The sequence below is a fragment of the Ammospiza caudacuta genome, chromosome 16, assembly GCF_027887145.1.
Source record: "Ammospiza caudacuta isolate bAmmCau1 chromosome 16, bAmmCau1.pri, whole genome shotgun sequence".
NCBI classification, from domain to species: domain Eukaryota; kingdom Metazoa; phylum Chordata; class Aves; order Passeriformes; family Passerellidae; genus Ammospiza; species Ammospiza caudacuta.
The window spans coordinates 2771641-2890113 of record NC_080608.1 but is presented as its reverse complement, the minus strand read 5'-3'; the positions used below and the strand labels follow the sequence as shown (position 1 = coordinate 2890113).

The 118473-nt window shown below is 46.2% G+C and overlaps 4 protein-coding genes across 7 annotated transcripts; all 4 read left to right on the top strand.

Annotated features, from left to right (window-relative positions):
- Positions 1-3294: 3294 nt before the first annotated feature.
- On the top strand, positions 3295-6733 carry LOC131564954 (protocadherin alpha-4-like). Its single transcript, XM_058815575.1, has 2 exons — positions 3295-5844; positions 6638-6733. Exons 1-2 carry the CDS (start codon positions 3295-3297, stop codon positions 6731-6733), a joined length of 2646 nt encoding a protein of 881 aa, XP_058671558.1.
- Positions 6734-9116: 2383 nt separating this feature from the next.
- Positions 9117-116885, top strand: LOC131564890 (protocadherin alpha-C1-like). 4 transcript variants are annotated; one of them, XM_058815504.1, is made up of 5 exons: positions 22967-25483; positions 76330-76388; positions 78494-78582; positions 113161-113262; positions 113700-116885. In XM_058815504.1, exons 1-5 carry the CDS (start codon positions 22967-22969, stop codon positions 113768-113770), a joined length of 2838 nt encoding a protein of 945 aa, XP_058671487.1. In that variant the 3' UTR covers positions 113771-116885. The 4 variants fall into 4 exon arrangements, with proteins under 4 accessions (XP_058671486.1, XP_058671487.1, XP_058671485.1 ...); XM_058815503.1 differs by lacking the exon at positions 22967-25483 and adding an exon at positions 9117-11621 and having other exon boundaries at positions 113161-116885; XM_058815502.1 differs by having other exon boundaries at positions 113161-116885.
- On the top strand, positions 16040-18616 carry LOC131564944 (protocadherin alpha-3-like). The gene has a single exon (XM_058815565.1). The coding sequence runs from the start codon at positions 16040-16042 to the stop codon at positions 18614-18616; it is 2577 nt and encodes an 858-aa protein (XP_058671548.1).
- LOC131564943 (protocadherin alpha-2-like) lies at positions 28322-33681 on the top strand. Its single transcript, XM_058815563.1, has 4 exons — positions 28322-28615; positions 28697-28781; positions 28850-31365; positions 33622-33681. The coding sequence occupies exons 1-4, from the start codon at positions 28322-28324 to the stop codon at positions 33679-33681; spliced, it is 2955 nt and encodes a 984-aa protein (XP_058671546.1).
- Positions 116886-118473: the final 1588 nt, after the last annotated feature.

The following is a 118473-nucleotide window of genomic DNA, read 5'->3' as shown; positions in this document are numbered from 1 at the left end:
CTGGGATCAGAGCTGTCACAGCTCTAATCACAGAATTTCTATGAACATGCACCACTGTGGCCTTTCTACCCAAGGTTACTGAAACAGGTGCAAAGAATTCATGGTGAAGATCATGTAGCTAGGAAGAGCTTTTAGACATCCTGTACATCTTTTGCGATGATCATGAAGGAAGATGAGGAAGTACAAGGGCCTGGATCACATTCAGAGTGGGGTTTATAGACAGGGCATGTTGCTGGTGTTGAGCAATGTTTGACATTTTGGCAGTGATCCTGCATGTCGTGCTAAATAAGTCTTGGGCCTGTATGATGGGGAGGGTGAATTAGGGTGGGAAGGAGTGTTGCCCCAGGGAAAGGCAGATGCTGAGTAGAACACGGCCTGTAGCATTGAGGAGGAACTGGAGAATGTCTGGTTAGCTGTGGAGATCTCATTTCCCATGCATTTTGATACAGGATGCCAATAGAAATCCTTGTGAAAATACGCACCACATAGTGCTGCTCTTCTGGGATCCTCTCAGGACCTCCAGTACATCTCTCCATATTTTTGTTTTCTGTTGTTCCCTGTGATATTACAGCTTATGAAGTGAGTTGCCATACATGCCTTGAATCACACATCTTGGATGTGAAATTTTCTTGGTAAAAGGGAGGACTTTTGAAATTTGTGTAATTCTGCCAGCCTTTCTTGGGACATGGCATCAGTCATCTCCCTGCTCTTGGTCTCCTAGCTGGCACTTAGGGACACTGTCCCTTGAAACAAGTACTCCTGGTCCTGGAGTTTTTTTTCTGAAGAAGCAACCAGTGATGCTACAGGTGAGTTACTCCTACCAGAAGAGGCTGTGTGTGAGAGACAGGTGTACTTTGGTTCTTGTGATGCCTTAAGTTTTAGTTTTACTGACATATTCTCCATATTTTCCAGATTCTGTACTGTATTTTAATATTTTCCAGATTCTGTACTGCATTGGTATATAACTCTGAACTTCATGTGAACTGTTAGCAAGTTCTCCTCACAGTTCAGTCAGACAAAACAATCCTTTTCCAGCCCCAGAGCTAAGGACAATGTTGCAGGTTCTAGCCCAAGAAGTGTAACCAACAGTGAATTTAGGAGAGCAATCTGGGAGGATGGGACTACATGACCTGGATCTGTAATTGAGCAATTAACGCCAATATTTAAACGGACCAAAAATTATAAAAGTGAGAAAAGTCATGACCCACCATCCGTCTTGGGTGTAGCCTTGGCTGGGCTCCTGTAATGCCCAAGGTGCATCCTTTGAAGGCCTTTTAATAAATTCCTACTTTATTCCTTTAGCACTGTCTAGCCTCTGTTCTATGCAGCCTCTCAATGCATCACCTGTTCAGCTGTGGTATCTTCACTTGGGATCAACTAAATATTGCCTGAATTGAAATTCCTGTAGGTCTGGAGCACCATTATGTGTTCTCATTTGATTCTGCTGCTTCCTGGCACAGGGTGAGAAGAGGGAAGGAAAAGCAGATGTAGAAGTGACCTTAATGCTTTTCTAGGATTAGATGTGCTGGGCATGCAGAGGATGCTTTCAGTGACAATGCCATGGTGAATTTTGTAGTAGCTCTGCAGGTGAAAAAATGAGTCAGGCAGAATTGTTCTCCATCGAGTTAAATGAGGGATGTAGTGTCATCGTGAGTTTTTTTTTTTTTTTTTGCAGTGTTCTTGGAGGATTATCATGCTGGGCTCTGATGGGTTTGATTTTCTAGAGGAGAGACTCCCTTAATAACTTGGACTCTGGAGGCTTTTTTGTATTATATGTCTGAATGGGTGGAATGTTCTCTGATGTAACAAAGCTGTTCTCTACTATGTGATTGCTTTGTTGATTTATTTCTTGGGTCCTTGAGATGACTGAAGCCTCCAAACGTGGATTGGATCCTGAAGGGAGAGGAAGTTGCAGGTGCTTGGTAGGGGAGGAATAGAAGGCTATTCCCTGTCATGAGGAATGAGAGGTGGGAGTGCCCTGTTGCTGAAGGACATGTCTGTGCTTCATGACGTGGTGGTGTAGCTATTTTTAAAACATTTCCTTAAGGAGAAAATATGTAATAGAAGATACAAGGACGGCTGCAACAGACGAGGGGACGGAAAGACTTCACAACGAGGAGAGAAAGAAAAAGCAAAGGAAAAAAAATAAGAAAAGAAAAATGACCTGGGCAAACAAGAAGTGGAATAAAAGCAAGAATGGAAGGAACCGTTGCAAGGAAGACGAATGAGAACTTTTTCCAAAGGACCTGCTCATTTCGAGTGTTATATAAACATTCGGAAAGAATATTAATAAAGGAAATAGAAGCACATTGGGGATAAGGAAAGAAAATGAGAAAGAGGAAGTAAAAAATATGACTGTTAAGACCATGAAGAAGACATAGTGAAAGAGAACCCGGAAATAGAAGAGAAAGAGAGAAAAAAGAAGAGAAAGAATAGCAGAAGAAAATGAAGGAGAAAAGGATTTATTAAGGAAGACGACTATACAAGAAAAAAGAAAGAAAGGGAGCAAGGAAGTAAAAGAGAAAGAAGAGAATGGAAACAAAAAAGAAGGAAGATAAAGGATCTGATCAGCAGGCACCGACCTTATGTTTACTCGCTGAGAGGAGCTGCTCTGGAACAGCCGTGCCCCGGCGCTGATAGACCATAATTGTCGCTGATATACCATAACTACCGCTGATAGGTGAGACTTTGATGGTCTCCGCCGCGGCGCAGGAGGCAACTGGCGAATTATCGGAGGGGGTAAAGAAGCGCGAGGATAAAAAAGGAAAGTAAAATTGCTTAAAGATTAGGGCAGGGCAATAAAGCCAAAGACAATGTGGAGAGGAAACAATAGAAAAGAACAGGAAGAGTAAAAAGGAGAGAGTAGGAAAGGGAAGGAAAGCCAAACCGATGAAAACTAGAGAAATAACAGATAGAAGAAAGGAAGCAGAAGAGGAGGGAAGGCAATGAATCTATGCAAGCAAATAGCAAGAGATAAAGAAAAGGAGAGAAGAAAAATTGGAGGAGCAGAGAAGAAGAGACGGCAGAGGTGATGGCCTGAACGGAGCGGGTGCACAGGAGCTGTCACGGAGCGTGTGAGGCGGCGGAGCAGCGCACGGTGTCGCTGCAGGCTCAGGAACGGGTCCGTGTGGGCGGCTCCGCCCCGGTGCGGCGGAGAGCCCGGCTGTGAGCGCGGGGGGGGCGGCTCGGGCCGGGCAGCAGAGCCGGTGCGTGCGGGCGGCGGCGGGGAGCCGTGCGGGGCCCGGGCCGGGGCCGGCAGGCAGAGCGGCGGCGGCGGGCAGAGCGGCAGGCAGGATGGGCGAGCGTTGTTGTGCGGCGGTGGTGCGGGTGCTGGTGCTGCAGGCGGCCTGGGCGCTGTCGGGCGGGCAGGTGCGCTACTCGGTGCCGGAGGAAGCCAAGGCCGGCACGGTGGTGGGCCGTCTGGCGCAGGACCTGGGCCTGGAGGCGGGCGAGGCGGAGGCGCGGCGGCTGCGGCTGGTGGCGCCGGGCCGGCGGGCGAGCGTGGAGGTGAGCGGGGCGAGCGGCGCGCTGCTGGTGAGCTCGCGGCTGGACCGGGAGGAGCTGTGCGGCAAGAGCGCGCCGTGCGCGCTGCGCCTGGAGGTGCTGCTGGAGCGGCCGCTGCGCGTCTTCCATGTGCAGCTGGAGGTCACCGACATCAACGACAATGCCCCCGTCTTCCCCGCCGCCCGGAAAAACCTCAGCATCGCGGAAATGTCTGTGCCGGGGTCTCGTTTCCCGCTGGAGGGCGCGTCGGATGCGGATATCGGAGTAAATGCGCAGCTCACCTACACACTCAGCCCAAGCGAGCATTTCTCTCTGGATTTACAAAAATCGAATGAGCGGAATATTGAACCTGAACTCGTTTTAACGAAATCTCTGGACCGCGAGATGATTCCCGTGCACCGGTTGGTGCTGACAGCCACGGACGGGGGCCGGCCATCTCTGACGGGGACAATGGAGCTGGTGGTCTCGGTGCTGGACGCGAACGACAACGCGCCCCTGTTCAACCAGTCAGTGTATAAAGTGCAGCTTCTGGAGAGCGCTGAGGTAGGGACGCTGGTGACGAGGGTGAATGCCACGGATGCGGACGAGGGAATTCATAGTGAGGTGACGTATGCCGTGACGAACTTCCTTCCCCCAAGTGGAAAAGATGTCATTTCCATCAATCCGATTACTGGAGAGATTCTCCTTACGGGTGAGATAGACTTCGAAGAGGTCAAGGTATTTAATTTTCGTATTGAAGCAATAGACAAGGGAACACCTCCGCTGTCGAGTCACTGCAAGGTGGTGCTGGAGGTGGTGGATGTGAACGACAACGCGCCGGAGGTGTGGGTGACGTCGCTGTCGGTGCCGGTGCCCGAGGACGCGTCGTTAGGGACGGTGGTGGCCCTGCTGAGCGTGTCGGACCGGGACTCGGGCGAGAACGGTCGCGTGCGGTGCTGGGTGTGGCCGGCGTCGCCGTTCGGTCTGGAGGCGACGTTCGCGGGCTCGTACTCGCTGGTGCTGCGCGAGGCGCTGGACCGGGAGCGGGTGTCGGAGTACGAGGTGGAGGTGCGTGCGGAGGACGGCGGGGCGCCGGCGCTGCGCGCCAGCCGCGGGCTGCGGGTGCCGGTGTCGGACGTGAACGACAACGCGCCCGTGTTCGCGCAGGCCGTGTACACGGTGCTGGCGCGGGAGAACAACGCGGCGGGCGCGGAGCTGGCGCGGCTGTGGGCACGGGACCCGGACGAGGCGGCCAACGGGCGCGTCAGCTACTCGGTGTGGGACGGCGGCCTGGGCGTGGGCGGCGGGGCCGCGGGGTCGTCGTCGACGGGCGTTGGGTGGCGTCCGGCGTCGAGCTACGTGTCGGTGGACGCGGAGAGCGGGCGTCTGTGGGCGCTGCAGCCCTTGGACTACGAGGAGCTGCAGGTGCTGCAGTTCGAGGTGCGCGCGGTGGACGCGGGGGAGCCGCCGCTGAGCGGCAACGCCACGGTGCAGCTGTTCGTGCTGGACGAGAACGATAACGCGCCGGCGCTGCTGCCGCCCGCGGGCTCGGCAGCGGAGGCGGGCGGCGTGGCGGCAGCGGCGGCGGCGGCGGTGGCGCTGGCGGGGGCGGGCTCGGAGTCGGGCACGCTGTGGGCGTGGGCGGCGTGGGGGGCGCCGGCGGGGCAGGTGGTGGCCAAGATCCGCGCCGTGGACGCCGACTCGGGCTACAACGCGTGGCTGCGCTACGAGCTGTGGGAGCCGCGGGGCAAGGGCCCGTTCCGCGTGGGGCTCTACAGCGGCGAGGTGAGCACGGCGCGGGCGCTGGACGAGGCGGACGGGCCTCGCCAGAGGCTGCTGATCGTCGTGCGCGACCACGGCGAGCCGGCGCGCTCGGCCACGGCCACGCTCAGCGTGTCGCTGCTCGAGGCCGCCGAGGCGGCGCTGGCCGCGGGATCCTCGTCGTCGTCGTTGGCGGCGGTGTCGCGCTCGGCGGCGGGCGTGGAGCTCGGGGCCGGCGCGGCGAGCGCGGCCACCAACGTGTGGCTGGTGGCGGCCATCTGCGCCGTGTCCAGCCTCTTCCTGCTGGCCGTGGTGCTGTACGGGGCGTCGCGCTGGGCGCCGCGGGCGGCCGTGCTCTCGGCGCCCGGGCCCACGACGCTCGTGTGCGCCAGCGAAGTGGGCAGCTGGTCCTACTCGCAGCGCCACAGCCGCAGCCTGTGCGTGGCGGACGGCGCTGCCAAGAGCGACCTCATGGTTTTCAGCCCCAACTTCCCTCCGCCGCCGCCCGCTCCTGCAGCCAAGGACACGCAGCCAGAGCCCACCGCTCTCCTCGACACGGTCAGTGCCACTGCTTTGCTCGCCTCTAAACTCTTTTCCTGTGTACCTGGTCTCTCTTTTCCCACATTCTTTCTGTTATTAGCCGGGCTCTGTCCCCGCAGCCTGAAGGCGATGGGTGTTTATATGTGTTAATTGCACCTTTGTATTTGCTGGCTTGTCCTTGATGAGGTCGGGTATCGCTGTAATCCCTTAGGGTATGCACCTTAATTTTGCAGCTGTGGATTTGAATTGTTCTGCCCTAGAATTAAATCTCTGCTGATTGTGATGAGGTCTATCCTGTGATGCGTCTAGGCTTCAGTTTTGCCACAGTGTTCCTTCTTGCTTTTTGTGTAGGTTTTCCACTCCAGGTTGCTGATGCTGAGCAGGTTAGGCTGTGGTGGTGACCGTCTGCCAGGCGCTGTTTATCTGCTCATTGTCGTTGTTGACTGCTGACCGTGGTGGTATCGCGTGTGGTTTCTTCCCTGGTGTCATGTTCTGTCATTTGTTCTCTACAAGCGATGCAAGGCAAGATGATAATCTGGACTTCTGTCCTCATGTCATTATGGAAAGTAGGAAGGGTTTATGGCCTTTTTGTGGTTGTTTTCCTCCCAGTTCTTGTTGGGAGTAGTTGTTAATTTGCATTCCTGGATGAACAGGTGACTGTATGAACAGTGACTTTTTTTGGTATTTTTTAAATATTTACATTTGGAACACCTTTAGAAGTACCCTGTAAATCCTCTTCTAAACAACGACAACAAAAAATTTCTTCTACACAGTACACAGCCACTGTATTGATGAGTTTATTACCGTGTTGCTTGGTCTCTCTCAGCATGACATCAGTGTCCGTTGCCATTAGAGCTTTCCCAACATGATTGCTCCAGTAAATATTGGTGTCAGGTATCACAACCAGAGCTCAAGATGCACCTGCAGAGTCTGCGAGACCATTTTGTGATGCCATCTCTGTGGATTTCACAGTGTTCTCATTGCTGGGAAACCTTTAGACTAAAGACTAATTTAGACTAATTTAAGTCTTAATTAGACTTTAGATTTAAGCAAAGTCTAGTTGTCCCTTGAGGTAGGAAAGAAAATTTTGCCTTGTCACAGAGGTGAATGTGGCAGCGACACTGAGCAGGTCTTGGCCATGTCCTGGTTTGAAAGGTGACCTTGAGCCCTGGGAAGCCTCCTTTGAGGGAACCTGAAATCATTTGTGAGACAATGAGTCATATAATAGGAGGATTGGAATGAGAATTGTATCATTTTCTAGAGAATGTTAGAGACTGGGGATTGGAGATGCTTAGAGGAAAGCAGGAATCATGATGGGACCAGAGTGTTTCTGCCCAGGATCATTTCTATATTCCAAGCATCTGGTGTTGCAGACCTTCTGCATCTTGCGATAATACATGGTACTGAAATGGCCACAGAGTCCTTTAAGGTTATGAATATCTCCATAAGAGACAGTTCTTGTGCTGCCTCTGGCCCGACACAGCAATGTGTTTGGTACATGCAGACTGATGAACATTTTTGCTGCTGTTTTGGGGGTGTTGTGGGAAGGTGGCACTACAAACTGCTTTCCATATGTATTGTAGGGTATTTATAGCAGCTTCCACAGCTCTTGCCATGGTGGTCTGTGTTTCATCTTTTTAGAGATGATTTTTAAGGGCAGTTGAAGAGATGGGTTTAATCTGGTGCTATTCTTCCCCTTCTTGTGGTCTCACACAATCAGTCTGGGTAGAGATGGTGTGTCCTGCTTTCACACATGGCTTATTCTGGTGTCTAAATGTACACATCAAACCTCCACATCTACAGAGCAGCTCAACTCTGGTTTTATATTCTTGAAATTCTCTCATCCGGTTAGCGTTTTGAGTGCACTTGTGCTTTTGGTCCCATCTCTTGATGAAGAAGGTCTGTGGGGATTTGGATCAGTATTGTTCACTACTCCAATTACAGAACGTTTGAGAACTCGTTTTTTATCTGCTATCGCTGAAAAGGCGCAAAGCATCCTGGCATGAGGGAAATGTCAAAGAGGAACAGAATGGATTTGCAGCACGCTGTATATTTGTGCCAGGCATGAGGTAAAGGAAAGAATTTGAGTACGTGTTTGGAGTTTGGGGAGGGAATAGAGGATGTCTGCCTAGCTGTGGAGATCCCAGTTCCCAGGGTGTGAGATACAGGATCACAGTAGAATATAGTGATAACGATGCCACGACACAGTGCTGCTCTTCTGGAATCCTATCAGGACATCCAGAAATTCTGCATCTCTTAGGACACTGTTCTTTCTGGTATTGCTGCTTGTGAAGACGTCTGCCCTGCATGCCTTTAATTACTTGGTTTTGATGTAGAACACTGTTTGTCAATGAGAAGCTTTGTGAAATTTGGGGCACGCTGCCATGCCTTGTCTGAACGCTTCCTTGAAGTCAAAAGGGAAAAAGGAATGACAGCTTTTTCCAAAGAATGTGTTGCTACACCATGTCAAGAATGTTGAAGAGATGATAAGGCGGTTCTCTTCTTGGTAAGGGAAAAGTGAACAGAGGATGGAAATGGAAGAAAATTGAAAGCAAGAAGATTGCACTGAAGGAAGGAAAGATGGATATAGAGAAAGAGAAGGAAAAAAGAAAGTATTAGAAGAGAGAGAGAAAGGCACAATCTATAAATGAGTTTACTGGCAATTTACGGACACTACCACTATACACGAAAAAGGAAGAAGGTGACACAGGAGAGAAAAAAAAGAAAAGAAGAAGAGAAAGAAAAACAGAACATTCTAAGAAAGAATGGCATAAGGAGAGAATTAAGAATGGAAGATGACAAAGAGAAGAAATTTTAAATCAGGATTACTCACGGACATTGACTCAAAGCGCTGGCCGGAGCTGGTTGTCAACAGGCTCTTCCTCGGTTACAGTTGTGCATTTCAGCTCTGATATCACGTAATTAGAGCTGGTGGATCCGAATACTTTTGTTTGCTGGGCGGCCCTGGATGCGGCACGCGAGATACATGAATGGGTAAGAAGAGAGCAGCAGTAAAACTCCAAAGGATAAAATATAAAAGGAGCACTGTAACAAGAAAGAGCAGAGGAGACGGCCATGACGGAGCGGAGGCACAGGCGCTGTCGCAGAGCGTGTGAGGCGGCGGAGCAGCGCACGGTGTCGCTGCAGGCTCAGGAACGGGTCCGTGTGGGCGGCTCCGCCCCGGTGCGGCGGAAAGCCCGGCTGTGAGCGCGGGGGGGGCGGCTCGGGCCGGGCAGCAGAGCCGGTGCGTGCGGGCGGCGGCGGGGAGCCGTGCGGGGCCCGGGCCGGGGCCGGCAGGCAGAGCGGCGGCGGCGGGCAGAGCGGCAGGAAGGATGAGCGAGCGTTGTTGTGCGGCGGTGGTGCGGGTGCTGGTGCTGCAGGCGGCCTGGGCGCTGTCGGGCGGGCAGGTGCGCTACTCGGTGCCGGAGGAAGCCGAGGCCGGCACGGTGGTGGGCCGTCTGGCGCAGGACCTGGGCCTGGAGGCGGGCGAGGCGGAGGCGCGGCGGCTGCGGCTGGTGGCGCCGGGCCGGCGGGCGAGCGTGGAGGTGAGCGGGGCGAGCGGCGCGCTGCTGGTGAGCTCGCGGCTGGACCGGGAGGAGCTGTGCGGCAAGAGCGCGCCGTGCGCGCTGCGCCTGGAGGTGCTGCTGGAGCGGCCGCTGCGCGTCTTCCATGTGCAGCTGGAGGTCACCGACATCAACGACAATGCCCCCGTCTTCCCCGCCGCCCGGAAAAACCTCAGCATCGCGGAATCGTCTCTGCTGGGGTCTCGTTTCCCGCTGGAGGGCGCGTCGGATGCAGATATCGGAGTGAATGCTCAGCTATCGTACGCACTCAGTCCCAGCGACCACTTTAGAATAGAGGAAGAGAATAGTAGCTCTCGCAGAAAGTCGCTGTTTCTGGTACTCACGAAATCTCTGGACCGCGAGACGATTCCCGTGCACCAGTTGGTGCTGACGGCGACAGACGGGGGCCGGCCGTCTCTGACGGGCACCACGGAGCTGGTGATCTCGGTGCTGGATGCAAACGACAACGCTCCTCAATTCAACCAGTCCGTGTATAATGTCCATTTGTCTGAGGACGCCGTACAAGGCATGCTAGTGGCGCGGATGAATGCCACGGACCTGGACGAAGGAAGTAATAGAGATGTGAGATATGATATCGATACTATTGTTCCTCCCTCTGGCTCAGATTTATTCAGCATTGATACGAACACTGGGGAGATCAGACTGACGGGTGCCTTGGACTTTGAAGTAGTTAATTTATACGACCTAAATGTTAGGGCGACAGATAAAGGCACGCCTCCGCTGTCAGGTCACTGCAAGGTGGTGCTGGAGGTGCTGGATGTGAATGACAACGCTCCGGAGGTGTGGGTGACGTCGCTGTCGGTGCCGGTGCCGGAGGACGCGTCGTTGGGGACGGTGGTGGCCCTGCTGAGCGTGTCGGACCGGGACTCGGGCGAGAACGGTCGCGTGCGGTGCTGGGTGTGGCCGGCGTCGCCGTTCGGTCTGGAGGCGACGTTCGCGGGCTCGTACTCGCTGGTGCTGCGCGAGGCGCTGGACCGGGAGCGGGTGTCGGAGTACGAGGTGGAGGTGCGTGCGGAGGACGGCGGGGCGCCGGCGCTGCGCGCCAGCCGCGGGCTGCGGGTGCCGGTGTCGGACGTGAACGACAACGCGCCCTCGTTCGCGCAGGCCGTGTACACGGTGCTGGCGCGGGAGAACAACGCGGCGGGCGCGGAGCTGGCGCGGCTGTGGGCACGGGACCCGGACGAGGCGGCCAACGGGCGCGTCAGCTACTCGGTGTGGGACGGCGGCATGGGCGTGGGCGGCGGGGCCGCGGGGTCGTCGTCGACGGGCGTTGGGTGGCGTCCGGCGTCGAGCTACGTGTCGGTGGACGCGGAGAGCGGGCGTCTGTGGGCGCTGCAGCCCTTGGACTACGAGGAGCTGCAGGTGCTGCAGTTCGAGGTGCGCGCGGTGGACGCGGGGGAGCCGCCGCTGAGCGGCAACGCCACGGTGCAGCTGTTCGTGCTGGACGAGAACGATAACGCGCCGGCGCTGCTGCCGCCCGCGGGCTCGGCAGCGGAGGCGGGCGGCGTGGCGGCGGCGGCGGAGGCGGCGGTGGCGCTGGCGGGGGCGGGCTCGGAGTCGGGCACGCTGTGGGCGTGGGCGGCGTGGGGGGCGCCGGCGGGGCAGGTGGTGGCCAAGATCCGCGCCGTGGACGCCGACTCGGGCTACAACGCGTGGCTGCGCTACGAGCTGTGGGAGCCGCGGGGCAAGGGCCCGTTCCGCGTGGGGCTCTACAGCGGCGAGGTGAGCACGGCGCGGGCGCTGGACGAGGCGGACGGGCCTCGCCAGAGGCTGCTGATCGTCGTGCGCGACCACGGCGAGCCGGCGCGCTCGGCCACGGCCACGCTCAGCGTGTCGCTGCTCGAGGCCGCCGAGGCGGCTCTGGCCGCGGGATCCTCGTCGTCGTTGGCGGCGGTGTCGCGCTCGGCGGCGGGCGTGGAGCTCGGGGCCGGCGCGGCGAGCGCGGCCACCAACGTGTGGCTGGTGGTGGCCATCTGCGCCGTGTCCAGCCTCTTCCTGCTGGCCGTGGTGCTGTACGGGGCGTCGCGCTGGGCGCCGCGGGCGGCCGTGCTCTCGGCGCCCGGGCCCACGACGCTCGTGTGCGCCAGCGAAGTGGGCAGCTGGTCCTACTCGCAGCGCCACAGCCGCAGCCTGTGCGTGGCGGACGGCGCTGCCAAGAGCGACCTCATGGTTTTCAGCCCCAACTTCCCTCCGCCGCCGCCCGCTCCTGCAGCCAAGGACACGCAGCCAGAGCCCACCGCTCTCCTCGACACGGTCAGTGGCACTGATTTGCTCGCCTCTCGCTGTTTCGTTTCACAGTCTCTTTTCTTCTCCGCCCATTCTCTCCCGCCCTAGGGTAGTTCGTGCTTGCAGCAAGGCTCCGCCCCCGCAGGCTGAGGGCAGTGGGTGTTTAAGGATTTTAAAGAGACATTTCCATTGTCGGCCTTTCCTCGCCTGATTTTGCAATTTCTTGATGCTTGGAGGTAGAATTAATAATTTTTCACTCCAGAACTGTTACCAACCGCAGGTGAATCTCGCTGTGCTGGACAGGAGTTTTACTCTGGAATGAAATAATTGCCTGTTGCACTGAGAGGTGCCCCGGGGTGCCAGTTTTGCGGGCAAGTTTCTTACTTTTTTCCGTGAAGGGTTTCAATGCAGGCTTGTTGCAGGAATACAAGACAAACCTTGGTGATAGTCCCCTAGTCACGTTTTTTTGACTTAAGCCTTTGCTGACTTTTGGCTATGTTGGTATTAGGTTTGTATTGTTACTGAAAACTGTCTTCTTTCATTTTCCTTGCATGAGATGTGACACAAAATTACACTTGTATTTCAACTATTTGGCTCCCCGTGGAAACAATAATTCTGCATTTATGTTCCACCATCAGGCTCGTTAAGAAAGTAGGAAAGGCAGTATAGACATTAATATCAACTTTTCCCTGTTTTTTTTTTTCTTTCTGTAAAGAAGGAAACTGTAGCATGTTTACTAAAGTGAGTGTGGCAGTGGCAGAATTAGGCCCAGATTTGTTTTGATGTGACCTTGAGCAGAAGAGCTGCCTGAGGAAGGTGGAATTCATTGAGAAGGGCATGGGCCATGTCTTAAGACAAGAATGAGTCATTATGCGGTTGTCTTGAGAACTCATGTCCCAGAGTGATGAACGAAGAATACCTAGAGAAAACTGTGAGGCAGGATGAGCACAAAGTACTTATGCCTGGGATCCTTTTCAAGACTCTAAGGTTTGGGAGCTGGAGGCCTTGTGGACGCTGAGATGCTGTGTGGTATTGAAATGGCCACAAAGTCCTTTGAGGTGATGAAGTTCTCCCGGAACCGAAAGAGGTTTGTGCTGATACATCATTACTGTGTAAAATGTGATGGTAAGAGAAATGCAATGATGAATGTTGTTTAATGCACCACTTCCCTTTTATTTTGAGGAAGGCATTGTGGGAGGGTAGGACTTGAGCTTGCTGGAGTCCTTTTGTAGGAGTCCACATCTATAGCAGCTTCCTCAGCTGTTGATTTTGCCATGATGGTTCCTTGCTGCTTGTCAAGTGGGATTTGCAAGAGGATGTGATGAGAAAGAGAGCATAAATCTGTGTGTGCCTCATGTCTCCTGCCTGAGCACTTGCAGGGTCAGCCTCTGTAGAAATGGGGTGTTCCCTGGTCATGCCTAATTAACCCTGATACCTGCATGGCCACACCAAACCCTGCAGAGCAGCTCATCTCTGATGTTATGGTAGAAATTCTCTCCCAGAATTGATATTGTGACTCTGCCTATGCTTCGGCTTTTGTTGTGGTTCTCTCAAAATAAAATGAATCTGCGCCAGGATCAGAGCTGTCACTCTGATCACAGAATTTTAAACATCTCTAATGTGTAGCTCTGTGGTGTTTCTATCTGAGATTGCAAAAAAGCTCAGCATGTTTACATTAAATTTCACAGAGTCTGCCAGATATTCTGTGGCTTTGCATCTCTTCATAAGTTCTTTGTGCTAATTGTGAGGGAGGGTGGGGATGTGCAATGGCCTGGATTATGATCCAAATGGGTTTTATTGCTGGGGCATGCTGTTTTGGTGGGGCCGTTTGGCTTGTAATCCTCCAAGTGGCATGGAGTACTACTTGGGCTCTGTCTCATGGGGAAGGTGACTTTGAGTGGAGAAGTTTTTTTGCTGAGGAAATGGAGATGCTGTGTAGCATAAGCCCTATCACTGGGGAAGAAAAGCTCCAGATGCTTAGCTGAAGATTCATTTCCCAGAGCTTGGGATAGAGGATTCCACTGGACAACCTTGTGAGGCCACCTGTCACCCAGGGTTGTTCTCCTGGGATCTTCTCACGTTCTTCTGAAGTCCTGTGTATCCTTGGTATTGTCTGTGCTCTTCCTGTCAAATGTGAAGACATCTTCCGTTCACAACTTAGATCACTTGCTTTTGAAAATATGGCGTTGGTGAAACAGCAGCTTTTCCAATTATCAGTCTTGCTTGGTCAGCCTTCTCCGAAGCTCTCCTTGTTCACATGTTTGCTATTGTCTTAATAGGGTGTGGGAAAACTTCTGTCCATAATCAAGAAGTTGCCAGATCTGGCATTTTGATGTGGTGGAAAGGTACCTTATAGTTTTCTTCTCTCCTTTTCCAAAACATTCCATCTTTTAAACTTTCTTCTTCTTTTGCATTGGCCATGTGTTGGTAATAGTGGATGAAATGCAGACTGGTGAATTTTGGCAGCTGTCAAGTAGCAGAGTTTCCAGTAGTTGACCATCGGTAGGGGAAATGGATTTTCCAATCATCTAAGTTGAGGTTGAGGTTGGGAGAATGACCTTAGATTTGCAGGATCCCTTCTACTTAGCATGTGATGCAAGTACATGAAGGAGCATTGTGCTTCTGTTCAGTGATTTAGAGGCTTTTGCAGAATGTGGGTCATTTTCCTCTTATTCATCCTCCCCAGAGATCTCTGATAGCATTAAAAGAAAATATTCTTCAGAACCTGTTCTCTCAATTGACCATAAATATTTTCTGAAGAAGGAACCAGGGATGCTTCAGGTAAGTTCCTTCTACTTAAAGAAGATGAGTCTGATTTCCGTTGTACCTTGGATTGACCAAATGTGCCTGGATATGGAGTTGGATTTGATGATCCTTATGGATGACTTCCAGTTTGAAATGTTCTGTGATTCCTGTACTGCATCAGCAGAGCATCACTGCCTCCTCCCATTCCCAACTTCTTTCTCCAGACACAGCTCAAGCAAATAACAGCAAGCGGAGATGGAGGAGAGACCCTAACACATTTCTCAGAGTGGATGTGTTGGGAGTCGGGGGTGTGTTCTCAGAGAAAATGACACAAATAAAATGACTGCGTGTTTTTTACCCTGTGGATCTGGCTATACAGAGGCAATCCAGGGGGATTATGCCCCCGGGGTTGGACATTCTTGCTGTGTGTTTCTGACTGTGCTGGCCTGCCTGAAATATTAAGTCAGAAATTTACATTCAGCATGGAGGTGGCAAATGAAGCCTGAAGAACAGCTCTTCATCAGAGTATATGAAGAGTGTTCAGAAACTGTGGTTGCTCCATATTTTTCTCAGCATTCACGATGGATTGGTGTGCTGGCCTTGAGGGCTTTGAGTTCCTGAAGAAGATTCACAGGGTTGTTATTGCTTAGTCAAGTCTGTTTACACCAATGTCAAAATACCTAGGGATTGGGTCTGTGTTTCAGAGGCTGTGAATTCTCTCCTTTGAGAGGATGGAGCCTTAATGTGTGGTTTCCTTCCAGAAGGTGAGGTGAAAGAGCCAGCTGTTGGTCTGGCATAGACTTGAAGTAAGCAGGAAATTTGCTCCTTGAGTGGAGACATGAACGATTTCAGCAGAGAGGAACAAGAATTGTAACCAGTGGTGTGCTTGTGCTTCATGGGGAGAGTGAAGTAATGGAAAAATATATTGGTAATGGAGATGAGGAAGAAGAGAGTCTGTGTGTGCATAAGGACAGTGAAGAAACGGAGGAAGATGGGAAAATGGAAGAAGGGAAGGATGGACGGACGAATTTACTGATATGTCACAGATGCTGTCACTGTAAACAGAAAGAGAGCAGAGCAAGAATGGAAGAAGAGAAATGCATAAGATGCTATGAAGTTATTACACAAGGAGGTAAGTAAAGATCAAAGATGACAAGGAGAAGAAAGAAAACGTCAGCAAAGTGGAGGAGCAGTATGAAACGACCTTACCTCTAATCGGTGGGTGGAGCTGGTTCTCAAGAGCCCTCCCCGCGGTTGGAATATTCCGTGGCCAGACGCTAAAGCCACGGAAACCAAGTTCGTGGATCCGGTTTGTTTTTTCTTCTGTCTGGCTCCGGAGGCGACAGGCGAGATACCGGAAGGGGTAAGAAGAGAGCAGCGGAAAAACTCCAAAGGATAAAATATGAAAGGAGCACCGTTTAAAGAAAAAGCAGAGGAGACGGCAGTGACGGAGCGGAGGCACAGGAGCAGCCGCGGAGCCTGTGAGGCGGCGGAGCAGCGCACGGTGTCGCTGCAGGCTCAGGAACGGGTCCGTGTGGGCGGCTCCGCCCCGGTGCGGCGGAGAGCCCGGCTGTGAGCGCGGGGGGGCGGCTCGGGCCGGGCAGCAGAGCCGGTGCGTGCGGGCGGCGGCGGGGAGCCGTGCGGGGCCCGGGCCGGGGCCGGCAGGCAGAGCGGCGGCGGCGAGCAGAGCGGCAGGAAGGATGGGCGAGCGTTGTTGTGCGGCGGTGGTGCGGGTGCTGGTGCTGCAGGCGGCCTGGGCGCTGTCGGGCGGGCAGGTGCGCTACTCGGTGCCGGAGGAAGCCAAGGCCGGCACGGTGGTGGGCCGTCTGGCGCAGGACCTGGGCCTGGAGGCGGGCGAGGCGGAGGCGCGGCGGCTGCGGCTGGTGGCGCCGGGCCGGCGGGCGAGCGTGGAGGTGAGCGGGGCGAGCGGCGCGCTGCTGGTGAGCTCGCGGCTGGACCGGGAGGAGCTGTGCGGCAAGAGCGCGCCGTGCGCGCTGCGCCTGGAGGTGCTGCTGGAGCGGCCGCTGCGCGTCTTCCATGTGCAGCTGGAGGTCACCGACATCAACGACAATGCCCCCGTCTTCCCCGCCGCCCGGAAAAACCTCAGCATCGCGGAACTGTCTGTGCCGGGGTCTCGTTTCCCGCTGGAGGGCGCGTCGGATGCAGATATCGGAGCGAACGCGCAGCTCACCTACACACTCAGCCCCAGTGAATATTTTACGCTCGATGTTAAATCGCCTGATGAAAACAGGAAATCTCTGTTTCTGGTACTCGTAAAGTCTTTAGACCGCGAGACGATTCCCGTGCATCGGTTGGTGCTGACGGCGACAGACGGGGGCCGGCCGTCTCTGACGGGGACAATGGAGCTGGTGATCTCTGTGGTGGATGCGAATGACAACGCGCCACAGTTCGAACAGTCCGTGTATAAAGTGCAGATAGAAGAGAATGCTACAGAGGGGACAATTATACTACGTGTGAATGCCACGGATCCGGACGAAGGAATCAATAAGGACTTTTCTTACAGCCTTTTAAGTTCTATTCCTATCGGTAACAGAGAACTCTTTGCCATTGATAAAAGGACAGGCGAGATCCGATTGAAGGGTGTTTTAGACTTCGAAGACGTTCGTTTACACGAATTGCAAATCGAAGCGACAGATAAAGGATCACCCTCGCTTTCGGGTCATTGCAGCGTGGAGCTGGAGGTGGTGGACGTGAACGACAACGCGCCGGAGGTGTGGGTGACGTCGCTGTCGGTGCCGGTGCCCGAGGACGCGTCGTTGGGGACGGTGGTGGCCCTGCTGAGCGTGTCGGACCGGGACTCGGGCGAGAACGGTCGCGTGCGGTGCTGGGTGTGGCCGGCGTCGCCGTTCGGTCTGGAGGCGACGTTCGCGGGCTCGTACTCGCTGGTGCTGCGCGAGGCGCTGGACCGGGAGCGGGTGTCGGAGTACGAGGTGGAGGTGCGTGCGGAGGACGGCGGGGCGCCGGCGCTGCGCGCCAGCCGCGGGCTGCGGGTGCCGGTGTCGGACGTGAACGACAACGCGCCCTCGTTCGCGCAGGCCGTGTACACGGTGCTGGCGCGGGAGAACAACGCGGCGGGCGCGGAGCTGGCGCGGCTGTGGGCGCGGGACCCGGACGAGGCGGCCAACGGGCGCGTCAGCTACTCGGTGTGGGACGGCGGCATGGGCGTGGGCGGCGGCGGCGGGGCCGCGGGGTCGTCGTCGGGCGTTGGGTGGCGTCCGGCGTCGAGCTACGTGTCGGTGGACGCGGAGAGCGGGCGTCTGTGGGCGCTGCAGCCCTTGGACTACGAGGAGCTGCAGGTGCTGCAGTTCGAGGTGCGCGCGGTGGACGCGGGGGAGCCGCCGCTGAGCGGCAACGCCACGGTGCAGCTGTTCGTGCTGGACGAGAACGACAACGCGCCGGCGCTGCTGCCGCCCGCGGGCTCGGCAGCGGAGGCGGGCGGCGTGGCGGCGGCGGAGGCGGCGGTGGCGCTGGCGGGGGCGGGCTCGGAGTCGGGCACGCTGTGGGCGTGGGCGGCGTGGGGGGCACCGGCGGGGCAGGTGGTGGCCAAGATCCGCGCCGTGGACGCCGACTCGGGCTACAACGCGTGGCTGCGCTACGAGCTGTGGGAGCCGCGGGGCAAGGGCCCGTTCCGCGTGGGGCTCTACAGCGGCGAGGTGAGCACGGCGCGGGCGCTGGACGAGGCGGACGGGCCTCGCCAGAGGCTGCTGATCGTCGTGCGCGACCACGGCGAGCCGGCGCGCTCGGCCACGGCCACGCTCAGCGTGTCGCTGCTCGAGGCCGCCGAGGCGGCGCTGGCCGCGGGATCCTCGTCGTCGTCGTTGGCGGCGGTGTCGCGCTCGGCGGCGGGCGTGGAGCTCGGGGCCGGCGCGGCGAGCGCGGCCACCAACGTGTGGCTGGTGGTGGCCATCTGCGCCGTGTCCAGCCTCTTCCTGCTGGCCGTGGTGCTGTACGGGGCGTCGCGCTGGGCGCCGCGGGCGGCCGTGCTCTCGGCGCCCGGGCCCACGACGCTCGTGTGCGCCAGCGAAGTGGGCAGCTGGTCCTACTCGCAGCGCCACAGCCGCAGCCTGTGCGTGGCGGACGGCGCTGCCAAGAGCGACCTCATGGTTTTCAGCCCCAACTTCCCTCCGCCGCCGCCCGCTCCTGCAGCCAAGGACACGCAGCCGGAGCCCTCCGCTCTCCTCGACACGGTCAGTGGCACTGCCTTGTTCGCATCTTGCTCTTTTCTCTTCCGAGTCTTGTCTCCCGCCCTAGGGTAGTTCGTGCTTGCAGCAAGGCTCCGCCCCCGCAGGCTGAGGGCAGTGGGTGTTTAAGGATGTTAAAGGGACATTTACATCGTCAGCCTTTCCTTGCCTGATTTTGCAATTTCTTGGTGAATTATGGTATTATGGCATCCCAGAGCAATTACCATACACAGGTGAGTCTCGCTGTGCTGGGCAGGAGTTTTACCCTGGAATGAAATCACTGCCACTTGCTGTGAGAGGTTCCCCAGGGTGCCAGCTTTGTAGGCAATTTTCTCACTTTTTTGCATGAAGGGTTTCAGTGCCAGCTTGGTGTAGGAATACAAGACAAGCTTTGGTGGTGACATTCTCCCAGCCTCTTTGTTTTGACTTAAGCCTTCCCTGACTTCTGACTATGGTGGTATTAGGTCTGGATTATTATTGAAAACTGTCCTCTTTTATTTTTCTTGCCTGAGATATACCACAAAATTACATTTGGGACTTAAACTGTTCTAGTCCCTGTGGAAACAAGAATTCTGCATTTCGGTTCCACCATCATGCTCATTAAGAAAGCAGGAAAATAGAGTATGGACTTATACTATAATCTTTTTTCTTGTATCTTCTTTCCTTTCTGTAAAGGAAGGAAACTGTAGCATGTTTTTTAAGTGAGTGTGGCAGTGGCAGAGTTAGGCCCACATTGGTTTTGATGTGACCTTGAGCAGAAGAGCTGCCTGAGGAAGGTGGAATTCATTGAGAAGGGCATGGGCCATGTCTTAAGACAAGAATGAGTCATGATGAGGTTGTCTTGAGAACTCATGTCCCAGAGTGATGGACAAAGCATTCCTAGAGAAAACTGTGAGGCAGGATGAGCACAGAGTACTTCTGCCTGCGATCCTTTGCAAGATTTTAGGGTTCTGGAGTTGGAGACCTTGTGGACGCTGAGATGCTGTGTGGTATTGAAATGGCCACAAAGTCCTTTGAGGTGATGAAGTTTTCCCAGAACAGAAAGAGGTTTGTGCTGATACATCATTACTGTATGCAATGTGTTGGTAAGAGGAAATGCAATGATGAATGTTGTTTAATGAACCACTTCCCTTTTATTTTGAGGAAGGCATTGTGGGAGGGTAGGACTTGAGCTTGCTGGAGTCCTTGTGTAGAATTCTACATCTATAGCAGCTTCCTCAGCTGATGATTTTGCCATGATGGTTCCTTGCTGCTTGTCAAGTGGGATTTGCAAGAGGATGTGATGAGAAAAAGAGTATAATCTGTGTGTGCCTCATGTCTCCTACCTGAGCACTTGCAGGGTCAGCCTCAGTAGAAATGGGGTATTCCCTGGTCATGCTTAAACCTGATACCTGCATGGCCACACCAAACCCTTCAGAGCAGCACAACTCTGATGTTATCTTAGAAATTCTCACCCACTGTTTAATTGTGCTTGTGCTTCGGCTTTTGTTGTGGTTCTCTCAAAATAAAATGAATCTGTGCCAGGATCAGAGCTGTCACTCTGATCACAGAATTTTAAACATCTCTAATGTGTAGCTCTGTGGTGTTTCTATCTGAGATTGCTGAAAAAGAGTTTCACATTTAGAATGAATTTCACCTAAAAGTGAGAGAGTCTGCCAGACATTCTGTGGCTTTGCATCCTTTCATAAATTCTTTTTTACGGCGAGGGAGATGTGAGGAAAGCTGGGGATGTGCAATGGCCTGGATCATACTCAGAGTGGGTTTTGTTGCTGGGGCAAGCGGTTTTGGTGGGACAATTTGGCTGCTACAGCTGTAATCCTCCAAGTGGCAGGGAGTACTGCTAGGGCCCTCTGTCATGGGGAAGGTGACTTTGAGTAGAGAAGTTTTTTACTGAGGAAATGGAGATGCTGTGTAGCATAAGCCCTATCACTGGGGAAGAAAAGCTCCAGTTGCTTAGCTGGAGATTAATTTCCCAGAGCTTGGGATAGAGGATTCCACTGGAAAACCTTGTGAAGCCACCTGTCACCCAGGGTTGCTCTCCTGGGATCCTCTCATGTCCTTCTGAAGTCCTGTGTATCCTTGGTATTGTCTGTGTTCTTCCTGTCATATGTTAAGACATCCTCCAATACACAACTTAGATCACTTGCTTTTGAAAATATGGCGTTGGTGAAACAGCAGCTTTTCCAATTATCAGTCTTGCTTGGTCATCCTTCTCTGAAGCTCTCCTTGTTTATATTTCTGCTCTCATCTTGATAGGGAGTAGGAATACTTCTGTCCATAACCAAGAAGTTGCCAGACCTGGCATTTTGATGTGGTGGAAAGGTACCTTATGGTTTTCTTCTCTCCTTTTATCAAAACATTCCATCTTTTAAACTTTCTTCTTCTTTTGCATTGGCCATGTGTTGGTAATAGTGGATGAAATGCAGACTGGTGAATTTTGGCAGCTGTCAAGTAGCAGAGTTTCCAGTAGTTGACCATCGGTAGGGGAGATGGATTTTCCAATCATCTAAACTGAGGTTGAGGTTGGGAGAATGACCTTAGATTTGCAGGATCCCTTCTACTTAGCATGTGATGCAAGTACATGAAGGAGCATTGTGCTTCTGTTCAGTGATTTAGAGGCCTTTGTAGAATGTGGGCCATTTCCCCCTATTCGTCTTCCCCAGAAATCTCTGATAACATTAAAAGAAAATATGCTTCAGAACCAATTCCCTCCCTTGACAGTAAATATTTTCTGAAGAAGGAGCCAGGGATGCTTCAGGTAAGTTCCTTCTACCTAAAGAAGTTGAGTCTGATTTCCATTGTACCTTGGATTGACCAAATGTGCCTGGATATGGAGTTGGATTTGATGATCCTTATGGATGACTTCCAGTTTGAAATGTTCTGTGATTCCTGTACTGCATCAGCAGAGCACCACTGCCTCCTCCCATTCCCAACTTCTTTCTCCAGACACAGCTCAAGCAAATAACAGCAAGCGGAGATGGAGGAGAGACCCTAACACATTTCTCAGAGTGGAGGTGCTGGCAGTCGGGTTGTGTTCTCAGAGAAAATGACACAAATAAAATGACTGCATTGTTTTTACCCTGTGGATCTGGCTATACAGAGGCAATCCAGGGGGATTATGCCCCCGGGGTTGGACATTCTTGCTGTGTGTTTCTGACTGTGCTGGCCTGCCTGAAATATTAAGTCAGAAATTTACATTCAGCATGGAGGTGGCAAATGAGGCCTGAAGAACAGCTCTTCATCAGAGTATATGAAGAGCTTTGAGAAGCTGTGTTTGCTCCATATTTTTCTCAGCATTCACGATGGATTGGTGTGCTGGGCCTTGATGGCTTTGAGTTCTTGAAGGTGATTCACTGGTTTGTTTGTGCTTAGTCAAGTCTGTTTACACCAATGTCAAAGTACCTCGTGATTGGGCCTGTTTTTGAGAGGGCTGTGAATTCTCTCCTTTGAGAGGATGGAGCCTGAAGGGTGTGGTTTCCCTCCAGAAGGTGAGGTGAAAGGGCCCTCTCTTGGTCTGGCATACACTTGAAGTAAGCAAGAAGTTTACTCTTTAAGTGGAAAGATGAAAGATGACAGCAGAGAGGAAAGAGAACTGTAACTAATGTCGTGTTTGTGCCTCATGGAGAAAGTGAAGTAATGGAAAAATACATTGGTAATGGAGATGAGGAAGAAGAGAGTATGTCTGGGCTTTAGGACAGTGAAGAAACGGAGGAAGATTGGAAAATGGAAGAAGGGAAGGATGGATGGACGAATTTACTGATATGTCACAGATGCTGTCACTGTAAACAGAAAGAGAGCAGAGCAAGAATGGAGGGAGAGAAGAGAAATGCATAAGATGCTATGAAGTTATTACACAAGGAGGTAAGTAAAGATCAAAGATGACAAGGAGAAGAAAGAAAACGTCAGCAAAGTGGAGGAGCAGTATGAAACGACCTTACCTCTAATCGGTGGGTGGAGCTGGTTCTCAAGAGCCCCTGCCTCGATTGGAATATTCCGCGGCCAGACGCTAATGCCACGTAAGTCGATTTGGTGGATCCGGTTTGTTTTTTCTGCAGGCTCCGGAGGCGACAGGTGAGATACCGGAAGGGGTAAGAAGAGAGCAGCGGGAAAAGTCCAAAGGATAAAATATAAAAGGAGTACGGTGAGAAGAAACAGAAGAGGAGACGGCCATGGCGGAGCGGAGGTACAGGAGATGCCGCGGAGCGTGTGAGGCGGCGGAGCAGCGCACGGTGTCGCTGCAGGCTCAGGAACGGGTCCGTGTGGGCGGCTCCGCCCCGGTGCGGCGGAGAGCCCGGCTGTGAGCGCAGGGGGGCGGCTCGGGCCGGGCAGCAGAGCCGGTGCGTGCGGGCGGCGGCGGGGAGCCGTGCGGGGCCCGGGCCGGGGCCGGCAGGCAGAGCGGCGGCGGCGGGCAGAGCGGCAGGAAGGATGGGCGAGCGTTGCTGTGCGGCGGTGGTGCGGGTGCTGGTGCTGCAGGCGGCCTGGGCGCTGTCGGGCGGGCAGGTGCGCTACTCGGTGCCGGAGGAAGCCAAGGCCGGCACGGTGGTGGGCCGTCTGGCGCAGGACCTGGGCCTGGAGGCGGGCGAGGCGGAGGCGCGGCGGCTGCGGCTGGTGGCGCCGGGCCGGCGGGCGAGCGTGGAGGTGAGCGGGGCGAGCGGCGCGCTGCTGGTGAGCTCGCGGCTGGACCGGGAGGAGCTGTGCGGCAAGAGCGCGCCGTGCGCGCTGCGCCTGGAGGTGCTGCTGGAGCGGCCGCTGCGCGTCTTCCATGTGCAGCTGGAGGTCACCGACATCAACGACAATGCCCCCGTCTTCCCCGCCGCCCGGAAAAACCTCAGCATCGCGGAACTGTCTGTGCCGGGGTCTCGTTTCCCGCTGGAGGGCGCGTCGGATGCGGATATCGGAGCGAACGCGCAGCTCACCTACACACTCAGCCCCAGTGAATATTTTACGCTCGATGTTAAATCGCCTGATGACAACAGGAAATCTCTGTTTCTGGTACTCGTAAAGTCTTTAGACCGCGAGACGATTCCCGTGCACCGGTTGTTGCTGACGGCGACTGACGGTGGCCGGCCGTGTCTGACGGGCACCATGGAACTTGTGATCTCGGTGCTGGACGCGAACGACAATGCGCCCCAGTTCAACCAATCCGTGTATAAAGTGCAGCTGCTGGAGAACGCTACAGAGGGGACGCTCGTATTACGTGTTGATGCCACGGATCCGGACGAAGGAAGCAATAAGGACTTTTCTTACATCATCTTGGGTTCGACTCCTATTGGTAACAAAGAACTCTTTACCATTGACACTAAGACGGGCGAGATCAGACTGAAGGGTACTTTGGACTTCGAAGACGTTCGTTTACATGAATTGCAAATCGAAGCGACAGATAAAGGGACACCACCGCTGTCAGGTCACTGCAGCGTGGAGCTGGAGGTGGTGGATGTGAACGACAATGCGCCGGAGGTGTGGGTGACGTCGCTGTCGGTGCCAGTGCCCGAGGACGCGTCGTTGGGGACGGTGGTGGCCCTGCTGAGCGTGTCGGACCGGGACTCGGGCGAGAACGGTCGCGTGCGGTGCTGGGTGTGGCCGGCGTCGCCGTTCGGTCTGGAGGCGACGTTCGCGGGCTCGTACTCGCTGGTGCTGCGCGAGGTGCTGGACCGGGAGCGGGTGTCGGAGTACGAGGTGGAGGTGCGTGCGGAGGACGGCGGGGCGCCGGCGCTGCGCGCCAGCCGCGGGCTGCGGGTGCCGGTGTCGGACGTGAACGACAACGCGCCCTCGTTCGCGCAGGCCGTGTACACGGTGCTGGCGCGGGAGAACAACGCGGCGGGCGCGGAGCTGGCGCGGCTGTGGGCGCGGGACCCGGACGAGGCGGCCAACGGGCGCGTCAGCTACTCGGTGTGGGACGGCGGCGTGGGCGTGGGCGGCGGCGGCGGGGCCGCGGGGTTGTCGTCGGGCGTTGGGTGGCGTCCGGCGTCGAGCTACGTGTCGGTGGACGCGGAGAGCGGGCGTCTGTGGGCGCTGCAGCCCTTGGACTACGAGGAGCTGCAGGTGCTGCAGTTCGAGGTGCGCGCGGTGGACGCGGGGGAGCCGCCGCTGAGCGGCAACGCCACGGTGCAGCTGTTCGTGCTGGACGAGAACGACAACGCGCCGGCGCTGCTGCCGCCCGCGGGCTCGGCAGCGGAGGCGGGCGGCGTGGCGGCGGCGGAGGCGGCGGTGGCGCTGGCGGGGGCGGGCTCGGAGTCGGGCACGCTGTGGGCGTGGGCGGCGTGGGGGGCGCCGGCGGGGCAGGTGGTGGCCAAGATCCGCGCCGTGGACGCCGACTCGGGCTACAACGCGTGGCTGCGCTACGAGCTGTGGGAGCCGCGGGGCAAGGGCCCGTTCCGCGTGGGGCTCTACAGCGGCGAGGTGAGCACGGCGCGGGCGCTGGACGAGGCGGACGGGCCTCGCCAGAGGCTGCTGATCGTCGTGCGCGACCACGGCGAGCCGGCGCGCTCGGCCACGGCCACGCTCAGCGTGTCACTGCTCGAGGCCGCCGAGGCGGCGCTGGCCGCGGGATCCTCGTCGTCGTCGTCGTCGTCGTCGTCGTTGGTGTCGCGCTCGGCGGCGGGCGTGGAGCTCGGGGCCGGGGCGGCGAGCACGGCCACCAACGTGTGGCTGGTGGTGGCCATCTGCGCCGTGTCCAGCCTCTTCCTGCTGGCCGTGGTGCTGTACGGGGCGTCGCGCTGGGCGCCGCGGGCGGCCGTGCTCTCGGCGCCCGGGCCCACGACGCTCGTGTGCGCCAGCGAAGTGGGCAGCTGGTCCTACTCGCAGCGCCACAGCCGCAGCCTGTGCGTGGCGGACGGCGCTGCCAAGAGCGACCTCATGGTTTTCAGCCCCAACTTTCCTCCGCCGCCGCCCGCTCCTGCAGCCAAGGACACGCAGCCGGAGCCCTCCGCTCTCCTCGACACGGTCAGTGTTCCTCCCTTTCTCGCTCTGTCCCCTCTCACCCACCCCCTGGGCTGTTGCTGTCTGGAGCCGTGCTCCGCCCTCTTGCCCTGGGGCGGTCGCGTTTCATTATCGTTTATTCTCTGAATGCCGGTTGCATTATCCCTCCTCTTCCGTACCTGTGATGTGTTATATCCTAGCAGGTTTTTTATGCCTCTGTGATCTTCTCTTTTCGTTTAGTCTTGTTAAGGAGGGGAGCTCGGCAAAATACTTAAATCTTGCTGTCCTCAGTGCCAGGTTGAATGAAATACTTTTTTTGTCTTGTAGCGTCTCGTGAGTCTTATAATTTTTATGGCACTGAGATTAGAGTTCATCTATATGTCACTTTTTTCTCTACATTGTAATTTTAGAACGTTCAGTAGCTGTTTCCGAATCAGTCATAATCTGTCTTGAAACCACATTTTTTTCTTGTCTACTTAGCTTTGTATTCCCCTTCATCAAAAATATTTGGCCATTTTCCTACCTAGGTCTTCAGAGTCATCAACTTTTTCTGCAGATCTTTCCTGAGACCTGTATTTGAACTCTGCTCCATCGGGTGATATCTCCGGTAATTTTTGATACATCCCTCTTCATGCCTTTCTGATCTCCCCTCATGAGTTATTAAATATAACAATTCTTGATAAAGATTTCTGCCGGACTGCACTGTTTACCTGATCTTGCTGGTGTTATCAGGTCTGATTTTCTTCCACCTGTGGAGTTAATCACAACTCTGAGTGCCTCTTTCATTTTGAAAGGAGTATCTTCACTTGCCCACATTTCCCTGTCTTACAGGAGGGCACTTCAAATAATTTCTTGATTTTGACTGCAGTGAAGTGCTTGTTTCCAGTCTTTTCTTACTCAAAAGTCCGTCCTCTTCTTTGTTTCACCTTTGAAACAAAAATCGGTGTTTAAAGTTCTAGCCTCTTCACCGTGTGTGGCATACATTAATTTGTGAATTACTGCAGAATCACTATGGACATGAAAAAGACAGATGCATTTCACACTTCCCCCTTCTAAGGATGATTGAAATTCACTTTCTAAGGTAAGGTGCTTAATTGCACAAGAACACCAAAGTAGATGTCAAAATCTGCAGCTGTAGTGCTAGACTGAACAAGAAACATATTGGTAGATGACTTGTTTTTGCTGGATTAATGTGTTTGTAGAAGCACCTCAGTTTGGTTTCTGACTTGCATAGTCCCATGTTCCCATCAGTCATAGGCATTGTATTTCTAGGATGCTGTGGGGTTTTGACATGATCTTATTTGTGCTTACTTTGTTTAATTTTGGTTTTCCCTTCCCTGAGAATAGCTTTTTAAATAAACTCATTTTTGTCTCATTGTGTGATTGCCTTATGATAATCTTGTGGATATGAAGATGGATGTTTCTTGAAACTCCCGATTTCCAGAGAGTGATTTAGCTTGGCTTTATCAGGAGCTGTGTTGGCAATTGTAAGTGAAAGCCATGCTGCCAAATAATGCTCTTTTATTTCAGACTCTGTGCCCCTTGCCATCACTGTGGTTCACTGTCTTGTAGTCTCTTAAGGTCAATTTTACTTTGAGAGAAAGCTGTGAGGCTTCAAGTTTCATTTGTTTCTGCCTTCATAGAAACGGATACAGAAATTTTGGCAATACAGCGGGAATTAGAGAGGATGGAATAAAAACCTGTTCGCTTTTTCAGCCCTGGTTCCCTGAAATTTTGAACAGTGATCCTTGAACACAGGCCTGAGAATGGAGACCTAGAAATAAATCAAGACAACAGTTAGAATAGCAGCAGGTGTAATTAAAAATATATATTGACAGACTGACCTGGGCTTTTTTAGCATTTTGTATATTCCTTTTTTGTTGTTGTTTTTTACCTTTGGGTGCATGCATCGTTGATTCTTCCTGTGGTATAACCAGCAATTTACTAATCTGTGCAATTCCCTGGATTATGTTACTGCCTGGCCTAGAGGGCAGGGCAGCAGAAAGTGCCGTACCTGTGTAGAGAAGATGATCTGATGTATTTATGTCAGTAGATGAGGTGGGAGCCTGGGAACCTGTTAGGAGATAAACTGTGCCTTGCCACAACAGTGGTGCAACCCTTTTATCTCATCCCCAGTAGTGTCATGGTGAATGATTTTGCTGTGTCCTGCAGCAGCTCATCTCAATCGGTAACGGGCACATGGTTTTGCCATACTGTGAGTTTCTACCTGCCTAAAAATTATAACCAAGACCTTGCTCTTCATTGTGCAGCTACACTTGGGGGATAAAACTTAGGGAAAATACTGATATATACAGATGAGAGAGTTCAGATTCCCTGAGTTATTTCACACTTCTGAGAGGATTTCTGCTCTGTTGGAATGTTTAAAGCGTAGAGTTAGGGAGTCACTGATGGAGTTGAAAGTCTTTGTTATTTGCTGATGCTTTACTTGGTTGGAAATACACTTCAGAAGGCAAAACAATTCTGCTATGGACAGACACAGGTACTCTTTGTAAGATGATGGGTGTACTGTACTATTTACTCTACAAAAAACCAAGGAGACTGTGTGGAATTGCTCAGCCACATCCCTGTCACAAAGCCATGAAAAGGTAAGCAATTTCTGTTCGTTTCTAGCATTCCTGGACTAGACCAAGTACATTACACGTGAATCTATGTCTTCTGAAGACCTGAGTACTTTCCATAGATGGAAGATCGAGGATACAGTCTTCTTCGGTAGAGGAAACAGCTGAAGTATCTTCCGGAAGAAAACATAAATGAGAAAATTGAGTTATGCCTCCTCAGGCATAAGAGAAGATGAAGTCTGGAGATCAGAAGTAGCTTTATGCAGTGAAGATATTCCTCGAAATGATTCCTGGCTTAATATGGGCGTTCAACTGTACATTTTGGCAAGTAAGTGCTTCTCGATTAAAGTGCCTTAAGGAAGGAGATGATGAAGAAGAGAAAGAGAAGAGGAGGAGAAACGGAGGAGACAAGAGGATAAACTATTACGGCTGCGGAGGAAGGCAGTGTTCGGAACGGAAATATCGGAGCGCGTCGGCTGAGCGGGCGGGGCCACGGCAGATCTATCCCGGCACGGAGCCGCAGCGGAAGGAGGGCAGCAGGCAGCTGCTCACGGGAGGAGCCGCGGTCGGACACCAGGTGCCGCTGTTGGCCGCGAAGGCGCCGTGAGCCACGGAAGGGCGACAGCTCCTCCCCGAGCCTCAGTCACGGTACCGTCAGCCGGAGGAAGGATGCGCCGGACCGGCCGGGGCGGGGCGCGGGGAAAGCGGAGCGGCGTGCTGCTCGTCCCAGGGAGACCCCAAGGCGGACGGCGGGGAGTGGCGGAGAGCCGGTCAGGGCCAGGGAAGGGACCGGAGGCAGCAGCGATGCGGTGGGGACCCGTGCTACGGGTGCTGGTGCTGCAGGCGGCCTGGGCGCTGTCGGGCGGGCAGGTGCGCTACTCGGTGCCGGAGGAAGCCAAGGCCGGCACGGTGGTGGGCCGTCTGGCGCAGGACCTGGGCCTGGAGGCGGGCGAGGCGGAGGCGCGGCGGCTGCGGCTGGTGGCGCCGGGCCGGCGGGCGAGCGTGGAGGTGAGCGGGGCGAGCGGCGCGCTGCTGGTGAGCTCGCGGCTGGACCGGGAGGAGCTGTGCGGCAAGAGCGCGCCGTGCGCGCTGCGCCTGGAGGTGCTGCTGGAGCGGCCGCTGCGCGTCTTCCATGTGCAGCTGGAGGTCACCGACATCAACGACAATGCCCCCGTCTTCCGTGTGGACGAAGAAACCCTTAATATCGCGGAATCGTCTCTGCTGGGGTCTCGTTTCCCACTGGAGGGCGCGACCGATGCAGATATCGGAGCGAACGCGCAGCTCTCCTATACGCTCAGCCCCAGCGAGTATTTCAGTCTTGATCATCAGGGGAATAACGACCAGAGAGCGTCTTTGAGTCTTATTTTAACGAAAGCTTTGGACCGCGAGACGATTCCTGTGCACCGTTTGGTGCTGACGGCGACTGATGGGGGCCGGCCGTCTCTGACAGGCACCATGGAGCTGGTGATCTACGTGTTGGATGCAAACGACAACGCGCCCCAGTTCAACCAGTCTGTGTATAAAGTTAAAGCCCTAGAAGGTTCAGAGCTCGCGACTCTGTTAGTCACGCTTAGTGCCACGGATCCTGACGAAGGGATCAATAGTGATATTATATATTTATTTGGTAGACGTGCTAGTAAAGAAATTAAAGAAATGTTCACTATCGACGAAAACAAAGGAGAAATCAGACTTAAAGGCAAATTAGACTATGAAGAAATGGATAGTTACGAGATCCCTGTAGAAGCAAGGGACAAAGGCTCCCCCCCGCTGTCGGGCCATTGCAGCGTGGAGCTGAAGGTGGTGGACGTGAACGACAACGCGCCGGAGGTGTGGGTGACGTCGCTGTCGGTGCCGGTGCCCGAGGATGCGTCGTTGGGGACGGTGGTGGCCCTGCTGAGCGTGTCGGACCGGGACTCGGGCGAGAACGGTCGCGTGCGGTGCTGGGTGTGGCCGGCGTCGCCGTTCGGTCTGGAGGCGACGTTCGCGGGCTCGTACTCGCTGGTGCTGCGCGAGGTGCTGGACCGGGAGCGGGTGTCGGAGTACGAGGTGGAGGTGCTTGCGGAGGACGGCGGGGCGCCGGCGCTGCGCGCCAGCCGCGGGCTGCGGGTGCCGGTGTCAGACGTGAACGACAACGCGCCCTTGTTCGCGCAGGCCGTGTACACGGTGCTGGCGCGGGAGAACAACGCGGCGGGCGCGGAGCTGGCGCGGCTGTGGGCGCGGGACCCGGACGAGGCGGCCAACGGGCGCGTCAGCTACTCGGTGTGGGACGGCGGCGTGGGAGTGGGCGGCGGCGGCGGGGCCGCGGGGTCGTCGTCGTCGGGCGTTGGGTGGCGTCCGGCGTCGAGCTACGTGTCGGTGGACGCGGAGAGCGGGCGTCTGTGGGCGCTGCAGCCCTTGGACTACGAGGAGCTGCAGGTGCTGCAGTTCGAGGTGCGCGCGGTGGACGCGGGGGAGCCGCCGCTGAGCGGCAACGCCACGGTGCAGCTGTTCGTGCTGGACGAGAACGACAACGCGCCGGCGCTGCTGCCGCCCGCGGGCTCGGCAGCGGAGGCGGGCGGCGTGGCGGCGGCGGAGGCGGCGGTGGCGCTGGCGGGGGCGGGCTCGGAGTCGGGCACGCTGTGGGCGTGGGCGGCGTGGGGGGCGCCGGCGGGGCAGGTGGTGGCCAAGATCCGCGCCGTGGACGCCGACTCGGGCTACAACGCGTGGCTGCGCTACGAGCTGTGGGAGCCGCGGGGCAAGGGCCCGTTCCGCGTGGGGCTCTACAGCGGCGAGGTAAGCACGGCGCGGGCGCTGGACGAGGCGGACGGGCCTCGCCAGAGGCTGCTGATCGTCGTGCGCGACCACGGCGAGCCGGCGCGCTCGGCCACGGCCACGCTCAGCGTGTCGCTGCTCGAGGCCGCCGAGGCGGCGCTGGCCGCGGGATCCTCGTCGTCGTCGTCGTCGTCGTCGTTGGTGTCGCGCTCGGCGGCGGGCGTGGAGCTCGGGGCCGGGGCGGCGAGCACGGCCACCAACGTGTGGCTGGTGGTGGCCATCTGCGCCGTGTCCAGCCTCTTCCTGCTGGCCGTGGTGCTGTACGGGGCGTCGCGCTGGGCGCCGCGGGCGGCCGTGCTCTCGGCGCCCGGGCCCACGACGCTCGTGTGCGCCAGCGAAGTGGGCAGCTGGTCCTACTCGCAGCGCCACAGCCGCAGCCTGTGCGTGGCGGACGGCGCTGCCAAGAGCGACCTCATGGTTTTCAGCCCCAACTTCCCTCCGCCGCCGCCCGCTCCTGCTGCAGAAAAGGGTTCTGCTGGGAAGGGGCCGTCTCTCTCCCCGCTTGCTTCAAACGTGGTAAGAATCCTCAACATTTTTGTTTCTCTCTGTTTGGTAGTACGATTTCCTTAATACATGAACCTTCGATGTATTAAAGCGCATTTTCTGGTACAAGAGTTTTAGAATTACGTTCTAACTTTCCTGTGTATTGCATTTAGACGTGATATCTTCTTGCTGTGTACGTGTTCACATTTTGGAATTTCATTTTCTCTATACGTGACTGCCCGTCAAAATTCTCGGGTTTTCTTCTCGCCCTTTTAAAAATGTATCTTGCATCGGATGTTATTTTTTAAATGTGGTTTGTAATTTTTGTTTTTACTGCCTCCTTGTCGTCAAATTGCATTACTAGGTCTATGGGATATTTTATTTTTCTCTTTTAGCGCTTTTGAAATTATGAATTGTTCAGTAGTTTCATATTTCCCTTAAGGTGAATGTAAATGCGTCTTTGAACGCCTTATTTGATGACTTGTCAGTCAAGCATCAACACGCGCTCGTGAGTTTTTAGATTTAAAAGCTTTCTCATTGTCGCGATTCGTCACTCTTGAGAAACTGAAATACATGATGTAATAATTTTTGGGCGAAAGGAGCGGATGAAATGCTGGTGAAAGTTGTGAGCGTTGTTCTCTGTCTGGAAGTCCATCGAAAATATGTGCATGTGTGAGCGCGGGGTGTCGTAAAATCCAGGATGCTTTGTGGAGAGATGGAGAACTTTTTGAGGAACGGGGTGGTAATTTACCATTCCTCACGACCTGTTCTCACTTCTCGTAGTGATGAAGCGTCTCTTTTATCCCGTCCGTACAGAAATATGCTGTAGAAAAAAAGAGTCCAAATTTGGTGAGAGAGGAGACAGGCGGGAAATTGGTGAAGGGAAAATTATAACGGAAAACTTCTGTGTGTGGTGCTCAGTGGTTCAGTGATGGTAGCTTAGCTTTTGAAAGCTTTTGGCTATCTCAGCATCAGAGCAGAAAATACCAAGAGAACAGTTTCGGTGCTATTTTCCTCAATGATTTCCCGACTCAGAGAGCGATTGTTTAATTACCATTTGTTTTCAACACCGTTATTTTTCAGCTGGTCTTTTCCTAGCGCTGATGGCACTGAGTTGACTCGGTTCTCATCTTGGCCAACTTCAAAGTACTCTTTGAGATCATACTTCAGGGTCATGTTTAGTGTTTCTTAATTGTCAGAAAACTAAAGGAATTTTTAAGGGGAAAATTGAAGTTCTCTTCTATCTCATTTAATTTTCTCTACAGCTTAGGAGCGAAATGTGTAAAGCTGCCGGAGTAATAAATCAAGCAGTACATATATATTTCATGTTATACATTCAATACTTTTGTTTCATTCCCATATTTTTAAGACACGGTGATATCTGTAAACGCGGTATTTTTATTTTGACTAAGTACACTTGGTTGGGTTGTGAGCTAATAGAGGTCTTTAGAGGAAGGTCACGGACTGTAGAATTTAAATGACGAGTCGTTGTTTCCAAGATTACGAGAATGGTGTTTATAGGTGTACAGAAAACAGCAACGAATATTTAAAACTTCATGTCCTTTTTGAAAAGTATCATAGGAGTGAGTTATCTCTCGTCGATCCATAGAAAAGCATTTCATTGTGTCCCACGATTTTCTCTTTTCTTCTCTTAGATCACTTAGTAGCGGCTTTAGCTTTGAGTTCTTTGTGTATTTGCTGGGGATTGTTTATTTAGTCTCCTTTGATGGTGAACGGGAGTCGCGTGCTGAAGGGGAGTGGGTGATCACCACTTAACTATGCGTGAACTCCTTCAGTTGTGAGGAGCAGGTCTGCCCCAGCTCTGTAGAACTGTCACTTCTTTCCTTTATTCGCATGCGTGTGGTGGAACCTCTGATTTCTAAAGAAAAAACGTGTATTTTAAGTTTATAAATAGATTTAGCTGCCTCTGTAAAAGATGGAGAAATAGCATTTGCGCACAGATGTGGAAAGCAACTAGTTTCTTTGAGTTATGATTAAGGGCGATGTGGGGTCTCAGTGCCGTTTGGGGCAGGGCAGGATTTGGCTTCTGTTCGGTTCCCCTTGGTTTCTCTGACTGTAATAACGAGTTGAAGAATTTACCGAGGTTTGTTACAGACGTACACTGTCAAGAAAATATTCCAATATTTCTGTTAGAAACATAAAGCAATCTTAACTTTAGAAACAGCTCGTGGATGCTTTTACTTCGCGGAATAGTCCGGGCAGGAGTGGTTAACAGAACGCTCTAGAATATCCGTCAGTGCTTGAATAAACGCTGCCGATTTCTCGCAGAGCCGTCAGTCGCTGCAAGCCCAGACTGTTCGTACCGCCGCCCGTTTTTCTGGAGAGTGACGCTGATTAAGGCGGTGTTATCAGGCGCAGAGCAGTCCCGGCAGCCGAGGCGGGGCTGGGCTGGCAGCGGGAGGAGCGCGGGGGAAGCGGCAGCAGCGCCTGCTCTGCCGTGGTGGCCGCAGGATGTTTTGCAGCTTCCAAACGAGATTTTACAGGCAGGGAAATGCTCGGCACGGCTGCCTCGGAGTTGTCAGAGAGAGACTCCGAGTGCTCGGCTCGGAGCCGCTCCTGCCGCCCGAGCGGGACTGAGCCCCCGTGGCCGCTGTCCCTGGTGTCATCCCCGGCAGCTTCCGTCAAATCCAGTGGTCTCTGACTGGGGGTCAACAGAGCGATCTGTGTCCTCGTGTTTAAGAGACGAGATCTTGCCCGCGATGTACTGAATAGCATGCAGTGGGTCCCTGTTTCTGTGCCTCGATGCGGGTAATGAGGATTTTCCAGGGAATCTAAAAATCCTCTGCGTATGCGTTCGTTACTCCGGGCTGCTGATAGCTAAAAGTCATCTCTGCTCCCGCGTCCCCGAGGAGCAGCTGCAAGCTTTTTGAAGGGCATCCTGACACCACTGCTCGCTCTGCCTGCAGGCACAGCCTGCCTTGACAAAGAAGAGGGGCTCAGAGCAGATCAGCCCGGCGATGCTGCCAAAGTTCTTTCCGCCCCATCCACCGGGGCGGGGCTGGGAGCGAGCCTGGGCAGGGGGGGCTCCCGCAGGGCTCAGGGCGGGCTGCCTGTCACACCTCCCGAGCGGAGGCGCCCGGTGTTTGCGGTCTCCGGGGCACCCCCGTCCTTCCTTTCGTGTGAAGGGGGATAGCGGGGTCCTTGCACCTCCATCGGCGGCTCCGTGGGGGCGATCTGGGCTCGGTCCGAGGTCCGGTCGTCCTTGGTTCGCAGGCAGACCCTGTACACTGCCAGGTTCCCATTATTGTGGGAGCTCGTCATGTGCTTCTTTGGGCGGCGGTGGGGGCTGGAGCTGCCCTCCGGGGGCACCTGCGCCGCGCAGAGCTCATCGGTTTCCGTGGGAGGAGAAACAGCAGAGCTGTCGTTCCGTCCATTCTCCTTCACAGATTTCTCTGCTGTCTCCCGCTGAAGTTCAGTGCCCTAATTTAGCACCAATGGCCGTCCCTCGGTTCTGGTGAGCGCCCCTGGGATTGTCCCAAGCCCCAGCACTGAGCAGGACGTGTCCTGCAAACCTCCGTCAAAGGCACCACCTCTGATGCATTGCCCACGGAAATGGCGCTTTTAAATGATCACTGTCATCGTGATGATGTTCAAGCACGAGTGTCCCTTCGTGTGGTGCTCCACAGCCACCACACAAACCGGTTTTGGTCTTCGCCTTTCGTTTTTGCCTTTGCTGGTGTAATAGTTCTTCTGGCAGCCACGAGAAGCACAACGTGGCTGGACTAGCGACGTCTAACCGCGGGAAAAGGGGAGGATTGCCTGAAAATGTAAGGCAGGGAGGGAGAATGAGTGCGCCCCGAGGCGGTGCAAGGGCAAGCACCAGGCAGGCAGAGGAACGCAGAGGAAGAGCTCTCTGAACCCGTCGGGGAGTGAGACATGATGAGCAGTCGTGTAGAAGTGAATGGTACCTGAGAAGGATCACAAAGATGAATTCCTCCGTCAGTTGGGCCAAACGGGCTCTAAGAATGGGTCCAGCGGAGGGAAGGGGATAGGGAATGGTTTGGATATGGCAAACCGAAGGCAAATGTAAGATGAGGGGATTTAAACAGAGGTTAGATTGTCTGCTGTGATACCAAGGAAAGTGTCTGTGTTAAAGGTGTTTAATACACCTTAATTCTTTAATAGAGCATAGTAATGTAATTAGGGACAGTGAATTGAAATGGAGAAGAAACTTTTGAGATTGGAGACCCTTAAATGAAGGATTAGGTGAAAGGGTGGCCCAAAAAGTAAGTGGGGACCCTGTGTATAAAGGACACTTGAGACTGCCTTGAGCTGTATGTGGAAGGGAAAGCACAAACAGGCAGGGAGGAACATGCCTGGGACTCAGCCAAGCAGAGCAGTGGCTTCACACAACGGGCAAGGCTGGATTCTGCCCCCGTGGCACAACTCTGTTATTCCCTTCATGGCAGCATTGTCTGTGTTGTAACTGAGTCTCGATATTTAATGTTACTGAGCACTGGATCTTGTCTGTGACCCAGAGCTGCTTACCTGAGTGGTGATGCGGGGATCAGACCCTCATGTGCTGGGTTGGGAAGGCAGCATGGTAGGATCTGGGTGCCAACATGGTGATGGCTACATGCACGTTCTGGTGAGCAAAGCTGCCTGGCACATCACTGTCCTCAGTGGAAAATGACAAGAGGAAAAGCTATGCCAAAACACAAAAGCAGGGTGGTGAGGTTTTAAAATAATGTTAAAAACAAATGAAGACACATTCACTTAGAGTCCTGTAAACAAACACTGGGCAATGCTGCAAAATTAGAGATATAGCAGAAAGATGAAAAACTTATTTCTTGGTAAATGAGTTGTAAATGAATGGAATAAAGACTGATATCATTGTGGGCTGCTGATACTTCTCAAAAGGTGAGTACATCTGAGTACATTCCTGCAATTACTTTGATTTTGGCCATTCACTAATCAGTTTCTTCTCACACTGCTAGTATTTCAGGCACCACAATGAATAACTACAGCTTGTCATTCCAATATTATATTTGAGGAAAATCTGCCTTTAAGGGGATTTGTCTGCTCAACAAGAGGATGTCGAGCCCAAAATTCTTGGGTTTCCTCATTGGAAACTGAGTCACAGATGGGCAGGTAGAGGCTGTGTGTTTTACCTGTGTGTGCACCTGAGGGATCAACAGGTGGCTTTTCAGCTCTTCCCAGCTTACTGCAGGTTAATGTTAAGGACATGCATCAGTCTTTCCTGTGACTTTAATAGATGTTGTTGCATTGGTACAGGGTGTTTAGAAATGACTGTGCATCACTATAGAGCAGAAAACTCAGCAGCTTCTCTGGTATTGTAGATGACATTGTTGCAGAAGAGGAATCTAGGGCAGATTGGGAGTGGGGGGAGGCTGGATGATAATTCTGTTGTGATTGGATAGGAATTGGGCATTTCTGCACTTAACAAACAAGAAAAAGGGGTAAGCAGCAAATGATGAGTACTTGCATTGTATACGGTGTGCAATGAGTTATTGACAGATTTATGTCCTCTCTGGATTGAGGTGAGTGCACAGCAGCAGCTCTGTAGCTTTCTCTCAGCTTTCTGCTGCTACCTCTGAGCTGTAAGGGATTCTGTAGCAGCAATGAGCAGAAGTAAAATGCAACATTCAGGTACTGCCAGGACCTCCTGGAGTTAAAAAAATCACATCTGCAGACAGTTGTGCTGGAGCAGACCAAGATCTGTTGCAGTGTGCCAGGATGAGAACCTCGCTGTGGGGCTTTGCTGAGTTGTGAAGATGCAAAGACATGTATTGATTTTTTTTTTTAATTTAATGTACAATGTTTGGCTGTGCTCCAGATTTTCTCCCTTTTTGAGAGGCCCTATGTATACTATATATTATTGAAATGTTCTGTTTCATTTGCCTGGAAATTCTTAGCTGCAGAAAGAAGCACAATGAATATGAGAAGGGTTAAGATCTGTCCTTGTTACACATTTATAGCCTTTTTCTTTTGATCAATCATGATCTCATCACAACAAGCTCTCACAGAAGGGAAGTGGAAACAGAGGAGATGGAGGTGCTGCCAGGGCCCATCAGTATAAACTGCTGCTGAAGATCCTTCCAGGAAGGTTTTCCAGGAGGATATTTTCAAATGCTTTTCTGCCCTCTCGTCCCTGCTTTGGGGTGTATTTGGTAACTGTTCCCTCTGTGTGGAAAGCTGGGGGAGCAGAGAGCTTTGATGTTATTTTTTTCCTCTCATGATTTGCAGTCTCTCTGTGGTATCAGCTCATCTCTCCCCACAATCCTTGGGGATGTCCTAAATGCAAAACCTCTCTGGTGCTGATATTTATTTCTATGTGAGTAATTGAACTGCTGCAGCCTCCCATTTCCCCCTGCCACCCGAGCCACCCCCATCCTGCTTTGGAGGCTGGATGGGAGCTCATCTGTGGCTGGGGGGTGATCTGACTGTCCGAGCAGAGACCCTTCTCTCCAATAATTTGCGTTAATTTCTCTTGTTCAGAAGGTGAAGTCGGGAAACAGGAAAGAGCCTTTTCCTTTTTCCTTTTTTCATATTCTCTTCCCCCCCCCCTCCCCCCCGCTTTTTCCCCCCTCCTTTTTTTTTTTTTTTTTTTTTTCCCCATAAAGTTTAACAGGGGTAGAGTCGACTGCCTCCTCTAATTGTGCTCTTAAACCCCCTCTGGGAAATGTTGTGCTCAGCCGGAGCGTGTCTGGGCTGTGCTGACCCATGTTTAGCCGATGCCTGTCACTTCTCATCCACCTTTCCCTTCCACCGCGGTTCTCTGACAGCGCATCCTCTCGCTGCCTCTCCCGCAAGGAGCGGAGGGAGGAGGGGGCTCTGCTCTTCCTCTCTTTTTCACGGCAGCGCATCCATGACGCGCACTCGGGCTGCGCGCAGCCCCCCGCCCCAGCTCCGTCGGGGCACTAAAAAAAGAGGGGAAGAAGAGGAGGGGAGGAGAAGCCGCCGCCGGCCGGCGGGACAGCGGCGGCGGGGGGAGCGCAGCCCCCTCCCCCGGTGCCGCGGGTGTCGCCGCGGCCTCTGGGTGGCGCCGCCGCCGCCTCTGCCCGTCTAAGAGCCGCGCGGGGCCGGCGCTCCGGTCACAGCGAGCGGCGGCGGCGGGCGCAGCGCTGCGGAGCTGCCGCCGAGCCCCGCACGGCAGCCGGCGGCGCGGCACGGCCCGGGGGGAGCGGAGCCGCCGCGGAGCCTCCCGCGCCTGCACCGAACTTGCCGCCGGTGCGCCCCGGTGCCCGATCGCTCCGCGCCGGGAACTTGGGGCGTTCGCTGAAATTCTGGATTATGTTCCTGCTGAGCCGGTCTGCGGGGAGCTGAGCCAGGGGAGGAAGCATGCGGGGCTATTTAATGGTTTTCTGCCTTATTTGCTGCACCGTGGACGGGCAAATAGTGTATTCCATCGCCGAGGAAACAGAGCGTGGAGCGTCTGTTGGGAACATAGCAAAGGATTTAGGAATAGATGCAGCTACACTTTCAGCTCGGAAATTTCGCATGATCACCGGTTCAAGTAAGCAATATTTTAATATAAATGCCAGCACAGGGGCTTTATCTGTTAACGAGCCCATAGACAGAGAGCAGCTTTGTGAGTTAAAGTCTGTCTGTCTTCTGAATTACGAGCTCGTGTTAGAAAACCCTCTAGAGCTTTACAGGATGGAATTCAAAGTCTTGGACATAAATGACAACTCCCCCAGCTTCCCCTTAAGTGAATATCATATAAACATGCCGGAGTTCCTGTCACCTGGGGCACGGTTTACACTCCCCACCGCCCAAGATCTGGATGAAGGTGCTAACAGTGTCCAGAATTATACTCTGAGCCCTGATGAACATTTCTATCTGGAAATGCAGATACGCGGGGATGGGAGTAAATATCCTGAATTGGTGCTAAAGAAAGCCTTAGACAGGGAGCAGCAAGCCACTCACAGACTTGTGCTTACAGCCAAAGATGGTGGGAACCCTCCAAAGTCTGGTGATGTCCCAGTCATTGTGACTGTGCTGGATAGCAATGACAATGCACCAGAATTTGAGCACTCGGTCTACAGGGCGAGTATCTTGGAGAACTCCCCCAGTGGCACTTTGGTAGTCCAAGTGCACGCCACGGACTTGGATGAAGGTCCAAATGGAGAGGTCAGGTATTCCTTTAGCAATACAACTTCTGCTGACTTACAGCGAATGTTCTCAATTCACCCATACACTGGGGAGGTGACAGTCAATGGCGTTTTAGCTGTTCAGAGACCCCTTCTCGAGATGCTGATTGAGGCAAAGGATAATGGGGCATTTGGCATGTCCAGCACAGCTAAGCTGCTGGTGGAAATCACAGATGTGAACAATCATGGCCCAGAGATTACAATTACATCCCTTTCCAGTCCCATTCCTGAAGATGCTGTTCCTGGCACGGTGATAGCTCTGCTGAGTATTTTGGACAAGGACCCTGGGGAGAATGGGAAAGTAACCTGCCAGATCTCTGAAAACCTTCCCTTCCAGTTAAAGCCTTCCCTTCAAAACTACTACAGCCTTGTCACCAGTGAGCTTCTGGACCGAGAGCTGATCAGCGAGTACAACATCACCATTACTGCCACGGACTTGGGTTCTCCTCCTCTCACCACTCAGAAGACTGTTTGGGTGCAGATTTCTGACGTGAATGATAACCCTCCTGTCTTTGGTGCTGACGCATTCGATGTGTTTGTGGAGGAGAACAATCCACTTGGTGCTTTTCTCTACCAGGTCTCGGCATCTGACCCTGATATAGGGGAGAATGGACGGGTCTCTTACACGCTCAGGAATTCCACAGTTGCAGGCAGTGCCCTGACCAGCTTTTTGTCTATGAACTTGGCCAATGGAAGCATCTATGCAAAACGTGCCTTTGATTTTGAGCAGCTTAGGAGCTTCCATTTCCAGGTGGAAGCCAAGGACAATGGGTCACCAGCCTTGAGTGCTGCCACAACAGTGAATGTTTACATCTCAGACCAGAATGACAATGCCCCGGCCATCCTGTACCCCACCAGCCAGAACGGCTCAGTAGCTGTGGAAGTTGTGCCCCGCCTGGCTGATGAGGACTACCTGGTGACCAAAGTGGTGGCAGATGATGAGGACAATGCAGAGAACGCCTGGCTTTCCTATCACCTCGCCCATTCCTCTGACTCCACCTTGTTCCAGCTGTCACCACACACTGGCGAGCTGCGCACCACGCGCTCCATGCGCTCCACCGACTTCCTCAAGCACAAGGTGGTGGTGGTGGTGCGGGACCACGGGGATCCACCGCTCTCCTCCACGGTGACAGTGGGCATCCTGCTGGCTGACACCCTGCCCCAGGCACTGCCCGACTTCGATGACAGCGGGGAGCCACTGCCACTGCTCAATGCCACCAACATCTACTTAATCGTTTCCCTTGCCTGCGTCTCCTTCATCTTCGTGGCGTTCATCTTCTTCCTCGCCGTCATCCGGCTCTGCTGGTGCCGAACTTGCTGCTGCAGTGGCTGCTGCTGCCCAGCTGAGGACTATAAAAAGTATTGCTACAGTGTGCACATGCTGCCCAGCTCCCACCTGCCACCGGACATGCTGGAGGTCACTGGTGTGGGTAAACTCACTCACACCTACCTGTACAGGGCATCTGTAGGTCTTGGGCCTGGAAACAGCAGCATCCCCAATGGAGATGCTGGCAATGTTCCCGGTGGCTCAAGGTTACAAGTGCCAGGACCCTGCATCCAAGTGCAGCAGGTCCAAAGTGACCGGTTGAGCGCTGTCCTCGTGGTAAGTGCTCCTTCCTTTCACTTGTTTTCTCCCAGGCACGTGCCTGCTCAGTACATACTGAGGGAATTTGCAGGAAAACAGCCATCAATTCATGGCACCTGAAGGAAATTTCAGTTTCTTTTATGTATTTCCTAAAGCCAAGAATCTCTGGCTGAAATATTGTCATGGATGACAAAAGAGATTGTTTTTTCCCTGCTGTAAACATTAAGGACCTTCAGACACAACTGAAGATAAAGGTGTAAGTGAAAACAAAATACATTGCAAGCTGAGCCATTGTCTTCAGAGAGCTAAGTAGGGACATGATACAAGTCCATGCAAGTTTCTAATCAATGGGTGGTTCTAAGATACACCGTGTAGAGTTTGTGATTTTATTTTTTAATTATTTTTTTCATTGGGGGGAGTAGTTTGTTGAGCCAAGATGCTGGTTTTCAATGCCTAAGGTAACTCTGTGGTGGAATAGCTGTAATCCCATAGCCAGCATCTCTTTAGAAAGTGTGACTTGGAGTGCTCATCTCACTTTGCAAGCAATCCATAGGTTTTGTGAATCTAAAACAATTCTCTTCAGGGCCTCTGACCAAACTTGTTTCTTCTCAGTAGTGTGATGAGTGATTTTGCAGGAGAAAATATCCTTCTGTGATCACAGTGTAGGGCCACATGGTGGGCTGTGTCTGCAGGCCTAATCTCCTGGGTGTTGCTGCATTACTTGTCCAAGATTCTGTTGTCTTATATCTATTTTTAATAGGTCCTGTGAGTCCTCTTTATATTTTTATGAAGTTTTGAGATGTTTTGCCTGCAGACTGTCAAATTCCTTGGTTTGCAAAACAGTAACCAACTGTTGGATCTGTCCAGGCCAGTGCTCTGTGTCTGGTAGGAGCTGCTCCAGATGTTTCCAAGGGAAATGTAAGAACTCAGGTTAGACAGACATGGTGCACTCTGCTTTCTGCTGTTTTTTTTTTTGTTTTTTTTTTTTTTATTCTAGTTTGCAACTCTTAGAGACTGTCCTAAATCTGTAGCCATTACATTTATTTTCACCTTTGAAATCTTTATTTTACCTTTAAATATATGTAAATGCCCAGCTCCTTTTTGAACCTTGATGTAAGAGTAGCTTCAATAACTGCTTTTTCAATCAAATATTCATTCAACTATATAACATATTGGTTTATAACTCTTCAATTTCCAAGTAATGAGTTTTGGTAAGCCTTTCCCTCCTAGATAAGTTCCAGATTTGCTCTTCATAATGCAATTAGCTCATCATACCTTCCCTTATTTATGTGCTGACCAGATTTGATTTACACATGATGGTTTTCCTAGTATTTAATCAGTCATAATTAGTTTTAAATTTTGTTCTCTGTAGTAGCAGAGGGTTGCAGATGTTGTGGGTTTCTCACTGTTCAAAGAAGGATGGGTGGAATACCTAGGTCTTACAGAAGTAGAAGAGTTCGTGTTCTTCCTGAAGAAACTGTAGAGCCTAAGAAAATAGCAGTTGGCAGTATGTAAAGAATCTGTACCTAATGCATTGGATACTTTGGGAATATCACTGATTATTTGAGGATCTGAAAACCAAAGAAAGTTGGGTTAGAACCTTTATAATGGGGAGGTGAAAAGTGTTTTGGCAATATCTTGACTCAGAAAGTGTCTGCAAGAGCCCTGACAGTGTCTGGGGGGTGTAACTTTGGCTGGAGAGTAGTTCATAATATCAAAACTAATAATAGAGATGACATATATATAACAACAAAGAAAACCAAACAAAAACCCTCAAAAAACCATCACAACTCATTTCTTTGTTCCAGTTCAGCAAGATCTGGAAACTCAGGTTACCAACACATTAAAGAACCAAATAATAAAAAAAAAATACCCAAGTATCCCTAATCTCCATAATCAGAACAACTGTGATGTGTCTCATTGCATCTTGCTGTGTTTCAGTCATTCAGGTGAATTTTTAAACTTGTAACATGAGACTCCTTTTTGCAGCTTTTGATAGTGGGCAAAATAAATCCCAGATGTCATCTTTGCCAATTTTATTTCCTTGGCTTCTAATACTCAGAGATGGGCAACCATAGATATGGCTCATGTGGAAAGCCCAAAGGCTTTGTATTAATTGAGCTGAGTAGGGGAGAAGAGGCATAGACTGCAAAAATCCATCTACCCTTGAAACCAAAATCATACTATTAATATGGTTATTATTAATTTGGTGCTGATTATTCCAGTGGCATTTGTACTGTAGAATTAACTTTTTACATATGTATATATATATAAAAGTTAATATCATATAAAGTTTATATATATATATATATATATATATATATATATATATATATATATGTATATATATAGTTTATACACACACACACACACATATATATATATATATGTAATATTAGAAATTTCAGTTAAAAATTTTAAATTTTAATTTTGGATCTTGACTAAATGCAGTCTGTAAGTACTTTCAGGCTGATTCATTTGGAATTAAAAATATAAACCTACATGACCCTTTGAGCTTTTGAGGAGGGGTGATTGTATTGCTCCCTAAGAACATAAATGTAACAAAAAGAAAGTAACAAATATTTAAAAGGCACTAGGAGCAACTTCATGGTTATCATTCAAAGCACTGAAAAATATTTAAAAATTACAATTTTAAGAGAACTTAAATAGACTTGATTTTTATTTTGTGTTTTTTTTTTTTTAATTGAGAAGGTGATTATGATTTTCAGTACATGTAGGATAGAAAAAGGGCTGCATATATGAAAATTTGTTGAATTTCCAGAAATTAAGTGTATTTCCAAAATTCAGGTTGATTTCTTTACTCTTGTTCTGCTTTTGCTACTGAATTAAACAATAGGCTTGAATGTTTTTAAACATGCAGACGCATGAGACCCATTTGTGCTTTTATGATTTCTATTTGGGTTAGAGCTATGAATAGCTCTGTGTATGGCCATAAGATCAGTAGAGTAAACTGTAATTGTATATTTTCCAGTATTTTGTTGTGTCTTTGTGTGATTTACAAAGGCAGGAATGATTACTAAAGTAAGCAGTGGTTCCCTGACTGATTTCTGGGATTGTCATGTAGCCATGGATTGCTCCAGGTCTTTTGTTTGCTCGTGTTGGCCATTGTGCTGCACAAAAGGCCTGTGAGATATTTCTACATTCAGAGCACAGTGACCTCTCTGTGACTTGGCATTGGATATTTAGGTTACACCCAAAAATAGACGCAAACCTTGCAATGGAGAATTTTTCTCACTCAACTGTAATGGGAGTGGAATAATTTTGCACAACATGGCATGCATTTCCTGTGACAAAAATGGATCCACTTCCATTGAGACAGGCTGGCAATTGAGGCTGAACTGCTGCAGGCTAAGCATCAGTGGCTTCCTCACACAAGTGAAGAGCAGATGTGTGTCAAGCCCTCCCTGTGGCTCATTCTGATGGGAACAACACAGCAAGTGTAAGAGTGAAGCACTTTCCCAATTCCTCCTGTCAGTGCTAATAACAACCTGTCCAGAACCAGCAGTCTCATGTCAACGTTACAAGAATTCTGTTTTTAGGGAGATTTCTTGGCTATGAAAGTTACTCTTGGGGTTAGACCTAGGAAATTCTAGAAGGAGCAGTGATCAGAGAAAATTCACCAAGAGAAGGTGTCTCCTTTTGACTTTTCTTGTCTGATGCCTGCCTTGGAGTGTTATTTTTAGAGGTAGGGGAAGGGAGAGTGACAGGAGGAGCTGGTTGAGACAAAGGGCTTGAGGGGATGTGGAGAGTAATATGATTGTATTTGGAGATGGATAAGGGAAAGGAAGGATGGAGTTGAATGGTGATGTGAGCTGAGAAAGAGTAATCCCTGTATGAAAAATACCACAAGAAAACATAATTTAGATCAAGTCCAGTCCTTTCCCATATCAGTCACAATTTAATCTTAATTATTTAAATTCAAATATTTACATTTTAATTGTAAAAATAATAAGTTTAATTACAAAATTCACTAGACTGTGCCCATTATTCCTATTGGAAAGTAATTCCTCTAAGGCTTTGAAATGCTCTTCTGACATCCTGCCAACTGTTCTTTGCTATGAGTTTGTAGACTCTTGATTTTGTGCCAGCAATTCCCTTTTAGTATGAGTAGTTCATTTCCTCTTTTCATCTTGCTTTATCCATGGCTTAGAAAGCAATCAGATCCTTTCTTATCCTTTGTTTTACTGAGCTACACAAGTTGATCTCTTTCAGTCTTTTTTCCTATGGTCACCTCTGCACTTATCTGTTTATGCTGATATCCCTTCTCAGCATCAGCTTTTAATTTTTGGATATATTTTTCTTGCTTTTCTTGCAAATATGTGACCAGACTTACATATGTTTCAGAGAAAGGACTTCCTATGTACATAGGAATATTTCCTTGCCCAGGTCATAGGGAATACATCACCTGATTCCTCTTGGGAGGCCAATTACCTCCTCCATAGTTTAATAAGTTGATTAATTAGCCACATGGGTATTATTGCAGAACTTCTTTGAGGGGTAGAGGTGCATGGGTAAAGGTTAATTCCCACAATGGTTCTTCTGCCTAAATTTATCCATCTAAATGCTGTGTGTTTGATGTTAAATGTTAAAAAGTTAAAAGATTAGATGTTAAAAGTAAAAAATTAGATGCTAAAAAGTCTTAAAGTCTTAGTCACCAGCTCAGAATAAATCATCCTGTTCATCTTCATTATTTATTTATTTATTTATTTATTTATTTATTTATTTATGTTTAGACAAAGCTTACAGACAGCACTGAGAGTAAATGAATTACTTTTATCTTGACAGATATCCAGATTTTGAAGTGAATGATTCCATATGATTGTCCTCTGGAACTGTTGTTAGAATAGCCCAACTCTTAAACTTTTAATGCTGCACTCTATTCAATGTTTTATTAAAATCAGAATAGATGAGATGAATTTCAGTTGATTTCTATTGAGGAGAATTGAAAACCAGTCTAGCAAATTGTTGTCTTTGATATTCTATGACTCTTTTCCTTCCTTTTCAGTGTGCCTTCATTTCTCTTTTAGTTCTTCCTCCAAATCTGTACCCAAACAAACAGATAATGAGTTTGTGGTCACACAGGCTGGATTTCACTATTTTAAATTAATGTCTGCAGCTGTTTTTCTTCAATGAGATTATTCTACTTTGGATTTAACAGGTTTATATTAACCCCCCCCCCCAAAAAAAAAAAAAAAAGAAAACTAAGCCAAAACAAATTCTCTTCACCCCTATGCTTTTATTTATCACTTCTGTTAGAAATCTATGATGGAAATCAGGTAGTGGGGAATTGAGGATTTTTATTTCTCAGCTTTTTGGTTCTTCCTTGGGGACAGCAGTTTCTGTTTCCTTCAGTAATTTGTCACATATTCAATATCACACTCAAGATACTGAAAACAGAGGAAAATACAGATTAATTGTCATAAAATGGGATGGTGGCTCTAGGGGATCATTGGTCCATGTGTGCCATATTTTTGTACCAATGCCTTGTGCATCCTCTCCTTCCCATTGGAGACAAGCTGCTGGGTTTTAGTGTGGATTAACTGTGTTAATTTCTGGGGTTACAGCTTGCTTGTTTCAAAATAACAAAAGGAGTTGTGACTTGCTAAAGATTATTTAAAATTGCAATTAATCAAAAGAATGGTGACAAAATCCAGCACCCAAATTAACAAAAGGAGCAAGCAGGCACATGGGAAATAAGGTATTTAATAGAGAATTTGTAAGGCAAAGAACAGGCAGGGCAATAGCTCAAAGACTTGGTGCTATCAGAGGCATTTGGAGAATAAAAGCAAATTTGACCAATAAGGCAACTGGAAGTTAAATATCATAGAAAGAAGATATATTAAAAAAAAAGAAGAGGAGAAAAAAGGAAAAAAAAAAAAAAAAGATGTTTGAGGCCTCAAGTCTTTGAGCAGTCTCTCTAAGGAAAATGAACATATTTTTGTTCTTTGGATTCTTTCTTCTCCAAAGGAATGATTTTAATATTTTGATCTGTTAAGTTCCTCCATCTCCCCCATGAATGGTCCCAGTCTGATGGCTCTTGACACTGTTTTTAGTGTCTTTTTACTTCTTTCTTACTCTGCAAAAGTCAAATATCTTTGCCCCACCAGCCTGCAAAATCAAAGTTTATGATGTTCCCTCACAAAACCCGAAGGAACTGATTCCAAAAGATTCTGTGGTGTTACTTCTCACCCTTTTCCAATTCCTTTGTTGGGGTCAGAAGCAAGGGAGCAGGGAAGCCTTGCAGCTGAGTGGGCTTTTCATCTTTTGAACTACACAGCTGTTTGCTCTGTGTCTTGGGAACCTGTTTTAGACAGCTTTTAGATTCTGCTTTGTAGCCAAAAGTGATGTGGAGATTGGTGCAATATCCCTATGGTTAAAGCAGTTTTCATTAGATGATATTAATTTGCAGGATTGTGATCATAGCTGTAGTATGAAGACATTTAAATAAAAGTTTGAATTCAGTCTTTCAGCTTTGTGATTTCAAAAAAAGACAGATGTGGAGCCACTGGAACAGGCCAGTGGTGGATCTCTAAGATAGCAAAGGGCCTGAAGCATTTCTCATGTATGGAAGGACAGAGAGCTGGGACTTTTTAGCCAAGAGAAGAGAAATCTGTGGGGCTGGGGGGATCTCACTGCTGTGTGAAAATAGAGCCAGGCTATTTTCAAGGGTTCCCAGTGGGAAGAAAAGAGGAGAATGCTCTGTCTAAGGTGAAGTAATTTGTTTTGTTGGTTGGGGTTTTTCCCATTGTGAGGATGCTGAGCACAGGTTGCCCAGGGAGATTGTGAAGTTTCATCCTTGCAGATATTCAAAAACCATCTGGATGTGTCCCAGACAGCCTGCTTGGCTGATCCTGCTTAGGAAGTGGGGCTGGACCAGCCAATCTCCAGAGATCGCCTCCAACCTCAGCCAGTCTGTGATTCTTTGTTGTTCTGAATGGAGAAGTTGACTAAGTTTTCTTCTTTGTAGAATACCAATCTTGTGGAATATGCCCTGTGTTGATTCTAATATTTTTATATATTCCTCCAAGTGAATCCTTCACTTGTTTGGATTTGTTTTATTGCTGTGTGCATGTTTTGCTTTGGTTTTTTTCAATTGAACAATCACAAATACCTAAAGATAATCAATCTCTAAACCTATTTGTTTTCAATATCATATTGGTTGGAAGGAGATTTGGTGGAAAAAGGAAGTGATTCTTTCTCTGCAGTCAGAGGAGATATAACTGCTACCTTATCTCACCTTTTTGGGGTTGGTGAAGTAAAATCACCCCAGCAAATGACTTGTGGAGTCAAAGTTGCCAGCTGGAATAGCTTCAAAGGATCTGGGGTTGTTGGTTTAGGACTGCAATTTGCACTTTCATCTTTGTTTTAATCGTATTATATATTTGTCTAGGGATTAGAATTAGCAAGTTCCTGTCTTCTTTACAGCACTGTGCTTCTCTACAGGGCATTTCACCTCTTTAATGCCTTTCACCTTATTTAAAATGACTAGAGGAAAAATTAACCTGAGCTAATACAGAACATGGAAAGATGCCAGTTTGATCATGGTCAGAATAGAGCTGCAGAATACAAATGTGCACTGAAAAATATTATCACTTTGAGATCTTAGCCTGTGGGGCCCTGTACCATTGTCATGTCATGCTTTATGGAAAAAGGTTTTCTTCACTCAACCTGCTCAAAGAGGATCCAGATGCTTTTGAATAAAATCCAAACCCATCAAGCCGTCGCCATTCTGTGAATTAATAGCTCATCACCAAGTGTTTATCTCCTTTTTTGTTTGTATTCTCATTTAGGGTAGGAGGGAAATGTGGGTAATGTAGGTAATTGAGGCTCCTGGAAAACTTATTAAACTGCCAGTATTGGATTAAACTTGACTGGGTGGGGAAAAAAATGAAACAGTGGCTGGCCAGGTAATTTAAAAAGCCAAAGGTGAATTGAAATGTCCCTACTCCCTCCTAACAGTTTCTGTAGAACAGAGATTGTGTTAGGACAGAAGTAGAACAAGGATGGAGTTACAAGAGCTACAATTTTGTTGAAGGTTTTTTTCCCCTCTGAAAATGCTGACACATTTTTTCTCCTTTGTAAAAAAATATATTGGCTCTAAATTAATCAGAGTCTTGGAGTAAGTGTTTTATATGGGTAGTCTGGAAGATCTCCATAATTTGTGGCCATTCCAAACACATTAACAATCTCAAACAGATGTATACTGCATTATCTCATAACTTATTACATCTCTGTACCCAGGGTTTCCAGTCACCTCAAAGGTAGCAGAATTATTCTATTTATCAACCTTAATGCTGTATATTTAGACTGTTCCAAGTTTATATTTGGCTACTGCTAATGCTCAAGCCAGGTTTGCTTCCAATAAAGGTGGTGAAATTTTATACATAAAACTGTTCTGCCTGAAAACCACTTTTTAGTTACTATTATAAATAGTGATGAGTCACTTAATATCATGCAATTTTTATGTAGTAATAATTCTTCCAAAAGGATTGTTTTTCTAAATACTTTAACAGAGAAAAAATGGACTAGCAGCAGTTACTGTCAGGAGTAGCATCTTGTATCCAAAGATCCAATCTAAATTTGCTTCCAGGACCAAAGCTATATTGTTTATGGGGGGATATTTTGCTTATACCAAAGGATGGGTTAATGTGCCATCTCCCACCTCAGTAACAGGTGAAAGGAATTTCAACAGTATGAGCAGCTTTAAAATTATTCTATTTTATTTAACAAAAGCAATTGCAGTTGGTGGTCTTGGAGCCATAGACTTGTGCATTTTCAGCTCTGTCCACTAAAGAATGAACAAAACCTTTTCAGCATTTTAGGCTGTGTTCATACCATTACTTCTTATAAAAAAGGTCTGAGAAACCCTGCCATCACAGGAACCCTCAGGTGTCTCAGGGTGGTGATGGGTGGGACCTGGGCATTACCTGTTAGACAGGTTTGACTGCACAGTTTGATTATTTCTCAGATGGGCTGCTCCAAGTCCCAATGTCCAGCCTGGCCTTGGGCACTGCCAGGGATCCAGGGGCAGCCACAGCTGTGCCAGGGCCTGCCCACCCTGCCAGGGAGCAATTCCTAATTCCCAATATGCCATCCATCCCTGCTCTCTGGCAGTGGAAGCCATTTCCCCTTGTTCTGTAACTCCATTCTCTCGCACAGTCTCTCTCCATTTTCATTTTAGACTCCCTCAGGTGCTGGAAGGTCACAGTGAGGTCACCCTGAAGCTTTTCTTCTCCAGGCTGAACAATCCCAATTCTCTCAGCCTTTCCTCACAGGAGAGGTGCTCCATCCAGGAGCAGGGAGGGTATCCTTGCCCTGCACTGGGCACTGTGCGGGCACACCCTGAGTGCTGTGCCCAGCTCTGGCCCCTCAGCTTGGGAAGGACCTTGGGACACTGAGCACATCCAGAGGGGCTGGGAACACAAACCCTGTGAGGAAGCCCTGAGGGAGCTGGGGGTGCTCAGCCTGGAGAAAAGGACACTCAGGGCTGCCCCCATCACTCTGCACAGCTCCTGAAAGGTGCCTGTGCTCAGCTGGGGCTGGGCTCTTTCTCCAGCAGCACTGACACACCCAGAGCACACGGCCTCAAGCTGCACCAAGGGAAATCCAGGCTGGATAGCAGGAAAAAGTTTTTCACAGAAAGGTGATAAAGTTCTGGAATGGCTGCCCAGGGAGGTGGTGCAGTCCCCATCCCTGGATGTGTTTAACAAAGCCTGGATGTGGCACTCAGTGCCATGGTCTAGCTGAGGTGGTGGGGCTGGGTTGGACTCAATGATCTTTAAGGTCTCTTCCAACCCAGTGATTCTGTGAATCCCTCTGGTCAGCTTGGTGGCCTCCTCTGGACACACTCCAACACATCCTTGACCTTCCTGTACTGGGGACCTGAGGGCTGGAGGCACCTCTGCAGTGGAGTCTCACCAGAGCTAAGAAGAGAGGCACAATCTCTTCTTTTCACCTGCTGCCCACGCTGCTTTTGATATGCAATGTGTCTGATCTTTCCTTTCAATGTCTTGCTGAAGCATCTTTTGGAAAAAGGATTTGGTATTTGTTGTGAAGTGGTCTTTGTGTCATGTTTGATAGCCATTAAGAGCTGCTAAGGTTGGCTGAGTTACAAACTTTTGAGAAATTATTGTTCAATTTACTTGGTAGAGCTGGAAAGCTCAGCTGCCTCTGAGTCCTGCCAGCAGAGAGCCCTGATCCAGCCCAGAGCTGGTAGGACCTTCTGATAATTGCAGTTGTACGATTGTTGCCCAGACCAAAACTGAGCCTGGGACTGGAACTGAGGACAGGGGATTTGGAGGGAAAAAAAATCCAAAAAGGAACACAGTGCCCAGCCCAGGACCAGGGTGCAGGGAAAAGGAGGATCCCTAATTTCAGCACAAAGATTTAGAAATGTGAGTCCTGTACATGGTGCTGTTGAAGGCAGCACCTTGTGTGTGGCAGCCCGTTTCACAGTATCCCTAAAAAAAATATTCAAGGACTCTAATAAACTAAGCTAAGTAAATAAATAAGTACTAGAGGTGAGCATAGACAGCTTAACTCATTGCACTATGCAACAGGATAGTAATTAAACAGATGTATCACAATGGAAGATAATAGAAAAAATATTTTATACCTCAGAAATCTAATAACTATTTTCTTCTAATGGTCTCACTATTTTCTTCTTATAATCCCACTTCTAGTACTTCTACCTGGAGTGAAGATGATGTGTTTCAGAGAGATTCTAGCAAGGCTGCATATTGTACAGGCTTTTGTATTTCAGCTCAATAAAAAGACCAGAAAATAACTCATCAGTGTTAAAATTTGGCAGAGTTCCCATTGTGGGTGAATTTAGGTGCCAGAATTCTTGAATGAAGGATTAAAGGAGACTGAAAGTCTTTGTGAAAATACAATGTCAAGACTGTTCCCAGTGTGTGTACAGCAGAAAGACACTTATGGTGTCTTAAAAGATCAAGTACCCAGATTATAGCAATATGGATTTGTTTGTACCTCCTTGTCTTTCAAAACCTCTTTTTTTTCTCTGTTTTTATTTTGTCCTCCCCTATGCTTGTCCCTTTTTCCTTACCTTCTCCTGAGGTCAAGTTCCTACTGTCAGAAATGTTTTCACCTTTCCCTCTGATTTAAAATCCATAAATCCCTGAGAGAGGGACCAGACCCAGTCTCCTGTTCTGACTGAACCCGCAGACAGAACCACACTGCGTTTTGTGTTCTTATAAACCCTGACTTTGACAGCCTCTGTTTCCACAGAAATGCTCCCCTGACCTCCATGGTAATGGCTTGGGGGGATACGTCCTTCTCAGTGAACTGGATTTGAAGGCCTCTAAACTCTATCTTTAACCACTATTCAGAGTGATAAAGAAACCCAGGAGGTACACTGGTGTAGCTGAACATGATTTTAGTTTTTTCCTAACCACGTGTCTAGTGCTAGTTGGTATTCCAAATGCACAGTCCTAAAATCTGTCTCCAAAGAGCACAGTTTGCAAGGAATATCAAATGCAAGGAGTCGTGCTGAGACACTGCAGCTTTATCTGCTTATGGAGGACAATGTTTTGATTAGTACAAGGAGAGGGGATTGATTTCAGAGGGTACATTTGATATCATCATCCCTGCTTATCACTCAAAGTCTCACATGTCCTGCTGTGGTTTCTCTGTTCCACCATGGGAGGAATGTGCTGAGCTCAGCTGAGCTGTTAAAAGCTGGAAGCCTGGTGTCATTTGAGGTGTTCCAGGGCTAGCAGATGTGTTCTGTAAGGTTGGGAGATCTGTGCCCTTGTGGGAGGAGCAGCTGAGGACCAGGCAGGATATCCTGTTGTTGGGGAAGATAAAACAGGAAAGCCTTATAAATATGATTGTCTGGCAAAAGATTTTGAGAATATGGAAACTATAAGTGAGATTGAAATGAAAGCAAGCTTTGAGATCCCTCAGTTACTGAACAACTGGAAAACAATGGTGTGGCCAGCTGAAGGTAATCCCCTTTTGATGGAACAACACCCTCTGCTTGCAGACAGGCCCAAGGGTCAGAGCAGACCCTACAGCTTGGCAGAAGGGGCCCAAAGAGGAGTTTTTAGGGTTTAAAATGTAACACAGTATGGTAATGTAGTGATTCTTATAGGCTGTATGGAAATGCTGTAGGATTTGTATCTTGTACTGGATTGGTTAGTGAGAATCAGAATATTCAACACAGAAGATTTATTGTATTGTAACGGAAGCTTTGCTCTCTTACCTTTTTTACTCCCTTATCCTTTTACTCTCTTACCCTCTCACCCTCTCTTCCCCTCTCTTCTCTCAGTCCTGCTCTGAGCTGTGTTTGGCAGCTCCCAGCAGGGCCCTGCACCCAGGCCCTTTGCAATAAATCCCAAGTTCCTGACCTGGCTTCTCTCATCTCCATTTGTCCCGACTGTCCTACCCCACAACGCTCCTACACCCTGTCCTCTGCATCCCACAGCCTCTGCCTCTGTACCAGGAACTGTTACAAACAGTGAGGATTTCCCTCAGTACACAAAAATGTTTGGCTTTGCCACGTGTATGGTCCGTGCAAAATGCAAAGGTAATTCTGTATGAATACTACAGCACAAATTCCTGCTAAACACCAGATGTAGTCCAGATTTTAAAACAATATTTCATTAGGCCAATCACTCTGATCTATTCAGTAAGAATTCTTGTGCTCAAGGAAACAAATATTGAAGTCTTACTAAATTCATACCATAAATATTTTGTGTCAATGAGGTTTTAAGAATTCCAAAGGGAAGTTTGAGAACAGATTTACTTAATGTTTACTTAAAAATCCCCAAACACTTATCTCCCTTCAGCACCTAGTGCAAACAATAAATTATACATGTGCATATGTACCTTATTGCTTGAGAATACCCAAGTATCCTTTGCAGCAGTGCTTTAAACCTTGTTGTGGCCATTTGAGCCCAGATATTGCTGACGTCTTAGGAACCAATTAAGAGGCTTGCCAAAAGTCATGAAGTGCCTGAAGTAACAGTGAGCAGAACCCAGCTCCCCTGACTTCCTGCTCTTATGATGTGTGATCAATTTCCTCTGCCTCCACCTTGCTTTTGTCTTCTCTTGATTTCCAAAGCCCCAGTTTAGCTCCAGGGCAGATTTTTTCCTTCTTGTTACTGCATGAGTGCCACTGCTCCTCAAGCCTTCCTCTGAGCTTCTGATCATAATCTGCCCCACCTCATATGTTGCATCTCCCTTTTTCTTTGCTCCCCTTTCCAAGAGCTCTCAGATGCCATAAATCAGAGGTGGATTTGTTGCACTGGTGAGTCTGACAGAGCTGTCACAGCAGTGTTGAGGCTGGGCATATAGGTCCTGAACTGGACAGCTGTGATCAGTGGCTTTCCACCATCATCTTAATCCCTTGGCCACTGTTCCACCCTGAGGTGTGCCTGTCAGCCAGCACAACACAGGGTATTTTTCATGCCATGCAGCCAAACACTTTTTAGATACAGTATTTGATATTACAGTTCTTGTATTTCCTAAAATCTGTTCACTGCTGCCTCATTCCCTGTCTCTGTGCCCATCCAGGGGATGAGTGCAGAGGTGTTGCTGACTGCTCCCATCCCATCTCCCCCCTGCTCTGCTCCTTGCACCCCTCCAGCTGCCTGGAGCTGGTCCTGCTCTCCAGCAGCAATAGCAGCAGTGGTGCTGGAGACTGAGGATGCTGAGGAAGGATGCAGGACCTCGTGTCTGTGTGTAGGTAGGGAAGTGGATTTGGAGCAGAGACCTCATACAGCTGTGCTTCATCCCTTTCCTAAAGTCCCTCTGGGTTGTAAAAACCATTATTGCTTTTCCTTCTCTGGGCCCCTCCACACAGTGTTGTCTGTGCTTGGTTGCTCACAGCATCTTCTGGCATCAACCTCATCCTTTCAGACTGAACTGTTACCCCTCTCAGGGTCTGTATGAACTGAGTCTTACACAGAAGAATCTGGAATTATTTTGCAGAAAATCAGGATGACAGAAGTGAGGGTAAGACCTTGTGGTAGGGAAGAGTGATTTTATTCTGCAAATCCCTGAAGTTTCCCAATCTCTTGGGAAGATTTTGCACACTCACACCCACATAGTCTCAAGCATCAGTGCCTGGTGGTCACTGGTGGCCAGGATCACTTGTGTGCAATGTTCTGGGACAAGGGACATTGGCTGTCATGGCTCTCAGCCTCGTTTAATTGTGACAAGAGACTGATCTGGGACCTGCCATTGATGCCCATTAGCAATGGGTGCTCTCTGGGATCTTTTCCATCATTGTTTCCTTTCACCTTTTATAGTCTTAAGTAAAATTCCTTAATTTCACAGTTCTCTTGTATTCCCCACTGTGCATCTTAAAGCTTCAGTTCTCTATCTTCTTTACACCTTATTTTAGGTAATTTTCCTCCTCTTCATTAATTTGGATTAAAACCTCATATAGGGTCCTCTGTAGCAATTAATGCATTGTTTTCCTGTTATTCCTTGTTTTGTATTTTGTGTGCTTATTTGCACACACTTAGAATCATACTGCTTTGTACTAATCCTAAATATATATATTTTTTTGCAAATCTTTGCATGCAAAAGGAAAGAAAGTAAATGGGTGCAAGTCATGGATTAAAGACAGGAAAAAATTCAGATTAGTTACACATAATGAATTCAAACTGTGATAAAGTGTTCACAAAAAAGGAGGAAGCTAAATAATTGCTGGGGCTTTTTTGCATAGAATTATTATCAGATTATTTTGGTACATTATCAGGTACTACTTGGAAGTGCACAGCTGGAATCCAATCCTCTGTGCTGTTCTGATATCCTTATTAAATATGACTGAGATTGAAAAGTGCAGTAAATGGCATTAAATGGCTGGAATATAGATTCCAAGTCAACAGGAAAAAAAGAAAAAAAGAAAAAACCCCAAGTTTTGGTGTGTCTTTTTAAGAGAGAATAGAGCAAGGAGGGTGTGGAGTCTCACTATGTGCCAGCTCCCTGCAGAGAAACACAAATATAAACCAAAATCATTTAGCAGAGAGTGTAAGTCAGGGTCAAATGCTGCTCCTGGTTCTGCTGAGTAAGGAAATCAATGGGATTTGTTCTGAGGTCAGATAATATCAGCAGAATCTGCAGTATTAACATTTTGTCCCTCATATACGTGGCTATAGGTTATAAATAGTCCAAGAACAGCACAGTTTGGGCAGAAGGATTTTTTTGTAATAGGATTTGAAGTAAAAATCTTCTAAGCTCAGAAATGCCTGCTGAGAATTAGCAAACAAAATGAAATATTTTCCTGCCCTACTTTCCTTGCTTAGCCATTCCCGTGCAGACACATGAAATACAGAAAGCTGTGGAGCAGAGTACTGGTCTTATTAAAAAATCCTCACATATTCAGTGTGTTTTATGGAGTCTGTACTCTAATCCCCTCCTGCCTCCTTTATGGCTCTCAGCTGCTCTTTAAAATAGTTGAAGGGGTTTGGTTTAGTTTAGTTTTTTATCTGGCTGCATGAGATGGGGCACGTGTATCAGAGCTGCAGGAGAGGATGTGCAGCTGCAAGGGGGTGAGAGTAGAGGGTTCCTGGGTGTTTGCCCCTGGTGCTCAGCAAAGCCTTTCCCATTTGAGCTAAAAGCTGGGTGGATTCTGTGGTGGAGATTTTCCCCAAGAGGAGAAAAGAGGGGAAGAGGAGGCTGAGGGCAGATCTCATAGCAGTCCACAATTTCCTTATGGGGCAGGCAGTGACCTCTGCTCTCTGGTGACCCGTGGAGGGCAGGTTTAGGAACATTTTCTTCGCTCAGGGGATGGTTGGGTACTGGAACAGGCTCCCAGGGCAGTGCTTGAGGCACCAAACCTGCCAGAATTCAAGGAGTGTTTGGACAACACTCTCAGGCACAGGGTGGGATTGTTGGGGTGTCCTGTGCAGGGCCAGGAGTTGAACTTCAAAGATCCTTCTGGGTCAGCTCAGGATATTCTGTGAATCTCTTTGTCCTTGGGGTCAAGTTTCTTCCTTTCCACCACCCAGAGAATTGCAAATCTAAACAATGATTAATCCTGAGCCCACGAAAGGCTGGAATAGGTGCAGGGGTTCACTCCACACCATACCTGGCTGGTCTGTTGCGGCAGGTGTGATGAAAACACCCTGTACCAAACCTGTGTCTGTCCTGGTGAACTCTGGAAGCCCAGATCATCACCTTCATTGTTCCTCTGGCTGCTCATCCATTCTACAGCAAGGAATGTCCATGATATATCAACAGCTCTGGCTTGGTGATGGCTGAGCCCCTGGCTGCAGAAAGATTGGGACTTCTGTCTGACTGCACCAGCCACGGGTAGAGGTCATGATTTGCTTCACTTTTGTGTTTCAAAAAGCATCGCTGTAATGATTGAATTTCCTGACAAAGTTGACATTGACTTTGTCCAACACCAAGAAAAGAGCAATCAAGCAGTTAATTCTAAAATATAACCTTGAAAGGGAAAGTCATTGCTAGACTTTTAAGTCTGATTAAGTAGAACTTGTTCTATTAATTTGAGAAATTTAGGGCAGCTCTGTACAACTCAGTATAAGAGCATTTTGGGTCTGATTTTAGATTGAGGAAATCTGCCCATCACTTCTGTGCTGCTTTACATACTTAACTTCAGGAACAAGTTGAAGCTTGGTGCTGTGTGAGAATATCCTGGTGGTTTCAAACAGACCCTTGTAGTTCAGAGCTAACCTCCCATACAGCTTTAGAGTAGAGATGTAGAGAGAGAAGAAAGAAATTCTTCCCTGTAAGCATGGTAGGCCCTGCACAGGGTGCCCAGAGCAGCTGTGGCTGCCCCTGGATCCCTGGAAATATCCAAGGTCAGGTTGGATGGGGTTTGGAGCAGCCTGGGATAGGGGAAGGTATCCCTGCCCATGGCAGGAGCTGGAATTAGATGAGCTTTAAAGCCCCTTCCACCTCAAACCATTGTAAGTGTCACAGAGAAAGAAAGGACTAGAAAAAAAATTTGAGTAATATGAACAGAGCTTAGATGTCTCCATTGCATGATCCAATCATCTTCCAGTTGTGCACCTCAGCTTTCTCCTTGTGAGTTGGATTGCCTGGGGTGGCTGCAGTGAATGTGTGTTGGAAGGAATTCCTGTCTAGGGAATAAGCACAAAGCACTTAAGTCACATTTAAATTGTCACATGGGACTGAAGTTGCATGTGGGTGTGCTTTGGTGAGAGCATGCACCTGATATTCCAGTCCAGTTAGATGTTAATAGGTTACTGCCAGCTTCAGCTGGTGCTTTGAAAAACCAGGAGGCAGAGTGGCAGCAGGTGTGAGACTGGAGAGTCTGGGCTGGGCTCTCCCTCTCTCAGTGAAAGGTCTGCAACATTTTAGAGGTGTTAAGGATGGATTAGGCAGGCTTGTAAAAGGAAGTTGCAGTGAAAGCATCTCTGAATAACAAAAGCACGAGTTAACTGTTCAGTACAAGGGGTAATCCTGTTAGTACCTTAGCAGGGCAGCTGCTGAGGAAAGGAGATTTTCACATTGTTGTTTTGTGGCTCTAAACTGAATATGATTGCCCAAATACAGGTCTCAATAAATTAGGCATTGAAATAAAAATTTAAGATATGCTTTTATGACTTAAATTTATCATTCTGTTGCTTGATGTAGTTTCATGAGCTAAGAGAATTCATGGAGATGTTATTAGGAAATGGAATAAGCCTGGAAAAGTCCTTAGTCATTAGTGAGCAGGAGAGCAAGAAAGAAAAGTGCAAATGAAGGTGGAGAAAGCTCCAACCTCCCAAAAAGCAAAATCTGATCCAGCACAAGGTGTGCAGGTTACATTTAGGGCATTGACAGTCAATACTTCCAACAGACTCAAAGGCAAACTCAGGTCATCATTAAAACAGTGTGGTTTCAAACCTACCAAATTGCCAGTTCCTTGCTACATCCAAACCAGGCAGATTCAGGTTTAGGTTGTTAACTTCTAAGAGACACTTTGGGAGTGAGCAGGGAGTATAAACAAAGCTAATAGATGTAACTCAGCATGTGTTTCCAAGAGAGGGAATCCACAGTACTTGGGTACTTGTACAGTCTTTAATAATACAAATCTGATCTCTTTTCTGTATTAAAGACAGGCACTGCCAGGCTCTAAAGAAAATGCCTTTGGTCTTTCTCAGCAATGAAGAAAGTGACTGTTCCTCATATTACTCCTTGCCTGTACTTTTGGTTCTTGCCCTCTATTTTTATACCCAGCTCTCGATTTCCATTGGTTCTGTGCCACTGTTTGGTGCTTAGCTTCCTACTTTATCTGAATTGTGTAGACAAAAATGAGGGGAAAGGAGACCTCAGCATACCTTATCAGCATCATTTTGGAACAGAATGTATTTCTTGTATAGCCACAAGGACAAATGCAAAGCTCCTAGGATGCTGAGGAGAGAGAAATATGGGAAAATTAACACAAAGGGAGAAAGTGAGTGGACATCCTGTGGCTTATGGTGAAGGTACTTCTTAGGGAATTGAGCACAGGAGTGGTCTTTAAAACAGAAAACTAAATTGAGTCCTCAGTTTTCAGGCTAGTGCTTACTAATTTATGAATTCATATGTACATATTCAATTAAACATTCAGAGAAGTTTCAGGAGGGTCAGAACTGCCTCATAACCTTATCCCAGGACTCAAACTCTAAAGAGAGACATGCAGCACATGTGAATATAAGTATGGAGCAAAGCAGTAGCCAGAGCTGAGAATTAGCTGGAAGAGACTTGTTTGACTCCAGTGTGTCTCATAAGTTCACTGAGGTGAAATTTAGTGGTGGCTGACTGAGCTGGAGAATCTCAGCCTGCATGGCCAAGTGGTAAAGACTGTCTCCAGAGAGAGATAATGGTGATAAAGGAAAAACAACCAAAACCTTCAAGAAAGTATTTGGCGGTAGAAGGAACACTTACAGGCTTGGTGGTGACTTTAGAAAGGTGAAAGTTGTTTTGTTGGTGTCCACATTGTTAATGTCCTTCCATTTAGAATGGCACAGCGTGTGACATTATGTGCAATAAATTACAAAAGCATTTTAAAGTCATCAGAAAAGGATAGCAGAAGACAAACAGAATGACTCAGACACATCCATCCTTAAATTTTAGACTAGGAGTGAGAAATGATTGAATGTACTCTGGTGAGCAGGAGAAGAAAAGGAATTTTTTTCTACGTATCTTTGTGGTTTATCTCAATTGAAATTTGTAACACCAACCTCCCTGCAAACCCCAACCCCAATTTCTTTACATGACATTTTCTAGAACAAGCAAGTTACATTATTGCAAAGAAATTGTGACCTAAATACAAACAGGATTTTTCTGGCTGTTTAGCAGCCTTGGTTCCCATAACAGCAATGTTTTAAATAGCCTGCCTTCAGATGCCTGTGATACAAAAAGAAATTCTCACCAGTTAGATTCCTACCAATGGAAAAGTGGATTTAAGGAAAGCCATGAAAGAAGAGAGCCAATCCAGCTGAGCAATTTGGCACAGGATCTATCTATTTCAAATATTGGAGAGGCAAGTTCCAAATGAAAAGATGACTTGTCAACAAGTAATTCAAGTGTGGAAGATGACTGGAGCACAGGAGTGAAAAAATTGAGTGTAGAAATAAGTAGTTCACATTCCCTCAGGGAGGCATTTTGCAGCATTTTTAGGAGAAGTGGGAATCCCACATCCCCAGGAAATTCCATACAGAATGCAGACCTTTATGGTGCCATATCTCCAGGCAGTGTCTTCCTGCTCAGACAGTCCTTGAGGCATGGGAAGGCACCAGAAAAACCCTGTACAGTCTCCTTCAGAGCTGAGGGGGCCCTCACTGAAGTGAGTAGGGTTGCAGAAGATTCCAGAAATCCTAAGAGCATGAAGTGAAAGATGGGGTTGAAGTGAAGAAGTAGCCTGAGTCCCCCTTAAATTACCAAAATATTTTTTTCTTGACTTCATAAGTACCCATGGACTAGAAGATGGTGCTCACAGGAAAAAACTGTGTACAAGAAACTGCACAAAGTCACCATTCCCTTACAATTTATTGGTAATGTTTTCCACTTTGGTTGATGTAATCTGGCCTATGACTGATGGATGTTCCTTTCTCTGGACTTGATTTAATTCTAAGTAAGGCAGACAAATTGCAGGCACCAAATAGAAGCAGGCACATAGAGGAAATTGAGTTTTTTTCTGGAGAATGACACAAATTACCTGTTTGTTAATGGCTAAACTATGGATTTTGTGAACTTGTCTCCATATTTTTTGCACACAGTTGTATCAGTAGGCTGAAACCATGTCTGTTTTTATTCAGTACTCAAGCAATCTCATTGCTACTAAAAATCTGTATGCTGTGAAGTACATGCAGAAATCTGGAGCCCAGTGCTTGGAGCTGGTGTCTTCCCACCAGTTTAGAAAGGACACTGAGTCATTGAATCAAATGTTTAAGGAATAGGAGTCAGTGAAATTATTTACAAAGAAGTGAAATGTTTTTTCAGATGTCAAAACACCTTGGAGTTCTTCAGTTTACATGTTGTACATCCACATTTTCCTGGTCTCTGGTGTGTGTTTCTCTCTCCTTTTGCTGCATAAGACTCAGAAATAGCCAGAGGAGGAACTTTGCCTGGTGTTCTGCAGTGAAGCAAATTTAACACAAATTTATTGCTGCTCAAGCAAGTTTATGAGATCCTTGTTAAAACTTTATAAAAATAAAATTACTTGTATAACTGTGATTTGAAATGGATGAATTTTTCAAGGGCCTAAATAACTACAGAAGTGTATCTGTATATAATTGTATCATTACCAAGAGAAAAATCTGCTCAGACATGTTTTTGTGGCACTGCATCAGGCTGCTACTAATTCAGGAATATCTATATGCAGAACAGTTTCAAGAAAACTTGCAGAGAAATGTGAGGATTTTCCATACTGAAATAGTTATATTACAGTGCCTGCTGGCGTATATACGTATCAATGTATCACTATTTTGAGATATACTTGATTTTCTTGTGCAGGACTTGATAAAATCAGTATTCTTTGCTCCACCTGTACGTTTGTATTTGTGCTATTTAATTTAGCCAAGCTAATTAAAGCAGTGCAGTTTTTGAATGTCAGCAAATAGCAGAGGCCTGTGTATATAGATACTGCAGACAGGCAGTACCCAACCCCTCCAGGGGTTATCAGCTTTATCAGCTGGCTTTGCTGCAGGGATGAATTCTGATTCTCTTGCTCATGTGCATTGTTCTGAAAACAATTCTGAAAAATGCATACATTTTTCTTTAGTGAGATTCTAAGGTGTTTAAAAATTTTAATGCTTTAATGAAATTTCAAGAAATTACTGAAAAGGAAAACTCTGGAGAAAAAAAAAAAAAGAAAACTAGGAAGCCCCCTAAACCTTAATTCAATTGAAACTGAAATTACATTTTTCTGTGTCTCAATTTTTGTCTATGACTAGAAAAATCAATATTACTACAGACCAGATCCTGAAGTGTTTTTTCTCAATTGAAGTTTTTCCTGAATTAAAATCACAACCTGCAGGACTGACTCAGCATTAACAATGAAGCTGAGAGAAATAACTAAAATTATTATGACCATTGATGAATTCTATATAGATTTAAAGGGACCTGGGGAACATTTAATCAGAGCAGAACACATTTTGGTATATCACTTATCCACTCTGTAGTCAGCATTAACTTCATAAAGCAAGAAAGCAAGGTTTTTGAGAAAGACTGTGACATTTGTGCAGAGCTACTGTAAATAAGCCAAGCTATAGTATCAATTTATACAATGATTATCAGAGTGATATTTTATTTGTGCTATAAAACTTACAAAAAAGGTAAGAGGTCAGGCAATCTTGTATTTTACAATTCTGAAAGTAAGAGAAGAATTTTCTAAGACCTTGGGGTTGAGAGATAATTTTGATAGAAATGAATATATTATGGAATATGTGTATTATCTCTGTTCAGTTTTATGTTCTGTGGTGTTTTGCTCTGGCTATGCACAGTCTTAGCTGCCCACTGAGACACAGGGTGAGAGAAAAGATGAACCAAGGCAATGTGTAAACAGTGAGGTGGGCCAGGATTGGGGGTTCATCAACCCCTCCGTGTTAAATACGCTAGAGCAGAGCCTGAATGTCTGTCACAGGTAACTCAGTGAGGGCCAGACACAGTGTGAAAGGTTCTTTACTGGCATTAAACCCCCCTGGGTGTGTGATTGATGTGTTTCACTCACACAGAGTAAAATCAGCTTGTGCTAGAAAGCTGTGGCCTACAGAGATGAGATTGATCGTCCATCACCTCCCAGCCAGGGCATTGCCCATTTCCTGGAGAGTTTTCACTAACAATTCTTTAAGGCAGGGCCTTAGATGTTGCCAGTGTTGCTGGAGCTTTTGGCCTTTTATTTTTCTGTATGTTTGTTAGAGGACTCTGGGCGTGAACACCTGGAGCTGTGGGGCAGAGATGATCTATGGACTGTCTGGTGAAATCATTGTGTGATCTTTGAAAAACTGAGGGTTGTCTCTCTTGAGGCTTCTGTCTTACATGATGGCAGCAAGTTGGTTTGACACATGGCTGTATAGCCCATGTATGTTAGTGCTGCTATAACTTTTATTTTTACTGCATTCAGCAGAGTATTGGGTTCTTTGATGGGTGGGGGTTTCTTCTCTTTTGCTTGGTGGGGCTTTTGTTGTTTGGCACCTTTTTTTTGAGACTGTCAAGATATTTTGTTCTGAATCTGTGAATATTGTGATATTGAAGGTGGGTACCTAGCCGAAAAATTGAAGTTAATTTTTTTCTAAGTGTTTGGCTCCTGGCAACTGGTTGAAATGGGCAATTTTCCAGTAGTTCTAGGCATTTGGCATCTCTAGCTGCTCTTGTTGGTCTGCACAGACCTACATTTATCTTACTTAAAAAATAAAAGCAGGGTTGGGTGGTGTTCCTGGGGTGACAGGACACCTCCTTCAGAGGTTCTCTCCCAAATTTACCCTAAATCAGGACAGGTGGTTTGACAGCAGTAATTGCAGATACTGGGCACACCAGAATAAATATGAGGGCAAATATTTGAGCCACAAAGATGGGCTAAGAGTAAAGGAAGCAAAAACCAAAATGGAGTAATATTGTCTCTTCTGGTAGAGGTAAAAGATAAAAGCTGATATATTGGTAGCAGTCCTTGGTGGTGCTGAGTCAGTGAGGGCAGTTGTGCTCTGAGGTTTGTGCATCAGATATGTTTGAGTAAAAACATTAGAGAGATTTATAGTGTTCTCATGGTGAGGGGTGCCCAGGCCAACAAAGGGCAAGTTTTAACTGAATGTTGGGGTCACCCCTCCCCTTATCAGACCAGCCCAATCCAGAGAGGATTTTTGGGATGTTCCAGAAGTCTTTATGGGGAAAAAAGGGGGGAAAAAAAACAACAGGGAAAGAAACAGTTGCAGGGAAGGAGCTCCTGAATTGGGTAGGAGATGCAACATAGCTGCACCTACCTGGAGGACTATAGCCTATGGTTTGTGTCATTAAACCTCTCACCTTAGTGATTTAGGTGGCTTAAGTTTATTGTCTTTGTTGGGACTTTTGACATTGGGGTAAAACTCATTGCAGGTGCTGCATCTCCACCCCCACTGCTGAGTTTGTTAATTTTCATGACTGTTTTTTGTCAGTCCTCTGTCACAAGGGGAGAGGAGGAAAAAACTCGAACTGGAAAACAGATCATGTTCCACCTTCTCTGCAGCTGCACCTGATCACCTTGAGCCTGTGTATTGCACTGGATGAGAAACTGAGGCTCACCTTAAATGCTCGTAACTCATGGGTGTGACTTGCAGAATTCTCTCCGCCGAGCGGAGCTGGCAAGCGGCTCAGGGGTGCCCATAGAGGTTGGGCAGGGGGATGGTGCTGCAGCAAGGATGAATCGCCGATGGAGCAGAGGGGCAGGTCTCCAAGAAGGAGGTCGTCAAACCCACTGCAGCAGCACACTAAACGGCACCAGACCTGGCTGGAAGCCCATTTTTTTCGGAGCTCTGCGCTGATTTAACCCTCTCAAGCGGACGTACTTCATTCAGCGCCGCAGCAGCAGCAGCAGGTCCACAAGCGAACGCCGTTGTCAGCTCCCCCAGCCGCCTCCCCGCGCCCCCAGAGCTTCGGCAGCGAAGCCGGGGCGGAGACGAGGAGCGGCGGGGACGGCACGGGAGCCGCGCCCCTCCAGGCTCGGCGGCCACGGGCGCCGGGGGTCCCGGAGCTCCGGGGGCCGCAACACGTGGGCGGCGGGGCCGGGCGGGGCGCGGGGCGGCGCCGGCCGTGCCGCTGTTCCCGGCCCAGGTGCTGAACCGGCGCCAGCCGCGGCTTAGCGGCCACCCCCGCCTCCTCCCGCGCAGCAGCTGGAGCACGAGAAAGCGGATCCGGCAAGTCCCGGTCCCTCCTCCTTCCTCCTCCTCCTCTTCATCCTCCTGAGAGCCGCCGGAGGGAGAGAGGTCGGAGGCGCCGCTTCGCGCAGCCGGCGAGCATGGAGCGGGCGGCGGCGGGGCCGGGGGCGGCCGGCGGCTACTGCTCGCCGCTTGCATGAGGCGGCCGGGCGGCGGCGGGGCGTGAGGCCGGGCCGGGGCCGGGCTCGGCGGCTCCGGGCTGCGGCTGCTCCCGTGGGCACCCCCCGCCCGGCCATGGCGGCGGTGCTGGGCCCGCTGCTGCTGCTGGGGCTGTGCGCCGGGCGGGCGGCGGGCGGGCCGCTCCGCTACTCGGTGCGGGAGGAGCTGCCGCGCGGCGCCTTCGTGGGCAGCGTGGCGAGCGACCTGGGCGTGGATCCGCGGCGGCTGGCGGCCCGGGGAGCGCGGATCACCTCGGGCAGCGGCCGGCAGTACCTGGAGTTGGAGCTGGGCCGCGGGGCGCTGCTGGTGCGGGAGCGCATGGACCGAGAGGCGCTCTGCGAGCTGAGCCCCTCCTGCTTCCTCAGCCTGGAGCTGGTCATCGAGCAGCCCATCGAGGTGCACAACGTGGAGGTGGAGGTGCTGGACATCAATGACAACGCGCCGCGGTTCCCTCGCCAGGATTACCGGCTGGAGATCAGTGAGTCTGCCGTGCCCGGGGCCCGTTTCCACATTGAGAGTGCCCAGGACCCTGATGTGGGCACCAACTCCGTGCAGAACTATCTGCTCAGCCCCAATCGCCACTTTGCCCTGGACCTTAAAGGCTTCCAGAGTGGCAGCAAACTCCTGGAGCTGGTGCTGCAGCAGCCACTGGACCGGGAGCAGAGTGCCCTGCAGCAGCTGGTGCTGACTGCTGTGGATGGTGGGGATCCCCCCAAATCCGGCACGGCTCAGATCTCTGTGCGAGTTGTGGATACCAATGACAATCCACCTGCCTTTGACCGCTCCACCTACACCGTGAGCCTTCTGGAGAACTCCCTGCCTGGCACGCTAGTGGTCAAACTCAATGCCTCAGACCCGGATGAGGGCTCTAACGGGGATGTGATCTACTCCTTCGGCAGCTACACCCCCCAGAAGGTGAGACAGCTCTTTAGTGTGGACCCACATTCGGGGGAGGTGAGGGTTAACGGCACTTTGGACTATGAGGAGGCATCCTCCTATGAGATCTATGTACAAGCCACTGATCAGGGCCCTGTCTCTATGGCTGGGCACTGCAAGGTGCTAGTCAACATTGTGGATGCCAATGATAATGCTCCTGAAGTGCAACTGACCTCCCTGTACAGCCCAGTGCCAGAGGATGCAAGGTCAGGAACTGTGGTGGCCCTGATGAGTGTCACTGACCAGGACTCAGGGCTGAACAAGCAGGTGAGCCTGCGCATTCCCCCCGGCCTCCCCTTCACTCTCAACTCCTTCAAGAACTCCTACACCTTGGTCACCCAGGGCAAGCTGGACCACGAGAAAGCAGCGGCCTACAACATCACAGTTACTGCTACTGATTCTGGGAGCCCCCCTCTGTCCTCCCAGAAGGTGATCCATGTGGAGATCTCTGACATCAATGACAATCCTCCACGCTTCGAGGAGCCTGTGTACTCAGTTTACATCCCTGAGAACAACCCCCTCGGAGCCTTCCTGTGCGCTATTAAAGCCACTGACCCAGATGTCGCCAAAAATGCCTACGTGTCCTATTCTCTGCTCGATGGAGAGATTGAAGGGCTACCAGTTGCTTCCTATGTCTCCATTAAATCTGACAGTGGCAACATGTATGCTGTCAGGTCCTTTGACTATGAGACACTGAGGGAGTTCCAGGTGATTGTTCAGGCTCAGGATGCTGGGGTCCCACCACTGAGCAGCACTGTCACTGTCTACATCTACGTGGTGGATGAGAATGACCATGCTCCACAGATTCTGTATCCTACCTCAACCAACACTTCCGCAGCCCTGGAGATGATCCCACGCTCGGCATATGCTGGATATTTGGTAACCAAAATTATAGCCATTGATGGGGACTCAGGACAAAATGCCTGGTTGTTCTTCTCCCTGGTGCAAACCTCAGATCCAGGTTTGTTCAGGATAGAGCTCCATACTGGGGAGATTAGGACTACTCGCAAGCTGGGCGAGGACAGCACACCCACTTTCAACCTGACGGTGGAAGTGAGAGACAATGGAGAGCCATCGATGTCCTCATCAGTAGCCATCACTATTGCTGTGGTGGACAGAGTTTCCAAAATCATCCCTGATAGAAGAAGACACTTTAAAAGCCCAAGCAATTACTCAGAGGTCACTCTTTATCTCATTATCGCTTTGAGCGCCATCTCCTTCGTTTTCCTTTTCACACTCATTGGGCTTTCTATCATCAAGTGCTACAGATACAGTACATATGGGAGCTCCTGCTGTGCAGGGTGCTGTACTGTGAGAGAACGGAGCCCTGCTGAATTGTACAAGCAGGCCAACAACAACATTGATGCTAGATTGCCCCAAGGTTTAAAAGTGCAGCCCCATTTCATTGAAGTGAGGGGCAATGGGTCCCTCACTAAGACCTACTGCTATAAGGCCTGCCTGACTGCTGGATCAGGAAGTGACACTTTCATGTTTTACAATACCTGTGGCCCAACAGGAACTACTGGTCCCTCTGCAGTGGTGACTGAGAGGCATCTGACAGGACAGAGTGGGCAGAGTGCACAAAACCTGATCATACTTAGAAATGACTCCATTACTCCTAATGAGGTGAGGCTACCTTGGCAAATGGTCTGCACATTGCTCTGAGCAAATCTGTACCCAGGCAGAGGTTCCAACTGGGAAACTCAGATGAAGCATATTCCCTTAGGGGCTTGCTGTCACTCGCTCTGACACTTGGTTATAATGAATCTAATCTATGCCATGCATTTTGTTTCTAGGTAAATACTGAGACTTTCAGGGTGCAGTTGGTAAGTTCAGTATATGCGTCTGTTGTTCGAGATTCACCTCATTTTTGCAGCAAATGCTGTACTGAGTGTAGCATCCTTCCCTGTCTAAAATTGCCTGCTGCTACAGAGTGCTAAAGAATGACATATCTAATCTTACAGTTTTGATGGGAAAACTCATTGCAGGAGAAAAAATAATCAGTGATTAGCTTTGAAATCAAAAGTGTACTTTATGGCAGTTATGAATGTTTGCTGTTCTGCTGTCTTCCTACCCAAGTAAATCTGTTGGATTTAGAAAAGAATATTATTGCAAGGATCTTGCTAATGTGGGTGTATTTTAGTTGTCTAAAAACTACCATCCCTCCTCTGATAATGTTTGTTCTACCCAATGCTGCATTTTCTGCTTTCTAGCCTGTGACAACCCAGCGTCATCTTTGCAGAGAATTACAGCAAGTCACCATCATTAAGTTACAGAGTGACAACTTCGAGCCTGCTGGGTTCCTATTGAAAATTGTTAAATACCTATGGTTTGACCAGCCATGTATTAACCTTTGCAATGTTTTCCCACAGTGAGGAATTAATGGTTGCTTTATTCTGGCGTGCAGGAAGCCTGCAGTTGGTGTGTGGTTTGCATGATCTGTGCAGTTCCCTTTTTACACATGTTGGGACTGAACTCAGCAGCACTCACAGGAGAGACTAATTCTGGTGCACAAAAGGAAAATCTTGCCATTACTGTGTGTTGTTTGTATCCCATAATTGGGATATGGGATTGTGGCAAGTGTAGGATCAGTTTGTGCAATAATGTGTGCTATGCCCCAGACAGGGAAAAGTCAAGGAAATAACTGGTGAGATAGAAAGGAGCCTGTCTTGTGTATTCTTGCCACAGAAATAGTACTAATTTATTTATTCATTTCTACTTTTTCACATATGAAGATGTTAGCATCTTTAGCAACTGGCTTTTGTTGAGCAAAGATGCCCATATCTTAAGGGCCGGCAAGTCTTCCATAAAAATGCTTTTAGTGAGTAATGATCATCCATTCAGCATTAATCCATTTAAAATTAATGCACTGTTTTTCTGTAAATCACAGTGGCAGGGTACAGGGGAAGTACTTTTTCCTCTTTCTCTGCAGTTTCTGTATCTTAACATTTTTCTGAGTGTAATAAAATGCCTGGAATGTGTTTGATATAGGAGGGAATATGGGACATGCTCTATAAGCATCTATGCTGAGGAATCAAGGAGTGAAATACACACTTCATAGCTGATTTTTGGGGTGGGAGGTGTGCAAGAAGAAAAGCAGTGAAAATGACTTCACTTTGGATGCAAGTAGGAAATCAGTTTAACAAAGAGATTCCTATCACATTTTGAGACTCACTCCATTGAATGCAAGGAATTAGCAAGTTTTGATTACCAGCAGAGATCAGGCAGTGGCAGAAAAGCCAACCCAAACTTGTAGTACAAAAGCAGAGAAATGTATAGAACAAACTAATGTATAGAAACAAACTAATGAGTGCTGCCTGTGTGGAGTTGTCATGCAAAACGGGAATCAATTATTGAACTCATTCTGTGTGATTTAAACAGAGGTGAAGTTCTGACAAGTCTTACTCATCACAAATTCTTTGCTTTCTGCTTCTTAACCTGTCTTGTGGCAGGACATTCTATAAAGATGTATCAAGGCCATGTGCATATGAGGAAATGGCTGAATGTAATGGCACTCACTAATTACTAGTTCCTAGCTAATTACCCAGGGAAAGTCACATCTTTCCCCTGTTTCAAGCTCAGCGTTTGCACTGAAGATGCCATCAATTGCTTAGCAACACTGAATTCTGCATTTTAAGGATAATGATCTTTGCATTATTAGATTTCAGAGAACTGTGTTTCTCTTTTAGTTAAAGTGAACTTTGAATCAGCCTTTAAGAGCCTGTGCCTTCCCTTGTGAGGCATAGCAAGGCAGTATTGTCCTTGCACCAATTTACAAAGTCAGTCTCTGATCTGTGTGTTACTTTTGGATAATGTGAACAGGTCCTTTCTTTGTTTTCTTCCACACAGTTTTTGGAAATGGATTTTTTACTGTTGTTGTTCATTGATGAGGATGGGATCAGTTTTGCTATGCACAGATAACCATACCTAGGGTTTTACAGTAGTTAATATTTTTTAAAATGTTGTTTATACAGTGAGAAGAAAATATTTCCAAGTAATTTGGGATTAATCTCAGTAACATTTGGGGCAATAAGTCTTAGCTCCTTTCATATTTGCTGGTAAGGACAAAGATGCTAACAATTACACTAAGTTGTGGCTGACTTTATTGGGCCATTAGAAGGATACAGTAGAAGTGCAAACAAGTGCATTAAGATTAGGTAGGGGCATTTTTGTACCTGGTGAAATTCTGACTCCTGTGTGGATATTCCTTTTATACTGCCAGTGTTGTGATGGGGAATGGAATCTTATTTCTGCAAGATAGCTGCTGCTTCTGTCCTCACCCTGCTTACCTGCACAGTCCTTTCTGGATTGATAAGTATGACTCAGACCAAGGGTGTTTTGTAAAAGAGGAAATGTACTAATGCTGCTGCACTGAAAATCCTGGGCATGGTTATTGCTGTCAGGAGGCTGGTGATAAGGGTAGCAGTGCAGGGTTAATGGATATTGCTCTCTCATCAGATAACTGCTGCAGAGGGACCAGGCAGGCAGTGAAGGCAAAATCAAGGGATCAAAAAATACTGTGGCTTCATTTCTGCTGCTGTGAGTGTTATGGGCAGCCTGGACTCCTGACTTTTGAAAGAGGGGTGCACACTCTATGAAGAGGTTGTGTGAGAAGTTGTGATTTTGTTACTGGGCACTGCTGCAGTGATGATCTGTCATTTTCAGGAAGGGTTTCAGTGCTTTAGTCTGGAGTCTGTTTCCTCAAATTCCTGTGAAGATGCTGAATATTGTCTGGGTAGTGTCTGGTCCTTGGTTTTTCTTTTCATCATTCTTGTTTTGTTCTTACATCCTGAACAGTTAAGCTCATTTCTTGTGCCTTGCATCTCATGACAGCCTTTTCCCTTCAATGCAGGAAATAACAATCAAACCAAAATGTTTTAACAGGAGTTTTCTGTCACAGAAGGCAGCCTGGCACATTCTTAATTATCAAGTTGGGATACTGGATAGGTCTAAACTCTTTTATATTATACATTTCCTTGTACCCTTTTTTGTGTGGTGACACATGTGGATGAAAAAATATGTTTCATGTGTTGGTCAGAAAAAAGGTTGTTGCCCTGTGGACACTTTTAAAGAAAGTGGAAAAACCTGCACACTGTTGATGGTAAGACCCAGGAGATCCATTGGAATTTTACAGCAGAGCTGTTTGCTCTGCTTCTGTCTCTTTCTCTGTATTTTTCACTTCAAAACCAGCTTGCTAAACATGTGGAGAAAAGAAAGCAACAATGGAGTTGAACACATTTTGATACTGCTTTAAATATAAGCATGTTTTGAAGTGTCTAAACCCAGTAACCCCAGAGCATTGTTTGTAGCAGTCTGTCCAGGAGATTTCTCTCAGAGGATTTAAAGGTATTAATGGTGGAATGTCTTACAATCTCAGTTCAAGAACTTAAGCCTTTAAGAAATTCTCCAGTCCTGCTGACATTGAAAAGGTTAACTATAAATGTTTGTTCTTTTGTTTGATGGCAGTGTCTGAGCTGAGCAGGGACAGTGCTCTGTGCTTCAGGGCACTCAGGCACTGGGTTTGAGGCTTATGCTGTGCCAGCAGAAATCTGCATCCAAGATTAGGCAGAGGTGTTTTCCTCCTCTTGGAACTCATTAAATGTACTTTACAGAAGCACTTGTCTGTTCCCTTCGCCTCAGTTTTCTCAGAGTTAGGAATGCAAATGAACATTCCCAGACTTTGGGCTTTTGAATTACACCCTTTTCCAGTTTCCTTTTTGATTTCTTGAATGATAAACACATTTTAAAATAGTTTGTTCTCCACATCAAGTTAATTCTAAACATTTACAGAAGGAAAGCAGGAATAGAAGCCTCTGTTTCCTCATACCTGTCAGCATTGTCTGACTGGAAAATAAGCAGACCCTTATGTGGTTAGTGGTTCTAAAAGGCTTTTATTAATGCTTCAAAGCAGATCCATTTGATAAATATACCTTATGTCATTCTGTTGTGCATTTGTGTGGAAATCAGAATGAAGCAGGATGTTTTTAGGAGTCTCAGCATCTGGTAACTGTTTGTAAATATTTGATTCATGCTTCTCTATCTTAAGAAGGTTTTGTTCTAGCAAGCACTGAAGTGAAAGGTAGTGTTTGCCTTGATCCATTGAATATGGGATCTGGGCAATATTTTAAAAAATCAGAAATTTCTTCTACCCCAGGGAGAAATTCTTACTGTATTGGATAAAAAAGAGAGCTGGGGAAAATGTTTGTAACAATACATTTTCAACTAAACTTATTCTCCACAAACCAATGAAACAATTCTTCAGTTAACCCACTTAAAACAACTGTGTGACATTTTCCATGAGCTCTCTTGCTCCTAAGATGGCTCTGGTTTACATTATACATTCCCATTATCAGATTTCCCAGTGGGGTTGGTTGTTTATGACCAGAACCATTAATGTCTGTGGTTATGTGGTTGGCAAAATGTGAACCTGGTGCCTGGAAGAAGCAGCAGGAGCAAACTGGTGGCATGAGGTGCAGTGACAATGTGCCTTTTCTGGGCACCTGGGTAGATTCTGCCTCCTCTCACACTATGATGATGATGTTCTGTAACTGAATCAGGAAAAGCAACTGATGGGAAAAAAGGGAATGGTTTATTACTGCTGTGCTGGGTCATGGGATTTCTCTCACCTGCTGACAGGACTGCTGGACTTGCTATGTGACTTCCCAAAATCTCTGAGGAAAGTGGCAAGCTAAAATTACCTTCAACCTAGTGGAATGTGCTGGATTGTGATAAACGGTCTTGTAATGAGTGGGGCGGTAAAAGGAACAATATTGTCTCCATCAGCATTGTGTGACATAGTGAGAATGTGGGGATTTACATCTGGAGAGCACCTGGACCCCTTCAGAGCCTGTGTTCTTCTGTGTGCACTCGCACGGCTGTGCCTTGTCCTGGTGGGGTTGGTTTAGGACACACTGCACTGCTCACAGCCACATCTGTGACAGGGCTTTGCAGAGGAGCCCTCTGAGAGCTGCTGTGCAGCCCCTGGGACTGCCTGAGGACCCAGCTCCACTCTGAGGTGCTGCCCTGGCAGGTTCAGGGAGGGCTCTGCTGAGGGTGGACTGTTCTTAACCAGAGATATAAACCAACCCAGCCTTGTAGACTGTGAATTCCTCTTGGGTTTCTAAGAAGCAGCACTGCTGCAGCTGAGCTGGGGAGGGAATAGGTTTAGAACAGAATTGCTGAATAGGTTTGCTGCTTCTGCTGTGCTCAACCTCTGTTCCTGGTCATACTTTATTGCTTTTCTAGTCCGGTCTCATTTAGAGAAGTATTGGAACAACTTTTCACTTATGGCCAAAGGAACTGGAAGAATTACAGTCTGTAGCAGAACAAAAGGAGAAGGCAGTTATGCTGACAAAATAGAAATTTCACTGATTTTGTCAGTTGCAGGACAGTGACCTGTGGTAACACAAGTGTGGGACAAATGTGCCTCTTGCTGAGCTCTGAAAATACCCAGTCAAGCAGCAAGCACATGGTAAAACTGGGTGAAAATAGGTCTGCGTAAAGGCAGGCTGCTGCCCAGCTGGCTTGTGCTCTGGTTCTTCCTCTAATGACTTCACAAAGAAGTCACAGATACTGATTTTTTCATAGTTTAAAATGCCCCAGCCCCTGACAGTCAACTGTGGCAATAGTTCCACCTCCAGAGTACATTTTTCTCATCCTTCCTTCTTCTGCTCCTCTGGGAACAGCACTGCAGCCCTACCCAAAGAGTCATAGCAGAGAGAGAGAACTGTTTGGGAGGAGCCATAAAGTGCCAGAGTTTCTGGACAGAAACCCTTGGAAACACCACTCTCCTCATTTCTCTTATATTGACATGTAAAGTCTTGGTCCATGCGTGTGAAGTGAAAAAATGTTTAATTTCTAACTGAGTTTCTCCTGCCACCATCATCCATATAAGATCTGATGTCCAATTGCAAACAGAACAGAGATTTTTGTTTTCTAGTCAAGATTTGGAAAGTTCTCATCCAAAACCCTAAAATCTGTGTACTGTGAGTGAGTGGTCGCTTTCCTCATTTCTCACTCCCATCCAACTCGTGTCAGACTTTTTCAGTGCTTTCATGTAATCCCACTTTATCTGTGTTTTGCCTGGGACTGGTAAGATTCCTCCTCCTCATATTGCCTACAAGCCTGTACAAGTTAATAACCTGCACCTCTCAAATTGCAAAATAGAACAAGAAGTCCAGCAGTTCCCCTGCTATAAAAAAATCCCCCAGCAGAAGAAAAGACAAATCCTCTGGTGTCAGCACCCTTCATACTCAAGAAAGGCAAACTCAGGAGAGGCTCTGATCAGTCTGTGGTGTTCTCTGTCCTCTTTCATTGACTGTTACTACGTGGTTGGCTTTAGAGTTGCTTTGACATCCCTGGGACTGGGGCCAAAATGGAATTAATCAGAAAAGACTAGAACCATGCATAATGGGCTTCTTGTCAAACCACTTTCTGCTAAACTCAGCAGAGCCTGAGCATGACAGAGAACAGGGGGCTAAATGGGAAGGAAATTGCTAGCACAGATGTTTAATGTGTGGCTGCAAGCAGCAGCCTCCTCCTCCCTTTTGTGTAGCTGAGACCATAAAGAATACTCATGTGTGCATCATCCAAGAGCATCTCAGCCTTGAGTGATGCTGGACCTGGGAAGTGTGGTGATAGAGCAATACTGTAAGTTGTAATTGCTCCATTTTTGTTTGAATAAAACCTATTGATCTAGGGAAAAGCATATGCCAAACCTCAAGAGGAAAGATAGAGTTGGCTTTAAATAATTTAGAACATTCAACACTTTCTTTTTCTCTTTCAAGTAATGGGGTCAAATTCATTCCTGATCTGCCTCCAATAATTTGAAGAGAATTAAACCATTACTGTCATTTATTATTTGTGTGATTGGCACAGTGCAAGACACATCAGGTATGGATGCAGTCCATTATGTTTTTGGATATAAGTTCTGTCTTTGGATTCCAGTGCCTGAACTTAAGCACTCACTGTAGTATCACCTACAGAATAATGTTTTTAGTATCCTGAGAAATAACCTTGGTATGTCCTCAGGGCTTAATTTTAAGGGACCTGAGCTTGCACTCATAGGCTGGAGTTGAAAATTACAGTGACAGTCCCCTGACAATATGAAAAGTATTTTCTGGGAGCAATTTTTGATCAACAGAGGATTTCTTAATTAACTCCTTATTTAGCAAGTCATGCTGCAGCACATCAGCATATGCTGAGGTTTGTTGGTCAGAGGGCATTGCTGGCTATTTTCCCCTTCTACCTTTTATGCCCTCTCATGAATATGGAGAATCTAATAGGTTTTGGTATTATGGACATGTCTGTCCTCAATAAAAGACTTGCTGCAGTCTGCAAATCTGATACCATCCATTGCAGTCCTCTGCAGTACTCTGAATTCCAGCAGAAACCTCACTGCTCCACGTCCCCTCACATTTATACACCCTCAGGCAGATAATATTCAATGCAGGAGTCTGAGTTTCCTCACCTTATCAGGTAAACAAACAATATATTTTCTGGATTTCTGATGTTGTTTTTTTTTATTTTATCCTATGCTCAAAATGTTGATGAATGTATGAAATATCTTTCCACCAGTTTGCAGCATTAAATGTTGTTCCACAGAGATCATCTCTAGCCACAGGCCTTGGTGTGCAGACAAGTTTATTGCACAGACACTCCCTGTGTGCCCATTTGAAAGTTTCTTTAAATTTATAGGATGATTTGGCAATTCACAAAAATTTGCTATATCCATATAGGTATTTCTGACAAAATTAGCCAGATGCAGATGTTTTCTAGCATGTTTTACTGCCACTAACAGCATTGTCCTGGGCTTTTGTTTCTACAGCCAAAACACCCCAACCCGGACTGGCGCTACTCTGCATCCCTGAGGGCAGGAATGCAAAGGTATGTGTGCTGTTCCCCAGAGAAGGGGAATTCTGCCCTTTTCCTCTGTGAAAAGGACAAAGTTTCTTCTGATGCCCTAGACTGATGATATCTGTGCTGAGATGGAAAGCACCTGAGTTCTGCTGCTGTCACTTCCAATCTCCACGTGCTACAAATTCAGTCTGACTTGCATCCTATGCTGTAGAGCTGTGCTGTTCTTTCCTTTTACCTTCTGCTTTTGTATCCATTGACTGTCAAGGCATAATTGTTCCAATTATTGAATCATTTAATTGTCATTATATACTTTTTGTTTATTTTAAAGCTCCCTGCAATCATCAGTGCTGATGTTTCAATAGTCACTCTGCATTTCCATCTTGTTTCTCATTACCATAAAAGTAGCTGTTCCTGCAGCAGGTTTATTAACCACATGCTGCAATCAAGAAGATTAATGCAGTTGAAAGGACTTTTTGAAGATATGAGATGGATTTTCAAAGCAGGAAAAGTGAGGCTTTTGTCCAAATCTCTTTAGACATCTTTGAAAATCCACTGCCTAATACCGCAAGCAGTCTCTGCTATAATTTTCTGCTCAGTACACTTGGATAAAGAGAATTACACTAAAATTGCAACTGTAGAGCCTAAATCAAACAGTATTTTTGCTCTCCCTGAGTAGACTAGAAAACTGATTCTATGTTCCGGTGTAATCTGATGTGATTGATAAGATTCCTGTCCAGGTGTAAAGGCAATTCTGAGGCTGCAGCCATTCCCAGTGGCATCACAAAGTGCAGCATTGCATGAGTTTCTCAGAATTGTTGGTGCAGTGGTGCTGTACCTTTAGCCAAGAGTTTTTATGAGATTAAAGTTCTAAATTCAGAGTCACACTGTGCTTCATGTGGGTGAGGACACGGAGTGACTCCTCTGACTTTGAGATGCTGTGTAAAAAGGAATCTCAAGGACCACAAGCAAAGGAAGACAGAGCAAGCTTGACTTTGTGGCCTACAGGACAAGCTCTTTTCTTTCTTTTATATTCCTGCTGTGACTTTCAATATTTTATGTAATCCATTACTGCAAAATCAATGCACAGTCTGGGGAGCAGGATCCTGAAGAAGGAATTCCGCCTACCTGAGCATTTTATCTCCTGGTCCTGAGTCAGGGATGCTCTTGTGGATCCACACTCCTTTCTATACAAAGTACAAGATCTTATCTGAAGCTACTTGAACAATTAATGAAAAGTAAGAGCTTATTTTAATCCCACAAGACTAATGGGACCCTTCTGGGAAATTTTACATGTTCCTCTGCTCTCTCACATCAGCAACCCCTGTCCTTACCTGAAATCTCAGGTTCTGAGCCTGTGTACCCTGCTCAGCTGATGGTTTTCATAAAATGCTGATTTTTTCATAAAATTTGTAGAAATGTGGTGCCCTGTATGTCTGCCACATTTGGATGAAACTGTCCCTTAAATTCAGCTGGAAGTGTGAAGCCCATGAGCAGAGACAGGGATACAGCCACGGAATCCTGTTTCTCTTAAGGAACAGCATATAAACATCATACTTGGTTTTGTATTAAAATTTGCAGATTTATATTAAAAGTAGCAGATTTTTTTCTTTTCCTTCCATGTAACGTGAAAATTGGTGCTTTTGATGCCCAGTGCTCATGATGTACCCTGTAAAATTTGCTGTATTAGTTTTTGCATTTGAGAAAATGCATTTCTCTTCCATTGGTCACGAGAAATGTGCAGTAACCCAGGAAGGTGGGGTTTGTAAAAATGGCATAATGACAGAAGCTCAGAACTAATTCTACTAACTTTTTAATAATTTGCCAAATGTTGCTACATCCTAATAGCAAAGATGTGTCACTTCCTTATTAGTGCCTCCCATTCAATGACAGCAGTGTCCTGCAGGTGTGTTTGTTTTATATTTTATTCCACAACTGGGTTTTAGTAAATAATTAAAGGTATTTTTTGCAAGTCAAAGCAGCTGCTTCTCATGCTGCTAGCATCATGCAGTACTGTAGGAGTAGCTGCACAGACATAAATAGTTATGAACTTTAAAGAGTAGCAGGAAAGGGAAGTGCTGTGAAGTCCAGGGCAGAAGGGAACTGTATAACCCAAGAGTGATATTTGCTTCCAGTGCTGTGCATATGGAGGAGGCAGGAGTCCTGCGTGGAGGAGCAGCAGGGCCTGACCAGCAGTGGCCAACAGTGTCCAGTGCTACAGCAGGTAAGGATGTGAAATCCAGAATATTTGTCAAGAACTGATGTTAGCTGCACTAGACCTCCTAATGCTGTAGTTACTTTTTGCTCTGTTTTATATCAATGAGTGAAGACCCTCAGATAAGCTCAGCTCATCAGAGCATGGTGCTAATAACCCCAAAGCTCTGGGTTCAGCCCCTGTATGAATTCCCATTCCCTGAGGACTCAATATCCTTGTGGGTACTTTCCAACTCAGAATATTCTGTGATCTGGATATAAAGTTCTTGTAAATTATTCTGTGGAATTGAAATAGAGAGGAACAATAAAGCATAAAACACATCTTTTTCTTTACTCAGTCTCAATTGAGCATTGGAGATAAGAGTCCCTGATCCCAGCTTTCACCCTGCTTTTGGAGGTCACTGGTTTGTGTAATGGAATAATGGAATAATGGTTCAGTTCTGATGTGTGTATTCAGGTGTGTGCATTCCAGAGCTGGTTTGCCCTCCATTTCAAAAGAACAGTAAAACTGGGCTAGGAGATTATCAGTTTTCCCTTTGTTATTTTTACAAAGCCAGTAAGTATCTTTGAATGTCTCTTCTCATTTTACTTTTCTGTGGTGAAATCAGACCTAAATTTTTGCTAGCTATTTTCATTCACTCATACATGAGGATGGAAACTAAAATGTTATTTATTTGTCAAAATAAATGACAAAAAGCATGGTTTAGAATGTAGCTTCATTTACTCTGTCACTGACTGATGACTTCACAGCAAGTCAATAAGAATTGGCAGAAGGCTCTCATGGAGTTTAGAAAAAAAAAATAAACTGGATGTTTTGTAGTGCAGACAAAAAAAATATTCTCACCTTTTATTTTGGAGCAGGAATAATATAGAGACATAGAGGAGCAGTCAGTCCCTGTTTTCAGCCATTTCCAGCAAAACTAAACTGTAAATTCAGTGGATGCCTGTGGAGGGTGGTGAGCCCTGTATGGCAGCTCTGTGAGCACTCAGTCAGGAATTGACATGAGGAGTGATGCCCATGTCACAGAGGCAGCTCAAATGCTGGGCAGTGGGGTCTCCAGCAGCAAAAATTATAATTACTTCATTTAATCTTTTGGTGCAAACGTTTCTTTCTATTTAAATGGGATTTTCACCTGGATAAAGGGCTGAGGAACAACCTGAGGATTTGCAGTCACAGTTACAACATCCACAGATTAATGGTGCCCAGCAAAACCTGCACTGGTCTTGCAGAAGAGCTGTTTGCAGAAACAGATTTGGGAATTAATTTAATATATCATGGAGCCCTAGGCTATGATCAGCTAGGGGTTTGAGTGCCCTTCTTTCTGCTGCAGGCTTTGCAGGAACACACAGCCTTTGCAGAATATGAGGGGTGTGTGACTGTTGAGCTTGCATTTGAAAATGTCACCACAAGAACACTCCAACCTTTCCAAAGGCTTCCCTCAGGCTTTGGCTGCGCTGATCATCTTTGACTGAGCACTCAGTGCTTTGCCTCATACCCAGTTCAATATGGATGCAAACATTCTCCCAGATGTTTTCATGCTGGTGCTGCCAATTTCCAAAAGCACCTGAATCTAAGTGCAAAGGTAGGATGGATCTGTCATCTGAGGAGGTGCAGTGGCATTTGGGGCCCAGAGCCCTGTTCCTCTATCTGGAGTCCTGCTTGCTATTCTGTTTTGGGTCTTATCATTTTGGACTTGCTTTGTGAACCTGAACATCTCTTTGTTTGAGCAGCAGTTACCCTTGGCTCTTATTGCTGCTTCCTTCCATGACCTGTGAAGCACTTGTGCAATGAATGCATCCCAGCACAAAGAAGATTTTGGTTTGTCTTTGTGCCCTCCCAAGGGATTAGTGACCCTGATGTTTACATTCATTAGACTTTTTTTATTTTTTTGTGCTGAGTTTCAGATAATATTCTTCTCCTCTCTTTGTAACCTAAAGCTTTAGATGTCCCTGGTCCTTAACAGCAAACAGGTGTTTCATGGAGAAATCTCAGGATTAAATGTTGTGTTAGCTTTTGTAACCTCACTACATCACATATTTAGCAAATTACTACCTCTGCTTTAGAATCCTGCTACAGTTTCCCACAGATATCTCTTTCAGTGCTTCTTTCCTTCTTTGGTTTAGGTTCAAGATTTGTAATAATAAGTCAAGTGTTAAATCAGTAAATCCTTAATTCCTAATATATGGCTGAACTCCAACATCATCACATTTTTCAACAAATATATGTTCCTAAAAAAACCTGGTCCTTATTTGACTGGCAGCATTCCTGTTGACTTTACTGAGTATTTCATCCATGCAAAGAACAGTGAATCTGGATGTGGCATTTTTAAAATTGTGTTTGCATCTTCTCAGGCACCAGTCCAACCCATTGCAGGTTTGCAGCTGGGAGACTTCTGGGTGAGGTGGGACAAGAAGGTTCAAACTCCCTCTGGCTTTGAGTTTAGCTCTCTGGGGCATCTTGTTAATCTCTCACATGCTATATAGTGAGATCAGGGAATGAAGACACATTTCTGGTTTCTGCTTCATGTTCTTTGGCAGTTTTTGCAATTCTGTCGGATTTTAGATGACCACTAATGTGAGTGAACTCTGTTTTTTTGATAACTAACTCAGAATAAATGGAGCTTGATTGGCAAAAGTGATGAGAGCTCAATACAGAAACTAAGATGAACAGAAATTTTGCTCTAGACATAAAACACTGAAGATTTCTGAATAAATCAGAGTTATGAATAATTCAGAGCTTAGAGTTAGCAGGCATTAGACAAATCTATGTGTATTTCTCTGTGCTGCTGGTTCCAATCTACAAAACAGAACTGGTGTAATGCAAATGCTTCAAAATGCATTTTTTCTAGACAAAACCAGTCTAAAGATGCTTTCATAGCACATGCAAGACTCAGGAGAACAATAAGGATTTGTGATGAAAAACAGTCATGAGAAATTTCAACTCCTGTAGTCAATGTAGACTTTATATGTGTGCAGTAAATCAGACACTGGGCCACACACTATATGTAGAGAGAGGAAAATAAAAGACTTCCATTCAGACAGTTCTGTAAAAGAGGAAAGGATTTAATGATAAAATCTGCATCTGAAATCTGTAAGTGTGTAGGTGAAGCTGTGGGTGAAATACTGGCATCCCTGAAGTCCATGTCAATAGCCCACAGACTTTCAGGAAATTAGGATTTCAGTGTCTGCCCTTATAAATATGCACAAGAGACATAATTAAGATTGCCTAGGCAAATGCCATCCTAAAATACACTCATTTTTTAATTCTGATTTTGCTGTGGTAGCATTCTTCTAAATATATCTGCTATTTCTTTTCCTTTTCTCAGGGAATTAGCTGGGGAGGAGAGGTGGTAACGCTTTTTTGTAAAGCTTCAACAGGTCAATGTCCTTCCTGTGCTGGGGCCTCAGAGTTATTTCAACCTGTCTGCACTGCCTGGGCTCTCCCAAGGACAGAAGGACAGCAGCCAGACCATCATGGACTGGTTGGCAGCATTTCAGGAAGAAATTGTTCCCTGTGAGGGTGGGCAGGCCCTGGCACAGGGTGCCCAGAGCAGCTGTGGCTGCCCCTGGATCCCTGGCAGCGCCCAAGACCAGGCTGGACAGGGCTTGGAGCAGCCTGGGATGGTGGAAGTTGTCCCATGGCAGGGGGGTGGAACAAGATAATAAACAAGATCCCTTTATACAAACCTCTCTGCATCTCATCACCTCAAATTTGAATATTTCAGCATTTGTCCTCTGAAATTTTTGTGTCTTACAACTTGCCTGGTTTTATTCTGTTTTTCCTGCTGTTCCTTACTTCCTGCCTGTGACCTTCTCACATGAGCCATGCTAGCTAGGGATATTCCTTGTCCACATAGTCCTGGGCTGCCCTGGGTTTACACTGGGAACTGCAATTTCCCTGGAATACATTTGTATTGCTCTCAGAGGAAGGTTCCTGATGGAATCACCTGGAATGCAGATGAGGTCCATTGATGGAGCATGATATGCAGAATAAGTTAAGAATTCAGAAAACTAAATGTGAACCAACTATAAATATATCAAATTAAGCAAAATTTCCTGAAAAATAAAGTCAGTCTTCCTAGTGAGTTTTGTGCTGCTGTTCTGGGGTAGGGTGTTGTGAACAGAACAACTGTGGGAAAACTGTGAAGAAAGGACAGGAGTTCTTGTGTGGATTATAAGAAAAAATGTGCAAGAACACCTTGACAAGGAAAGAAATAATTATAATTATCCACTGTTAGTTGTGGTATTCCCAATTCTCTGTTTCACAGACTAATTTGGATGCCAAGCAAGTAAATCCAACCTGAATAAGATTATTATATCTGAAAGAGATACTTCATTCCAATGAAACTGTGAGAAGGGCCCAGATGAGATACAGGATGATAGTGCAAGGAGAAGAGATCTGAGCAGAGAATTCTAAGGGCATGAGACAGGACACTATTATTTAATGAAGGGATGGGACCACAGTTGGGCTAAAAATGATTTATTGCTCAAATAAACATCAGTCTCAGAGGCTGTGAGATTTAAGAGAGCAAACAGTCAGTCAGAGCTCAAAATGGTCGCAAGTTCTTCATTACAAGAGAATGTAGAACTTTCTAATCCAATGGACAGTTGCCACAAAGTTTATTTTGCTTTTCTAACCTATCACCTTTACTTTATTTTGCTGCACTGTGGATACTTTTATCCACTGCCTTCTGTCTCACATGCACACAGATGCTTCTATGATAACCTTAAACTCTTACCTTACTCTGTACAACCACACCCCTAATTATAAACCCTTCACCATCTTATTAATACAGAATATTATTATTAAGGTATATTCTTTCTTACAGAAACACAAGTTAATGATTTTTTCTGCCTAATGTCTATGTATTATATTTCTACATCAATCCAAGTTTCTCCCAAGGCTGCAGATCAAACCATTCAGTCTGTGGAAGTTTCTATCTTTCCATTTCTCACATCACACCAGTAAAAATCTTGCATAGAAAGGTGAGCACAGAGAATCTGATAGAGAGAAACAATTGGAAGAGATGCTAGAAGGTCTGCAGGAGGCAGATTCCAAGGGAATGGCAGTGTTGATTTTTAAGTGACTACTGAGCACAGGTCACTGGAAAGGAGATTGGCACCCTGGGCTTGGGTAATATGTTGTGATGAGTGGGGCAGAGAGCTGCACTGCAGTTGTTCTTTTCATGGAATAACCATTTGACATTGTCTGCATCTCTGAGTCCATGTAACAGCAGCACAGAAGGAATGGAAAAAGTGTTTTGGGGGGGGATTGAGTCTCACTGTTAGAACAGACACTGGTCTTGAAATCAGGCAGGCAATACAGGAGAAGCTCTTAAGGGCCCCACAGGAGAGTCACAAAGATCTTGGCCACTGAATTAATCTTCTAAAAATCCAGTTTAAAGAGTAAGAGCCTAGGAAAATAACTCACAGAGTGATGAGACCTAAGTTGTAACCTATTTCATATGATACAACTTTACACTGTGGCTGTGTGTAGAGGACAATTTCTTCCTGAAATGTCAGTGAATTTCTGTTCTCCTTCTTCAAATGACCTTCCTCATCTAGAGAAAAAGGGTGTGATCAAGACTCATCAAGCAGTCACTGCAAAGAATGTGCAGGGGCTGAAAGTGCTGTCTTTGAGACTGTTAAAGGTTAATTTACAAATAACAGCACTGCTCTGGCTGAGCTTTAGCAGTTCATTGATTAAAGCTATAAAAGATAATAACTAATTAGCAACCCAGAATACAAAACCATGTTCTTGGTTTGTTGCAGAATGCTGCAGCTGTTTAAAATGGAAGGAGCTAGAAAATGCAGCTGTGCTAGAGACTCTCTCTCTTTTTTAAATTAATAATCAGTTTTCTATGGAATTTCATAATTTCAACCTTCAAAACCAGAAATATATAGAAAGCTGAATATCAGCCCTAAAATTTATATCTTTGGTCGAAGAAACACTGTGATAATATATGGAATATTTTAAAGAACAGAAGAGGGGGAATACAGAACAGCCTAGTTCTTTATGTCTCTCATGAAAATTAGTCTTCAAATCAGTGATTTAATAAATTCCCAAAATGAAGGTCCTAAGCATTTTTAGGAAAGTGTCACAGAGATTTGGTTCACAGCCTCTTGAATCATGGAAAAAATCATGCCCTTAAAGCACACTAAAGTAATTCTTTGAAGCTGCAGTATCAGCTCAGTGATCTGGGGAAGGAAATCATGCCAGCTGACTTGTGTGGATGCAGTGCTCTGCCTAAACTGAAATAGAAATAATCTGCAAGGGCCATATGAGGCTAAATCCCTTTGTTTTATTTTACTTTTAGATTTTGGTCATTGAATTCTCGAGTCAATTCCAGCCACTTGCTGACACCCTCAACATGATGTGCAGTCCTCAGTTTTTCCCCTGCTCCCAGAACGTTTTATTTCCAGGACATTCCCTGCATGCTTCCTGCTTTTTGGCTTTGCATTTGTGTTTATTCCATTTCACTCCTTTCTTGTTACCTCTCTGGTTTGCCAAGTGTGTACCTCCCTCTTTTTAATTTTTCTTATTTTTTCCTTTCATCTAGTGATTTTGGTCTCTTCCTGCTCATCTGTCCACTGTCTCCCCTCTGTATTGTTATTTCAGGAATGTTGAAATGTAGGTTACCAGCTTGGCCCCACATCACCTTTTCAATATTTCATACTGAACTAAGAATTCTCAGGGATAAATGCTTCTCATTTTGACAGCCTGATGGAAGCTGGAGAGGACTGAGAATTTCAAATGCTTCTTGGACTGAAGAAAAGCATTTTGAAATCAAAAGGACTTTTTCAAAAGAACATGTCCAAAATACATATTTTTATGACAGATGCAGCTTAACATACTGATCATTATTTTTTAAAAGCTGATGACTGTTATGACCAGGAACTCATCTGCCTCACCCCATCCAAACTGTGCCTGAACCAGCAATTTGGGCTTTCAATATTTGGAGCCATGAGTGAGTAAATTATTAGGTTAGTTTAGATTTCTGTGCAGCTGAATGAGCAAAGAGAGGAAGGGATGATAGATGATATTATACAGAAACTGCAGTCATGACTTGGCTAAAGTTAAATTTACTTTCTGTTAATTTATTTTCCTCTTAGCTGCAAAACCCTCATGACTGACCTGAAATAGTGTTTGTGATCTTTATCAGGGGCTCCATTATTTTTCAGCAGGGTGTACCAAGTAAATGAGATGACATGGATGAGAGATTTAATACCTTAGTCCTTGAAGGCGCAAGGAAAAAAGGATAGGACTCATCAGAATTTGGAAAAGGCTAATGCTGGAAGCTTCTAAATTTTGTGATCTCTGACTTCATATATTTGATTAAGACTTTGTGTTAATTTTGGCTGTCAAAGAGAATGGTTTTGGAAGAGTTTATGTCTTCATCTACTATGGCAAATTCTTGACTTCACCTGCTGCAAATATTTGTGAGAAGAATTTCCCTTTCTCATTAGGCCCAGAATGCATTTGTTCATCTCATCATTTAGTCCAGTCCCTGTGTCTGTGCATCCTTCCTTTGGGATTAGGACCACATTTTTACATTTGTCCCTGGCTGAAACCAGTTTTTGAATTTTCCCAAGTGGAGATCAAGTCCAATTTCTGACCCCACATGGGGTGATCGTTTCAATGCAGGTTTCCTAAAGGCAGGACTGATAGATCCAGCTGAGATGTAAATAACCCAGGGGACCTGCAAAATTTCTGAAACCAGGAATTAAATTAAGAGTAAAGGGGGAAAAGGCTAGAGGTTTTCTGTGACTGAACAATATGAGGACAGACTTCTGAAACTGTGGGCAAAAGCTGCTGCAGCTCCAGACTTCATCATTTTAAGAAGTGATAAAGAGATTTTACGTAAGCAGTTTATCTGGCTATAATTTCTATATTTAGGCACTGGGAGAAAGTTTAATAGCAATAACTCCTTGTCTATTTAATTCATCCTTTTCTGTAATAATCTTTTTGCTTCCTCAAAATGGAGGTTTATGTTTAATTTGCACTTAAAAAATAAAAATATTTCTCATAACTGAGCCAAAAAATAAAAAGTGGGGGGCAAATATAACATTTGCCAGATGATGTGATTAGTTCTTAGACATCTGATAGGAAATTATTTTATAAATATAATAAAATCAGATTTTCAAATCTAAGCAACATTTTCACTGTCTGTTGCTTTAGGCATGTTGGTCTTTGTGATCTTCATAACAATACCATTGAGTTTGCCTTGTCTGCCTACTGGAAATATTTTGTAGCTACACAGAAGACATGGATTTTGATTTCTGTCTTTATTATTTTCTCAGCAGTTTCAATAAATAAATAGAAAAATCACTCCCTTGCCACTGTACTACCTTGGGTTGTGATCTTGTCAGAACTTATAAACTAAACAAGTGTTTATCTGGTCAGTACTTCAGGGAATTGATGGTAATCAAATTGTTTCCACTTGAGCTTACAGCTGCTTTATTTTTTCCCTGTTATGCCTCATTTTTGTGTGCATGGTTTGGGGGTTGTTTTTTATTTCTTTTTCTACTGCTGTGGGCTTAATTTTATTCTTTTTTTTGAAAGAAAATATACTCAAGTAAATGTTAAAACAACCCATGATATTTATGATCCCAGATGAAGTTTAACCCTGTTATCTCTTGCAATATACAATTCACTATCTGATAGAAAATAGATGGATGAAAGAAGGGTGTTTCTAAGTAATCCTAAGAAATTCTGGTCTGGAATTTATTTATGTTGTGAGTGGTGGAAGAAGAAAAGAAGTTGAGGGAATCCAGACCACTCTGTGATATTGAATCTTCCCTTAATGGATGTCTGCCTGTGTGCAGCACTTTACTGTACACAAGGGTCATAAATGTATTTTTCATGTGTTTATTTTTGTAACCAGGCATTGCTTCAGCGTCTGTTGTTCATGCTGGAGTGTGGCAGTGCCTCTCAGGTCAGATGGTGCTGCACAAAGCCCACACAAACAGCAAAAGACAAGCCTTGCCTTAAGGAACTTGCCACTGACATGAGCAGGGCAGACAAAGTCTGGGAAAACAAGGGAAAGGACATGTCCATTATCCTGCTTTAAAACGAGGAAAACCAGGAAAATTAAAATTACTCTTATCACACAGTGCTCTGTGGGGATGATGATCAGCATCCACCTGGCCCAAAATGCTCTCAGTGCAGCAGGAGGGGATGAAGAGCTTTGTGAGGCTGTTTTGGGGCTCTCCTTTCCTGCTCCTTTCCAGTGTTGAGCCATGCAGAGCCCATGAGCTCAGGGCTTCCCGAGCGCTGCAGTTATTCCTGTTTCCCTGCAGTGCTCACAGGCCCTTTGCCTGTGCAGTCTGACCTTTAGCAGCTCCCAAGCCCTGCTGCTGAAGAGGCAGACAGAGGCTGCTGCCTGTTCCTCTGGGCCATTGGAGAGGGACTTTCTACAAGAGTGACAGGACAGGGGGGGTTGGCTTCACAATGACAGAGCAGGTTTAGATTAAATTTTAGGAAGAAATTCTTTCCTTTGAGGGTGGTGAGGCAGTGGCACAAGTTGCCTAGGGCAATTGTGGATCCCCATCCTTGGAAATGTCCAAGGCCAGGCTGGATGGAGCTTGGAGCAACCTGGGGTAGTGGAAGGTGTCCCTGCCATGGCATGGTCTTGAATGAGATGGTCTTTAAGGCCCCTTCCAAGCCAAGCCATTCCATGATTCTATAATGATGTTTCTCTCTTGTGAACCTCTCTGGTCTCTTGGCTGTACCCTGGTTTTGCTCAGACTCCAGAGCAGGGCTGCCCAAGGCAGAGAAAGCAATATGTGCATGTTTTACCAGCACACATTCTGCCTATTTATGTAACATTGACCTGGAGATGCTGATCTTACTCCAAGAGCTAAACCCTGAAATCATTCAGTCATTACTTGTGTGCACTCAGAGGGTGCAATGAGAGATGTAAAACAGCAACAGCAGCACACAAAGGCTTCCCCTTCACTATGGGGATTTAATTCTCAGAAAGTCAAGGCTCTGGCTGTGGAGGAAATTAATCTGAATGCAGCTTCTCTCCTTTTGTCTTATATAATTACAATCAGCCATCCCTAAAAGCATCCCCTCTTAGCATGCACGCAACTAGCAAAATAAATGGGTCGATTAGGAAGGAAAAAACCACCCCAGAAACCCTTTGTGGTCTTGTGGAAATTGTTCCTATGTGTTTATGCTGAGACAAAGATTGTGCTGCTTCTGTTTGCACAGGTGGGTAAAACAGGTTCAGAGATCACAAAGGAGATGTGGTGCAGCCTGGGTGTCCCCACTCAGCATCCAGAGCTGGGGTCAGACACCAAGAGGTGACCAGAACAAACCAGGGAAGAGCAGCAGGTCATCCCACCACAAAGCTGTGGAGGCTGGAGCTAGAACAGAACTGACTGAGAGTGGTTTGAATATGATGAAATTAAACTTTTTATCTTTTTCTTGAGTTGGTTACTAGGAACAGGACAAGTGCTTCAAAAGCATGAAGGCATGGAGTGACAGGGCAAGGGGGGATTGGCTTCAGGCTTAGGGAGTAGGTTTAGGTTAGATGCTAACAAGAAATTCTTCCCTGAGAGGGTGGTGAGGCACTGGCGTAGGGTGCCCAGAGAAGCTGTGGCTGCCCCAGGATCCCTGGAAGTGTCCAAGGCCAAGCTGGATGGGGCTTGGAGCAGCCTGGGATGGTAGAAGGTGTCCCTGCCCATGGCAGGGGTTGGAACTGAATGAGCTTTAAGGTCCCTTCCACCACAAGCCCTTCTACAATTTGCTGTTTGTATCCCAGTTCTGTCTCATGCCTGTCTTGCATGACTTCTTTTTGGGCTGTTCTGAGCAGGAATTTTTGAAAAAGAAAGATTTGTTTCCTGCCAAGCAAATCCTGTGCCCGTGGATCCCCAGACTCTCTGGAGGTGTGGGTGTGAGGTGGGATTTGAGGGGCTGCACAGGGAGCTCCACTTATAGGTCAGACGTCAGGTGTATAACACTGAAGCACATGGAAAACAGGCTGCTGTCCTGGCTGGGAGTGGCACTAATTAGATCCCTAATTGTGCAGCTAATCTCCTTAGGCTCATTTAGACAATTAAGGGCAAGAGAGGTCCTCTGCCCTTTCCTCTCTGCCTTTGTCCCTGTGGTTACTTGAGCTGGCCAAGGGATTTTGCCTGAAGTTCTGCCTTCTTATCCTGTAACCACACCTCCTTGGCCTGGTGCCTGAGCCTTTGGATAGCTTATTCTAACTAAATTATTCAAACCTTGAAAAAAGAAACAGTTATTTCCAAGATGCAAGCTCTGATCTTCAAGTAATTTCAGCAGTTTTTTCATATGCAGATTTTTAATGCATTGGGAGGCACTTGAAAATCCAGAACACAGGCTATGCTTATAAACAATAAGGAAAGCCATGAGCCTTCTTTAGTCCCTTTGATTAAATTTTCTGATATTTTTATTCCACATAATCACTTGAATGTGGTGGCTGAGTTTAAAGGAAGAATGTTGTAAGACAGAATAAAATGAAAGACGCTTTGACCAAAGGCAGTGAGTGAAAAGTGGCAAAATAAATAATAAACATATTATCATGATACTGAAAAATGCAGAGCCAACGATTCCTCTCCCAATTTTCCTTCAAACCCTGCCTGTAGACCTTACAACTTTGATTTTAAAAAACAAGAATCCACACTGGAATTTTCTTTACCAAGGAACACTGCATTAAACACATCTCAGGATTTACAAAGTACATTCTCCTCCCTCTTGCTCTGTGCTTTTCACTACCTCGTGCTGCATTCGCGATCCACTCTGCTCCCAGGAGCAAGAGAAGTCATTTTAGTGGTGAATCAATTTGCACACCCATAGTGGGGGTGAAGTGGTCATAATTATTAACTACAGCGACTGAATTGTCCACTCTGCACCATTTCAGACACTCTGTTGTCATCTCTGACAGTATAACAGACAGACCCTCATGGTAACAGTGTCCTTTCCAAATGCCTGGAGTCAGATGTCTCAGTCAGATGTGGAGGATAAATTCTCTCAAGCCCCTGTGGCTGCAGCAGGCACAGACTATCAGCAGGAGGAGTGGGCCAGCAGCACCCTGCTGATTCAGTTTCCAGGTGATTTGTTCTCTCAGTTCCCATGAATATGTCATCTCTTCACAGGGAAAATTACCTGTTCTCAGTAGATTATTATCTTGCTGCAAATTTATGCTAAGTAGGTAGCAGAGTCTCCCGCATGTGTAGCTGCAAACCAAAGAATTAAAATAAATTAATAACATTAGTGACAGATTATCTACTTCATTTATTCCCAGAGCTTTAGTTAGGAGAAATAAAGCACTGTGAGGAACATCACCTCTTGCTTTTAATTGAACTGATTTTCTGTGGGGCAAGAGTGTCTCAAGGACCACACATGCTGCTGACTGCTCTGGGTCCCTGCCTTTTCCCCTCTGAAGAGTGCAGGTGCAGTCAGACAATAAAACTATTTTCAGCAGTGAATTGTGGAGGCAGAACACAGCACATTTCTGCTGGTCCACACTGTGAATCAGTGCATCCATCCTGGTGCACAGGCTTCCAAACTGCAGCTGAAGCTATCCAGAGGTAAATGGAAAAGAGAACTGTTTTACTTCTGGGCTGGCAGGCAAAGTAATTTGGTGATCTTAATCCAGTTCCCCACTGGCAACTTGCCACATTGCAGAAAACACTCTCACAACTGAAACTAATTGGCAGCCCCAGCAGGGAGGCCAGTGGGATGTGCAGACTAAATCCATGCAGGTCAACTTCTGATCTTCTCTGAGGCATCTTGGCCAGACAGTGTGATGGAAAGCTTGGAGCATTCCTGCCAGCTTTGGAGCTCTTCTCAGTGGAAAATATATTCCCAGCCATAAATACTGATGCTCCCAGTGTTTATTTCTTGATGCATTTTTATGAATTTTAAAATTATAATTTTAAAAGCTTAGTGCTCATCAAGGTCTAGAATTAACCTTGTTACTCTTGCCTGGTTTTTCTCCTTTTACCATTCACAAATGGCAAGTTTTTGTAACAGACATTGCAGAAACTGCATCTGGGTCCTTCATAGCTATGATGTGAGGTCAGCTCTGGCTTTGATCTTCTTTGATGATAGCTTCATTTTAATCTGCAGATTCTCCTTTCCATTTGTTCATTTCCCCTGACCAATTTGATTAAACACTAGCTTAAGAGCTCTTCATCATTTTTTCATGTGGAATAAAAAAATCATCAGAGGATGGAATGTAGATAAAAGTAAAATGTAGGTGTTACTAATCTAGCAGTCAGCCTAGGATTGCACTTTACCTGTGCATTAAAGGAGAGAAGGAGGCAGTTAAAGATTCAGAAATCTCTCTGTGAAAAGAGCTGAAGCAACCCTGGAATTGGTGCTCAGTATAAAATCACTGCTGAATTGGCCTTCAGAGTTGCTAGGAAACCAAAATACAAATCCCTAGTCTGTATTGCGCAGATATCATGAGCATGACAGATTTTTGCTGCTCTTCCTCTTTTTTTTTTTTTCCTTCCTTGGTGGAGGATGGAGAGAAGCTGCACAAACCAGTTTGAAGAAAACATTAGGAAGCTGATTTCTGTCCTGATGTCTGTAGTCCTACCTGCAAGCAATTTTAATTTTTAGAAATAGCTCTGTTTCAACTGCAGGAAGAGCTTCATGCATTTCAGGGAGATTATGTGTACTAAAGGAATGGCTTTATGTAGTTCTCTATCAGCTTGTACCTGTCTAGGTCTCTTCCTGGAAGTGTTTAGGGTTGGATGAGCTCAGAGCAGCCTGGTGTAGAGGAGATGTTCCTGCCCATGGCACAGGTTTGGAATGAGATGAGATTTAAAGTGCCTTCTAATCCAGGGTATTGTATGAAATATTGGGATTTTTTGTTTTGCTTTTTCTGTTAGTTCTTGCCAAATATTCCAGTCCTCTATCAAATCTCCTCTGATATGGAATTAGCTGGTTCAGGCAACCACTCTACCTGAAGAGGTTTGTGGAGGCTCCATTTTAAACTCAGCTGCTGCTGAGAGCTCAGACTGGCACAAAAGGGGTCAGGGGTACCACAGACTCAATGGGTGGGACTGCATGAACAAAGGGCTGCTCTGCTTGTAGAGAGTCAGACTTGTGAAAACAAGGCAGAAAGAGGAAAGAACAACTGATCTTGTTGTAGAGTTGATCAGAACAGATGATGAAAAGCAAAGAAAGATAAGGACTTTCATTATGTGAGTAAGTAAAACACAAACAATGAAAGAGATACTATGTCTAAGAATAATAAAGCATTTGATAAGGGGTTTGAGAAGTTTAGCAACCCCCTGAAGATATTATTCCTTCTAAAATTTATTGGGTCTGAAGTGTATTTATGAACTAGAATGTTGAATAGAAATCTGCTTGAAGAATATAGAACTGCAGCACTCAATACATCGAATTTAGAAATTACAGATGAAATTCAGATTGGTTACAGCTACGCTATTACAAACTAGACAAGTAAGGAACTAAACATCTGGGAAGAAAAAGAAGATGATTGAGTTTTTGTCAATGATAACATCCCAGTTGGTCACACAAACTCCAGCAAGTTCTGGTGGAGAGAAGTAATGTGTCACATTCAATTTGTCATTTGCTTGAGCAGTTAATTAAAGAGATCAGCTGAACTATGTTCACCAAGTTCCTTTTTCACTGTTATTTGAGTAGTTTTACCATCACTACTGGAAATGCTGTTTTGCAGCTGGAAGTGGAAATGGCCAGACCCATGACTGTAACCTTTGCCCTTTCCTGGGAAGGACCAGCAGTGATCTGGGTATGGGAAAATATTTTCTCCAAGTCTGGATACAGCAGCCATCCAGTCTTGGACAAACCAGGTACAAGAACGCACCTGGTAATGTGGAAGTGTAGGATGAGGATGACACCCATGGCATGATGTTGCAGACCCAGAGAGCCTCAGCAGATCCTCAGCACAAAGAGCTGCAGGCATCCAGCTGCCAGCTGGGCAGCCTGATCAATGCCCAATTCCTCTGCAGATGGGTCGTGCTGCCAGCTGCAGTATCATCAGCAATGCTGATGGGCAGCAATACTAGATTGGAGAACCAGTGTTGGATTAATGTTGAATGGCTGCTGGGCAATTGCAGAATGAGGGGAAGAAACCCAGCACCAGGAGACTCCATTATTTGGGATTTATTCCAGCAGGCAGAGTCACTCTTGCATGGGGCTGCAGTGTTGCCTGAGAATATTCATAGGAGAGAAGGGAGAACTCATCTGTGTTCTTCTCCCCTTCCCACACCCTCTAAAGATGTTTCTAAGAGCAAGCTGAAGTCAAAACAGATCCATGAAAAACATTTCATGGAACTGCTGAAATGCAGTGGCCATCAGATGCAGTAATGGCACTGCAGAAAGAACAGAGTGTGAGGAAAGGGAAGTGTTATATTCATTACAATAGAAAGCAAACCCAGAACTAAATAATTACTGTAAAATTTGTGGGTAAGCTGAGAAACATCATTGGCAGCCCTTTGATAATAATGTCAGCTATTTCCATCATCTGAGGACAAAGTGATGTGCCCAAGGCAGGATTTCCTGACTGTGGTGCCAGGACTCAGTTCTGTCAGACAGAACTGTCTGTCTGTCTGTCTTTGCCTCAGCTTTTAGGAGCCATTTCTGGGAGTAAGTGCTTAAGGGCTTGAAAAATAAGTGCTGCTATATGCAGACAATAGAGGAACTAGACATCTAAATATCACCCAATGTCACTGAATTACCTTTGGAAAGATAGCAAGCTCAGAGAAAAATCCTCATCTCACACCCTAGAAGTGCCTGTAGGGGGTCTGTAGCCAACAGGAGTCCTGGAAATGAGGGAAAATCTTCCATGAATGTTTATCCAGAGCTTGCCATGGAAAGTGAGGCTGCTCGAGCAAGTGATTGTTCTCTCCTGACCACTCATCCTCTGAGCTGCACATGCTCCTGTTAAAAACTGAAATGCTGCGGTTGTGGTGAGGAGACTCTTAATTGAAGACCCCAATTATCTGTATATTTTTCAATTTTATTTTTAGCTCAGTCACCCAACCTAGCTGATGCCTTTCTAAAATGATACATGGTGCCTAGAAAGCCAAAGAACTTTTTATTTCCAAACAATTCATCAGTCTTTGATACTACTGCTTGGGATTTAGATAATATACTGATGGATTCTGGTCAAAGTGGGCAGGATTGCATTGGGGTCTGATGAGGAACAGCCTGGGAGTTGGAGTAAACAGTAATTAAATATTTGCTCTGCCATTTTGAGTTCATGGCAATAACCTTTCCTTTGAGCTGTGCAGAGTATTACACTTGAGAAGGTCCTTGAAAAGTAATTATTACCAACCCCATGTACAGAGCTCAATAGTTAATCTAATTTTTTAAAAATTAAACTTATTTGTTTTTTCTACATCATTAGAGTTGTGATTTTTTTTCTTCCTTCCCCCCTCCCCCTTGCCCAGCTTTTTCTAAAGCCATAGAGATTATAGATTTGATTTTGTTTAATTCTGTGATTATGTAACGCTGGAACAGCTTTTGAACCTTCAAAAACTGTAGCAGCCAGCATGTAACATGCATAAAATGAGAGAGCTGGACATTTTGCACTTCAGAGTAATTACTAGTAAAAAATGGAGCTGTGTTAACTCTGTAGTATTTATTTTTGTTAACATTTTGCAACTTTTGGAAGCAAAATTGCTCACATCCTGTGTTAGATTAATAGTTAAGGTTAGGTCAGATACTCAGTGTATGACTCTTGGAACTGGCAAATAATTGTTCTTGTGGAGCAGAGCTTGCTTTCTGCCCTGCCATGTGCTGAGTTTTTGCCTTTCTGGTCTATATACCAAATCTCACTTTCCCAAGGGGACTGAGGAGACAGGAGGTGATTTTCATTTAATGCCCTTTATTTGATCTGCAGAGTAGCAGCTGTTGCAGGACTTTTTTTCCATACAGAATATTTGATCTGAGGCTGTGCAATTCTCATGGCAGATATGACAAATATACAGCATGAATTAAGGTAAATGAGATATTTGGGTGTTGAGGTCAGTTTAGTATTTGTAAAAAGGAGCAAATTGTTGCACTGACAGTGAGGTCCCCTATTTGCTGTACAGAAGAGGTACTGGGCAGAAATTCTAGCTCCTTTGCAGACCTGCTTCATCTGGAAGAATCCAGGCTAGCAGCTACTGGCTAATTCTTATTTAGGTGTTAATAAATCTTTTTTTCTCTGCTGAGGTTGGCACCACCCCTTGACAGAGACCCATCTCTTCATAACACACGTGCTGGGAGAAATCAGGGGCAGCAGATCATGGAATCTGGCAGTGCAAGCTTCCAAATCAGGCTACTAACTAAAATTTTTGAAATGCAGACAGTGCCACACATCTGTGTTTTCAGAATAACTGCAGCACACCTTTATGCTGAGACAACAATTTGAATGTACAAACAGAGTTTCCAGATGAGAATGTCACTGCCTAATTGGGAGAAACATATTCAGGTCAAGTGCCAGATAGAGTTATGCAGGATAGCAGTGCTGGTCCACACAGCCTTTAGGGAAGCTGCATAATCCTGAAATACTGAAAAACAATCCAAAATCTGATGCACAGCTTTGGAGAAAGCCATCAGAAGATATTTTTCTGTCTTGCAGACCATGGTTATTGATTATGCAGTTCTGTGATTCTCAGCCACGAGCTCTTCATTGACTGGAATTAGATTTATGAGGGCAGTTGCTTTCTCTGCAGCATGTTCTGTTTGTCACAGATGCCTGGCTAAGGGAAAGCACCTGTTATAAAATTCATGATGGTCTACAGAACAGGATGGATAAACAGACCATGAAATTGCATTGGGTCAGTCCTATGCTGCCAATCCCAAACATTCAAAATTTAAGCTTCAAGTGACTTCCTTTTGTTTGCTTCCTGGTGTGTTAACAGCCAAAATTCACTTTTTTTAAGGTTTGGGGTTTCTTAATTCCCATGTGAAACCTGAGATTCTCACAAAACTACTGATATTTAAATAAAGTGACCTGTCAAGGTTGAATGGGTATGACACAATTCCACATGTCAAAGACTGGAGACACTAAAACCTCACATGGAATTCTCCACCCCACATGGGGAGAAAAAAGCTATGTGAGAAAATCCGGGTTGTAATTTATACTCTTTCATTATTTAATTGTGTTTAAAATACAACAGCCACGAGGGAACAAGCTTGATTCCTTTCTCTGTGTGTTAGACTATGGTAGTGCCACCTGCTCAGCATTTTTCTATCCTAATGTAGCTTTTCTTACTGAGCCCAAAGCAGAAATACCTGGAGGAGCAGCAGAAAAGCTGCAGAGCTTTGTGGCAGAGTGAGGATTAGGAGGCAGGAAATGGGTGATTCACTCTGGCTGCTGAGGACAAGCATGAAATCAAAGCTGCAGGCAGGAGTGGGAAGGATATTTGGGAGGAGTATGAACTGATTCCTGAGTTACTTATAGGGGGGAACAGTGGGCTTTGCCTTAAGAAGGCTCTGCAGGTTTGGGTGCAGTTGCAGATATATTTGTACCAAGAGGAGACTTTGGGTGGAAGGAGAAACAGAAGATTCCTGCTCTGTCCATGTATTAATGAGTTTATCTGGGCTTCCTCAGTGAGGGTGAAGCCACCCCCCTTACACGACTTGGTATATTTTGGTGAAAGTCTGAGGCCCTGAAGAGAGCAGCTGAGCAATTAACACAATATTTTCAGTAGTTGCGAACAGTTGTTTTGCTGTCATATTGTTGGCTTTCCCTCTCACTTCTTTTTTTAAGTTTTGTTTGTATCTCTAAAAAATATGTGCCAAGGGAAAGCTCTGGCCCCTTAAAAAAAAAAAAAGTAAAGCCATCATAATTAATTTTTGTTAATTGATTCTCTCAGATGCTAAAAGCTGTATGGTTCTCATATCAGTAAAAACAAAGAAACACAGAATGGTTTGGGTTGGAAGGGACCTTAAAGATCATTTTGTTTCACCCCCTGCCATGGGTAGGGACAACTCCCAGTGTCCCATGGTTGCTCCAAGCCCCATCCAACCTGGCCTTGGGCACTGCCAGGGATCCAGGGGCAGCCACAGCTGCTCTGGGCACCCTGTGCCAGGGTCTCCCCTCACCTCACAATGAAAAATTTCTCCTCTAACCCAAATTTTCCCTATTCCACTTTGAATCCATTCCCCCTTGTCCTATCACTACAGTTCCCGATGAAGAGTGTCTCTCTGATTTTAGCTCTTGAGCCTAAATATTTGTCCTCTCTCCAGGTATTATCCCTGCCTGAAGACTGGCACTTGAAGCTTTAAGCAATTGGCAGATCTGCCCAAGCGCAGAGATAAAAATCTGTTTGCCTGTTCACTGAGTTGTTTCACTAGAGATGCAAATTGAATGATTGCTGAGGCAAAAATGCTCCATAGCTGCTTGTGGAAGATCTGCAGGCATGATTATCTTGTTTTTGCAAGAAGAGGTATTAAATATTCGTGCTAGATTCAGGAAATATGTACACATGTTTCTGAATATGGAATTGTGGTGCCTCCCTGGAGAGTAGAATGAACTAGATCAAGCAGAGCATTTCAAAGCATCCTTGTGCTGTCTCTCCTCCTCAGAGCAGAGAATATCTGCTTTGACTGCAATTCCTGGAGCCTCGGAGCTGCTGCAGAAATCCCAGCCACTGAGCAGCTGTGTGTATGCTTGAATGAAGTGTGTGCTGCTCCATGTGTCAGCAGGAAGAGATAAAAATAGAGCTTTTTCCTCCTTGTTGTCATGGTCTGTGTTTCTGCTGGCTACCCCAAGCTATTTCTTCTTCAAGTCTGCTGTCAAGGGAGTACATTTAAGTATTCCCTTACATTTAAATGATGTTTGGTGCTGCAGCTGTGGATCATGGAGAGCATATGAAGGAATTTAAGGATTGCAGCCATTTACACCTAGTGCTTAGTGGGGCTAGGCACATCAGGATTAATGAATGGCAGTGGTAGTGTTCAGGAACACACAATCATGGGATGATTCCATGCAGGTGCTTTTATTGAAGAGCTCTGGGTGTCAGGGGCATGTGGAAATTTGCTTCACTCAGGGTCACCAATTGAGATGGTGTTCACAGGGGTCCCAGGAAGAGGGAAGAGACAAGGATCTGGCTCCATGTTTCAGAAGGCTTGATTTATTTTTTTATGATCTATATTATATTAAAACTATACTAAAAGAATAAAAGAAAGAATTTTATCAGAAGGCTTGCAAGCAAAGGAAAAAGAATGGAATCATAACAAAAGCTCCTGATTCTCAGAGAGTCCAAGCCAGCTGACTGTGATTGGCCATTCATTAGAAACAACCACATGAGACCAATCACAGATGCACCTGTTGCATTCCACAGCAGCAGATAACCACTGTTTACATTTTGCTCCTGAGGCCTCTCAGCTTCTCAGGAGAAAAAATCCTAAGGAAAGGATTTTTCATAAAATGTGTCTGTGACAGGGGTACAGACCCAAATCTGACTCTGACATGGGTTTGGAATGAACACATTTTTATACCCTTATCGTTATATAACTATATATTAATTATTAAACTTATATTATTCTATTGTATACATTGATTTCATCCAAGCATGGATTTTATAATTTCCATCAGACCCCCCCCAAGCATCATTTCTCATTATTCTTGTTACAATTAAACAATAATTATATCCAATTACCAAACAATCATCACATTTAGCAATCATATCAGTTATCATAGTCATTAAATTATTATACAATTGTAGTTTTGCATGAACCTAACATTTTCACAGGGCCTACCAGGCCTGACCTTTCTTTCCTATTTCCCTGAATATCCCATGATTTTAGAAATATTTTATCCCTATACTATCAGCAGCTCTTGCTTCTGTCCAAGCAACTGGCATTTGGCTGCAGGAGTTGCCTGGTTTGGTTTTTTTTTCCCTTTCCAGTAGGGGAACATATTGAAATTGCTGAAAAAAATCCCCTTCCATGGAACTGTCAGGTTGCACAGGCTGAGGATGAAGCATTTTTGACTTTGTGCTCCCCTTCTGACACATGCTGGTCTCTCACCTTTGCAGTGAGGAGTTCCCAGCTCATACAGCAAAGCTGAGACCTGGCTCACAGTCCAGGAAAGACAAGGAGCCACTGGAGAGGGTCCAGTGGAGGCCACAGAGATGATGAGGGGTCTGGAGCATCCCTTTTATAAGGGGAGACCACAGAAGCTGGGCCTGTTTAGTCTGGAGAAGAGAAGGCTGAGAGAGGATCTCATTCATGCGCATAAAAATCTCCCAGGGGTGTCAGAGGATGGTGCCAGGCTCTTTTCAGTGGTGCCCAGTGAGAGGACAAGGAGCAGTGGCCACAAACTAAAACACATGAAGTTACAGCTCAGCATGAGGAGGAACTTCATCACATTGAGGAGGCAGAACAGTGGAACATGGCAGAACAGCTGCTTGAGGAGGTCGGGAAATCTCCTTTTCTGGAGACATTCCAACCCTACCTGGACACGCTCCTGTGTCACCTGCTCCAGGTGCCTTGGCAGAGGGTTGGACTGGGTGGTCTCCAGAGCTCCCTTTCACTCCTAAAAATTCTGTGACAGCACCCACTTAGCTACTTCCAGACACAGAATTGATAATTTAGGAAGCTTTTTTCTCTATGACTTGACCTAGTAGTGGTGGGACTGAAAAAGGTACTGGGAAAGTAGACTCGGATGTGTAAAATTTAGGAGTCAGTCACCACCTCAAGAATTGCAGAAACTCAAAACAAATGACCCAGTTTTATATTAACATGGACATGTGTAATACACACAATTACAGCAGGAAAATGAGAGTGTAAGCTTTAATTCTGTCTTAAAATAGTTTTATAATATTCTACATGTAGATTCCAGCAGATGGCAAATTAAAATTCCTTTTGAAGTGAAGGAGTCAAGAAGTAATAACATCACCTTTTAGCCTTTATGAACACTAAGATCTTTTAAATGTTTCTATTCTTTGACAGCTTGTCCTAGTTACCTGAGCATGTGACACATTTCCTGGAAGGAAAATAACTATGCTATCAATCCAGATACAGTCTGTCCTTGATTTTTTCCCCTGCCTATTCATTTAAAGGGATCACAAGTAAAAGAAATGTTCTCCAATTTAACCAGGGTAGGATTTTTTTCCAGAGTCAGCCTCCATTAAGCAATAATGTGGAAACAAAGTTAATTTCCCCTTCTTTGCTCTCAGATACCCACTTTATATCCATTACAATCTCTGTGCAATAATTATTTTCCCAGATTTGATATTCCTGTTTGTTTCAAGTCAGTTCTTCCATTTTTAATATTTCCTTCAGAAAAGTGAAATGGCAGGAATATTAAATAAATAAATTTTGGATATTTTACTACAACTACTTGAGCCTTTCTTGAAAGAGAGCTCATTAACAAATGAGCAGTTCCTGAGTATAATGTAAGGGATTATTTTATGTGGAAGGACAAGTCTGAGCCATTTCTCCAATTGTTCCATTGAGGGAACAATTCTTGGCTTAAAGCATGACTGGGGCCGTAAAACTAAAATCAAAATATTGAAACAGAAAGCATATAATTTACTAACTCGTACACTGGGATTATGAGTGGTCTATTTTGAAGTGGTTATAGTGATCAAGTGAGATAGCTCTACCCACTTTTGTGTGTTAGACTTCCAAGGGCCTCCCAGAATTAATACTCAACATCTGATGAATATTTAAGACAATGTGGTCTGGGACAAGTCACAAAGGCTGCTGCAGCTGCTAAAGTGCCTTTTGCAATCTGCTGCCATCCATTTCCAGCAGCTGCCAATTTTGATCTTAGTTTTACTGAGGTAAATACACCTTAATATTCCCTAGCTGTGTATTATCCCCCCTTCAAGTTTTCATTTTATAAAGTTTATTTTAGTATTATTCAGTATTATATGGCCTTTACAGCACATCACCTGGCAGTTTGTGATTTCAGTTTGTGTAGAATAAAGCACTGACCAAGTTAGGGGGTTCATAAACACATTTAAATGGGATTTTAACAACCATCCAGAGCTGAGGTTTGATATGTGATAGATCTGCATGCAGAATTACACCTATAAATATCCTTTGAAAGCCTAATTCATCATTTGGCTCAGTTTTGAGAGGACAACTTTAGCTGCAGCAGAAGACAAACAGAAGGTTTTGCTCCATGGTCCAGGAGGTCCAGACTTCCAGAGCAGTCAGGCAGGTTCATCTCATCAGCACCAAAAAATCTGCTTTAAAGGCCCAGATGACTCTCAGTGATCATAACACCTGGATTTACCTGCATTCTGGGAAAAAGTCCTCCAAATGTGGGCCTTGCAAGCACTTGAATGAGCAAAACTCTTTCTGCAGTAGGAAAAGTCTTTGCAAGGTCACCTCCCTTTTCTTCTCGAGGAATGTTTAAAGGATTCTGGAAAAGAGAGAAATTATGTAGTGTGCTTATCCAGGGGGCTTATCATATTGTATTAGCACTTCCCCATCACATTTAATTAAGATTCCTTTTTAACTGATGTGGAATATTATTAGCTCCATTCATCCCATATCAGTAAAAAGGAATAATAATGGGATGTGATGCTAACAGGAGATGATAGGGAGCTGCTAATGTGACATATATATTGTGGAAGGGAAAGAGAAGGAGTGCTGTGGCTGCCAGAATCTGTTTTGAGGATTTTGATTTTGATGTCTTCAGTTTTACAGCCCCATTTTGTGGAAGGTATTACAGTGACAGATGTCTTTTAGGGCAGGTTCCTGGCTAACAGAGTACCAAAATAGACATTGGTGAGTATTTGGTTAATTGGCTTTCAGAGGAGGAGAAGTTTGCAGAGGTTTAGTGATAAACTAGTCAAAGTAGGTCAGCTAAAGTATTTGTAGGTCTAAATGAATTTTATGTACCTGTATGGTATAATTTTAATACTATGAAATCAGTAGGGGATAAAAAAATCAAACAAAATCAAACATTAATAGTACCCTTTTCCCCCCTTCATAGATAGAGAAAAGGCCAGTTTCAGGTTTCATCTATAAAATACTGGTAAAATTATCCCTTTATTTGAGATCAGAGCCAGAGGGATCCAGGGAACATGTGTCAGCTCTGAGGTTCAGCGCCATCTCCAGCCTCTGACAGACAAGGAACTGCATTTCCCACTGTCTGAAGATTTGTGTGTTTGGGTTTTTTTTTTTAAGAATATCCAAACAGAAAGCTTTACTCTGTAATCCTCTAGCCTAGAGATTGCTATGGTTTGGGCTTCAGGGATGAGAGCCCAAAAGGAATGGTTGAAGTCTGTAAGTTAAAGAGAGATGATGAAGAAAGTAAGAAAAAATTATCTTCAAGACCATTTCTCATGTGTCCCTGCTCCATTACTATTCTGTCCTCTCTAAATGGTGAAGCTCACATTCATTCGTATTTAAAATAGATGCCTCCAAGAGCACTGACAAAAATGTGTCTCTTTTTCTTTCACTACCACTTCAAGCACTCAATTAGTTGGTTAAAATTAGATTCTGCCTTGAAAGGCTAAAATTGATGCTTCAAGTTTCCATAGTTACTGTCTTTCTATTAATTGTGCTCAGTTAAATGGAGGGGATTCTCTCTTGCTCACCCCACTGGGTTTTGGGAGCTGTGCTGCACTCTTTGTGCACCTGCAGTAAAGTGGGCTGTGCTCAGGTAAGGTACCTGTGGAAGGTGTAAGAGCTGTAAAAAGCTGGTAATTCATTTCAGAGCTGTTCAGAGCTGTAAAGGTTCATAATTGTTGAAGTTTTGCTGAGGGGAAGCAGGAGGGAGGGACAGAATTGAAGTCAATTCTCTTAGCAGTGTTCACTCCCCAAGAGGGACACAAACAAAACCAATCTAAGCCTTGTCCAGGAAAACATAGAATCACAAAATCATGGGATGGCCTGGGTTGGAAAGGACCTTAAAGGTCTTGTTTCCACCCCCTGCCTTGGTAGGGACACCTTCCCCAATCCTGGGCTGTTCAGGGCTCCATCCAGCCTGGCCTTGGACATTCCAGGGATCCAGGGGCAGCCACAGCTTCTCAGCCTGGGCCTCACCACCTTCACAGTAAAGGATTTTTATCCAATATCTGATCTAATCCTATTCTCTGTCAGTTTGAAGCCGTTCCCCTCGTCCTGCCACTCAATGCCCTTGTACATAGAAATCCAACACTCAAACATTTAATCCTCCCTTCCCTTCAGGAAAATTTTCCTTCTTTTGGGATCAATCCCAGCCAGGCTTTGAGACAGGCACTGGGGCTGCGGAGAGGAGCCCAGGTGGATCCTGTGTCACCCCATAGAGGCACAGTGGCCCCCAGTGGCAGGAGATGCCTGCAGAGGATGCACGTCTGTGCTTTGGCTGCAGTTCAGCAGCTCAGGGAGCCAGGGCAGGAGGGGGCTGGCTGCCTGCAGGGCACTGTTACAGCTCCTGCAGCAGCCAGGAAATGCTTCCTCCTTTTCACCTTCACAGCAGGATTTATGGTGCTCGGTGTGCCTGTTGTCTCTCACATAAAAGAGCTTCTATGTTAGAATAAAATTATTTTTTTATTTAAATTTGACAGAAGACAGTAACCAGAATTGGCTTTCCATAATGCGGATTAAGCAGTGCACAGACGTGTTCTGTCCATTCAGGGCTTTGTCTTCTGCAGTGACTTTTTCTCTCTTTACCATATTTCATGTCCTTATATAACAGAGGCAAACCCCACCCACAGCAGCAGCCTCCTGAAAATGGTTACAGTGCCATCCCCACTCCTGGTCACATACAAAAGATGCGAGCCACAAAGCTCAAAAATTTTTAAATTTCTGACTCCAAGACCACCTTTTTGGGATGTGTTGCCAAGTACTCCTAAAATCAGCTTTCAGCAGGGGTCTGGGAAGCTGCTTGCTGCTCTAGTCTTTCAGTTTAGGGCATTTGAGGACGTTTAATTAGGACATTTAGACTGCACAGCACCTGGTTTGACATGAAAGCAAAGAAAAGCGTTTCCTTTGTGGTACCGAGACCAACCCACCACAGATCTTCAGGGGAGCATTGTCCTCAGCCACTGCCCACACCCTTCCCGGGTACTGAAGGGCAGAGCAGTCTCCCCCAGCTCCAATTTCAGTTTTCCTGCACTATTCACTGCTCTTTACCTTTCTGTGTGCATTAAAACAAGGGCAGAATGGCTGGTGCTCTAACTGCCCACATTGTGCTAAAAACACATTTATAACATGAAAATAATTTGGGGTTATTTTGTTTGGTTGGTTTGGGTTTGGATCTTGGATTTTTGGGGTTTTTTTTGAGGGGGAAGGGGGTCTGTTTTCAGCTATGAATTCTTAAAAACAGACACTGTGAACCTGCAGATATGGGGAAATTGCCCCCCAAAAATATTTTTCCTTAGATTGCAAGAGTAATGTCTCTCTAATCCCCTCTTCATGCAGCACAAACATTCAGTGCTGCATCCCCCAGGTCCAACATTGGATTAGAGCTCAAAAGATGATAAGGAGGATCCTGGATGTGTGCACATGCAGTCTCAGGGATGCAGCAATTAACCCTCAGTTTGGGGAGGAAAAGGGTAAAATTCTACCTGTGGGAGCAGGACTGGGCACAAGTACAGCAGTAGAAGGATATTACCTGGAAAAGCTGATATTTTTATGATAAGAAAAGTGGTTTTTTAGCCAAAGAAGAGTGAGGGGAGCTGCAGACTCCGTGCTCTGTTTGCTCCTTCAGCAGCTGCAGGAAGCCATTTACCCTGAGCTGTGCTCTGGCCCCAGCAGGCTGTGGTAGCCAGCAAATCAAATTTTGCTTTCACATATCTCAGAGTATGCTGGCAGAGCTATTAGATAGCTGAGACAATTCCTTTAATACTCAGCCATGTAAGATTGGTTTTTATAATGAGGTAAATAATCTCAATTTAAATTACTTGTCAGTGTCAGCATGGACAGTAACCTGAGAGTGAGCTGGAAGTGACCTCTGTGCCTGGATGTTGGAGCAGTGGGGGGTCACAAATCTCCCACAGCATTTGTGCTATAATTACCCTGATTAATGATACTGACTTTAAACTCAAGCACTGGACTAAAGCTGCAGGCTCCTGGTGGGGAGAGTTTCCATTTTGTTCATCCCTCCAGATTCATTAATGCAGAACAGGTCAAAGAGATGGGGGGGCAGACAGTGAGAATTATTTGGGTTTTTGTTTAATACTCCAGTTTGAGGAAGTCATTAGTGATGTTTGGGATTATTTGGCAAAGTGTTAGTTAAACTGGTTCAATTTTGTTCTGATTGAATAGTGTTTTTTGTCTTTCAGTTCTATTTCTGTCATTTTTTCATGCTGATGATGGATTTTTATTAGCTTTCTTTTTTTGTGAGCTTGAGTTTTTGGTTTGTTTTGTTTTTTCAGAAAAAAAAAAAAAGGAGAAAGATTAAATGGATTTTTTAATCCCAAAAAGGCTTAGGGATGATCAGTGAAGCCAGAATGTCCACAGATATCCTCCAAATGACACAGAGAGGGTTTTTCAGTGCACGCTGTTTGCATTGGATGTGCTGTTTCAGACTCTTTATCATGGTGAATATTCATTAAGCCTGCCAGAGGCAGGAGCTGCAGTCAGTACAGCATCAGCAGAGGAGGCAGGGAAGAGAGAAATCAGGTTAATGACTAGCTTTCCCTGCAATTTGCTTCCTGCTTATTGCCTGATCTCAGTTTTAAACAAATTCATTTAATTAATGTGTTTTGCTACTTTGACCTGCGGACAGAAGGGGCTGTGATTAATGATGGGGTGTTCTGAGTCTTACAGTGGCTTTAGCCCTCATGTCCTGCTGTCTAGAAAAGAACATTGAAAAATATTTCCTTTAAATTTAATTTTGATTGAAAGCTTTTATATTTTCTGATTCCTTGAGCTACCAAATTTTTAAAGACAGGGACAAAGTGGGGAGGGTTGGAACAGAGTGAAAACAAGCTGCTGTCTTGGTTGAGCATGTCACACAGTCAAAGATGTCTCTGCAGGGAGACAGAGCTGCACAGAAATGCTTTCCTCTTCTCCCCCTTGAGCAGGGGCACATCTGTTCCAACACGAGTTAGCCCTCTTCTGACAAAGGCTCCTGAAGAAAGCAGCAGAGCCATAGGAGGTGGGGAGGATGTTCATGGCACTCAGGATACATGGGCAGCTCACATTATGGGAAGTGAGCACCACCTGTTCTCAGTAAACAGCAGATTGGAGCTTTGGGGCTCTGCAGGGTCGGGGGAAAACCATGTGGCCTCCCCAAAAGGGAGAAAAATGTCAGTGAGATAGAAACTGCAGCCTGATGGGATAGCCCAGACCTGGTGGGATATTGATTCCTGGGCTGAGTGATGATATGTTCCGTGAGCAGACATTTTGCCCCAAATGTATGAGACATCTCAATTTCAGGCTGTTTGTACCCATCGCTCAGCATTACCTCTCAGCTTGGATGGTTTTACAGGCTGGTGAAAGCCAGCCCTTCCATTGAGTGAATTTGCAAATTCCACATCTGAAAGACAGCACCTTAAATCTCAGTGACAGACCTGTACTTCAGAGTTCTGCACCAGACCTTCTGAGCTGTACTGGGGCATTGCTGTCATAACTAAAATGTGGCCTTTGAAGGGGTGGAAATGGAGTAACCTCAAGAATATGGCTGTGCTCTCTCAGGCATTTTTGGACAGAAGATGCCAATGCCTACCTAAGAGAAAATCCTGTGAAAGGATTAGGGCTGAAGGAGATTGCAAACAGTTGCACAGGATTTTTTGTGGCTGCCACTGTTAAAGAGATTAGTTTCAAGCATCTTCTTTTTTTCCGAAATGCGCTGGCATGGTCATTAGTGCAACACCCACTGAGCCATGGTGCTGCTTACCTGGCACCTGAGGGTAGAATTCAGCTCCTTTTTCCTAGCTACCCAAAAGTTAGCTGTCTCCAGCACAGAGAGGAGAGGAACAAAGAAAATTTTTATTTTTTTCACCAGAATCATTTAGGTTGGAAAACACCTCCAAGATCATTACATCCAGCCTTTGATCACCACCTTGTTAACCACACCAAAGCACTGAGTGCCATGTCCAGTCGTTTCTTGAACACCACCAGGAGTGGTGACTCCACCACCTCTCTGAGCAGCTCCTCCCAATGCTTGACATCCCTTTCTGTGAAGAAATTCCTCCTAATGTCCAATCTGAATCTCTCCTGGTGCAGCTTGAGGCCATCCTCTTGTCCTGCCACTGTCTGCCAGAGAGAAGAGGCTGATCCCCACCTGGCTACAACCTCCTGTCTGGGAGTTATAGAAAGCAAGAAAGGCTCCAAAGAGAGTGATAAGGATTCAATACCTCAATACCAATTCAATACCTCTCAAACCAAGCATTTAAACCAGGTTGCTTGTTTGTAGACTATAGCATGAATTAAATTAGACACGGTAGATTGGATGCCTGCATTTCTGGTGTCTGGATTTAAGAAAGGGGTGTTTAACTCTCTAAGAAAAAGAAATGTAGGTACCTACAGTTATTACATGTTGAATTTTAGGGATCTGGTTCCTTGTTGGTGTTCTGCACAGAGCAGGGGAACTCTGAAAAAGCTGTGTGCTGAAAGCAGGACTGCCTGGAGCATGTACATGAGGATCAGTGAGGGGACACAGCTCACCTGCAGCCTGCTCCCCTTCTGGAATCTGTGACATATACATAGAATCCTGAAATTGTTTGGATTGGAAGGAACCTTAAAACTCATCCAGTGCCACCCCTACCATGGGCAGGGACACCTTCCACTGTCCCAGGCTGCTCCAAGCCCTGTCCAGCCTGGCCTTGGACACTTCCAGGGATCCAGAGGCAGCCACAGCTTCTCCAGGCAGACATGACCCTCTATATCTGACAGTGTGTAGGAAATCAGGTGTTCCAGAGCAATTAGAGCTTGTTGAAGCAGTGCCTGTTGACCAAGGTTTTTATGTTTTTCAAGTCCTGTGAGAGGTAGAGAGCTGCAATACATAACCATTAAATGCCTCTGGAAGAGAAAAAGCATTAGCTCCGCACCATACCATATTCCCTCCAGCTTTCACATAGGTGATTTGAGGATATGGAGGGTTTTTTTCTGTGTAAGTTTGCCTGTGCACTTCAGACAGCAGTCACGGGATGGAAAAAGAAGTATTTTGAAAGACAGCCTAGAAGTCCTTTCATGCCAGCTAAATATGTGACCTACTCAACTGCAGAGTCTCTGCTGCTCTGGCTTCCATTTAAAGTCTACTGAGACATTTGTATTTCGGTGAGAGTAGGAAAGGGATGGGGGTGAAAAGTTCATCTCCCATTTTAGCTTGCAGACACACAGGCAAAGAAGCATCAGGACCTGAAGGTGCAGCCTGGATTTTGGGTTCTGCTGCATGCAAGCATTTAAAAATTTAATTATTTGGTCATTGAAAATGAAGTCTAAAGTATTCCTTGAGAATAAAAGAAAAGGTTCAAAGTAATCCCAAAAATTACCCCAGGAAATGACCAAACTGAGCTTTTATGTATGAACTCTGACAACCCCACTCTCTAGCTGTAGGAAGAAAAGTGTAATGTTTTAAATTAAGTGTTATAAATATAACCAGGAGGTTTGTTTTATTTAGATTTTCATTTAAGTTTAATAAACAAATTTAAAGCACTCAATTAAAGATGCAGAAAATATGCAAAAGAAGTACAACTAATCCCATTAAATGTAAAATGACACATAAGGAGAAAGCTTTTGTTGTTGAATCCCTGCTGATAAGAAACAGAAGAGATATTTAAGGAAGCCTTGGAAACTAGGTAGTAAATGACATTTATCCTTGATCTGAAATGCCTAAACATACGACTTTGTCAGTGCAGCTGAACTGTGACCTTCCAGCCTGCCAATACAGATAAACACACATGTTCTCAGGTAAATCATGCAGAAGAGACATTTCCTGAGGACTGGAGAAGCCCCACTTGTAGGAAATTATGGTTATTAACTCATTAGATTCTCTGTGTCTCTGCCTCTTTGTATGCAAGCTCTCCACACAGATGTAAGGATAATTAGTTTCCTTTGGCTTAGTGAGTATTAAGGAGTATTAAAATGCTTAGTTCATATGGACAACAAACATATTCAGGGGCTGGGACAAAACCAGACATAGGTGCAAGCAAACCCCCACAGACTGAGAGAATCCTCATTCCAGGGTAGGTGGGGTGGGTTTGTTGTGTTTGGATGCATGAAGTCAGATGTTTTTGTGACAAATGTTACTGACTTCATCAGTGAGCTGATTTGCCAAGTCAGAACAAGATGAAAGGGTTGTTTTCCTGCTCTGAATTAGATTTCAGTAGTGCAGATGTGGATGTGCACCCCATTAATCTGGCAAGAGGTTTCATACAGGAGATTCTTTGCCTCAGGGATACCCTGGGTTCTTGCACATTGCTGAATTTGTGTGGTCAAATGGATAACATCAAGTCACTGTCATTGTCCCATGGCCTGTGTTCAGCCTCAAAAGTTGATCAAAGGGCTGGAGCACCTTTCCAGGAAAGGCTGAAGGAATTGGGATTGCTCAGCCTGCAGAAAAGAAGCTTCAGTGATGAGTTTTCTCTTTGAGTTTTCTCTTTGAGCTAGGTCTTATGAGCTCTTCGAGAATCCATCATACCTGAGATAGCCTAGCTACTATAAAGGGTATGAAATTAGTAGGATGACTTCTGAGGTAGAGTTGGAAACAGAAAAGTTTTAATAAAAGGCAAAATAACAAAATTCTTGTTGAGAAAACTTGAGCTTGTGGAAAGGGTGGGTCCAATGATTTGAGGTCACCTTCAGCTGTTCTTTTTCCTGCCAGGAACAGAAAAAGAGCATTGGGTCTGGGCCAGTGTTTGGAATGCATATTGTGGGGGTTTGCTGGGAGAAAGAGAGGATTTATTTGTCAAATAGGGCTTAATTTATTATGTGCAATAGGAAAGCTCACATTTTTGTATTGCAGCAGAAAGGCAATTGATTAATAATTTGGCAAAAGGCCAAGACACACATTTTCCACCTTTGTTATTTTGTCATCTCAGAGAAACAAAAGTGATATGAAAGGTACCTGAACAAAACAATTCATTAAGCAGAAATGAAAGCTGGTTCATATTAATGTATTTATTATGAAAGAAATGTATTTCTAGGACATTGTTGTTACTTACAGGAAACATAAAAAATCAGAAGCTGATACTTAGGACCATAGGAAATGTACAGAAGAGCTACAACTGGTAAAATGGAGGAGCTCTTACATTAATAATAACTTCAGAAAAGCTATATGAGACTAGAGTTGTTAAGGTCACGAAAACAACATCAGCAGCTCCTGGAAAGAACACAAAGTCAAAGCTCCTTCATCGTTAAATACAATATTAGGGGGGAAAGAAGTCTACAGTGTCTTCTAGTTCTTGATTAAATATCACATTGTAAAAGCAGTCATGTCATGTCCATGTACCATGGAGGTTCAGAGATGCCAAAGATTTCATGTGCCAAAACCTCTAACTCTGATGGGTTCAGAGATGGTTCTGATGTGTTTTGTAAACACATTTCTTGGGTTTTGTAACATGGACCTGCTGCATCACTACAGAATAGCTTAAAAAAGAAATCCTGATTCCCAGCCTTGTTTTGCTGCCAGGCAGGAGAAAGGTTGTCAGGCAGCAAAATATTTTCTTTTCAGCTTTTGAACCTAAAAGCAGAGCCTTATGTCTGCATGCACCACACGCCATTTATTTCATAAAATAGAAAATTGTACAAACAACGTAACAGAAGATGAAGAATTGTTAAAGACTAAGAAATACAGGAGCTGCTGAAGTTAATACAGCACTCTTCACTACAGCTGCAGGGGTACAGAGCAGCCAGTACCAGGTGTTTGCTGGCAGAACATTGGGGCTCTCCCTCTGGAATGTTTGTTTTCTCTTCCTGCCCTCTTTACCTGCAGGAGACCTTGGACTTCTCAGTTTCTTCTCCCCCATCCAGTGTCCTCATCTCCTCTTCCAAGGGACATGGAATCCCCCCTCTGAAATGGTTTTCCAACACAGTTCCCCCTCCTTCTTTACTCCAAACATCTTTGCCTCTTCAGCTGGACAGCTCTGATACATGATGCTGAGATTTAATCAGATCAGTGGTGTTGGAATTGTTTGTGTGGTGTTGTGGGTTTGTGTGTGGCTAGGAATGTTACAAGGGTGAGAGTCCCATGTTTTGTTACTGAACTTTTAGAAAGTTTTCATCTGATTTGAGGGCTTTAGCATCAGAGCATAAACACTGAGTTTCCCCCTCATCACAGTTGTTAAAACACTTACCATGATACATTAAAATAGATATGCTGTTCCTATTCAAAATTGGCAGTTATGTAAATTACAACAAATGTTCAAAGTATAAAAGGAAAGAAAACAACCAAGTCTTAAGGCTTTCTCTCACAGGAAAACCTAATTCTGTAGCATTTTATTTTGCTAGAAATTCATCCTTGTCAGAGCAACATACGCAAACATTTCAATCTGATTAACTCAATCTAATCAGAATAATGGAAACAAAATTAAAACTGACTTCATCCTGCAAGCCTAAAACTGGGGATAGAACTTCACTTTATATTTGCTTGTATAAAATACTGTGATTTAGAGAGAATATCAGGGTATTCTCTGATTCTCTGAAGACCATGAATATTTCTGAGACCAGACTGTGCACACCCTGATGGAAGCAATCCTGCAGTGGCTCTGCCCAGGCAGTTCAGTTTATTCTGCTTTTGCTGTGTCTGCTGCTCAGCCACACTGCATCCATACCTACACACAAACACACATGCTGGCTGGCCTCAGGTTCCTCTCTGGGATGCACCAGCTCAGGGTCACACAGTGGGTCAGCTTGGAAGGGACCACAGCAGCTCATCTGGTCCAACCTCTGTTTAAGCAGAGCTCATGGCACAGCATTGCTTCCAGATGGTTCTGGAATATCTCCAGTGAGGGGAACCCCACAACCTCTCTGGGCAATCTGTTCAGCGCTCAGTCACTGCACAGGAAAGTTCTTCCTCATGTTCAGGTGGAACTTCCTGGGCATCCATTCCTGCTCCCTCTTGTCCTGATCCATTCCTGTTCCCTCTTGTCCTGATCCATTCCTGCTCCCTCTTGTCCTGATCCATTCCTGCTCCCTCTTGTCCTGATCCATTCCTGTCCCCTCTTGTTCCTGATCCATTCCTGTCCCTTCCTGTCCTGCTGCTCAGCACCACTGAGCTGAGCCTGGCTCCATTCCAGCCTCTTGACACTCTCCCTTCTTTCCCTGCATGAGGGTTCCTGGGCACATCCATCACAGGATGGTTTGCTAAAATACCCACCTGCATGTGTATAATGCCAAGGCTGTCACCCCCTGCCCTGGCCACCCCTCTAACCCTGTCCCAAAAGGCTCAACACCCTCAAACACGCCCTTTTGCCATGCAGTGCACATGCCTGTGTTTTCTGCTATAAAACACGACAATGGGCTGCATCACAGTGATCTCTTACTCCAAACGCTTCAAATCCAAAAGAACAAAATGGGATCCAGAGCCTGTTGCACCCAAGAGCACGAGGAGGGGGTGAGTGCATGCAAACACTGAGCAGACTGGATGAGAACCAGTGGATAACCCCCACATGAGCAGCCAGACAAACGAGAGTCTCTGTAGGCTGAAGCCTTTCAAACAGAAAGCTGCTGCTACTGAGTGCCTGTGTTTAAAGATGCTTTAAGCTTTTCTTGCTGTTTTGACTTTTTCAGAACCTGAGGCGGGAGAGGTGTCCCCCCCAGTGGGAGCTGGTGTGAACAGCAACAGCTGGACCTTTAAATTCGGACCGGGCAATTCCAAACAAGGTGGTCCTGGTGAGTTGCCAGACAAATTCATTATCCCAGGATCTCCTGCAATCATCTCCATCCGGCAGGAGCCACCCAACAGCCAAATTGACAAAAGTGACTTCATAACCTTTGGCAAGAAAGAAGAGACCAAGAAAAAGAAGAAAAAGAAGAAGGGGAACAAGACTCAGGAGAAAAAAGAAAAGGGCAACAGCACCACTGAGAACAGTGACCAGTGAGGGAGTTATACTGAAAAAACCCTCTTAGCCAGTTTTTGTAATAATGGCAGATTTCTCCTATGTAGCAAATCCCAACTTCTTCCTATTGTTAACAAATTTCCTGTATGTACAGACTTGAGAAAATCAGCAGGAAATTCAGTGTCTGTCTAAATTGCTTAACAGGTTTTGTCTTAAAAGCTTTATTAAGTCTGGTGTTAACTCTTTTTCTCCACTCTGGCTTGTTTTCAGAATCTAAAAAGCAGACACAAGTTTCCTTTCTCCTACGCCGAAAAGGAGAATCTTCACAGTACAGCCAGTGAGAGGTTGGACTCTGCACTGTGGTTCCTGTGCTCCTGTCTTGATGACACTTACAGGACAGGTTTAAAAGTTTTAATGTTGTGCACCCTCTATCTGATTGGAAATATTTGTGTGCAGATGTCAGCTAGGTGATATGAGATCAGATTATAAAATGCAAGAAGAGCTGGTAAATATGCAACAGAGGAAACACCAAATGAACACAAATGTTCAAAGATGTTCAGGCTGGGGAGAAAATGTCTGAAAGAGAGATGAGCAGACTTACCAAATCCTAAGAAGTCACTGTGTGGAAATACTGACTCCTATACATGACGTATTGTACACACTGCTTCAAATGAAACCTCACATTTACAGCTCTTTAAGACACCATAAATTCTATCTCTTTACCAAGCAAGCCATTGGAAAAATTGTCCCTTAAAGCCCTGCATTGCCCTGGTAAGGCTAGCCCTCAGAGAGTAACAAGGGCTGGGCTGACATCCCAGGAATGTAACTGTGATGCTGTGTGTCCCTATTTCCACATTATTTTGCACATTATGTCTCTGAAAAGGTCAGAGTTTTTCCACGACACTTATGCAAAAGAGAGAAAAAAAGTAACATTAACTATGCTATTTGTTATTTGAGATATTTATTTATAAAGAAATATAGCTGTAAATGTTAAAGAAATATGATGCCCTTTAACCCAAACAGAAGTCAATCTAGAGCCATTATAAATTACAATTGCTGCTATTAAAGTGCTTTAGAAAAATTGCCTGAAACATCTGTATTATATCGGCCACTTGCCAATCACAGCTTTATTCTGTCGGGTGACTTGGGGGCTGCCTCTTGCATGTATTAATAAATACAAGAATATCTTCTCTTTCTTTTTTTTTGCATTATTCTGCACTTTGAATACACCTTTGCAAACAAACTGTCCTAATATGAAGAAGCAGAAGCAAACTCCTCACACAGATGGATTTACTACTAACCTGCTAGCCCTGTGCAGTATCTTGGTGTGACCTCCCACACGACCTTTTCTGACTTCAGTTTTACTTTTCTATGAGATTATGAATTCCTGACCCTACTAACACTCCTTATGTAAAATTCAAGTACTGTATGTATGCTGTATGCTCTTATAAGAATCCTGAAATATTTATTCTGTGCTTGTGTATGTGAATGTCAATGCAACTATTATTAGAGTGGACTTTAAGCTTTACCGTTGAATGTAAATTCATTATTTCTTTTTTGTACACTTGTGGAAAAGTGGAGTAGTGTTAATTTTTTAAGCCACTGTTGATTATCAGTTTTTTTTGTGTATGAAACACAAGTAAAATATCTTTCTTAAACCAAGCCATGCATGCATTTTGGGATTTATTGGTAAGAATCTGTGAAGCTGAAGTTCTGTGAATTACTAAACCTAAGGGTATAAATGGAGTATTGAATGTGGTTGAGGATGTTGATTTAAAACCAATACATGTATTTTTAAATAGAATATGGCTGATGAGGGAATTCCAAGGAGTTTTCTACATTATTGTACATTCACAGAATAAAGCTCAAGTGTCGTGTTAATTGGAACTGTGTAAGAAACTACATAGCTCTGAAATTTCCAAAGGCCCTTTAATCTAGGATCAAAGAGAACAACTGGATTTCTTGAGACATGTCCTGGATGTTTTAAGTTTCCAAACTGCTGACAGTTCAGAATAGAACAATTCCTATTCATTTTTAAGAACCTGCAGCAAATCTTAAAACATCACAGCAAAGCTCTAATAAAAGAATTCATATCTCAAAGCATGAACCACCAATGGCCTCATGTGGTCTATTTAGAGTCTTCTTTTGTTACCAGTCTTGTTTTACTGGCAATAAAAAGGTGCTACTTGAGAAAGAGAATCCTGGATTCACTTTTAAAGGCTAGACAAGAGGAAAAAAAATCTTAAGCTTTGGGGAGGGAACTGTTCTTTTATGCAAATGTGCTATGCAAGTACATTTAGGTGTTTATTTTTATTTGGTGACTAATCCAACAGCTCCCAAAACGTTCATCAACTGTAGTTACAGTGGTAGCTTAAACACACAGAAGAATACTGTTGTTATGTAGTCATCATAAAATAGCTCTCTCAATGCCTCTGGCAAAAATTCAGTACAAAGATTTAATTCTTACAGGAATCTTCTACACTTGATTATTTTTAGATTTTAATTGAATATTGGTTTTTCTTTTGAGTGCTTGCATTTTCCCCTATGCAAGCCAGTCTGACTCATTCATTTTTCATCAGTGGCCATACACAGCTGGTTTTCCAAGGCTTGCATTTGTTAAAATGAACCAAGAGCTGCAGCATGTCTCAAATTTTCTGGTTTTAACACAATATTACATTTACCAATGCTGCCTTTATTGCAGGTGCTTACTGCAGGGGGGACTGTATGCTTGAGTGCCTGGAGAGACAAAACAAAATCTGAAGATAATCATTCCAGCATGATTATCAATAATGATAATCATTCCAGTCTGGAGAGCTGATAGAACAGAGAAAAACCTCTCAGAGGAGAGGAGGAGCTCTTGCTGGAATTGTTTGAAAAGAGGCTGGGATGCACTAGGAGGGTATACATCCCACACAATCAGTGTGTTGTCTGAATACTGAATCAGGCACCTCACCAGAATTTATAAAGATTTTTCTATATTTGGACCCTCTGGGGCAACTGGAATGCTGAGGTGTCTACAGTGAAATTTGGCTGTTTCATAACTAATGTACAAATGATACCATTGACATTCTTATTTTGGGTGTCCAGGAGCAGAAACCCTGGCAAGAAAAATGTTTGGAGGACCAGAGGTAGATGGGGGCAGGATCTGCACATTTTACCACAGTTTAGGGGACTGTTCTAACACCACACAACAATGGAAATTGAGAACCAGAGGTGGCCAATAACAGCACAAATTAAGAAAAAAAATTTCTTTAATCCTCCTGCTGACAATGAAATGAGCACGACAAAATACACTGCAGAGTTTGCTAACAAGGAAATTACAGTTTTGGGGCTTTTTACCACTTTATGTCTTTCAGAATCCATATATACCCTCTGTGAGCATATTGTCTTTGGAAGTCTGGTTTCTATGCATACAAGATCAGTCATGAAAACTACTGGGCTTTTATAACAATAAACCTGAGCTATGTTGTATATTAATTACATCCTGTCATTAAAAAAATCTCATTTTACATTAGGCTTCTAAGACTTGGTCTTGTGCAGTTTCTTTCTGCTCAGTCCATGGGTCATTGCACATCATATGAAGGGATCTGATTAAAAGTTTTCCAATCATCTCACATCAGGGGAAGAACACAGAACACAAAATGCCTTTCCCAAATTTCATGTATGAAGATCAGTAAAAAATAATTGCAGGTAGTTTTGATACCTTTTAGAATCTTCTTTCATTTCTGCTTCTACTTCACTCATTCAAGACCTGCTTGTGTCAACAACTGGGTAAAATAAACCAGGTACAATTTTCCTTCCAAATCCAATTCTCCCCTGGCACCAGTTTTGTGGATCTTGTGTAAAACAAATATTAAGGAAGGACCTGAACCATTTTCCTCATTTGAGTCCTAAAGAATGAGCAGTGTCCTCAGTTTTGCTGTTATTTCATTGCTTAGAAACTACTGACTGTTCCTTGACACAAACACCTTTTTAAGACAGAGCCAAGAGCCCTGTGTTCTGTTAAGGCTCCTGTAAATATGCAGAAATATCAAACTTTAATCAAAAGTTTGGCTTTGGTAAGTGAGTGTACCCTGAAGTCCTTTGGTTTGTTCCTTTACAAGTCTCTGAAGGAGAAAAGAGTGAACAGCTGACAATGTTTTGGTATCACACACACCTGAACCTGCGTGAAGCAAATAGCTGCTCTGGAAATCAGAGCTGAGGGCTCCAAGTACAGCAATGATAAATCCTGGATGGGAAGGGCTTCCTGTGGTGGCTGGAATCAGAATTAGGCTCACACATGCCTGGGTGGCTTGGCTGCACCAAAACTGAGCAGACAGCGAATGCAGAGCACAGCTCTGACAAAATAAATGCTTTAGCACATTGGACTGACCTTGCACAGCTTTAACCAGCATTCTATGGAACCAATATTGATGGCACATACATTAATTTCCCATTAACTCTGGATATGGGGATGCTGTGCTTTACTCTCCTGGGTTCATTCTGCTCTCTGTGGATCCCCAGAGGGATCCCTGCAGGATCCAGTGTCACTGCTCTGCCTTTGCAGGGTGGGAGGTGTGGGCATCCAAGCATTTACAGAGACAACCCTGTTGTGGGCTCATCCCAAGGTGTGGCCACCAAGGGAGGGGATTCTGTCCCACCTGCAGAGCTGCCCCAGCCCAGACAGGAGCTGGAGCTGCTGGGGCCAGGCCAGAGGAGGCTCCAGGATGATCCCAGGGATGGAGCAGCTCTGCTGGGAGGAAAGGCTGGCACAGCTGCCATTGTTCACCTGCACAGGAGAAGCTTTGGGGGGACCTCAGGGTGGCCTTGCAGGGCCTGAATGAGCCCCAGGAAACCTGGAGAGAGACAATTGAAACGGGATGGAGGGACAGGACGAGGGAAATGGCTTCAAACTAAGGGATTGTCAGTTTAGATTATATGTTAGAGAAAAATCTTTCCCTGTGAGGGTGGGGAGGCCCTGGCACAGGCTGGATGGGATCTGGAGCAATCTGGTCTGGTGGAATGTGTCCCAGCCCATAACAAAGGGGTGGAACTAGATCATACT

What these genes read in the sequence shown, in the direction of transcription:
- LOC131564954 (XM_058815575.1), top strand. Translation starts at nt 3,295, where the DNA reads ATGGGCGAGCGTTGTTGTGCGGCGGTGGTGCGGGTGCTGGTGCTGCAG. An exon ending in CCTCTAAACTCTTTTCCTGT is followed by an intron (nt 5,845 to 6,637) that starts GTACCTGGTCTC and finishes CGTTGCCATTAG; the next exon opens with AGCTTTCCCAACATGATTGC.
- LOC131564944 (XM_058815565.1), top strand. Translation starts at nt 16,040, where the DNA reads ATGGGCGAGCGTTGTTGTGCGGCGGTGGTGCGGGTGCTGGTGCTGCAG.
- LOC131564890 (XM_058815502.1), top strand. Translation starts at nt 22,967, where the DNA reads ATGGGCGAGCGTTGCTGTGCGGCGGTGGTGCGGGTGCTGGTGCTGCAG. An exon ending in CTGAGGGCAGGAATGCAAAG is followed by an intron (nt 76,389 to 78,493) that starts GTATGTGTGCTG and finishes ATTTGCTTCCAG; the next exon opens with TGCTGTGCATATGGAGGAGG. An exon ending in AGTGTCCAGTGCTACAGCAG is followed by an intron (nt 78,583 to 113,160) that starts GTAAGGATGTGA and finishes TGACTTTTTCAG; the next exon opens with AACCTGAGGCGGGAGAGGTG.
- LOC131564943 (XM_058815563.1), top strand. Translation starts at nt 28,322, where the DNA reads ATGATTCCTGGCTTAATATGGGCGTTCAACTGTACATTTTGGCAAGTA. An exon ending in GAGCCGCGGTCGGACACCAG is followed by an intron (nt 28,616 to 28,696) that starts GTGCCGCTGTTG and finishes CGGTACCGTCAG; the next exon opens with CCGGAGGAAGGATGCGCCGG. An exon ending in CCCCGCTTGCTTCAAACGTG is followed by an intron (nt 31,366 to 33,621) that starts GTAAGAATCCTC and finishes GATTTCTCGCAG; the next exon opens with AGCCGTCAGTCGCTGCAAGC.